Source organism: Cuculus canorus, chromosome 5, assembly GCF_017976375.1.
Source record: "Cuculus canorus isolate bCucCan1 chromosome 5, bCucCan1.pri, whole genome shotgun sequence".
In the NCBI taxonomy this organism is placed as follows: domain Eukaryota; kingdom Metazoa; phylum Chordata; class Aves; order Cuculiformes; family Cuculidae; genus Cuculus; species Cuculus canorus.
Genome location: NC_071405.1, coordinates 4,516,943 through 4,642,500, shown reverse-complemented (window position 1 = coordinate 4,642,500; position 125,558 = coordinate 4,516,943). Strand labels below are relative to the sequence as shown.

Genomic DNA, 125,558 nt, shown 5'->3' with positions numbered 1-125,558 from the left:
CACTTGGTTTGAAGGGGGGGAAAGGGAGCAAAGATGCAGCATCCAGATGCAAGAGCAAAAAGGGATGTAAGCAATGAAATCACCCAGGCTGGGATGCAGCAGGACCACAGAGCTCAGGTTTTCTTTCCTCGAGCCTGACATTTAGGCTAGACATATATATTCCTTGACAGAGGTTTGTGAGCAATTTGACCTGTGCTAATTCTTCAGCCCCAGCTGGGAGAGAGCCACACACTAGAAATCAATCTGCCTTGCCTCGATTTCTTGTCCAGCTGCATGCAGTTCCTTAGGAAGAGGCAAGCGTGTCCTTCTCTGATTTATCATACAACTTTAATAAGTGCATTTTATAGTTTAGGTCATATCCTTTCATGAGTCTCATTATTTTAAACTGGTTTTATAGCAACAAAAATGTGCTGTAAAAGTGTCTTTCTGCAGTGGAGTCAACTAGCCCTGCAGTTTAAACCCCCCTCATGGCCTGAAAAGAAGGAATTTTGTTTCTCGGCGTTGAATAAGACACCAAGATGACAACATAAGTGCCTAAAAATGTGTGCAAAGTAATTGTGGCTGCAGCTGGAGTCTATTGAATGTGGCTGTGACACTGCTCCCTTCCCAGGAGGGGTTTGGATGTCCTATCTATTTACAGCTTGCCAAATCCTGCCCCTGGGGAAGACTCTATGCCTACAGGTCTGTCCTTTCCCTGGCTCGATGAAGGAAGAGGTAAAGGAGAGCAGAACTGGGCTTGGAGGTGCTGGAACACTCTCTATCTACAGACCAGTTTGGTATCAGGCAAATTCAAAGCTCCATGAGACTTCAGTGGGCTTTGGGTCAAACCCTTATTTCTTCTCCAACTTACCCACACTAGAACTGGAAATAAGCCAAAATACTTGCCCAAATTTCAGAATAAGCTGAGTCTGCACCCAGTTCCTAAAACCTGGAGTTCAAACTAAAGCAGGGATTGATCTGAGTATAAACTCCTGATCTAAACCCACCTGGGTCTTAGGGACAGTTTGGCATAAAAGCCAACCCCATCATGTGTCCTCCTTGCAAGATAAAAACAACACTGAAAGTCAAACCATCCTTATTTGGCTTTTACCGAGGGCCAATTACCTCCTTTTCCTTCTCCAAACAGACCGAGTGCTTCAGACTGAAACCAAAACCAAACTGAAATCCACTTCCCTGCAGACGTAGGGGAGAAATCAGCGCATCCTTGGCCAGCGGTGACTGACAAAGTCCAGATATTTGGACTCAGCCTTCCATCTTTACTTATTTCTGCTAAAATCTCTGCATCCCTAGTGTTTCTCTACCTGTATCATCATGCTTGTTCAAGAATTTTGGGTGGAGGTTGACTCGAAACACTTGAACAAGTAGCTGAGGACATGGCCTCCCCTTTAATGAAAAGCAGCTGAGCTTGTAATAGAGTAAAAGAGCTAACTTTCACTTAGCCCTGCATGACTTTCCTCGCTGGGACTAGAGCCATGAGTCCTGGGCTGCCCCTACCTTAGAGAGGCTGTAGATATAGTCCTCTCTCCTATTTGAGCTTTCTCCATCTTCTGCAAGAGGAACTGTAGAGCAGAGGTTGGAGAGGACTTAAGCAGGGATTTATGGACCATATTTGCCTACTGAAGAAGCACCTGAAGGAATATCTGGCATTAACACACTTTTAAAAGCACTGGATGTTTTGATTTGAGATCCTGCTACGTTTGCCTGAGGCATCACCAAGAATGGCAGGGGTTGATCTATCTGGCATTGACCTCTTGAGAGGGGCCTTGTTTGGCCGTGCAGTGGACACCTTGGCATGACAGAGTGAATGTAGCAAACAGCAGTCATCTCTGGCCCCGTGGAATGAAAACATACAGCGAGGTCATGGCTACAGTGCCTGGAGCTGGTCCTGGAGGTGGTTTTGTGGATGTTGAGTGAAACATCATCATGATTTTACGCAGATAAAGGTATTGGAGATGGTCACTCACCTGTACTTAAAGAACTTTGTTTGTGACAATGGAGTCCTTGCTCCATAATGGGACTAAGACAGCCTTGCCCAGGCAGTGGGAAGTGCCCCACTAGTGTTTTTGTAGACAGAAAGGAGGCACTCTCTTTTATTTCTATAGTCACATAGTAGAGAAAACAGGCAATCAACACTTCCCATATGAACTAATAGAGTATACATTCGTTCATTCCAAAACACTCTCCCTTCAGCAAAAAACACGGCATGCCTTCGAACTGCACACTCAGCATCACACAGCAATTATTCCTTAGGAGCCTAAAGAGGAACCGAGCGAGTCACAGCTCCATCCTGGACTCGGTTTTGCTCTGTTTTGCAAATATTTGCTGTTAAGCAATACCATTAATTTTGTCGTGCCTGCGGACCAGCTCCTTTGTGTAAGGAATCCCATTGCAGGCAAGGATAGAGCTGCTAAACCGAGGCACACAAGACGTCAACAAGCGAGCACACGTGTACGAAGAGTGGTCAGGGCCACACTGCACCAGCTGCTCTGTGCTTGCAAATCACACGCTCCATCCCAGCATCAAACAACAAACAAAACTCCCGAGAGCCACCGCTCTCCATCCAGACGGCTTCTTCTTGCTTAAGCTTTTAATTAAGTAGGTTAAACGCCGCAGCCATAATTGCCATCAGCAGCTGTTTTGGCAGCAGAGAAGGAGAGTCTGAGTCCACCTGAGTTGGATCTAATTGTCAATTGATATTGCGAGCCCATAATATATCCTAGATACAGATCCCAAGGTGCCAGACACAGGTTTAGGCACTAAAATCCTTGGGAAAGTAACTGCTCCATGAAATCACAGGCTTCAGGTCTGCACATAATGGGTGTTTAGCACCATGTTCTTGACTCTGAGTTTTCAGGAGGATGAGATAAAGCTGTGAGTCACGGCTGGATCAGCTTTTGGCTCTGTGGTGTCTTGGATGCTGCACTTTCATCCCAGGTTTCCATATTCCCTCTTCACACATAGCCATACCCCTCCACGCGGGAAAAATAGCAGCTCCAATTTCCTTCCCAGTTACGTTCAGACCTACAAAATGCCCCAGTCTGAAATATGAACTACGTGGAGTTGAAGAAGGACCTGCACAGGACCCCACTGCTGCCATCACGGACCCCCTGGCAGGGTTGGTCCAAGTCCGCTGCGCTCTGGCATCTCCCTTATCCACGGCAAATTGCTTTAAGGAATAAAAAGATACCCCTCAGTTTGTGCTAAAACCAGAGAGAACCTGCTTCTAACGTCACATTCAAACGCTTAGCTTAGTGCTGTAACAGGTTTTTCAAACATTTCCTGGCTCCGGTGTCATGTTTTAATAACACTGATAATATTTATCATGCAGTTAAGGATGTTTGAGCAGAACAAGCAGTAGCTCCAGCTGGCAGAAGCCGAATAACTCCTCTCTCTCATTCGCAAGCTGATAGCCCTCGCTTGCTTGCTCCCAGGAACATCCCTGGCTTTGGGAAGCAGCATTAAGCCCTTCGGGACAAGGTTTTTTAATGGCCTACATGACTTAGGCACATAATGGCACAGAAAGCCAAGGAGGCTTGAAGCCAGGTATTTTAAAGCAATTCCAACATGTACTGAAGCAAACAGGTTCCTGTGTGGATTTGCATTGAGTCCCAGGAAATTACGTGTTAGGAAAAGGTGTGACAACTCCCAGGGCTTCGCCCAGAGCAGGCACTGAGTGGGATGGAGAGGAGGTGCCAGGTTTGGAGAAGCCATTGGTGCCACAGGATGCCACCACACCACTTGCCAAGAGTCGGTGTTTCTGCTCCAAAGGCTGCAGTGATTTCCTAGACTCCTGATCCTGCCAGCACCTTGCCAAAAAGCTTTATATTAATCAATTCTTTACTAAGACAACTATTTCTACTCCCTAGGAGACGTCACTTAAATGACAGCGGTGCTTGTTGGAACGTGCAGCTTGCTGGTGGGAAGCAGAGATTTAGATAAACAGGATATTCCCTGCAGGGAGCATTTGCATCTACATCCCCCAGCAAGCAGGAAAGAGGCAGATTCCTGGAGCAAAGTGTTTTCCACTTACTGATAGAAAGAGGTGGACAGAGCCCCAGGCTATTCTTTTCCTGTTATGTGAGCAAAGTTTTAGGTGGATTTCTTCTTTTTCCCCATTCCTCTCAGACATTCTGAATTTGTTTGGTTGATTTAGTCCAACATGTGAGCATCGCATACTTAGTAATTAGGATTTTCACCCTGGATTCAGGATGTGTGTTGTGTGCATGTCTGCTCCTCCACACGCATCAGAACAGGATGATTTTTACACCGCTAGAAAATTGCCCATTGCTTAGAAAGGACTCCCAGCAAAGACATAACCATAGGTCCATGTGGTGGAGAAATAATACCAAATAGAAAACTCTCAGCTAGAAACATAGAATCATAGAACAGTTTGGGTTGAAAGGCACCTTAAAGCCCATCCAGCTCCAACCCCCTGCCATGGGCAGGGACACCTCCTGCTGGATCAGGGTGCTCAAAACCCCATCCAACCTGGCCTTGAACACCTCCAGGGATGGGGCAGCCACGACAACCTGTGCCAGCACCTCCCAACCCTCACAGAAAGAATATTTCTTCCTAAGATCTCATCTAAATCTCCCCTCTTTCAGTTTAAAACCATCATCCCTCATCCAGGCCATACAAACAACTGTATTTACATCTCTGTTTTTCTACACCATTAGTTAGGGATTCACTCACAGAGCATAAGCCACATCAGGCAGCTGTGTGTAAATCCACTCACTTGCCTTCTTCTCCCATGTTTCCAATGGTTGCCGGGGCCCTGAGCCTAAAGCAGAAAGCTTGATCACACAGTATCACCCAGGCTCCTACTAGAACCATCCCACCCACCATATCACCTGCTCTCAGGGGCAATCAAGGCTGGTGATGCCACTCCTGATCCTCCTGGGGCTGCAGGAGATTAGCCAAGGGGAAAGGGCAGGTCTATGATCATAATATCATAGAATCATAGAATAGTTTGGGTTGGAAGGGACCTTAAAGACCATCCAGTTCCAACACCCTGCCATGGGCAGGGACACCTCCCACTGGCTCAGGCTGCCCAAGGCCCATCCAACCTGGCCTGGAACACCTCCAGGGATGGGGCAGCCACAATTTCCCTGGGCAACCTGGGCCAATGTCTCACCACTCGCATAGTGAAGAAATTCTTCCTAATGTCTAGCCTAAATCTGCCCCTCTCCAGTTTACACCCGTCCTCCCTCATCCTATCACCTCAAGCCTTTGTGAACAGTCCTTCTCCAGCTTTTCTGTAGCCCTTTCAGGTACAGGAAGGTCACTATAAGATCTCCTCGGAGCCTTCTCTTCTCCAGGCTGAACAACCCCAACTCTCTCAGCCTGTCCTAATATGGAAGGTGCTCCAGCCCTCCGATCATGTTTGTAGCCTCCTCTGGACCCGTTCCAACAGCTCCATCTCCTTCTTACGTTGAGGATTCCAGAACTGGACACAGTATTCCAGATGAGGTCTCACAAGAGCGGAATAGAGGGGCAGAATCCCCTCCCTCTCCCTGCTGGCCACGCTGCTTTTGCTGCAGCCCAGGACACAGTTGGCCTTCTGGGCTGCGAGCACACGTTGCCGGCTCATGTCAAGCTTCTCAGATCAGATCTCCTGGAAAGTGCTGCAGCCTCTGAACCGTATCACGCTACTCAGGAGAGCATGCACAGTATAATTAAGCTGTAAGGCAATCAGGAGAACTTGCTTATTAGAAGATGATCACACTCCCAGGATGTCAGTAGTTGTAGACCTGCCCGTGGGGACCCAAATCCCTCGGGAAGGAGCTTAGCAGCTGATAAAGAGCACAGTAGTGATTTAATTTCTCACACGGTAACTGAGCCAGGAGGGGCTGGAGAAAGGGCAGAAGGATGAGATGTTTGCTATCCCATGTGTGATGCACTTGAAACAATATCTCCTGGAGCAGGAGATTTCTCTCAGCTGAAAAACTGAGCTGAGGTGGGAAGAAGCAGCCAGCAGAGGGGCATAGAAAAACTTGTCTGCTAGAGGAGGGTGCAGCTTTGGAACATGGGCCCGAGGTGGCATCACCTTCTCCAGTGGTTTTCAGGGCTTGTCTGGACGACAGGGACAGTCAAAATGCCATTTGGGGGAGCAGGTTGGACTGCAGACCCCCAGACATCCCTTCTCACTGGCATCAGCGTGACCCATGAGTGTGTGTGCGTCTGGTTTGCTTTTGAAGGACACAACAGTGCGTGCTTTCTTCCTTGCTAGCCTGTTCCCAGCCATCCCACAGCACCAACCCAACAGGGTGGCACCAACCTAACATGGTGCAAAAATCCTGACTGAGAACAAACTGTTAACATATTCAGACCAGCAACCCATCCTGGGTCTCCCTTCTTTCAGGCCCAACCATGTCAGCTGTCCCCTTGTCAAGGCAGAGATCCCCATGGCCCTTCAGCAAAGCTCTGGTGTGACCACTGACCCTCGAATCTGCTGCCACGCTAACTATTGTCAATAACAAACCCGACAATAAGCTGATGGATGGTGCAAAGTGCACCGAGGGGCTTTCACCCTGCTTTCAGTGTTGCTGTGAGTGGGACCGGGGTCCTGTGCACTGGGCAATGGAAAGCCTGGAACAGCCCAGACTTGCAGGCACTGAATGTCTGCAGTTGGGGAACAGCGTCGGAAAAGCTCATGGCTCAGGAGACCTATTCCAGCTCCGCTCCCCACCCTCCAGGCTGAGTTTTTTGGAAGGCGCAGCTCCCCAGCCAGCACCTGAGGCTGCAATATCGAAAGGAATCTGAAGCAGCATTGAATTTCACCGGGATCTGAGCCCCGGCTCCCTCAGGTCCCTTTCCAAACTCCCAGACAGCAGAACCAGCATCACTTTATTAGCGCCACACGCACCTCTTATAGATTGGCGCTGGCTCTTCATCTCCGCATACCTCGGAATACACTGCTCCCAGGGCAGCCAGCTCCAGCAGGACACACTTCATCACCAGTCCATGTAGCAACTGACCTGCTGCTGCTAATTACCCTTGATATTAGTGCTGTCAAGAGCTCATAAGCCTGTAATTAGAGGCAGCGAGAGGAGATGGATAGGTGCAGGGGGAAGGCTGGAAAGCGTGAGATGCTGCAGGTCAGCGGGCAGGCTGGACGTGTGCAACAAGAGACCTCCATGGGCATCGTTAATCTGGATCCTTTAATTAGGAGTTTGAAAGAAGCCTTTTCCATCTGTCTTCAAAGAGGGAGGGTCAGAGCTGCCCCAAGGAAGCTGGAGCAGGACCACCCCTGGCCCCTGCAAGGCTGGCACCAGCTGTCTCGCAATGATTTCCATCTTCCCTTCCTTCGAGCCCCCTCCTGGATGAGAGACAGACGTCACAACGTGTCCCTGGCCCCTTCCCTCTCCTGTGCTTGCTCAGCCGAGCAGCCCCAAGGGAGGATGAATTTCCATTACTGCTTCCAAATCTTGCTGCTGGTTATTGCTTACCACTGTATCAGTCACCGAAGTTCCCATGAAAACAGTGAATAGAAAACAAATTGCAAATTAGGCTTTAATTAGAAGCTGGCACCTGCTTTCTGACCACAAAATACAATGAAGACATCTCTATGTTGCTATGGCAGTCCAGAAACATAGATTTCTGTTTCAGGACCCTTTGAAGACAAATTTACTCAGCACTATAAACTTGTATGCCAAAGTGATTAACACTTTAATGCTAATATCAAGCTGGACCAGTTACACACATTTTATTCATTAGAAGGCATCATTTTTCAACTGTGTCTTATCAGTATGTAAATGAGATTTTGACTCGGTCGTTGTCTGCTCCCAAAAGCCCAGCCAAAGTGAATTCAATTAATGCGATTTACATCCCAATGTGACACAGGAGGCTGTGCGGGGCTTGATAAGGCAGCCAGATGGGAGCTGGGCTCCAGGCAGAGCTGTGCCATCACCTTTCACGTCCTCCTGGCTCCCCATCTTCACTGGGTACCCCCTAAATAAAGACCCCAGACAACCCCAACCTCAATCAAATTCTCCCTCGCCTTGATGCTCCTACTAGCATACGCTAGAAAATCGCACATTGCTTAGAAAGGACTCCCAGCAAAGACATAACCATCGGTCCATGTGGTGGAGGAATTAATGCCAAATAGAAAATTGTCAGCTAGAATCACAGAATCATGGAATGGTTTGGGTTGGAAGAGATTTCAAAGCCCATCCAGTTCCACTCCCATGGGCAGGGACACCTCCCACTGGATCAGGTTCCTCAAAGCCCCATCCAACCTGGCCTTGAGCACCTCCAGGGATGGGGCAGCCACCGCTGCTCTGGGCAACCTGGGCCAGGGCCTCCCCACCCTCACGGGAAAATATTTCTTCCTAAGATCTCATCTCAGCCTCCCCTCTTTCAGCTTAAAACTATTCCCCCTTGTCCTGTCTCTGCACTCCCTGATCAAGAGCCCCTCCCCAGCTTTCCTGGAGCCCATTTCAGTACTGGAAGCTGCTCTGAGGTCTCCCTGCAACCCTCTCTTCTCCAGGCTGAACAACCCCAACTCTCTCAGCCTGTCCTTGTATGGGAGGTGCTCCAGCCCTTGGATCATCTCCACGGCCTTCTCTGGACTTTCTCCAACAGCTCCACGTCCTTCCTGTACTGAGGACTCCAGAACTGGACACAGGACTCCAGGTGAGGTGTCACTCAGAGCAGAGGGACAGAATCCCCTCCCTGGTCCTGCTGATCCCACTGCTTTTGATGCAGCCCAGGACACAGTTGGCTTTCTGGGATACAAACACACATTGTCAGTTCATGTTTAGCTTCTCATCCCCCAAGACTCCCAAGTCCTTCTCTTCAGGATTCCCTTCAATCCATTAGGCCAGAGCTGATTCAGAAGCAGGGAATACACAGGCAATCTCCTCAAGCAATGGTCTCATGGACATTTTGCTAGTGAGTGGTCAAAATGGGATGTGGTTGAGTCTAAGAGTCATCCCCAAAATGCTGAAAACAAGAGCCAGTTCCTTGTCTTAATGGAAAAAGCAGTAATTTGCCTCATATTCTACCCGTATGCTGCTATATAAAAGAAAATGTATCCAAGAGCCTGGGAAGAAAAAAAATAGCCTTTTTCTTAATTAATTAGGGTTAATTACAACTAAATTGGTGTTTCTGCCCCTGCTTGTGCCAGGACACTGCCCAGACATTGTGTGGAGGCATCTCGCTGGCTGGAGGTTTGGGTGTGAGGCCAAAAGCCATCATTGCATTAATTCCCAGGCCAATTTGTGCACAGTGTAATAAATTTTCTTCTGCAGGAATGAGCCCTTGCTAACATTTCTGAAGCAGGGAGTATTTATTGCTCTGTTTAGGCAGTGCTGCTTTTATTCAGGTAAATCACTGATGTCTCTCTCGACCCCATGTTTGCCCCAGCCTGGATGTGCACTTTGCACACCCAACACATGCTCACGTTTGAGCAGGGAGTGGGTCCACAAGGTAAATGCAATATGTGGCACTGAGCACAAACCTACCCCAAGATAGCAGCTCCGGCGTAGTTGAGCAAAGCCCACACATCCATGACAGCCAATTAATCCAGGGAATGTGCAGCCTTGCTGCCGTGGGAAATGCAATGCCTCGCTGCACGGGAAGAGCCAGGAGAGCAAAGTGGTGCTTAGTTGATGCTGTAACCAAGAGCCATCCACCCTCCGCTTGCAGTTCCGTAGGGAGCTGTGTTTGCTCCCAGCATCCCTGAGATCACCCTGCACTCTCCCTCCCTGTAGGGATCCTTGCCTGTCTCTCCGCTCTTTCTTCACTCTCGTTTGTTTGTGGATCATAGAATCATGGAATGGTTTGGGTTGGAAGGGACCTTAAAGATCATCAAGTTCCAAGCCCCGTGCCATGGGCACGGACACCTCCCACTGGATCAGGTTGCTCAACACGCCATCCACCCTGGCCTTGAACATCTCCAGGGATGGGACAGCCATAGATACACCCATGGATGCATAGCACTTTTCCATGAGCGCATAGTTCAAGGTGAGAAAACTTCTCCAGTTGCTTCCCCATCCTACTAGCTCCCCATCAGCTCCCAATCAAGAACGGATGCTCATCTTCTGCTTCCCACTACTCCCTGGCCCATTTCTACCTCCCACACCCCCATCACCATCCCCGCAGTGATCCCTACCACCACCAGGGATGCATCCCATGTCAATTTGATTTCCAGGCATGGATTTTGTTGAGCAGACCCATTGCGCTGAGCTCCCAGGCAGGCAGGGAGCTACTGTGAATTCACTGCATGCCACTTCACAGCCAGCCAGCAGTTTGTTATCTCACCTGTGAGCAAGGTTAAAGTTTGTCCACAAATAAAACTTTCCACAGGAATTATTCACCTTAACAGAGTGATGGCGGAATGAAGACTTTTTTCTGGAGGGGTGAATTCTGCCTGGGAGCTGAAGAGTTCCCCATGAACCCAAACGCAAAGTCAATTGTTGGTCAAAATCTTCCTTTGCAGGGTTCAAAGGACGGGCAATAAGTAAGTTCAAATTATCGACGGGCTTTAATGAAGTTGCATTCAGCCTGAGCAGAATTGCCTGTTTATTCACACAAATTCAGCGTAACCAGCTTAAGCACATTATCCAGCACAGGGACGGGTGGGAGATCCTGGTTGCCTGGGGGAGATTAGGAGAGAAAACTCAGGTCCTTGTAGCAGCACAAGCAGCCTAAGGTGCTTCCAAATAACCTGATTAATTCCCAGATTGACCCAGAATTAAAACAATATAATAGGCCCTTATTGTCTGAGTGCATATGACTGTTAATGATGGGGAAAGTCCCCAAAGCACTTGGGACAGCCTCCAGCCGAGCAGCCTTGCACGTCCAACCAGGGAAAAACAGCATCACATTGATCATCTGGTTCCCGGGCCTTAATCAATACTTGCTGTGACTACGTGAAAATGCTCATTTATCTGTCACATGCAGATAATAATGAGATTGTTGAGGTGGCTGGCTGAAAGAAAAGCCTTCTCCTGGGAGGATGCTAACAACGCCCGCAGTGCCAGCATCAGCCGGAATTCTCATTTCTCAATTTCTGCACGGCTGCAAATTGTAGATGCAAAACCTCATTGGCTTTTGATGTATCACGGAGGCATCCACAAGCCATCACAACCTTCCAGTACCTGAAGGGGCTACAGGAAAGCTGGGAAAGGACTGCTCACAAAGGCTTGTGGTGTTAGGACGAGGGGCAATGGGTATAAACTGGAGAGGGGCAGACTCAGACTGGACATAAGGAAGAATTTCTTCACCATGAGAGTGGTGAGGCACTGGAACAGGTTGCCCAGGGAAGTTGTGGCTGCCCCATCCCTGGAGGTGTTCAAGGCCAGGCTGGATGGCACCTTGGGCAGCCTGATCCTGTGGGACCTCCATGGGCAGAGGGCTTGGAACTGGATGATCTTTAAGGTCCCTTCCAATCCAAACTATTCTCTGATTCTATGACTCGCCAGACTATGTTTTGCACAAAGCAGACAAGCTCCTAGTGTGGGCACTCGGTGCTGACAACCCTTCCTAGCACAGCTTCAGCTCTGCCTTTGGGAGGAAACATGCATTAATCTCACCAACCATATATCACTGAGTCCAGAGACCTCTCTGCAGTCATCCAGGTGACACTGACCTGATTCATGGTGGACTGCTGCCCCAACGTTGGTCACCAAGGCCAGGCCTGCCCTGGAGGAATCAGGTGATGACAGGACACAGCTTGCTTCATCCTGAGATAGAGGTGCAAGATGGGTCAGTAAGCCCATCTAGGGTTCATCTTTCTTTGTTGGGATAAGCCAAACATGGAGATTCACATGCAGGTAACCAGGCAAGTTCCTCTTCTGGTGGCTGGCGGCCGTGGGTCCAGAGACATTTCCAAGGGCAAAGGAAGCTCCTCCAGGTGCAAGGGCCACAGTTTATCATCTGTTTTCTGCTACTGTGGGGTAAACAGTGGAGTGACCCGAGTGCACATCTTCACTCATGAGCATCTGCAGTCTTGTAAGCGATGGCAGAGTTTGGCCTCGCTGATGAAGCCCTGGGGAGCTGCCCAGGATTCAGAGGATGGAGGGAAGAGTAAGCATCAGGCTGGGAAATCACATGGAACTTTATATCTGGTACCAAAAATCCAACAAGAACAAGGAGACCTACATGCATTTATCTCAGGGTTGAGCATGGGGAGAAATGGGGTGAAAGCAATTGTGGGGCCCAGCATAAAGGGCAATGGCCAGTGCGGACAATTCATTCCCCAGTTAGACTCATCCTACCACCAGGTTTTTAGAGCAGACAGCACCGGTCTCTAAGCAGAATGGGGTGTTCCCAGGGCACGTGGGGCGCCCATTCACAGAGGAAAAGCCACATTCCTCTGAAACAGGTGAGCAGCGCTTGCTTTTGTGTGATGGGAGGAGACGCTATTACTTTGTAGGTTCAGAAAAGAGGGGTAACTTTGGAAACATGTTATTTTTCCGTTTGTTATTTTCCTATTTCACGAGGCTGTTGCAGAGGCACAAATATCAACTTCCTTTTCCTTATCAGCTGAGGGGAAAAAAAAATAACAGGCTGCTGACCTCGGTTAACTCCTTCCTGCAGCCGCCGGCGCAGAGTGCTTCATGCACATTAGCTGCATCCCCTTGAGGTCAGCAGGTTACAGCTCTTCCCATGGGTGTCTGTTTCAGACCCCCAAAAATCCCCCACTGCAAAAAAAACAGCAGCTGAAGGGGGAAAGAGGACTTGTTTTTAACGTAGCCTGTTAGAAGAACTGGGAGTGATGAAAGCAAGTGGGAACCTTGTATTAATGTTTCCAGGAGCAGCTTTGTGGCCCTGATAACTCAAAACCGGCTCAGACCGAAGAGGTTAATGTCTTCCTGCAGATGGGATCATATCCAGCGTGGAGAGCAGGATGGGCAAGGAAAAAGTCTTGTTGGTGCCTTGTAAGGGAAAGGTAGAGAAATCCTAGAGGAGAATCATAAAACGGTTTGGGCTGGAAGGGACCATAAAGCCCATCCAGTTCCACCCCCTGCCATGGGCAGGGACACCTCCCACTGGATCAGGTTGCTCCAAGCCCCATCCAACCTGGCCTTGAACACCTCCAGGGATGGGGCAGCGATCACGTCTCTGAGCAACCTGGGTCAGGGCTGTTATTAATCACTTTGATTCCTCCCACAACTTTTCTCCTGTTTCACAGCCATGCCACAGACCAACCCTTTCCCCTTAAAACACCCTTAAATCTTCAGGACTGAGACAACAAATATCTACAGACAAGAAGATCTAAGGGTGAAGGTGGTTTAGTAGATACTGAACAGCAGTACAGTGAGGGCTGAAATTGAGACATTCCTTTGGTACAGCACTTGTGCAGGTTGTCCAGGGGGTGGTGGAATCTCCAGTATTGGTGGTCTATGATTTTCAAGACCCTGAAATACTCTGTCCCTGTTGAATTCACATTCTCCCCATGGAAATACTTCAGTCACAGAGTTTGTAGCCATCCCACCAGCCCAGAAGCACCAGCCAAGGGAAAAGCTGCCACAACCCAAGCAAGTTCCACGAGGAGCTTCTTGCAGCCAGGGTCAAACTCCAGCTAATCTAACAGAAAGATCCAGCTGCAAAACGTACACGTGTGGGTATAACCCTAAAAAGCCAGAGTTAATTAAGCCTCTTGCTGGCAAAAGCTTTTAATTGCATAGCAGCAGCCTGGCCCGAGGATGGGCAATTTGTGCATAGCTGCAGGGAGACTTTCCATGGTCACGCTGCCACGGCACACGAGCCCATCCTCCACACCAGACAGCCCAAAGGAGCAGAGGAGGCAGTTGCTACACAGAAGCAGACCCAGAACCAGGGATGTGGTCCTGCTCCTCAGACAAACCCTCAGCTCCAGCCCCCTGTTCAGGTCAAACTCTGGAAGGATTTGCAAGCCTCACTTGTCCCACTGGTCTTCAGTAACCTCCCTCCAGCCCCACGCATTGCTCCAAGGATGGGTGAGAGACCTCCTCTGTCCCTTCTAACCCCAAAACAGTGCAGGGTTGGCATCAAATCCATGCTCTTCACTCCTTGGGTATTTAGGCTTGGACCCACAAAAGAGTTTGACTCCTCCCAGGATGAAAGTGCAGGTTGAAACCAAAGGTCCATGTGGGTGCAGACTCAACCTCTGCTGATGCCCCAAAGGAAAAGCATGATAGCAGCATTCCTGTTGGTGCTATAAATCACTGCCCCACGCTGCTGTGCCTAAATTCATGCCTGTTCCCACCTCAGGGCCAGGAGCTGCACTCTTCTCCCACTTCCCAGCCAGGACACCCCATCTGCACAAGGAAGATGCACTGAATCCTTACACTCTTACTCTAAAAGGAACCTTCCATGTGCCTTTGACCTCTCATTTTCAAACGCCAGCTTGAAAACTAAGCCACGTTAACTCCTAGCCATGTCCGCCTGCCCTGCTCATTCCCACTGCCCCTTCCTAACTCTGTCCCACTGCCTGGACTCGTTCAGCCCAGCTCCTGCAGCAGAGTCCCTGCATGGCTGGTTCCTACCCAGGGAGAGGAGAGGGGAGCAGCTGACAGAGCCACAGCCAGGAAACCCAGCCTTGGAGTGGCTTAATGAGCGTTATTAAGAAATGAGATGCTGGGAGCAGGGAAAGGAAGGTGCTCCAGTGGTGGAGTTGAAGGACAAGCAAGTTGCTGCTCTGTCAGCTGAAAACTCGAGGCTCTCAAAGCCACAGGTCACCAGCTACAGGCTCAGGTGCTGGCTTACCTTGTGCTGAAAGCCCTATCCCTGGGCTTCCAAGTTCAAAGCTGCATCTGTACCGCAGTCCCCAGACCCCACTGCTCCTGAAATACAGCAGATGGAGCAAGCTCTGCTTTGCAGAGACCACACAGAGGAAGGGGAAGAGTCAGCTTATCTGGGTGCCTTCCCCACCTCAAGGAGAGGTGGGAGATGGAGACATGGAAACACATCGCCAAGGGACTGGGAGCACCCAAGAACCCCTCTCTGGGTATCAGTAGGGTCACCACAGGACCTGCCCTCCCAGCCAGTCAATGCACACCAAGATCTCAACCTGCTCAGCTGAAATGAGCCACCAGCTCCCTATCCCCACATCTCCTTTTATAGAATCACTAGGTTGGAAGGGACCCACTGATTTATCAACATAATAAGGATATGGAGCTGTTGGAACGGGTCCAGAGGAGGCCATAAAGATGATCTGAAGGCTGGAGCACTTTCCATACGAGGACAGGCGGAGAGAGTTGGGGTTGTTCAGCCTGGAGAAGAGAAGGCTCCGAGTAGACTGTATAACAACCTTCCGGTACCTGAAGGGGCTACAAGAAAGCTGGGGAGGGACTGCTCAGAAAGGCTTGTGGTGAAAGGACGAGGGGGAATGGGTATAAACTGGAGAGGGGCAGATTTAGACTGGACATAAGGAAGAATTTCTTCACGATGAGAGTGATGAGCCCCTGGCCCGGGTTGCCCAGGGAAGTTGTGGCTGCCCCGTCCCTGGAGGTGTTCGAGGCCAGGTTTATAGGGCTGTGAGCAGCCTGATCCCGTGGGAGATGTCCCTGCCCATGGCAGGGGTTTGGAACTTTAAGGTCCCTTCCAATCCAAACTATTCAATGACTCTACGATTAATCAACCAACAGCTTTAACCAAAAAGACCACTGGCATGGCATAACGTTATCTGACTCCCCATAAACACAGGGAGGAGCAAGATATTTCTTTCTAAACGCAATAGAAATGAATCCTCCAAACACTTCTACCACTGTGACATAATTTCCATTACACCCTGTGACCGGTGGAGATGTAATCATGTCACTTGATGGATGGCGGTATACGAGGGCACCAATTGCATCATTCACCCACTGAGTCCAGGCAGCTCCTGAGCATCGCCTTCCTTGGCCAAGGACAGAGTGGAACATCTTATCCATGCAAGCACATTTCGAAGGTGCACGAGGCGCTTTCAAGTCTTTCTGGTAGAGGAAGGATTCTTTTCACGGCATCAATCCCGCCGGCGGGGACCCATTGATTTTAACGCCCTGTTAAAATGCACTGTTTATGAACAGACATGTGGCAGGCACAGAAATTGCAAATGAGGTTGTTGCCACCTGCTCCCACACAATGCAAATCATATTAATGCAGGACAAGGGGGCACCTCCCCTGCAGCCGGCTGCTGCCCACCTGCCAGCCACGCTGCTGGGAGCCTATCGGCTGAACCAGAGCAGCTCCGATGCTCCCACCAGGCCACGGTCCTGCTGGGATCACCCTGCAGGTGGTCCTTCCGTGGGATGTAGAATGACTTTCGCCTTGCCTGGGCAATAAAAGCTCGTTAGTAACAAAAAAAAAAAAACCCAAACCCAAGCAAGATATTTATATGTCAATGATGTTGCTGTTGTTGATGTCAGAGCAGCTGGTGTTGTCAACGCCGGCTCTTCCAGGCATCAAGTAGCACAGTCAGCACCCAACTGTCGTCCATCAAGCCCCGCAATTACACAAAGCATTAGGATGTACTTTAAATCCCTCGTTTATCACTGCGGCATAGTCAAGGAAACCTGCCAGAGGGTTGGCTGTTTCCAGGGAAGGAAAGAAAGTCCCACGTGTTATGTGGGCACCCCAGCAGACATCGGCTCCGAGGAAGGCTCAACCTCCCCTCCTGCAAACCAACCATCCCATAGAGCGTGGGGATGCTGCCCAGATGTTCAAAGCCAGGTTGGATAAAGCCTTGGGCAGCCTGATCCAGTGGGAGGTGTCCCCGCCCATGGCAGGGGGGTGGCAATTGGATAATCTTTAAGGTCCCTTCCAATCCTAACTATTCTATGATTTTTAAGGCCAAAAGTCCATCACCAACTTCACTCATCCACTTCCTCAAAGAGGAGAAAGAGCAAACGGTGACCTGTGTCCTGGGGAACACGCCGGTCACTCGTGGGGCAGAAGTATGCAAAGCACAGTAATTATCTGTTGTGAGCCCTGTTAATGATGAAGTTTGGGAGACGCTAACAATCAAGCCTATTGAAAAGACTACAAGGGTTTCAAAGTGTTTCCTCTGAACCATGTGACAGCAAATTGTTCGGGGTAGACGGCTCTTAATTCAAATGCTCGTTGTCATGGGGACGGGATAACACCCATCCTATTCAAGGATGCCACACAAGAAGCCTACTATTTGCCACAATAGGCTTCTTAGTTCAAGCTACACTTTATAAATAGACCAAAAAAAAAAAGAGATCTGGAGATTAATATCAGTGCTGACCTTCCCTGGCACAACAGAGCAGAAAGGCCAGCAGGTCCAGGGCCAGAGGAAGAGCTGTGAGGGCATGGATGGACAGATGGGAGCAGGAAGCAGGTCTCTGCCACCCGTGCTCTCGCAGCGTTGATGGGGCTCAGCCACGCGAGTATGGGTGGGAAGTTTCTTATTAATTCCAAAACGTCACCAGCAAGGTCACCTCTTCCTCGTGCCGAAGCCAAAAAGCAGAAGGCTGGACACTACCAGGGACCAGAAGACATCAGCTTCTGGAGACCTCCAGGAGGGCAGGAGCCAAGCCCCAGCGTTGCTCAGGAAGCCCAGTTGTCACCAAGGACCCTGGATTTGGAGTAAAATCCCATAGAGTGTTTGTACCAGCACAGTCTGTCTCCTGCATTAAAGCGGCGCAGGTCCTGCTGATAAAAACTTCTGCTCTCACCAGTGTTAGGGAAGGGAGCAGAGGCCTGAAGATGGGAAAAGGCAGCTCCACGGTGCAAAGGATGGAGGAGAAGGAGGAAAAGCAGGAGGAGAAGCCAGTGGCAGCGACTTGAATGACCCCATCATCACCCACCTAAATAAACACTCATTCCAGACTTCCAGCCTCTCCGTGAGCCCATCACTTGTCTCAGCCCTCTATGCAAATGACGTGGCAGCAGGATCAAGACCCCCCAGTGCCCACCGTCTGCTGATTCCCCACCTCACTCGCTCCCTGGCCCCACAAAATCACAGGAGACTCATCAGCTCCTGCTACCACCCACCATGTATGGAGCCCCAGGAGGCCCCCGGCAGCACCCACGGCAGGACGAGGCACAGAGTACTACTACGTTGGGGGAGTAAACATGGGAAGCACTAGCTCACATCTTGAGGAATTTTAGGCCTAAGCTCAACGAGAAAAGCCAGTGCTGAGGGTAGAAACATTGTCTTTACGCGGAACTGGGGTTGCACCAAAGAAGATCTTGAGAATATCAAAGAAAAAACAACAGCCAAGAGCATCTCTTACAGTATCCTGAGCAAGAAAGCACCTGAGATTGCTGGACCTGTGTGTGGCTCATTCCTATCAAGTTCTCTTGCAGCTTGAGCCCACTACACCTCTTTGCCCGGCCCTTCTCTATCACGCAGATGACATCTCCGCTATGGGTCACAGCCAGGCACCAACCACAAAGTGCTACCAAATTCTAAGATGGGGCCAAGGAAAAACACCACTGATGAAGGAAAGGCAGTGTTCTTTTTCATTGCTCCCATGCGTGAGAGGACAGAAACCCACACCTGACTTCTCTTCCCTGAGTCCAAACCAGACTATTGCACCACCTGAACCTGCCACCTTATTTCCAGCCCCTGTTCTCTTCCACACTCCCCCAGCCTGAGACACTTCTCTCCTCAGAAACCTTGCAAGAAAACCAGTTATCCTAAAGACGTGAAGGACCAGGCTCAGCTTCTCCCAGAGCCAAGCATTCCCAGACCAGCTGCAGGATCGCCGACACCATGGCATCTCTTCCCATACATGTAGCCCTTTGGAGGACTCTCCAACTTCTCTTATGAAAAGCTTCCAGGCTTTGCTGCTTCGCTCAACACCTATAATTACTGGGGCAACTGATTGAAGGAGCCCTGATGCTTAATTAGTCTTTGTTAATGATAATCTGCTTTAGACTCCCAGGACTCAAACCAGCATCCAAATCCAGCTCCCACCAGGGAAGACAGACGCATTCCCTCACCCAATCGAAACCTGGGACAGGAGAGATTGCAAAGCTGAAGCCTTTGGGCAGGCTCTGCTCCTGAATTCGGGTCTAAGATCAGCGGTGGCATCGGCAGCTGCCACGGGAACCATTCGCTCCCCGTCTGCTCACAGGGGCCGCGGAAACAACAGTGCGAAACATAAAATCGGTTCCAGGAGCTGCTAAAACACGCCAGGAATTTCTGAGACAAATCTTTCGGGATTTAAGAGCTTTGTTCGCATTTGGGGTTGCAAACACAGGACTGATGGCTGCACAGGATTTAATGATGGATCTGTACAAGGGCGCGTGTTTAATCAGTGGATCTCCTTGCCTTGGGACACCAAAGCTCGGGGGGCTCTGGAGGGGACTGGATACACTCATGGATGGTTACTAAACACAGGGAAATGACCAATGGCCAAGAAAATCCCATGGTGCAGCTCACTAGCAGCTGGGAGAGCATTACTCCCTCCCTCCCTGCCTAGCCCCTGGGCTCTATCCTGCACTGCTGGTAGTTGGAGTCAAGGCAAGGGCTTTGGAGGACTTTAGATCAGAGCCTCCAGCAAAGCTGTGGAGGGGCTCTTGACCAGAGAGTGCACAGAAAGGATGAGGGAGAAACGTTCTGAGTTGGAAGAGGGGAGATTGAGATGAGATCTTAGGAAGAAATGTTTTCCTGTGAGGGTGGTGAGGCCCTGGCCCAGGGTGTCCAGAGCAGTGGTGGCTGCCCCATCCCTGGAGGGATTCAAGGCCAGGTTGGATGGGGCTCGGAGCCCCTGATCCAGAGGGAGGTGTCCCTGCCCATGGCAGGGGTGGAACTGAGGGACCTTTAAGTCCCTTCCAAACCAAACCATCCTATGATCTCCCCCTGCCTGAAAAAAAACCTGGGTGGTTTTTTTTTCCCCATTAGGTGAAGCACAAACCTACAGATCCCCCCCGGGCTGGAAGGTGCGCAATGGAACTGGAGGTCTGTGGTGCCTCAACTGAAGGGATCTCTGAAAGCAGCCAAGGCTTCAGGCTGCAGGAGACAAGGGGCTACGACAGCTTTATTGTTTCCCCAGATGAGGAAGGAGGAAAACCACCACCTTTTTGCGTGGGAGCAGCACTGGAGGGGGAGAAGCAACCTGCCAGACAGATGACTCATTTCCATCGCCACCTCCTCCTCCAGTGCTAAGCATCTCAGAAAAGGAGAACAGGAGGCAATCCTTCTCCTTCAGGCTTGCTCCCTCTTTGCCAGTGAGAGGAGAAAAAAAAACAGAGATGGAGCCAAAACCCCATCCTGCAGCCATGAAGGATGCATGCTGCCCCCTGATTCAGCAGTGATGGGGCAAAAGCTCTCGGAGCATCACCTGCACCCATCAGGAATTGCAGTGATGGGACAAGGGGGAACGGTTTTAAGCTAAAAGAGGGAGATTGAGATGAGATATTGAGAAGAACTTTTTTTCCCATGAGGGTAGTGAGGTAGGGGCAGCTGCCCCATCCCTGGAGGTGTTTAAGGCCAGGTTGGATGGGGCTTGGAGCAACCTGATCCAGTGGAGGTGTCCCTGCCCATGGCAGGGGAGTGGAACTGGATGGGCTTTAAGGTCCCTTCCAATCCAAACCATTCTATGATTCTGTGATCAGCCTCACCCTTGGGTGCAGACTCAGACCACATCAGCAGCCACATTGCATCTCACATGAAGGTGATCTCCCAGCTCAGAGTTTACCCACCAGCGGCAGCAGTGTCCCAAGCAAAGAGGACAACCCTGCTCCTGAGCGGCAGCATGCCTAGCACCCCAAAAACAAACTCCATGGAGGCAGGTGCTGCTGCATCCCCAATGCAAGCTCCATACCCTGATGCATTTCCAGTTGCTGTAGGTTGGCTGTTGAGGAAAATCTCTATCCTCATTACCAAAAGGACTAAAAGTCAAGAGCATCATAAACCTCCCAGGGGCTCTACCACTCACTCCCACCGTGGGAGAGCAGCGAGTGACAGCTCACACCTCTCCCAAGTTCCCTTCTAGGCTGATGCTTGTCTCATCTTCCATCTCCAAGGCACTGACAGCAGATTTGGTCACGCATGCAGAAGGCTCCTGAAAGCCAAAGATGCTTTCACTGCCTGCTCCCGAGTCTGGTAACCAAACAACTTGAAGCCAGGTAGGAAGAGATTTGAATCGTCCAAATCAACTTAAAAACAGCAAGGCACACCACCAGCCCCACCACTGCTCTGTGCAACTTGTAAATATTTCAGATGCACAATATTAATTAAGATGCTCTTTGTTAAAGCTCTGCACTGCAGCTCTGGGAGGCAGAGGTAGGAAATAGCACAACCGAATGTGACATTTTTATCCATCATGAGCCATCATGCAAAGAAGAACCATACAGACACAGAGTCGGGAATGTTTTCTTCTGTCAAGTATCAACCTATTTTAAAAGACTTCCTACCTACCGGATGCTTCAGTCTCCTCATTTGACAGCAACAAGAAAAGACTCATGGATTTCACATAAGAGAAGGGGGTTTTGGAAGAGAAAAATTATGAAAGCGGAGGGAAAAAAAAATTAATGAGTGGAAAATACTGAATAAAATCAGGATGCAGCAGTTCAAAGCCTGTATGGTTGATGGTCTATGTAAGCTCGGCTGCTTTAAGCTGAGCCCTCGTCTCAGTTTCATAAGATGCCCATCTCTCTGCTCACAATGTACACAGTGCGTTTATTAGGCAGCTGGTGAGCAAATGGTAACAGAATATTTGCATCAGATTTTTAACAAAATTTAAAATCCACGCAACCCAAGTGGGAGAGCAAGGTAAACACCAGAAAGGAAAAGTTTAATGTGCCTTTCCTCCCAATAACTACAGGTTTGCTATGAGAACAAGCAGTGCTCAGTCTGCTCCAACTAAGGCAGCAAAAGGACATGGCCCCGTGTCCTCCCCGTATCTGTCCCAGCACAGCGTGGTGCCCATTGCCTCAAGGGTGTCTGCCAACGACAAGACTTCACCAGCAGCTCCCCAACTTGACCCCACTCCTGAAGCCGACCTGCTCCCATCATCGCAGCTTACCCCCAATATTTCTCTCACCGCTATTAATAGAATGGTTTGGGTCTTAAAGATTATCTATTCCAACCCTCTGCCATGGGTAGGGACAATTCCCACTGGATCAGGTTGCTCAAAGTCCCATCCAATCTGCTCTTGAACACTTCCAGTGTCTCACCACCCTCACAGGAAAACATTTCTCCCTAAGATCTCATCTAACTCTCCCCTACTTCAGCTTAAAACCATTCCCCCTCATCCTGTCCCTGCATTCCCTGATCCAGAGCTCCTCCCCAGCTTTCCTGGAGCCGCTTTCAGTGCTGGAAGCTGCTCTAAGGTCTCCCTGGAGAATTCTCTTCTCCAGACAGAACAACCTGATCTCTCCCAGCCTGTTGTCACGTGCGAGGTGCTCCAACCCTTGGATCACCTTTGTGGCCTCCTCTGGACTCGCTCCAACAGCTCCATGTCCTCCCTGTGCTGAGGACTTCAGAACAGAACACAAGAGCTCCAGGTGGGGTCTCACCAGAGCCGAGCAGAGGGGCAGGATCCTCTCCCTCGCCCTGCTGGCCGCACTTCTTTTGATGCAGCCCAGGATATGGTTGGCTTTCTGGATAAATACCCCTTTCTCTCACTGTTATTCCACTCTAACGACGGGGTTTGGCAATGGGGCACACAGGGAAGCGAAGGAGGAGCCTCCCATTTCCAGAGGGACTGATTAATGAAAGCTTTTTCTATTACTGGATTATCGCTCCCCATTTTTCTTAATTGAGGTGGTGCACCTCCATCCTCTAAACTTCAAGGATGACAATAATTAGCACAGCTAGTCTTTATTACTCTCATCATCTCTCCCCTTCAGGAAGCACAAGATCTAACGCACCAGCGATGAATATGAAAACCAGCTTTGCAAGGCACACACTTACGGATTTCGTGAGCCGCCCTGCGCTCTTGTAATGAGCGGATTAGCACAGAATACATATGTGGCTCTTTAAAAGAAAGTATTTATTAAAAATACATCAATATATCACTGCTGCGGTGCACACGCAGCTTATTAACAAGACACCCCCCTCCCGAGTTGGCTTTTGTCAGCAGCAAACAGAGCCGTGGAGATAAACAGCAGCTCCCATGATTAAGAGTAGCCCTCGCGTTAATGCTGGTTGCTGTTACAGCAGCGCATTGGTGGCCACGAGGCTGGGAGAGCCAAGACTGTGGCAAAGGCTGACCCTAAAAATGTGGATTTGGGCAGTACAAGATGAGCCTGCAACAGAAATTTTCGATAAAAAGTAAGAAAAGAGTCCTCATAGAATCATGGAATGGATTAAGTTGGAAGAGACTTAAAGATCACCCAGTTTCAACTCCCTGCCATGGGCAGGGACACATCCCACTGGATCAGGGGCTCCAAGCCCCATCCAACCTGGCCTTGAACACCTCCAGGGATGGGGCAGCCACCACTGCTCTGGGCAACCTGGGCCAGAGCCTCACCACCTTCAACGTGAAGAATTTTCTCCTAATGTCTAGTCTAAATCCTTCCCCTTCCAATTTAAAGCCATTCCCCCTTATCCTACCACCCCAAGCCCCCATAAAAAGTCCCTCCCCAGCTTTTCTGAAGCCCTTTCAGGTACTGGAAGGTCGCTATAAGGTCTCTGTGGAGCCTTCTCCAGGCTGAACAACCCCAACCCTCTCAGCCTGTCCTCACAGCAGAGGTGCTCCAGCCCTCAGATCATCTTTGTGGCCTCCTCTTGACCTGTTCCAACAGTTCCATCTCCTTCTTATGTTGGGGATTCCAGAACTGGACACGATACTCACTTTCCCCTGCTATAAGGGACGAAATTTCTTCAGCTTCCAAAAGGAGCCAAGACACTGGTTACAGATCCCTGCAAACAGAGACCTGCCAAAACCCATCAAATAATGCAAAACTTACAATAAACTCAGCAACGAGCACTCAGGGCAAGTTTGTCTTTCTGGCTGACTGTCCTCCCACCCCATCCCCTAGGAGCAACACAGATGTGCTGCAAAGCTCTGCACCAGACACCTCTCCTCAAGCAGAAAGCCAGACTGAGAAGACTCTGCTGCACATCCCACAGGGACACAGCCGTAAAGTCACACACTGATCCCCCTCGCCCCGAGATCGGCACAGAAACCAACTGTCCTCCCCAGCACATTAAGGGGAAAGAGCAGGAGGAGTGAGTGCATGCAGGTGTATATATATATAATACATAAAATAAATAATATATATATCATACACTCAGGGGTGCTCATTGATGAGAAGCTCAACATGAGCAGACAATCTAAACTTGCAGCCCAGAAGATGACCATATCCTGGGCTGCATCAGAAGTGTGACCAGCAGGACAAGGGAAGGGATTCTGCCCCTCTGCTCTGGTGAGACCTCACCTGGAGAATTGTGTCCTGTTCTGGAATCCTCAACATAAGAAAGCTATGGAACTGTTGGAACGGGTCCAGAGGAGGCTACAAAGATGATCCGAGGGCTGGAACACATCTCCTATGAGGACAGGCTGAGAGAGTTGGGGTTGTTCAGCCTGGAGAAGAGAAGGCTCCAAAGAGATCTCACAGTGACCTTCCAGTAACTGAAGGGGCTTCAGAAAGCTGGGAAGGGGCTTTTGACAAGGGCCTGGAGTGATAGGATGAGGAGGACAAGGGGGAATGGCTTTAAATTGGAAGGGGGAAGATTTAGATTAGACATTAGGAAGAAATTCTTCACAATGAGGATGGGGAGGCCCTGGCTCAGGATACCCAGAGAAGCCGTGGCTGCCCCATCCCTGGAGGTGTTCAAGACCAGGTTGAATAAGGCTTTGAGCAACCTGATCCAGTGGGAGGTGTCCCTGCCCATGGCAGGGGGCTGGAACTGGATGGGCTTTGAGGTCCCTTCCAACCCAAACCACTCCATGTTTCTATGTACACACACACAAATAGAAACTTGCCTTCCCCAAAAGTAACATCTTCAGGCTTTTTCTCTACAAACACTTATTAAAGGGAGGAGTTGGGTTCTCCCGGCACACCAACAACAGGTTGCTCTTGTTTTTCCTCATCAAGTTTCAGAAGCACTTTGAGAAAAGAGAGGTATCGGTTTCTCCTTGTTTCAGCTGTGGAAACATGAAGCTTACAGCAACAAAATGCTTTGCTGGGTTGCGAATTGGGACAGATCCTGCTGCTGTTGGTGCAGCCATCAGCTCGCACAGCCTCCTTAATCCAAGATTATCACTCCATCACAGGAGCCCAAGAGCTGGAGATTTAGGAAAAACATCCTATAGGAGACACCTTACTATTTGGGAGTCGAAGCTCTGCTGTACGCGGCTTTATAAAACCAGGGGCAAAGGACATAGACAAGGCAACTTGCAAAACAACTCCATTTTACCACATCTAATAGCTGGTTGAAGGCTGGTGGTCCCATCCAGCCTTGCTAAAGATTCAGCAGACCATCTCGGTGATGCTCCAGGGGAAGCAGCACTCATGGTTCCGGCTGTTGTGCTTCCTCAGTCAATTGACAACTGCATCCATTGAATTAATCATGACCAGCCAGGACTGATGTTGCTGATACGAACTCACTCCCTCTGCTCCTGAAATATTCATTGATTTTAAAGAATTCTATCCCAGCATCTGATGGAGCTCAGGTTGTTTCCAATAGGGTTGGATTAGGACAAGCCTATTTGCTTAAGCAAAAGATCAGGTCTTCAAGGATAGCCCCAGGCAGCATTAACCTTCCGCAGAAAGAGGGCGGGTTCTGAATCATAGAATAGTTTGGGTTGGAAGGGACCTTAAAGATCATCTAGTTCCGACTCCCCTGCTATGGGCAGGGACACATCCCACTGGATCAGGTTGCTCCAAGCCCCATCCAAACTGGCCTTGAACACCTCCAGGGATGGGGCAGCCACAACTTCCCTGGGCAACTTGGGCCAGTGTCTCATCACTCTCATGGTGAAGAAATTCTTCCTAATATCTAATCTCAATCTGCCCCTCTCCAGTTTGTACCCATTCCCCCGGTCCTATCACCACAAGCCTTTACTAATAGTCCCTCTCCAGCTTTCCTGTAGGCCCCCTTCAGGTACTGGAAGGTCACTATAAGATCTCCTCGGAGCCTTCTCTTCTCCAGGCTGAACAACCCCAACTCTCTCAGCCTTGTAGGGAAGGTGCTCCAGTCCTACGATCATCTTTGTAGCCCTCCTCTGAACCGGTTCCAACAGTTCCATATCCTTCTTATGTTGAGGATTCCAGAACTGGACACACTGCTCCAGATGAGGTCTCACAAGAGAGGAACAGACAGGCAGAATCACCTCCCTCGCCCTGCTGACCACTCTTCTTTGGATGCAGCCCAGGATGTGGTCATCTTCTGGGCTGGGAGCGCACATTGCCAGCTCATGTCGAGCTTCTCATCAACCAGCACCCCAAGTTCTCTGCCAGGCTGCTCTCAATCACATCATCCCCCATCGTGTACTGGAAACGGGGATTGCCCCAACCCAGGTGTAGGACTTTGCACTTTGCCTTGTTGAACCTCATGAGGTTCTCACAGCCCCACTTCTCCAGTCTGTCCAGGTCCCTCTGGATGACATCCTGTCCCTCCGGTATAGCAACTACACCACTCAGCTTGGTGTCACTTGAATACAAGCTTTGAAATAGTCTCAGGCTATTTTTAATGCGTGCTTGAAGCCTGATTGAGGTGGTGGTGGGTGTTTTACCTCAACAGGTTCTGCAAGAACATCATGAGGGCAAAGCTCATGAACCTCCCTGGGTCTCCACCCATCGCACAACTTTTGGTGCCACAGCAAATACCAATGGGACCTCTGCCTGTATTTGATGGGGACTATGAATACAAAGACTTGCTGATGGCCAACACGAAGGGCAAAAGCCCACCAGGCAGGGGGCTTGGAACTGAATGATCTTAAGGTCCCTTCCAACCGAAACCATTCCATGATACTATGATGAAGCTCAGCACAACTGAGCTGAATACTAACTCGAGATCCCTAGAAATTAATAGGATACAGGTTATTAACCTAAAGCATTAAGCCACTTGCCTGGGCCCCTATCACTCATCCAACCGAGCACGGAACAGGGCTGCAGTCAAAGCTGCTCATGAGGTCCCACAATGGTTGCAGTGGGGTTGAGGATGAAGTTTAGGGGCTTGGGGGGAGTCAGAGCTGCACAAAAACAAGCATTCATGCCCAAGAACCCAAGCTATAAATCCTGCCCCTTGGGCTCCTTATCAGGGACTGGGGCTCCTTATCAAGGATTGCAGTGATAGGACAAGGAGGAACAGTTTTAAGCTGAAAGAGAGGAGATTGAGATGAGATATTGGGAAGAAATTTTCTACTGTGAGGGTGGAAAGGCCCTGGCCCAGGTTGCCCAGAGAAGTGGCTGCTCCATCTCTGGAGTTGTTCAAGGCCAGGTTGGATGGGGCTTGGAGGCACCTGATCCAGTGGGAGGTGTCCCTGCCCATCGCAGGGGGTGGAACTGGATGTGCTTTAAGGTCCCTTCCAACACAAACCATTCCATGATTCTATGAAAGGGAAATGCCTGACCCTTCCCCATGTGGTGCAAGAAACGTGATCATTGCAAAAACAAGGGGAAAAAAAGTCTTCAGTAGCAGAGAAGAGGCCCAGCTCAAGGGCCTGCCTTTCCCCTCAGTTTAATTAACTCCTTAACAATGCAGAGGCAGCTTCCCCAGGGACCTGAAGTTGTATTTTTAGGTACAACTGCTCCAAAGATAGAAGCATCTCAGCAGCAGGCTGAAAAAAAGACATCAAGGAGCCACGTGCAGGTTACACTGTGGATGCACCAGCCAAAAGCACAACCTGCACCCATACCAAGCACAGGGGAGATCAAAACAGGCTCTCTTTGAGCAGGGACCTCAACACCTTCCCAAACATATGCTGTCAAAAAGAAAAAGAAAAAAGTTAAACCATAAAAAATTAAAAATAAAAATTAAATTTTTTAAAAAAAAAAGTCTTTTGTTCAGATCTGGGTTACATCCCACCTGATCCACCTGAGAAGGACCATGGTTTCTCCTGGACATAGTATCATTAAGATTGGAAAAGACCTCTAAGCTCATCCAGTCCAACCATCAGCACAACCCCACCGTGCCTGCTAAGCCATGTCCCCAAGTGCCACAGCTGCACGCTTTTTGAAGACCTCCAGGGATGGAGACTCCACCACTGCCCTGGGCAGCCTCTGCCAGGGCTTCACCAGTCTTTCAGTAAAGAAATTTTTCCTCATATCCAATCCAAAGCTCCCCTGGTGCAACCTGAGGCCATTTCCTCTCATCCTATCTCTTGTTACTTGGGAGAAGAGACCAACACACACCTCGCCACAACCTCCTTTCCTGCAGCTGCAGAGAGCAACAAGGTCTCCCCTCGGCCTCCTCTTCTCCAGACTAAACAGCCCCGGGGCCCTCAGCTGCCTCTCATAACCCCTGTTCTCCAGCCCCCTCACCAGCACCGTTCCCTTCTCTGGATGTGCTTCAGTTCCTCAACGTCCTTCTTGGAGTGAGGGGCCCAAAACTGAACACAGGATTCAAGATGCACCTCACCAGTGCAGATTCCATGGGGACAATCCTGGAATCCTGCTGGCCACGCTGTTTCTGATCCAAGCCAAGATGCCATTGGCCTTCTTGGCCACCTGGGCCACTGCTGGCTCATACTCATCTACTGTTGACCAGCACCTCCAGGTCTTTTTTCACCGAGGCATCTGCTGAAGCAGAGGTGAAGTGCCCGAATGTCACACACCAAGCAGGAGCCACTCAAAGACTGATGGCAACAGGACATCCCTCAATAAATGATGATGAGCTTGAAGAGGAAAACGCTCATTGCTGTCAAGCTTGGTTGTTTGGCAAAACTATTCCCCAGCTGTTATAAATCATCACTGCAGGCATTTCCGAAGGGAGGTATTTTGTTTTCTTTACTTGAAAGAACATCAGACAGGGAGGGGAAAAGAAATAAACACATTTTTCCCCCCACTTCCAACTGAAAAAGAGGAATTCAATTTTTTGGAGGGATGTGGCTGGATTAGAGGTTTTGGAAGAGTCATTTTTCATTTACAATGGTTTTCAATTGCCTTCTCTTTAAAAGAGCATCGCCATGAGTAAAAAGCACTTTGGTCTTGAGTCCAATTTTTGTTTCTTTCATAAACAAAAAAGAAAAATCGGTTTGGGGGAGACAGAGTTTCAAGGAAATAAAACACTCCACAATTTCTTTCCCAGCTGCTGAGACCGGGGATACCTGTAACCCTTGCCTTCCGCATGGGTTTTGTCACTGGTTTAGTGATGCACACTTGGTCTGGAGGAACAGCTGGAAGCTGAGAACGACAAAAGGTAGATTTTGGAGGGGGACACACCATGGGTGACCTCCCCCAGCAATCACCCAAGCAACACCTGGCATTCACACGGGTTATTATCCCTGTGCTCCTGGTCTCTCGCATAGACATAGGAAGCTCTTCAAGGCCTTTATTGACCCATATGGGGTTGTTTAGTCTGGAGAAAGCCAACAAAGCAGACAGAAATGGTGTTTCTCACCTTTTGGATCCTCCCCTAGAAACGTCCACCCCCGTGTCTGGCACTGGTGAGGCTGCACCTGGAATCCTGGGTTCAATTTTGGGCCCCTCACTACAAGGACATTGAGGGGCTGGAGCGCATCCAGAGAAGGGAACAGAGCTGGGGAAGGGTCACAAGTCTTATAAGGAGCAGCTGAGGGACCTGGGACTGTCTAGCCTGGAGAACAGGAGGCTGAGGTGAGACCTCATAGTTCCTGCAGCTCCCCGAAAGGAGGTGAAAGGAGGTTGTGGTGAGGTGGGTGTTGGTCTCTTCTCCCAAGTAACAAGAGACAGGATGTGAGGAAATGGCCTCAAATCACACCAGGGGAGCTTTGGATTGGATATTAGGAAAAATTTCTTTACCAAAAGAATGGTGAAGCCCTGGCAGAGGCTGCGCAGGGAAGCGTTGGAGTCTCCATCCCTGTGGGTGTTGAAAAGATGTAGACGTGGCACTTGGGGACATGGTTTAGCAGGCACGGTGGGGTTGGGCTGATGGTTGGATGGATGAGCTCTTTCCTAACCTTCATGAGTCTACGACCTGGCCTGCAGCAGCTCTCCCTGCTCACAGCTTCCACCGAGATCTGCAGAAGAGCCCCCCAAGTATAAACCCACTGTCCGACACGAAAGGCCAAAACCAGCAAACGATTCAAGGAAATTCACAACCGACTGCAAGTGGCACCATGAGTGCTGCAGAAAATGACCAAGGTCATGCACAGAGCAAGTGAGGACACAGGGACGATGGTGGTGTGGACCACCAGCCACCCCCCACAGCATCAGCAGCCCTGGGGAGAAAGTCCAGCTCTGTCATTGTTTTATAGCAAAAATCATTTGAATTATTCGAGGTTGAATTAAAGTTGCATGAGGTTTCTTTTTTAATCATGATAATAAATAGCCGAGTGAGTCATTGCTCAAGAAAACCCAACAGCAGCTACTGGGTGAACAACTTCCAGCTCGCCTCTACTGGAGACAGCCGGGAAAGGATGGGAGGGGAAAAGGTATCATAGAATTGCTTGCTTGGAAAAGACCTTTGAGATCATCGAGTCCCATTGTACCTGCCCACAACTAAATCACATCCCTAAGCACTCCATCTGCCTGTCTTTTAAACCCCTCCAGGGATGGGGACTCCAACACCTCCTGGGATGGGGACACCACCACCTCCCTGGGCAACCTCTGCCAGCACCTGAGAACCTTTCCATGAAGAAATTTTTCCTGATGTCCAAGCTGAACCTGCCCTGGCACAGCTTGAGGCCATTCCCTCTTGTCCTATCACCGGTCACTTGGGAGAAGAGATCAGCACAATTTCAGGGAGAGTAAACCGACAGCTCAGAACCTTCCCCTGCGTTTCTCATTTCCGTTTTGAATTAAATTTCTATTAAGAACAGAAAGCGAGGGAAGCCGGGTTTGTACACGCATGAGGCTCAGGAACGCTGGAGAGCCAGCACCACATAGGAAATGCTCAGCATTGCATCACACGCAGCTTCTCTTTTCCACTTTGAAGGGACCAGTTAAGAACAGAAAGCGAGCGAAGCTGGGCTTGTACACGCATCAGGCTCAGCAAGGTTGGGTAACCAGCACCGCATTGGGAACGCTCAGCACCGCAAATCACCCCAGCCTTGTGATTAAAAACTGAAATCCATTGCTTGCATCTGAACATCCCCATTTGGGCTTTTTTTCACACGAAAGCCTCTCTGTATCCACTAGCTATTGTCTCCCTCTAGCGCGGGCAGAGCCCGACCCGCCTCCTGCCACGGCTGCAGCTCCCAGCCTGGCTGGAAACCAAGGGCTGATGCTCTGCAGAGAACCGGGGGCTCGTGGCAGCCTGGGAAAACACGTCGGGTACCAGACTCTACCTTTGCATCGATGAATCAGCTTCCCACGCACACGCTTTTCTTGGTCGTTGCATTTTATCTCAGCAGATACTCAGAGGGATTCCTTATTGACCAAAGCAGCAAGCTAAAGCCTTCCGAATGAGAGAGAGCTGCCAGCAGCTGCGTTTTATGAAGGGCTGGAGAAGACACTGAGCTGAAAGAGCATCCATCCCCCTGCCCGCTGCTCCGGGAGAGCCATCCTAACCCCTCCTCATCCTTCAGAGAGAAGATTAGGGTTTGCTCAGCTGGGCTTTTCAGGGGATCTTTTCCAGCTGCTTCTAACACCTCTGCACATCTCCTAAAGCAAAATAAAAACCTGCACTTAAATTTCAGAACGCAAGGTCTCACATCCTCTGCTGGGAGGATTTCTGCCAAGAAAGAAAGCAAATGACACTGCAAATCTCTCCCCCTTTTAAAGTAAGCACTGCAGCAGCACCTTCACCCCCTGCTCCGCAGCTTAACCCAACACAAGATCAAGAGCCTGGAGACACAGCCAGGTTTCTGCCCCCAAGCTGACATCTTTGCTCCTCCAAAGGCTGCACCCAGAGGCTCTCCAGGCACTGCTGTCCCTTCCAGGAGTGTTTCCTCCTTGGATGAGGCATCTACAACACTATCTATTTGAGGAAAAACAGACATTTTATCTACCGACCCCAGCTTTCACAGGGACGTTACCTTTGCCAAGCTCCGGTGAGTTGTTGGAGAGGGAGGCAGGACGAACGCAGCAGCTCCTCAACCTGCTCTGCCTTCATAGAAACTGTGTTGAGGACAGATAAAGGTGAATCAACCCTGCTCCACTTGGTACCTGTGCAACCTGCATCTCTGTCACCACCAGCTTTTCCAGGCTGTCACAACGCAACTGCCCCACCCGAACGTAGCGAAGGATCACCATGATGACAGAGGGAATCCACTGGTGCCCACCTCCATCTGCTCTCTGACCAGCAATCCATGTGCACAAGGCCCTGAGCACCCCTAGACCAGTCACTCACAGATACTGGGAGAATCGTTACCTGGCGAGTCCAAAAAGGGTGGGAAATAGCTCCTTCTGATGATTCCCTGTGTCCATTGCCCTTACATATCAAGGGAATGGAGAGGAGCAAAAAACACAGCTGAGACCCAGATACACAAAGGACCCAACGGAGAGCATCTGATCCAGGGGAAGGTTGAGCTTCCACCCAAACTCACATTAGAAAGCAGATACAACAGCAAAAACTCGGGTCTGGTCTCCCACACAAACCGCACAGCCAGCACCTGCCTCCATGACTGTGTATTTTATGAAGTGGTGGAGCTTCCCTGAAGAGTTGCCCAGTTGGGGCGACCACAGGGATTCTCCAGATAGGCAGGACTACAGTCACAGCACCACCACAACAACCGCAGCCCAAACTAACGTCACTGAAGCTTGCGGGTTACGTTCATAGTTTCAAAACAGTCAACCATACATGGATCCACCAAGCTGCTACTTACCTCAAAAACAGAAGTCCGGGTATCTACCAAAGGCTCCGACTCTGACCATAACCTGGGCAAATGTGGAGATCCTCCAGGGCTCAGATTTCTCTTAGATCTCATTGCAGGGGATGTCCCCGACACTAGAAATGCTTTCCACTTCACAGCTCCTATGAAACAGGTAGACTGGAGGCATCTGAGTTTTAGTCAATGGAATAACTTCAAGGAACACAACAGTTTAACAGCTACAAGTGAAACCCAAAGGTGGCTGCTTTCGTGAAAAAACACAGGCTACTCTCTCTTCTGAGCTATTTCATAGGTCTCAGCAGGACTTGGGGCTGTTGGAGCAAGTACAGATGAGGCCATGGAGATAATGCGAGGGCTGGAGCACCTCCCATCTGAGGACAGGCTGAGAGAGTTGGGGTTGTTCAGCCTGGAGAAGAGAAGGCTCAAGGAGACCTTAGAGCAGCTTCCAGTACGGAAAGGGGCTCCAGGAAAGCTGGGGAGGGGCTCTGGATCAGGGAGGGCACGGGCTAGGATGAGGGGGAATGGTTTTAAGCTGAAAGAGCTGAGATTGAGATGAAATCTTAGAAAGAAACGTTTTCCTGTGAGAGTGGTGAGGCCCTGGCCCAGGTTGCCCAGAGAAGTGGTGGCTGCCCCATCCCTGGAGGGGTTCAAGGCCAGGTTGGATGGGGCTTGGAACAACCTGATTCAGTGGGAGGGGGTTGGAACTGGATGGGCTTTAACTTCCCTTACGACTCAAACCACCCCATGATTCTACACTATTCTTTAAGTGGAAGAATAGCTCTGAAGCTTGTAAGTACCTCTGTTTGCCTCTGCTCAAGCTTGTACCTCCTCTCTGCCTAAAATTAAGAACACTGAGTGCAGCTCAATGCTCATTTTGGGGAGGGGAGAGTTGGAAACCTCACCCAAGTCATCCGTATTCAGTTAAAAGACAAGAGCAAGAACACCTTGAATAATAGCATCTCTTTATTTGCTGACACCATAACAAAAACTGATTACATTAGCAACAAAAAAAAAAAAAAAAAAAAAAAAGGAGTGTTTACTTGAGGTTGAAGTCAGAGGCAGCTAATCCCAAAAATGTAATTAAGTAAAACAGTGTACAACATCGGTATTAAAATGTTATAGCCCATCAGTGACTTTACCACCTTGGAGTTTTCTGAACAAGTTTTACTGAACAAAATAAGACAAAAGGTTATGTGTTTACTGTCTCTCCAGGAATGTAAAGGTCTAATTATCCAAACAGGTTTGTTTTTATTATAAAACTAAACTCTGGAGGTGTCTACAGAGTCGGGTTTTTTTTCTTTAAATCAGTAGTCTAACAAGGATTAGAAAAGACAAAACTCTGTTCAGTGTTTCTGACAAAGTAGAAAGGGTGAAAACATAAATAAGGCTTTAATTTGGCAAAATATAATACAATGCCTTCTGCTATCCTCAAATTAACGATTCCCCCGTGACTTCATTCTGCAAGAGAAACACAAAACGCCACGTCAGTCGAGCAGTTCCTGAAGATCAGCGTTCAAGCAACCCCACGCCTCGCCAGCCACTTTGTTAGCATCAGCCTGCGACGAAGCCCAGAGAAATGGGCTGGGCTGGAAGAGGCTCAGCAAGAGCAGAGGCTGAGCAAGAGCAGAGGCTGAGCAAGAGCAGAGGCTGAGGCACAGCCAACACCCTTCTCCCATGAGCACCAAGCCCACCCTAGGAGAGTGGGTGCACCCCACCATCAACACCCTGCTACCAGCCCTTCACACCAGCTCTGCTGCCCGCACTGAGGCAAGAGCAGAAAAAATACCTACATTAGGAAAACATCAGCTCAAAGAGGGAAGATTGAGATGAGATCTTGGGAAGAAATGTTTTCCTGTGATGGTGGGGAGGCCCTGGCCCACATTACCCAGAGCAGTGGTGGCTGCCCCATCCCTGGAGGTGTTCAAGGCCAGGTTGGATGGGGCTTGGAGGCACCTGATCCAGTGGGAGGTGTCCCTGCCCATGGCAGGGGGTGGAACTGGATGGGCTTTAAGGTCCCTTCCAACCCAAACCATTCTGATTCAATGAAAAAAAATACACATCCTCATCCTCAGTAGAAGAGAGGGAATTGTGACACTTCTTGTAGCAGCTCATTCAATATCAAGGCTTTGCTGTGTCCCAAACCCCACTGTTCACAACTCTCCTTCAGACCCAGCTCACAGGACGTCTAGCAGAGGCTCACAAGCCGCATCAGCTTCCTCACTAAATTTAGTGTCTCTAGTTTTTCCAAGTCTTAGCTAACTTTGGGTCATTTAAGAAGTTTTCCAGCATGAAGCAATCAACCACAAAGGCCCAAGTTTCCAAGTTCACTGTACATTAAAATAAAAGCTTTGTTCATCTGTCCATAATTGGACAAAGAGTTCATGCCAGACTGACGCTTCGTATGCTTATATCCCTGTGACCACAGCAAGCCTGAAAGCCCAATGGGTTACTTGATATCCACCTTCCCAAAGCAATGAGAGCATGGAAGTGGACATGGAAAAAAGGCACAGGCACTGAGAGAACAAAGCTTTTGGAAACCTGTGGGAAGTAGCAGAAGGGAAGGACAAAGTGTTATGAGCCTAAAGAGAGATCTGAAGATGTGAGATTAGTCCCAGCTAACTGAGCTATGGATCCAAAGAGAGACAAATCGGATGCCTATTAGAAGCTTTTAGTGAATTCCACATAGACAGACTCAGCTTTTGACACCGGACTAAAACTGAACAGGGTTCCACCATCACAGACCAGCATCCTTCCCAAGAGCCACCCGTTCAACTAGATGGCCAACAGTCACACCTACCTACTAACTGGTAGTGTTCTTGTCCCTTTGACAGCATTTGGCTTACTGACACAAGCAGCTTCTTGAGATGACCTACATCCTGGTTAAGACTCACCGCCACATTTAGTCTTTTATCAGTCAATTCCTAGAAGAAGGGGAAAAAAAAAAATCATTAAAAGCTCATTTACAATCTAATTACCAAGAAAGCTCAGAATTAGATCCGCCGTATAAAATTACAATTCCTTGCACAGATGGGAACAATTCTTGTAAGTCAGAGGGTTACGGTCACATTTAAAGAGAACATGGTTCAAAGTCAAGAAGCCACTTCCAGGGAATTACCTGTACATACCAAACGCCGGCGAGAGCATCCCTGACCTCTGGATCCCACCAGTCCTCGCCTAGGAGCTCACGTCCTCACTGATTACTCATAGAATGTGCTCATAACCACAGCTGATTCGGCCACAGAAGTTATCAGCCCACAGCCCCACAAGCCTGGCTGAAAACCCACGCAGATGAGAGCGCACGGTTTATACCGCAGGCCGCTAAGGACACTGAGCCCAGCGGAAAGGATGACTCTTGACCCCACAGCTCTAACAACAAGGCTGCTGGACCACCAAGGACTCTGTACGTTGATTTTGTGGGATGGTGCCCTCAGCAGTATGTAATACCCAAACATGAGACAGCTCCAGCTGTGAAACCATCTGAAACAGCTGGCTGGAGATACAGACTGTTCCCCACCCACCAGTGCTCCTGTCCGTGGTTGGGACATGGGCTGCAGCCCACCAGCTGTCCCGTGGGTTCACCTTCTGCTCCAAGCCCTGGGAAATCCCTGCTTGCCAGTAACACCTGGACTTGGATGAGGACTTCACAAAGCACCAGTCACCATGGAGAAACAGAAATAAGAACAATACCAAGAGCTAAGAAAACTGGATTCCTGCACCAAAATGAAAATGCTGAGCGTGCTTTTTTAAACAAAAAACGTGCTTTTTTTCATGAGTTCAAGTTTATTAGTAGGGAAGTGTCACAACTCGAAATGTACTCTTCCCATCTTGCCTGCCCTTCTCCCCAAAGTCAGTCTTGCTGAGCTAGCAGTGATACAATCCCTGGTTTACTACCTTTATCGATTAGCTCCTCCAGAGACGTGCAACAAACTTCACATTCAAAACACACACTACTACTCCTTATTCAGTTTGTAAGGCTGACATGCAGATAACCTCTAGGGAAGCTTTCCCTTTGCAATTTTAACAGCTAAAAATAAGCAAATCTGCCTTGGTGCCAGCGATACAGAAGTATCCAATTCTCAACAGGAGCTCAGGGGTGTTCGCGAGTGCTCGGCATCAGCCAGCTCTGCGCCAACTGAATGTGGTTTCCCTAACAGAACGAGACCAACGCATAACGCTGTTGCAAATCTCTCCCTAGAGTTTCAGGGAAATTAGAGCGAGTTCAGACAGGGCCACTTTCCCAGCTCCCATTTGGCTGGAAACGCCGCTAGACTCGCTGTAACACAGAGCAGGCAGTAAATCAAACTCAACCACCTGCACCATTACAGAAACGACTGGGCTCAGGCAAGAGAACAAAGCAATATATTGCAAAGCTCTTAAGTGCAACTGGTAAACATTTTTCGACTGTAAAAAAAAATATATCATTGGAAATCTGTAGGGCAGCCCAAATTTTTTTTACTTTTATCGAAGTAGAAAATCAAGTCTGTCAAGATTGAGAATTCGCGTACCGATCTCACAGACTGAAGAAAGTGGAAAGGCAAATGCAATTAGCAACCCAGCAAATGAATGAACTACAGCGCTGACCAATAGTGTTAGGTATTAAAGTGCATTAGCACAGAAACCATCACAAGCAGAAGCAATGAAGGAGCCTTTCAATTCACTCTCGGCCCTCATGTCTGGGAAGAGCTCTGGCCTCCCCTTATTCCCTTCCTCCCCCTTCTGTTTCCCGCTTCACTAATCGCTGGCAGTATTTACTCATCAATTACAGACACATCCCTAACCCTCTTGGGGCTAATCCTAACCAGCCTTCGACGGATTTAGGCTCAACACAATCATAGACTCATAGAATCACCAGGTTGGAAAGGACCCACTGGATCATCGAGTCCAACCATTCCTAACACTCCCTAAACCATGTCCCTCAGCACTTCATCCACCCGCTCCCCAAGTGTAAAAGCAGACTTTGCTCATTTTGTCCTTCTTAAACATTTGTATTATTTGAGGGCCTCATCTGAGGTGTTGGGTTCGATGGGAACTGGCTGAGCTCATGGTTCTGAGCCAGCTGCTACAAGGGAGGAAACGCAGCAGTGGTAAGAACTTCCCACGTGCTGATGGGACACAAACTGAACTTATAAAACAACTCACAAGAGGCCACATGGCACATGCACCCATCACTTCAATAGGACCAGCCTGGATGCACCTGCTCCTGCAGCGACTGTGTATTCCCAAGGAACTGCGGATGCCCACTGATGTGGTGACTCTTTTTTCCTTCTCTCTCTCTTCCCCCCCATTCTCCCTCTCCTTTATTTACTATAAAGTGTTTTCTTGACTGGTATCAGTGTATGTCGGATCAGATCCAAGTGACCTGTGCTGCATTCAGGGATCAGACTACAATCTGAAAAGATCAAAATCTGTTTCCTTCAACTTTGAGAAGCTGCACCCCCATATCTCAGCTCTGCACCCAGGTATTTTGGTCTGTTTATTTTGGCTGAAGCCAGAATAAATTTTGCTTTTGATTTTCACCCTGAGAGTGACCTTGGTGGCCTCCAGATCATCACACAGATAAACAAACCACCTTCTTTCAGCTGTGTAGGTTGAAAGAAGGGCCAGACACGAGCGTGCAGCTCGTGGTTTCAGGACATGACAACAAGGAGAGCATATCCCTGGGATACCGAGATGAAGAGAGGAAGAGGATGGGAGCAAAGATCTCCTGAGACCACAGACTGAGTGGTTAAAACAAGCACTGAACCAACAGATTCTTCTCCACCACGCTTTACAGCATTTCCAGTTTTCAGTGATGGAGCATTTGACACTCAGATTTGGGGGGGGAAAGCACATTAGATTTCCTATAAGCCTCAAAATAACTTTACTGCCTAAGCAAGTTGCTGAATATAAATGCCTCCCTTAAAGCGCACTAAAAGGCACCCTTTAGTCATCATCCAGTCCCTTAAGTGACAGAGAAGCTGATTAGGAAAACCAAATGGTCTATTTTTAAACAGAAAGAAAAGGAGTCTAAAACAAACACACAGAATGTGTTTGAGGCTTTACGCAAGCATCATTTCTCAATTTTGTGGGTTGGTTCCAGTATCCAGAAGGAACAAATATGCTCATTTTCGAGCATGTGTTTTCAGGTCCTTAAGAAAGAGAGAGACTGTTGCTAGGTGGAAGTGGCTGGAAGACTTGCTTTTTTAATCTGAGAGCTATTTTAAGCTGGGATTTAGGGCTTCCGGGGAGACAGCTGCTTTTTTTCCTCAAAAAAAAAAAAAAAAAGGAGAAAAAGCAGCAAAGAGAGCTTGGGGAATAAGATAAAGAAAATGTTCTAATTCCAGCCTCTGCCAATGGCTACCTGTCAAAAGTACTGTTTAGACAATTAACATTTTCACTAATGAAGGCTTAATTACACATTTATTAGGATTGTTTTTCCACATGCCTCTTTAGACTAAAGCCATGGATATTCTGGAGGAAGCCTATCTAGGGTTCAACAATGTGCCCACGCAGCTACAACCGAGCAACGGAAGAGCCAGACAGGTTACAGAAATTCAGGCTAAAGGAATGAAATCAAACCAGCACTCTGAGACCAGCACAGGGCACATCCAGTGACCCTCAGCTCACGAAGGCTGGCCAGAGACACCAGCCACACGATGACCCTATCCTGGGCTGCATCCAAAGCAGCGTGGCCAGCAGGGCGAGGGAGGGGATTCTGCCCCTCGACTCTGCTCGTGGGAGACCCCACCTGGAGTCCTGTGTCCAGTTCTGGAATCCCCAACATACAAAGGAGATGGAACTGTTGGAACAGGTCCAGAGGAGGCCATGGAGATGATCCGAGGGCTGGAGCACCTCCCGTACAAGGACAGGCTTAGAGAGTTGAGGTTGTTCAGCCTGGAGAAGGCTCTGAGAAGACCTTAGATCAGCCCTCCAGTATCTGAAAGGGCTACAGGAAAGCTGGGGAGGGGCTTTTTACAGGGGCCTGGAGTGACAGGATGAGGGGGAATGGCTTTAAACAGGAAGGAGAAGATTTAGACTAGACATAAGGAAGAAATTCTTCACAATGAGGGTGAGGCAGTGGCCCAGGCTGCCCAGAGAAGTGTTGGCTTCTCCCTCCATTGAGGTGTTCAAGGCCAATGATGGCATCACTGTCCTGATATACCAACTGATAAGCCACAAAGGCACAGCAGATAGCAAGCAGTTCAGCACTGGTTTGAGGAGGGCTTTTCTTGTTGCAAACAGGGACACAGAGCATCTGGATTGTCACCATCACCACCTTATTTCCTGCTGGCAATACAGGAGAAGGCTTGGCAGACCTGCCATCCCTCCCAGGAAACCCAGCTCACAGAGTTGGGACATCTGTGGCCTTACAGGCCCCGCTGCATCCCTGACTTGGACACAGCGATGCCGCAATGCAAGGGTCGATCAGCATCCATGACTGATCACTTTGGAAAAGCCATTTAATTTCTGCTAATGACTACAGAGGCAAAGGGTTTTCCACAGTACTCCTTAGAGGACTCACAGCTTCCTCTCACAGCTGATGAAGCTACTTACTTTCAGCAGCTAAAAGGAGTCGATATAAATTATGTCCTATCAGCAAGTGCTCCTCTCCCCCTCAAACACCGTTTCCTTCCACTCTATCCAGCAGAAGGAAATAGGTAATGAGTTCCACTGACACCACTTAGCAGCGTAAAACATGCTGGGAGGGCATCTGCTTTAGCTTTCCCCTTCCCAACTGCCTTCTGGAAAGCTGTTTTGAAGCTATTTTGAAGCTGGTGTGAAAGTTCTCCTTTCCAAGAGATGGAGAAGCCCAGCTACAAAGCCACAACTCAACCACTCATACCAATGGTGTGTTTCCAGGGCCAGGACTCTACACACCAGCTACACAAGCAGTTCAGCAATCACCCATGCAAACAGTAACCCCCAGGCTCAGGCAAGTCACCCGCAAGCGTGAAAACACGCAGCTCAGACAGAGTCCACCCAATTCCAGATCCTGCATGTGCAATGCCATTACTGGTGGATATAAATATCCCATCTGGAGATTTGCCCACCTGCAGGACAAGGCAGCGGTGAAGTCTGCTGCTTACTAAAGCTCAGGCAAGTAAGGTTTTGCTGCCGAACCACTTGAAGGTCCCCACAAGAAGAGCTGAAGCTGAGTTTGGGCACCTACCAGTGGCTGAGAATAGGCTCTTGCCCACAGCTGCAAAGGACCAGAAGGGACAAGAGCCTGGCAAGAGCCACCGTCTGCCTCGGTGTTACAGAGCATGCACGACTGCCTTCTTTCTTCAGCATTACCAATGCCAGAGGTGCCAACCCAGCAGTTAATATTTTAAGCTCATTTAGGAATCAGCAGATTTATTTTTAGCCTCCTTCACAAGCAAAAGTCTGGGGAACTTCCCCAGACTCTTCCCAGTTTTGCCCAAGCCAACCCAACAACCGTCTGGAAGCCCTGATCTCATGTCCAGAACCTCTCCCCTTCCTCCTTACACATTTGAGCTTCCTCCTTACATATTTCCCACATTGATAGGGAAGTAGTCACAATCCAGATCAATGCTTAGAACAACATCAGTATCCTTGGGATACAGCTCTAGGACTTCACCCTGACAAGCTGTAGGACAGGAAGCTTCATCAAGCCTTAATTTTCCGTCCGCAGAACATGTCCTGTTCCTTTGCTGAACCTTACATCCCAAAGTTCACACTTGGCATGAGATTTGCATGGGCTCCAAAGCAATACTCACCGACTCTGTGCAAACATCGCTGTTTTCAATAACATTGGCATCCCCGACAACCTTTCCGATTTCCCTCTCAAGAGACACCAAAGATTCTTGGGCCTGTAGGGGATCAAAAAAAAAAAAAAAAACAAAACAGGGGAGACAATGATTAGCAAAGGCTGAGAAGCAAATCTGCAGCTCTTCAAGAGCGATAAAGACATGGGAAATCACTATTGAGGAGAAAAGCTGTTTTATGCCAGCTTCGCTCAGGGGACCGACACGTTTGCCAAGACTGACATGTCTCCTTACAATCAGCGTGTTGCATGTCAGCCTGCCTGCGTCTGAAAGCAATTCTACAGGGAAGCTTTAATAATCTCACGTCAAGTTATTAGGTAAAAATTGTGCAGGGAATTTTTTGTGCAAGAGTAACAGCGCAGGCAGGTCTTCAAAAGCCTAATCATACACCTGCATTTATATAAATTACACCACGAACCATGGCCATTAGCACAGCTCACTTCATATGTCAACATTCAACATCACTGTCCTCAGCAGTCTGTTATAAGTGCCTTATTCAGCAGGTCTCCTTTACCTTCTCACCTCCTGGCAATACTTTTGTGACCTTCTGTCCCCATGCTTTAAATTGGAAGGGGGAAGATTTAGATGAGACTTTAGGAAGAAATTCTTCACAATGAGGCTGGAGAGGTCCTGGCACCGGTTGCCCAGAGAAGTGGTGGCTGCCCCATCCCTGGAGGTGTTCAAGGATGGGTTGGATGGGGCTCTGAGCAAACTGATCCAGTGAGAGGTGTCCCTGCCCATGGGAGGGGGTTAGAACTGGATGATCTTTAACATCCCTTCCAAACCAGGCCATTCCATGACTCTGTGCCAGGACAGGACCTGCTCACCAACACCTCTCCTCACTCCAGTCCTGCAAGAACACAGTCCAGTTTCCTATTCATCTCCTGCAGAAGGAGCAAGGTGTTACGCAGTCTGCAGCCAGAGCTCAGCCACTCCGCAGGCTATTCTTGTCTCCATTTATCAATACTCCCACGAGAGGTTCATTTCTGGGGTGACAGATAGCACCGAGACCTTTCCTGCTTCAAGATTTCCCACTCCAATTCATCCGTCGAAAGCAGCCATTGAGGAAGAGCAGAGGTAAACCCACCTGCTTAGCTCTGTGCAAACTGATGAGACAACTTTAAAGATTTGCAGTCTCCTGGGTTACAGCAGATTTGTAACCACGTGTAAACGGGCAGATGGCTTGTAATCCAACCTGTAACCACTGCCGTTGGAGACTGGATTTAAAAGCTGCAGGCTATGGTGTGGGTGTACGGCTGTGGGATGGGCTTTTGGTTAGGCTGAAGTTCTTTAAACAAAGAATTACTTGTCAGACACAAATCACTCGTTCCCATTGGCACAAAATTATCATGAACAAGAGAATCTTTCAAGACTGATCATTAAACAGAGCTGTTCGTTGTGTTTTTATCACTTCAACAGACATGCAGGTGCCTTGCGTGAGCTCTTAAACCCACAATCCCAGTCACTTCTGGAACCAGTGAGTGGAGCAGAACACCCCACCAGGCAGACAGCTCACAAGCCGCTCCAATCACCGCATTTTCCAGCACTATAAATGTACAGATCTTGAAGGTTTCAGACGCTTAAATCTGCAGCTGTTAAGGGTCTCTGCTTACCTTAGGCAAGTCACCGGCTACCTTCTGCCTCTCATTCTGATCAACTTTGAGTTTTGATAGTGTTTCATTTAGCTGTGTTTTCAGCTGCAAAATAGTAACAGAGAAAATCAGTTTCCCTCTTGCACAGAGATATCACCTGCCTGTCCCACAGAGTAACCCAGTGCACACTGCAAAGGGAGCAAGATCACTAACGATTACTGCAGACACTGGATTAGTCAAACAGGTATGATGTGGTTTACAAGGACAGTCAAGGAAGAGAGATTCCATCTGTATAGATAAACGCAGAGAATGGAAACTACAGAAGAAAAGACATGGCTGGCATCAGCTTCAGTACAAGTGGATTCAACTTTTAAACTACATTGCCAGTAGGAATATTAGCAATCCTGACCTAAAAGCGGTTCTCCACTGCTTTTATCAAAAATCAGCCCAGATTTCACCTTAATTTGCAGCAAACATGCAAAAAATGTAGATTGTCATCTTAATTCGGGCTAAACAGTCACTTTACTGCTGAATAAACTAAAAAGCTCAACTTGTTATCTTAATAAAGCACCACTTACTACAACTACATTGACTTAACCAGTCTGTTAATGTCACATCAAGGCATGAGTCACTGTCAGGGGTGTATTAAGCTGTCGATTGTGTTTAGATTTAATCTAAAAAAACTGAAACTATTTCAGTCAAGAGGGATGAATACTTCATACCAGCTGCCCTTAAACTGCAGCGTTCCAGAGGGTATAAACATTTCTTAAAGAACATTTCAATTGCTCTCCAACACAGCACACAGAAGCAGCCACAGCACTCGAGGCTTGAGCTGCAAACATGAGAACTAACAAGAAGCTCGAGTGCCAATTTTGGTGGATTTGTGCCTCTGAAGAGCACTGTAGAAAATGTTCACTATTCCTGCTGTCAATCTCCTTGGGAGCCGGCAGGGGATTAAAGAAGCGAACAATAGGCTACTCAGAGCCCTGGATTCTCATTGATTCCAAACCCACGCGTTGTGTTTGTCTCACCCTTGGAAGGTTTCCCCCCTCTGGAGCACCTGGACTGGCAGACGCTGTTTTTCTACATTTTGGAGAAGCACTGTTGAGCTCCTCTACAGCTTCAACCTCTCCTCGCTCACCTTATAGATTAGTGGAAAACACATTTTGAAATCCCATCTATTTCTATTCTTCAGCCTCTTGCCTGCTGCAAAAACCACGCATATACACTGGATAGCATTCCTGAGCCATTTGCATGAAGGTGCTTATTTAACACCTCCTCACGCTCCTACCAGCACAGAGTTGAGCTGCCCTAGCAGACAGCACAGCTTTTAATAACAGATCGTTGCCCTTTTCGTTCAAGGAGACGGTGTTTACTGATTAACTGAAAGATATGTATTCAATTCCCATTTCCCTTGCTTTCAAAATGAGAAGCTTTGGTTTCTGAGGCAGGATGCTAACCGATGCCGTACTAGACTCGCCAAGCACATCATTAACTTGAGCAGACTGTTGTGGTGGTGGGGTTTTTAAATCAACTATTTTAACCCCGCACATTACTGGCAGTGCCCCTGTGAGACCAGCAGCCTGCAGTTACAAGTTGTTCCACCATCTACTCTAAAATCCAAAGACACGGTGACGGAGACAACCTTCCCCGATTCTAGCTCAAGAGCAAGAAAGCGCCATTCAAAGACAAGCAGAGGAAGGATCTGACTGCTCCTGCAGCCTTAAGAAACCACATCACTCAAACAAACGGGAAATGAAAGGACTCAAACTGGACAAACATGCATTTTGGGGTCTATAGTTCCGGTCTTGGTTAATCCAACTCCTTGAGAAAATCCGGTACAGGAAGATTATCGGCTGGATAGCATTGTAAGCCAAATGCACTGTGGCGCAGTGCACGCACCAAACCAGAACAGCTACTCAGCCACATCAGGGTGCCACAGCTGCTGAATGGCTGGATGCTCCAAATTAATTGGTTTGGGCCAATTTCTGTACATACAAGAGGAGGATGGAAAAGGCTCCGCAGAGTCAGAGACAGATACTACAGCTGCATCCTCAAAAACTTTGGGAGGAACCAACCAGAGAATAATCTTCAATGAGAGCATGACTTTCATTGCTCCAAGGACATTGTATTTGCTGGGGTGTCTATGCTGTAAAACATTGATTCTCAAGAAGTTTCGGGAATGAAAGTCTTACGGACTTTGGAAAAAGTCTTAAGAACCAGGCATGCTATTGTTAGGAGCAGAGAAAGAGACAAATTGTAAAAGTCAGACTACATAAATGATTGCAATGGACAAAAATATCAAGCTGGAGAGGTTAGCAGAACAGACAGGATTTGAAATAAGTCTCCGCTTCATAAGTATGCTGGGAGCCTCATTTGTGCCCAGCGGAGAACAAGCTTCTTACCAAATTTAACTCTTCATTCTGTCTTACTGCTTCAGAATATGAATCATCAAGTTTTTTCTGCAATTCAGTCAACAGATCTTTGAGCTGAAATGAAGTTTTAGAGTTTTAGGATTTGTCTCCTTAGGATGTGCACTTTTCTTCTGCTCAGTTATTAGTGTGTTGCTCTACCCTAAGGTCACAAGCACATCAACTCCTCAGCCACACAGGCTAAGCATTAGATTAGTTTGCCAGCCAACCAGTAACCAAACAAAAAGAGCAAGAACAGTTTGGTCAATAATGTTTACCTCTCTGACTTCTGAAACATAAGTAGATCGTTCTATTTCTGCCTTTTCTAGTTCACTTTCCAAATGTTCTCTCTCTTTTTTAAGCTAGAAACAGAAAAACAGAGTTAAAACAGATGTTTTTGATGTTTTCACGCAGTATCGCTCTCTTGATTAATTATAAGCTATGAATTTCTATCAGACATTCCACGACAGAATATTTCAAATCCAATGAATGCACAGCACAGATTTAAACTGGTCCTTTCCTAACAGATAAGACAAAAGAATCGAGCCCAAGACCATCACCAAGCAGTAAACTGCTCAGCCTCGTGAGGAAACAGACCCTGTGGGTGAGTAGAGACATAAAAAACAGGTCAATACCCAGCACCCAGCTTTTGTTTCTTAGAAACACCAGCCAAAAGATTCAGTTTAAGCTGCAGCACAGGATGCGCTGCTTGGAGGTGTCCTAGGAAGTTCAGACTTGCAGCATGAGCCTAAATCATGTTTCAGTTAACAGGAAGCTTTAAAGAGGAAACATACGTTTTCAACTTCTTTGATTTCTTCCTTTAGCCTCTCTACTTCTCGCTCCAAAGAAACGACTGAAGAACGCATCTGCAGTTTTCAAGAAAGATAAAGACATCATTTAATTGGGTTGGACAAACTTCACATACACGCGATGATTCTATGCAGTGGACAGGGATGGTTGGACTCGATCTCTACGTTCTTTTCCAACCAAACGATTCTATGATTTAAAAATTTGAAGTATTAAATCACAGCGCCTGAAGACAATCAGATGCTCACTCAAGTAATACAGTGTGTCTCTGTTAGAACACCTTCCCTTCCATATCCCAACACAAGTTCTCCGACATATTTAGAGCCTAGATGCCCAAAAGATTTGGAATATAAGGACTGAGCCAGATGTCCGTTAAGTCATGGTAAGGGAAATACCTTTGCTACCCTTCATCCATGTGCTACGCGTAGCCAAACCCAGTGTATTTAGCCCTTTTAGGGGCTGCGTAAGTGCAGTAGATGGTAGCACATCTATAGTTCAAGACACGACAGTCTTTTATAACCCCCTCAAACAAGAGGATTATAAATGATCTATCGATCCTTTTGCTCCAGGCCTCACTCTGGCACTCAAATTTATTAAGCAGAAGTACTTTAGAAATAATTTCTTTCAAAAAAAGAGTTTGACCTACTTTAACTCTAGATTAGGAAAGAAACATAAAAGGCTTTTTCTTACCACTTTTGCTACTAATAGAGCCTTCCTAAGAAGGAAAGCTTTGAAGGCAATTTCAAGTACAATTGGTTGACCATAATGGATTAAGCATGATAGTAAAAATCGTTACAATTTTACGATACTTAAATTTTAGCACAAAGACTCTGTATCTGTTCACGTGTAGTCTTTGAAAAAAAAAAAAACAGGTGCTTAACAGAAATAGGTGTCTGAGTTGTCAGGATCACAAAAACATGTATATTCCTGGGTACATTCAAGTGACACATGGACATTCCTCAATCTTTGGCTTCCTATCCCACCAGCATTAATATTACTACATGCTATTTGGCCGACCCTTGCATCACCTGCAAAGGACTGGCATGGGTTGCCCAGAGCAGTGGTGGCTGCCCCATCCCTGGAGGTGTTCAAGGCCAGGTTGCATGGGGCTTTGAGGCACCTGATCCAGCAGGAGGTGTCCCTGCCCATGGCAGGGGGTTGGAACTGGATGGCCTTTAAGGTCCTTTCTGACCGAAACCATTTTATGATTCTATGACTGTGACACAGACCTGCCACAACGGTCAAAGACCTCGGACTTGTCTCATTCATCAGTTCTTGCTACTCTAAAGATGGCAATGGCAACAGCCACACAAACCTAAAACGCTAACAATTCCTCCACCAAAACCCCTATTGTTATAAGGAAGGATCATTCCCGTTAGACTGATTGCAGACTTCACCTTTTTCATCCACTGGCCATACACGCATTGGAACAGAAAGCCAGGGCTGCCTACGCCTACACCCTCTGCAACTTCAAGCAGAAACTGCCTGGCTGTTGCAAAAAGCAGATGTTCAGAAATACCTGTTGAAGTTCCTTCTGTGATTCTTCAACTTTTATCTTCCATTTGCTTTCTTCCTCTTCCACACTCCTCTGTAACCTTTGTAAAATCCCCTCCTAAGAAGAGAGCGCAGTTTGAAAGCTCACAGCAGAAGAAAGGCAGCTCACAACATCACAAGGCAGCGGCAACCAGGCATCCTGCTTACCGTCTCCGCCAGAACCGATTTGTATTTCTCACACTCCAGTTGCAGCAATATGTGCATTTCCTCAGCCTCCTTCAACTTCTGCTCCATGGCCTGGCAAAGGAGAAAAGGCATCAGAAGAGTCACTTCTCGGCTGACGGATTTAAGTTCTATTATTTAATTGTATTTCAACAAGCACGTTGGTACCATTCACGTTAGCAGGTCTTTACAACTCATGCGAAGACATCAACAGCAAGAGCAATGTTCACCTACAGCTCTCAACACTTAATCTCAACCATTACGCAAGTTACTGCACCGAGTTACCTGAAAACAAGCAGATTACTTGCCAAATAGTTGGGACTTTGCATTTCACGAACAACTCCAAAAGGTACTTCTCAGAGACGCAAATACTCATTTCATTTAAAAGATGCAAATATCCACAAAACCACTTATCTGTCACCTGTTCACCAATCTGAACTTCACAATCTAGAGCATGATTTGCAAGATTTTTAGAGCCACACAGAATGAAGCTGGCCACGGATCGTGCCTACCTTAACGTCTTCGGATCCCGAAGCCTCTCGCAAGTATTCTTTTGCCATCTTTTCAAACCCACATATCCATTCGCTGTGGTTCTGTTGGGAAACGGTTAGAGTGGAGGATAACCTCAATAAGTCTATCTTCAGGACATTTATCTCCCATCTACAGGCTTACGGAGCAGCGTTTCAGTTCCCTAATTCCCCGGAGCTAACAGCCTGACAGCAGTTTTTCAGCAGTACCGCACGCAGCCAAGCTGAGCCGACAGTCAGCAGGGAGCAATCCACGAGCACAAGGCTGTGAGATGCACAGTTCACAGGAGGTTTGGAAGTTCTGAAATACAACTGGGTGACAGAGGTCTCCTACAAGTGTTGGGAGTCCACAAGAAGTATTTGAAGACTTAAGGGAATCTTCTCCAAAAATCCTCAAGCAGTGAAAGCAGATGTTTGCCACATAATTCTAGGAACCTCGCCAGGAAGTGTGCAACCTTACAGAAATAGCCTTTTTAAGGACCATTTCTGGTTCACCAGGAAACTAACTTTAATACATTTGAGAATACTTCCAAATATGAATACTCAAACTCCCCAGATGTAATAAATGAAACGCTGAGCCCAGTTTTCCAGCCTCACTTCACATCATCCACACACCGTAAACCACAAGAACCCAGTGCACTTCCCTTACAAACAACCAAAAGTCACCAAAGATATAACAGAGGAAACTGATGGTTTTCCAAGGAACTTTGGGAATAAAACAAACCCTCCTAAATTGTATTAATCAGCCTTGAGGCAGCACAGCCCCTCTGGAAAGTGCTGGCAGCTGCTATTAGAACAGCAGCCGGGGAGGATGGATCCCCATCGTGCCAGACAAAGAGCAAACACGCAACAGACCTTATCTACCCCTGAAAATTTACTATCTCGGTCAGACACAAGGTAACACAGGCAGATAAAATAGATATAAGGGTGATAAAACAAACAAAGAAGATAAAAAAACACTTGTTTTACCACTTTTCTTGAAGTAACCACCTGCAGCTTTGTGTCTTTGCTGCTAACAAGCATTGCCAGCAGAAGACGGTCAACATCCCACAGCAAAAACCTTGGGGCAGATGGGACTGTGGAGAAATGCTCCGGACTGCCCCGCACAGCAGGACCCAAGCTCCCAAGCCCCAAGCAGCGGAGTAGGAAGAGCCTCTTCTCTTACCATGTTAGAAGGAAGAGAGACTTTAGGGAACAACTTCTGGAGTAATTCACGTGTCTCCACCTCAGCAGCTTCCAAATGCTGTTGCTTCTCCTAAACCAAGAGAAAGGCTCAGGTGAAATTAGGCAACATGCTCCATGGACCTGGCAATAGCCTCTTCTACGCCTACAGTAACTTACTTAACCCAGAAAGCCATTTTTTAAGTGTGAAAGGCTCTATAGACTCTAAAAATGCTGGTAAATTGCTTCAGAATTTGGCCTTCACTTTTCATACGTGCTTTTAAGCTTCTATTTTCATTAAGTTCTCCTGCAATCTAGCCTGTTTGTACAGAAATTACACCATCGTTCACTTGATCACAACACAACACAAACTACACCGAGCTTTGTAACCGCACCTCTAGATCACACCAATCCTGCCACTCAAGCTGAGTGATCTCAAACCCAAGAAATCTGGTCAATCAACAATTTAACTCCATATTTATTTTAAACAATTTTAGGTGGGGGAAAAAAATCACCATTAATTAACGTCACCACATCAAAAACTAAAGTCAAAAGGAAATTTTGTGTTAATGCACATTTGAACCAGGCCAAGAAAGTAAGACTTATCTTCTAAATATTACTTTTAAGCACTCAAAAGGGAGACCCTTACAGCCTCTAGCTTGGATGCAGTAGGAAATAATTATTAGAGCTGTGTGACAATCTCCAGGTTTTCTTTGTCATTGCTCTGCAAACACAAATGCACAGAGTCAAGGGCCCCACAGATCCATCGTTCCGTTTAATTAACATTAAATGCAGACCAGCCACAGGACATTTGCTTGCTGTGCTTGTGGCAGATCGTTTTAATTTAGCCATACGATGCTCAGGCTCCTGGTATGATTTTAAATGCAGGAAACCTGAAACCCTACACAGAAGGCAGTTTTCAGCAAAAATCTATTTTTCAGGGTTTTTTTTCTTTTCCTTCAGTGTTACTACGCCTTGCTGCTCTGAGTTCCTCTGCTGCAAGAGATCGGTGGCATTAGTAGGTTGAGATTCAGAGACAAAAACAGACAGGAGACATTAGGTTGTGAAGCTGTGCTAAGTGGGTTAGTTCTCAGCAATTTAGGAACCACCGAGAAGGGGCAAATGGCTGTTTGATGAAGTCTTCCGACTGCAAGAGAAAGCAGGCAAGCGTTAGCACACAGCAAAAGCAGGTACACAACTTCTCCGAGCACAGGGCCAAGCAAAGAGAACGGAGACGTCTCCGACACACACAGATGCACAATCCCAAACTGGAGCTCTTCTGCTTCTAGCTACCCGACTTGGGTTTTTAAAGCTACTTTGATTTTGGTTTTGAAGCCTGCACAGTGGCAATTAATACCAACTCAGGCTCATAGCAAATTCAAACTCCTTTCAGAGCAATTCATGCTCCGAATCGTTTTGAACATTGGCTCCGACGGGACCTGTCGAGCTCCATATACTTCCAAGAAGGAAATTCAAAGCTGTGGTGACACCATTTTCCTGAGTTATTCTTCCCAGGTTTTTAAATAATAATTTAGTCCTTGTTCTTCAGGGGTCCAATAAAATTATTGGAGCACAGCAAAAGCCCAGTAGATGAAAGCAGGTTGCTCACCAACATGTTTTTTTTATTCTAGAGCTCCCCACAAAACAAAAAAAAACCAATTCACAACAGCTCTAACAATTATGCAAACAGAAATCAAAAAAAAAATCAGCATGCCCACAAATTAAGGATTAAAAAAATATATATATACAAAAGAAACCTAAAGACAACAGGAAGAAGCAGAGGTGAGAGTGTATGAATGATCACTCAGAACAGACTATATTTAAATTGCAGTAAAAGTTAAATGCCTCTGTTTCGTTTAAAAAAAAACAGCTGCAGATCTGCTTCTAGCTTAAACGCATCGTTTCTAGCAGTTAATATTACAACCTTGGCAGTCTTGTTCACTTTGTCCTGCAGCAATTTTTCAGTTGATGCCAATGCCTCCATTGCTTTCCAGTTTTTCTTCCGAAGGTCCTAATCATTTTTAGAAAGAATGATTTCAGTTCAGCCAATATTCAAACTGTTGCCGCTTTTACTTCAGAGAGATAGTTTTGCATTACATTCCACCATTCGCATTTAAATGCTGGTTACTGCGAGATGATTTTGCCAGGTAAGATGACATACACTAGTTAAAAACAAGTGTGATGTTCTAAGAGTTTGAATGAAACGGGGATCAAAAGGTCAATTTCTGCCCAACTTGCCCCCATCTCCAAAACAGATCCAAGTGTTACTGCAGAGCGTTATCGCTACAGCAACCCCACACTTTGACTGCACTTGTAAGAAGAAAGAAGGAAGTTTTCAGTGAGGAACACAGACACCAAAACCACAGATTGCACAACAGAGTGTTAGGCGTGTTGTATTGCAGAACTCAGCATAGACCCCACTACACATGGAGGTGCGCACATTTATGCCCCTTGATCTTGCAACCAGATCTAGCTGCGTAGATCCTTGGGTCTTCGCCCAAACCTACCACACCAGGGTTGATTTTGGAAACTCAAAGCTCGGGGCCTTGGTTTACAGCATTAACCAGGCAGCGCTTTGGACTGTGCCCAAAAGAAAATCGGTTTGCTGCTCACCAGAGCCTTCCTGGGAGGTTTGGGAATGTCACCAGTGGCCAGCACACCCCAGATCCACATGGAAACACCACCGTGCCGTGCTGCGCTCCTACATCTTTCTTGGCGAGGTCGTCAAACATGTACTCCACAAGACATCAACGAGCGAGCTCAATGAGGCTGAGAGCTCTAATAAAAAGAACCTCGTAGCTCTTATTTAGGAAGGATGGTGGGCCTTGTGGGGAGGTAATTTTGGTGCTCAGGACTTAGATTTTTTTTTCTGGACATCAACATCAGAGCAGCCTGTCTTAGGAAAGGGCTGGTTTTGAAATGCTGTGTTTTATTTTGCTTTAATTCACCATGCAAAGTGGCATCCAAAACCCAGTCTGTACCTACACTGGTTTTACTTTCACCATTTCCACTTGCCTGTTACCCTAACGGCTGCTTCACAGGACATCAAACCAAGACTGGACAAAATTACAATGTGGAAAGCTGGGACCTACAGGTATAATCTGCCTTTAGCATTAACCAGATTTCTGCCTGCACGAAGCACACTCAGACCTTTCAATTGCCTAGGAAAGAGGTACACGTATGTTGTATCTTTCGAGCTCATCTGTCTTCTGAGAACACCCAGACACTTTACTTCTACTTTATTTCAGCTCTTAAGCAACACTACTTGCTCAAAAGCATACATTCTTAACATTTCCCTTGTGTATCTTCCTTGTATCATCCCAGTTTTAAGCAGTAAGACTTACTGCATGGTATTCACTGGGTTTTACAGGCTATCAAAGAGAGAGAGGGTTTTTAACAACTCTCTTCCATATAAAACTTGAGAGATGCTATTCTCTTGCCCTGCGCAGGTAATGTATTACAGGGAACTACCCAGCTCTGTGATGGAAGATAGAATCTTTACTTCCACTCACAAACTACACCATGAACTGCTGCTGTGAAGGAAGGCCAACTGTCCTTCCCCTCCTTCATAAAATCAGGTTTAATCACTCTCAGGAACGGGAAGAGTCCGATCCAAGAGCCCTGAAGGTAACATCACCTCCCATGTCCATGCACAACCCCCATAACTCAGAGTACAGCACCTTTCATGCTCCCACCCTCCAGCTCCAAACACGCTCTTCTTCCCTTGGCAAAGGATGTGTTTCTGAGTAGGATAACAAGGCTGTAACCAAGCCTGAGAACTTCCTAAGGGATGTGTCCCACAGCAAGCTTCCTCCTCCTCTATTCAGCAATTCAAAGAGCTGATGAAACTTGGAGCAGTAAAGTAAGATAAGCTCGGTCACTCTTGAGTAGAGAGGAGCATCCAGGGGGACACAATACAGCAGACAACGGTCAAACGTTTTCTTAGCACGATGCCTTAGGCACTGAGGAGTGCAGTGCACACAGCTTTGGTTGTTTTGGGGGAATTTGGGTGGTTTTTTTTTGAGGGGCAGGGGAAGAATTTCCTTACATTGTTCTTTTTCCTCTGTTGCTCAACAGCATTTCTCTGAGAGGCGAGCTCGTTTTGGAGAGTGGTGATTTCCTCCTCTTTCCCTGCAACCCTGAATTAGCAAAGAGAACCATAAACAAGTCAGGAGACATTTAAGACCCTTCAAGTGAAATACTGACACCTTTTCACATACGCTAACTTGCCTTCTCTTCCAGCAACACACTCTTTGAAAAGCTGCTCCCACTGCCTTGGCAGCACCGCTTGCTTCCTACTGCTCTGTGAACTGCAAGCTGCCAGAGCAAAGCCCAACGCAGAGCTCTTTGCCTTCAACAGGCATCTCCACGCGTTTATCAAGGCCACAGAAGGGTAATGCATGACAGGATAAGGATAAGTCAGCCAGCCCACGCTAGTACAATGCCACAAAACAGGCACTGCCTGCTGGATAAGAGCATTCACTTTCAAGCACCTACTCCACAATAAGTGATTTAAAAGAAAAACAATTCAGCCAGCCAAAAAAGCATGACAGTGGCAATTTGTGTAGCTCAGTATAAGCCGGTATGGCTTTCAATACCACACAGTTCTTTAGTATCTTTCAACTCTACATTATAATGCACTTTTACCCCCCCAAGATTTTCCCTGGGAAGAGATTTCCACCAGACTATTTTATAATACGAACAACCTTCAACTAAGCTGAAGTTCCAAGAAAAAAGCCTGTCACTTTTGTTTGAAACACCAACATTTAACTCTTCAGACATACAGCTGAGCTGGCATGCATTTAAAATTAAATCAATCATGGCTTGCTGACTTTGTGGGCACAACATAGTGCAAGCACTGCCTGCAGAGGACTGCAGCCAAGCATTATTAGCGTGAGCAGAATATCTACGTTCAAGTTTCATTAATGATTACTTATTTACTGGCCACTTCTTACAAGCTGATATTGTACATTTGGCATTTATTTCATCGTTGAAATTTCCCGAGCAGTAAGTGAAATGAAGCGCTTATCTATTGCCTTCAACTTCAGCCAGTACTCACACTCGCAGAAGCTCCTCGTTTTGGACAGCCAGAGATGCCTACAAACAGATCAGAAACTCATTAGGAGCAGATCAGCAGCAGGAAGCGATGCAGAGAGCAGGCTCTGCTTTGTCAACCCGGTTTTGCACTAAGAAGCTGCACTCCTGCCCTTCCAGGGAGTCTTGTCCAGTCTCCTTCAACCAGAAGCAGCACAGCTGTGATACAGCGTGTGAAAACAGGGATGGAAAGCCAGACAAGAACACAGCAGGTGTAAGAAAGAGCACAAGGCTGCAAACTCGCACAATAAAAGGAAGAAAGAACAGATACGCAACAGCCAGAGAAGCTGGCTTAGCGCAACTCCACTCTGAAGCTGCCCTTGGATTTGCATGACCAATAACACTACTGGTTTTCCATGCATCCATACAAGCCATCACCAACCCCTCTGACTTCACTCAGTTAAAGCTGTACCTGTTTGCAGTTCTCCTGCTTTAATTCTTCAATTTGAACTTTAAGAGATTCATTTTCCTTTTCCACATCCTGATAAAAGGAAAGAGGTAATTTATACACATGTATGCATGCACACACACAGCCAATACGTACACTCCTCATTGTAGAGCATTTCTATCAAACCTGTACCTGCAAGTGCTTTACTTGGCTTGCAATTTCTCTTTCTTTTTCTTCCACTACAGCCTTCAACGTCTTCATTTGTTCTTCTTCCGCTTTCAGCCTGCAGAGATTGTTTAGAAAATAAGAAAAAAGGGTTAAAGTAAGAATTGATGATGAAAATGGAGACACACTAGCTGGCAGCGTTGTCAGCGGCAGAAAACAAGTAAACTTAGCTGGCCATATATAACCAGCCACATGGAGAGCATGCACATGAAGAAATAATTGCACTAGGGCTCTAAAGCAAGAAAACTAACAAAAATACACGCTGGCTGCACCAGCATGGACAACAAACACTTATCTGCTAAGAACCAGCTTGAAGCAAGCCAGGCATTTCATGCAGAATCATAGAATGGTGTGAGTTGGAAGGGACCTTAAAGATCATCTAACCTCAACCCCCACAGGATCAGGTTGCTCAAAGACCCATCCAACCTGGCCTTGAACACCTCCTGGGACAGGGCTGCCACCACTGCTCTGGGCAACCTGGGCCAGGGCCTCCCCACTCTCATCGTGAGGAATCTCCTCCTTATGGCTAAACTAAATCTTCCCCTCTCCAATTTAAAGCCATTCCTCCTTGTCATACCACTCCATGCCTTTGAAAAAGGACCCTCCCCAGCTTTCCTGGAGCCCCTTCAGGTACTGGAAGGTGGCTATAAGGCCTCCTCAGAGCATTCTCTTCTCCAGGCTGAATAACCCCAACTCTCTCAGTCTGTCCTCATAGCAGAGGTGCTCCAGCCCTCAGATCATCCTTACAGCCCTCCTCTGGACCCGTTCCAACAGTTCCATCTCCTTCCTATGTTGAGGATTCCGGAACTGGACACAAGATTCTAGATGAGGTCTCACAAGAGCAGAGCAGAGGAGCAGAATCCCTTCCCTCGCCCTGCTGGCCATGATGCTTTGCTTTGGATGCAGCCCAGGATACGGTTGGCCTTCTGGGCTGCGAGTACACGTTGACAGGTCATGATAAGTTGCTCATCAATCAGCACCTCCAAGTCCTTTTCCTCGGGGCTGCTCCCAATCACATCACCCCCAGCCTGTACTGAAACTGTGGATTGCCCTGACTCAGCTGTAGGACCCTGCACTTGGCCTTGTTGAATCTCACGAGGTTCTCACAGGCCCACTTCTCCAGGTCCCTCTGGATAACACCCCATCCCTCCGGTGGGGCAACTGCACCACTCAGCTTGGTGTCATCTGCAAAGTCACTGAAGGTGCACTCAATCTCTCTGTCTATCACTGATGAAGATACTAAACAACAATGGTCCCGGTACAGACTCTTGAGGGACACCACTTGTCACAGATGTCCATCTGGACAAACCACACATCAACAGCTGATCTCCACAGCATTCAGAACACAAGTGGGAGAGGAGCCATTGATCGCCTGAGCAAACCTGCAAGCCAACTGGCTGGGAAGGTGCCAGGGACAGTCTCCCAAAGGGGACAATGCCTTAGGGACCATGTACTGGCTACAGAGGTGCCCTGCCAGCAGGGCAGCCCATTACAAGAGCTACAATGAACACAGAACTCTTTTTGGCACAGTCTCACACAACTTTCCTCTGACTTAGCGCAGCCAGACAAAACAGAATCAAAACAGACAAAAGCCTGGCAGCGTTTCTCCCTAAAACAGGAGCTGGAGAATTGGCTATTGCGTCTCAGACTGAAAATGGCAAACCATATCTGTTTGTTGCTTTTACCAACTCAGCCACAGGCACTGAAATCCATACCCTTTTTAAAGATGCTAAACAGAAGGAGAAATTATCACTAAACACAAGAAGTAGCAACAATCGCATTAGTTTGTAGAGCCCTGGGCAACCACTGGCTTTCACAAAGTGTTGGAGTGCTGCGGCTCAGGGACGCAACATGGCAGCAGACGCGCTGGCTGGGGAACGTCCATAGGCACTAACAGCTTCTTTTAGCAAAGCCCATAAAACTGAAACCCATTCACACATTCCTATTCAAGATAAACACCAGCACTGTATGCCAATTATCAGCAAGTGATTGAGAAACAAAGCAGACTCACAGGTTCTCCAGGTCCTGGACTTGAGATGCAGCAGGTACCTGGAAAAAAAAAAACGCAATTCCCAATCATTTGGATGGCACAGTAAAGCTTTCAAATTAACAGCAAGTCTTTGTGTCAGCAGGGTCACCACACTGGTTGCAAGTTACCTGACAAATAGCAAAAATCTTGCATCACATATTGCTCCAAGAATAGCTAAACACAGAACGGATTTTAGAAGCACAGCTTGCATTGAGCACACCCCAAGCTTCACCCCAGCGAATTTTTCTCCATTCCACCTTTCTCCATTCCATCTTTCTCCTGGGATAAATGCCAGTCTAGACATCTACCCAAAATAAAGGGGAGAAACTGAGCTGCACTCTTATCATGGACAAAAGTCCAAACCGATCTAGAAAATTGCCTTATTGGATAAGTTCTTCTATTAAGTAACACCAGGATTCAAGGAAGTCCAGTCTCTCAAGTCCAGTGCAGGAAATGAAAAAAGACATAATATTCGTATCAATTGCAGATCCTGCAACAGGTAAAGGCAAGAAGGAATTGCAGCAAAGCCTGACCATTTAAAGAGGAGCTGCTGTGTTCAGTTCATAGAATCTTAAGGTTGGAAAAGACCTTAGAGATCAACTCCAACCGTACCTGTCCGCTACTAAATCATGTCCCCAAGCACCTCACCTACCAACTGCAGAAGAAGTTCCTTCACAGCCATGGCCCTACAGAGATGTTACTTAGGTCTGGAAAGGAGGTACTTAAGACATCGCTATGATTCTGCCTATGAGCTTCAGAGTTTTCAGACCAAAGCTACTCACTAGGTATAGTTATGATCCAGGTTAAAGCAAAGCTCTTGGAACTTATTATCCATTATTCACCTGTTTTGGATGAACACAGTTAACTAGCGGGCTCTCTGCACTGCAGACCATCCATTTAGTCAAATAGGATTTAAAATAGCTCTGCAGGTTGAAGCGAATGCAAGCCCTCTGTGACAGGTAGAGGACAACACCCAACATATTCCAGTTCAACTCAGCAGCACTCCCAAACCACATCCACCCTGCAGGCCATACCTGTTGGAGCTGTTGCAGGTTCTGTTGTTCTAACTCCTGAACTTTACTGGTTAATTGTGCAATTGTATCCTTCTGATCCTTGAGGATAAAAAGAGCAATCTTAGAAGAGTAAATGTAACTTTTCCACACCTAAAAATACTGCAACAGAAATTATGATTGGACTCTACCATCTCAAAGGTCTTTTCCAACCAAATGATTCCACGGTTCAATGATTCTATGATGATTTCCACTCAGAATACCAAGGAACCTTACCTGCAGGCACTCTCCTTTCTTAACAATCTCTTTCTCTTTCTCTTCCAATAAGGCCTCTGTGATTTTCATCTGCTCTTCCTTCCCTTTCAGCCTGTACAATTAAATACAAACACACAGCATAAACTCATACTCTTTTATCCATCTGAAAAAGAGACACCCTATGTTTTGCATGCAGCATGTAACAAACAAAAGCAGCCTATGCAATCAAAGACACAAAAGCAATTCACCTGCTAAAAATCAACATGTGAACACTTCAGCCTGGGTTAGCAGGAGGTGCCCTGAATCAATGGTACTGCTCATTAAGTGAAAGCACACAAATTCTGCACTGGCAGAGATTTCACACACGTGCTCTCCTGATCTGAAAATGCTTCCTGTCCCCTCCCCACCTGGGGACATGAGGGACTGATGATCATGGTGACTCAGTTCTCACTTACCCACCCAGTTACTGCACAGTTATTACTAAAGTCATAGAATCATGGAATGGTTTGGGTCAGAAGGGACGTTAAAGCCCATCCAGTTCCCACCCCTTACCATGGGCAGAGACAACTCCCACTGGATCAAGGTGCTCAAAGGCCCATCCAACCTGGCCTTGAACACCTCTAGGGATGGGGCAGCCACAAGTTTCCTGGGCAACCTGGGCCAGCATCTTGCCACACTTATGGTGAAGGATTTCCTCGTTATGCCTGGTCTAAATCCTCCCCATTCCAATTTAAAGCCGTTCCCCCTTGTTCTATCACTCCAGGCTCTTGTAATAAGCCCCTCCTCAGCTTTCCTGTAGCCCCCCTGTAGTCTCCCCGGAGCCATCTCTTCTCCAGCCTGAACAACTCCAACTCTCTCAGCCTGCCATAGTGCCCTACCTACATCCTTCCATCCTGACTTGAATTTCACAGAATCATCGAATCCCTAGGTTGGAAAGGACCCACTGGGTCATCAAGTCCAACCATTCCTAACACTCCCTAAACCATGTCCCTCAGCACCTCGTCCACCAGTCCCTTAAACAACTCCAGTGAAGGTGACTCCCCCCCCGCCCTCCCAGCAGCCTCTGCCAGTGCCCAATGACCCTTTCCATGAAAAATTTTTTCTTGATGTCCAGCCAGAACCTCCTCTGGTGGAGCTTCAGGCCATTCCTCCTTGTCCTGTCCCCCGTCACTGGGGAGAAGAGCCCAGCTCCCTCCTCTCCACAACCTCCTTTGCTCCCTCCTCTCCACAACCTCCTTTCAGGTAGTTGTACAGAGCAATAAGGTCTCCCCTCAGCCTCCTCTTCTCCAGGCTAAACAACCCCAGCTCTCTCAGCCGCTCCTCATATGACTCGTTCTCCAGCCCCTCACCAGCTTCGTTGCTCTTCTCTGGACACGCTCCAGAGCCTCAACATCCTTCTTGTGGTGAGGGGTCCAGAACTGAACACAGTATTCAAGGTGCGGTCTCACCAGTGCCGAGTACAGAGGGAGAATCACCTCCCTGGACCTGCTGGCCACACCATTTCTGATCCAAGCCAAGATGCCATTGGCCTTCTTGGCCACCTGGGCACATCACTGGCTCCTGTTCAGTCGCTGTCAACCAACACCCGCAGGTCCTTCCCCTCCAGGCAGCTCTCCAGCCACTCTTCCCCCAGTCTGTAGCACTGCATAGGGTTGTTGTGCCCCAAGTGCAGGACCCGGCATTTGGCATTGTTGAACCTCACGCCATTGGTCTCAGCCCAGCGGTCCAGCCTGTTCAGATCCCTTTGCAGAGCCTTCCTACCCTCCACGCTTCCACCCAGCTTAGTGTCATCCGCAAATTTGCTAAGGGTGCACTCAATGCCTTTAGTCCCCTTAGGAAACAAGGGTGTCCCATCCCTAGTAAGAAAGCCTGGGGGTGGGTGGGTCACCCCATGATCAAAGAACCCAAAGCCTCTCTCCTCACACCAGGCTCGGAGACAGGCATTAATCAACTGCTTCTCTTTCACCTCCTACTCCTCATTCCTTAGAGTTGGAATGGAACTAAACACTACTTGTGCCCCAGAGCCCACCATCATTCTCCCTAAAGTCCTGAAGTCTCTCTTAACGGCTTTCAGCTTTCTGCGCTGTATGTCATCATTGCCGAACTGAAATACTACCAGAGGGCAATAACCTGTCTCTCTGACCAAGGAAGGAAGTTTTCTAGTTACATCCTTCACTGACACCCCCGGTAAGCAGCAGACCTCCCTGTGGAGTGGGTCCGGTCTGCAGATGTGTCCCTCTGTTCCTTTTAGAAGGGAATCCCCTAAGACAATCACTCTCCTCTTCTTATTTACTGAGGATGTTTTTATGGTCATCGGAGGATGGAGCAGCCTAGGGAACGTTTCTAGGCTGTGGGAGCCATCCTCTTCATCCCTGGGGATGGGTTCCACCTGCAGCGCTTCGTATTTGTTCCTCAGGGGGATCTGGGGGTTTGTTGTCTGGGTGGGGGGAGCAGGCTTCCATTGGAACATTCCCCATCTCTCGTTCCCCCAATCCTGCAGTTTGCAGGTCGAGTTGCTCAGCCGTGCTGACTCCAGCAGCCTGCTGAGTTTGAGAGGGCGCTGCTCCAGTGATCCATCTCCCTCTCACATTCCCCGATGGCCCTTAGTTTATCCACCTCCTCCCTCAGCTCTGCCACCAGGCGATGGAGTTCCCCCACCGAGCACAGCTCCCACAAGTGGAGCAGCGCCAGAGGCGTGAGGGGGTGTGGGAGGGGGCACTGCCTCCAGAATGGGCTCTGCGGAGCTGCACGGACCCACTGAGCCTCTGCCTGGGGGGCAACATCTATCCCGCTCGCTGCAGCACCCGGAACGGTTTTAATCTTCTGCCAGGCAACCACCATGGTCCATGGTCCCTTCTGGTTGGCCTCCAACCCCTCTCTGCGCCCTCTCTGCTCGAACTGCCGCTCAAACTGCCCTGTTACACTAACGTGCCCCACACCTCTTTGCCACACTCCTCTTCGCCGTGCTCCGGGCCGCTGTCAATTTAATCCCTTCTACGTTAATTTGGGCTCACAAAGCCATGCAGCACTTCACCTTGTTTGCTGTCTCAGACAGGACCAGGTATTTATTAAGGACACACGTCTACCAAGATCAGTGTTAATGGCTTGGCTCACTTAATGCAAAACGCAAACACTATGTAAGAACATTTCGTCTTATACTAGACTGGAGCAGGGAGGCGAGGGGTGCACAGGGCAGATCGGCCGCTTAGCAACTCCACTTACAGAGCCTGAAGTTCTTTGACTTGTGATGCAATTGACACCTATAAAGAAAATAATAAAGGAATTCAGTTCAATGCACATGGTAGAGACACATAAAAGCCACAAACTGCTTTAGGAAGAAATACAGGAAAAAAAGCCATTAGGCATTACTAAAATGAGCACTATTTGTTACAGTTCTGTAAGCATAAACCAGTTTTTTTTTTTCCCATAGGAATATAAATTATGAGAAGCCAAGTGTCTCCTCTATTTACCTTCTCCACATAGTTGAAACGTGACTCCAAGAGCAGAACAGAAAACAGTGCAAATGGGAACACGAGCAGGGCTTGCCAGAGCACCCTTCCACCACAAGAGACAAAAGAAGCAGCAGACATTGATGACAACCATCTCACTAGCACCTGCAGCTCATATCAGAGATCATCCCTGGTCATTTAGACCTTCGCACAAGCAAGTGTTATTTAGATAACACTCTCAATGCCAGCACTCACTGAAATTCCCATTCCAAGGCTGAACATGGATCATAGAAACAAGATGTAGGGGGAATATATGCATTAAAGGCTGACAGTGGCTATCTGTGCAGGTACTGCTGTCCAAAAAGCTTCGTTAATCCTCTACCACAACACGGCAGGAGTTTCCACATTCCCAAAGATCTCTCTGTTCTGCTTGTAAGCTACCAAAAAGCTACAATATCAACCACCTGTGCAGCAAGCATCTCTCATAAGCAGTTTTCCAGAGATGGCAATTCTAAACTGCATTTTGTTCCGGGCTCTGCGCCAGCTCCAGGGAAGGAAAACCCACAAAAATAAGTCCTCCAGTTCCTGGGAATTTGCTTTGGAGGAAAAGCCCAAGACGTCTTCATGATTCTATGAAGCTATGCCCAGAAAGGACAGAATTTACACTAAGGAAAGAAGGGGGTGACATGTTGGAATGCAGCTAAAAAGACTGGGAAGTGCAGACCAAAAGAACACAACAGTCCACACAAACAAGTGGGAAAACTTCCTTACAGCATGATGGATTAAGCTGCCTGCAGAACAGGCCCCCGAAGAAAACAAAAGTTCCCGTTGTTCTGGATGTTAGACAGTAAGTGTGCCAAAAAAGCCAATGCTTCTCCTTTTCTGCATTTCTGATTGCTAGAGTAAAACTGACTCAGCCTAGACAGACTTTCTTTGGACGCTGGGAAGAAAACTCTTAGGTCTACCCAGAAATCAAATGCTATTTGGGCCAGTAGCATTGTTCTAGGCACACAGAAAAGCCCACAAAGGGAGAAGCACCTTCAGCACTTCAGCCAACCTCAAAGGATGTTCCAGTGATTCGTGTTTACTAAAGGGACAGCATGCAATGTGCCCAGCCAGAGCTAACGCTGCAATACTTTAAGTTATAATAATTCTTGCCAAATTTCACATTAAAAGACCAAAAAGCTCAGAAATCCAGGGAAATGTGGTTTCTGAAGGGCAGCAGTAGTTACACTACATATTTACGGCTTGATACCCAAAAACAGCGTAGCTCTACCATTAAAAGTGACATTCACCAGTGAAAGAAAACACGCTAGAACAGAAATGAGTGAGCAGCGCATCCAAGGCAAGGCTGTTTCACACTTCTGGCACTAAAATGTTTTACCTGTTTTTCCATCTCAAGCTGGGTATTTCCTATTTCTTCTTTCAGAGCCTCTATTTCCTGTGTCAAAGCCTTTTCAATGACAAAACAGACAGGATTGGACAATGGAAACACAAAAACGACACAAAAATATGGACGCTACAAGTTCACCTCTATAGAATGCCATGCAGTGACAAATAAATGGCAGTCAGTGGCACAGACACAGAAAGGAAGGGAGGCATTCCAGAAACAGGTACCTGAACAGTCTTCTCCTTGCTTGCTACCTTAAGGATTTCAGCTTGCAGGAGTTCTTCCACTGATTTTATTTTTCCATCCTTCTCGTGGATCCTTAAAAAGAGCAGAGGAACAACATTCACTGGCTGAACAAATGCACTACATCAGCAAACTCACAAGCTTTAAATCTGCTATCGCATCACATCGCCAGGCTCCGAGATCCTCAGTGGCACCCCTACCTACAGCAGCTGCCAGCGCTCACTGCAATCCCAAATCCAGATAGAACAAGGAGGAGAAACAAGACCAGGAAAAGTGCAGAACAAGTTGGCTTTATCTAACCAGCAGTTTATACACTAAATAGAATCATGGAATGGTTCAGGTTGGAAGTGACCTTAAAGCCCACCCAGTTCCAACCCCAATGCCTTGGGCAGGGACACCTCCCACTGGATCAGGTTGCTCCAAGCCCCATCCAACCTGATTCATCCAACCCTTTCACTTGAACTCCTCCAGGGATGAGGCGGCCACCACTTCTCTGGGCAACCTGAGCCAGGGCCTTCCCCCCTCATTGTGAAGAATTTCTTCCTAATACCTGAATTAAATTCTCCTCCCTTCCAATTTAAAGGCATTCCCCCCTATCCTATCCCTCCAGGCCCTTGCTAAAAGCCTCTCCTTAGCTGTCCTGAAGCCCCTTTCAGTACTGCAAGGTCACTATGGGGTCTCTACGCAGCCTTCTCTTCTCCAGGCTGAACAACCCCAACCCTCTCAGCCTGTCCTCATACAGGAGGTGCTCCAGCCCTCTGGCCACCTTCCTTGCCTCCTCTGGACCCACTCAAACAGTTTCTTCATCTTCTTATGTGGGGGATTTTAGAACTGGATATTATTACTGTCTAAAAATTCAAGGTATGGTATCAATAGTCCCTGGAATGACACACACTGAACTTCAGCCTTCATTGGACATTCCAAAGTATTCATCAACTTCAGATGTACACACATAGAGCAAACCAGTTCACCCCTTTCAGAGCTTCTACCGAAGGAAAACAATTAGCTGACAATTCAGCGCTATTCTTTGTCTAATCAAAGCCAGGCTTATGTAGTTAATTGCTCGTCAGAGAAGGAACTTCATTTTCAAAAGGTATTGATCTCACTTGACGTGTTTCCAAAGTGAAAATGCTTCTCAACACACACACACACAGAGTCACTCAGTTAAAAGGAAATAATTTCAGCGAAGCAGAGTATCTTTAAGTCATGGAATAAAGGCAGACAGACGTAACAATGAGAAATTAAATCTGTGCAGGAACTTACACTTTCTGCAGTTCTTCAACCAGTGACTGGAAGGAAACCTGTTCAAAACAGAGCTTAAACTTAGAAAAACAGAAGAGAAAAACAGTCTGCAAGTATCGAGGGGAAAGGAATAGAGAGCTTGAGCTCTTTGGCACTGGGTAAACTACGTAGCAGTCTGAAGATTTTATTTATCTGGCTGCTCTGGAGAAAATCAGCTTTTCGTCTCCAGTTACTGACAAACAAATGATACCAGGTCTGCTGTGAATTCCAGGAAAGCCTAAGCAAATGCACACCATCTGCACCAGGAGAGTTTGAGGTTTGGGACCAGCATCCAATCCGCTAACCTTTTAATACTGGCACCACTCTATACCTCTCCACAGTGACTGTCCTTCTCCTCTCCCATAAATGATTGTCTAGAAACTAAGTGTACTCCTGAGCTCTCTGGATGTTGAGGAAAGGCACTTGCAACCAGCACCGAATGTGCATTGAAAACAATACCACGACAGTGTCACTGAGCAGAGACAAACAGAAGGGACTATCACACCTGCTCAAGCGTGGATTAATATTAGTTAGCTCAAAATAGATGAGAAAAAAATATATATGAGCTCACATATATACAAAATATGTATAAATCAAGCTGGTGCGGTGTGAGCTGCCTACCAGCCGTATCTACTAGGCTAGAAGAAAACCACCTCAGCCATTTCAGTACGTGGCAAACTCAAACCAACCCAGAGCCACTGCTGATTGGAACCTTCACATCTGCCACACTTCTGACACTCACGCAAAGGAAATATTTGACAGAACTATCAGCTTCCAAACCAACACTGGAAGAAAACAGGATGCTTTGCCAACAGGCTTCAAAGACATTTTCACCTTTTTTCCCTTGACTTTTGCAGCCACAGCAAGATTCTTTTTCGATTTAGTTCAGGTGTAATAAAAGTTGGAGATGAAAAGTACTACCTGCTCCGATTGCTGAATTTGCAGACTTTGAAGTTCTTTTTTCAAGGATGAATTCTCCGTTCGCAGAGCCTTTGAAAGCAGACACACAGATAATGAAAGACTCATTTGTTGGGGAAAAAGTGTTAAGCTTGACGGAAAAATCATTTCTTTTAGAACAAGTGAAAGACTTTGAAAGTCTCAGACCCCCTCTGCAGCTGGATTCCAAGTATTCAATAGACTAATTATTCATGATGGACATCTCAGAGTGGACTGCAGCCTATGGGAGTTCAGGGCAACATCAAGGTGATGTGCTCTTATCTCACACAGTTGGTCAACGTGCAACTCCTCCCCAGTACAGAGGCCTCAGTCATGCACCTGGAATTTGGGGATATGGAGAAAGCAAGCATTGTTTTGGCTATGTCCAGGTAGACAGGACACAGCTTTCCAGCAAAACCCAACTGAAAACAGATAGGGATTTTTGGCTTTTCAGATTTCTCATCGTTAACTTCTCTATAAACAGATGAGGAAGAAAGCACCTTTACAATCCCCACCAGAAGTGTCACCAGCCTAAGATCCATTTAACCCTTCAGATCACAAACTAAGCAAGAGCTCCAATACTGCTGAGTTTCTACAAAACACCCTTCCCTAAAGGCAGATCTCTCGCAGATTAGGCAAAATTTACAGCTCTGGAGACATATTCGCTTTCTTCCAAAAGGCATCAGGCAAACAGCCGAGCAAAATCTGCCCTAGAACAAGCAGAGGGAAGCACTTGCTGTACGCCATCCATGCTCACAATTAGATTATATTACCAAAAGCGCTTTAGCCTTGTCTCCACTAGATGCTTTTCTTAGTCAAAAGGAATCATCCCAGCCTGCACTGTGGGCACTCAAAACACATACTTTGCATAAAAAAGCACTTAATCGCTCTTTTCCCACTGAAAGATAACATGAGAGATTTTACCTTCAGCTCCTCCTCTTTATTAGCCACCTGTATGAGTCCTGTCTCAAGCAGCTCTTCAACTGTCTTGATTTTATCATCCTTTTCTCTCATGCTGAGAAATCAAAGTGAATATTAGGAAAAAGAGTTAAGCTTTGAAGGCAGCTTAGCTACCAACACGAACCCTGCTGCCGACAAAACTGCATCTTTACTTTAGCCTCTGACTCAAAAGGAAACAAGAAAGTTTCTCACCTTCTTTCCATCTGCTCCAATGTGTCTTTGTTTGCCTATAAAAAACAATAGGGTGATTTTTTAGGGTGATTAGGTTTTTTGCCTCCATCTTTACTGACAACCACTCTTCTCACCTCTCCTGGGTCAAGGGACAACAGGATGGGAATCAGGAGGGGAACCAGGAGGAGTAAAGCCTCTCCCATTGTAGGGGAAAATCAGGTTCATGACCACCTGAGGAACCTGAACACATATAAGACTATAGGGCTGTACGAGATGCATCCCAGAGTCCTGAAGGAATTGGCTCATGTGGTCACCAAGCCACTTCCTGTGATATTTGAAAAGTGATGGAAGTGAGGAGAAGGCCCTGGTGACTTGGAAGAGCAACACTGTGCCCATTTTTAAAGAGGACAGAAAGGATGACACTGGGAACTACCGACCTGTCAGCCTCACCTCTGTGCCTGGGAAGATCATGGAACAGATCCTCCTAGGGGCTCAAGCACCTCTGCTACAAGGACAGGCTGAGAGAGTTGGGGTTGTTCAGCCTGGAGAAGAGAAGGCTCCAAGGAGACCTTTGAGCAGCTTCCAGCACTGAAAGGGGCTCCAGGAAAGCTGGAGAGGATTCTTTCCCAGGGAATGCAGGGATAGGATGAGAGAGAACTGTTTTAAGCTGAAAGTGGGGAGACCAAGAGGAGATCTTAGGAAGAAATGTTTTCCTGTGAGGGTGGGGAGGCCCTGGCCCAGGTTGCCCAGGGTCAAATGGTGGCTGCCCCATCTCTGGAGATGTTCATGTTTGATGGGGCTTGGAGCAACCTGATTCCGTGGGAGGTGTCCCTGACCATGGCAGGGGGTTGGAACTGGATGAGCTTTAAGGTCCCTTCCAACTGACACCATTCTATGATTCATTGTATCAACAGTGGTTTGGGATTTTAAAACCAGAACTAACTAGAAAGCAGCAACTTAACCAGAGCTTCAGTTATCACACTAACCCAGAGGAAAAATAAAACAGGGATAGAACAACTCTATGGCATGTGTCTTATAGTGACATCGGAAAGATGTCAGACTTCCACAGATCTGTCCTTGATGATTTTACACTGACGGACTATAGGAGTTCTGGGAACAAGACACTGTGGAACACAGGATCCCAGTCTCAGGGAGAGTCAAGCATGCCAAGCACTGTGCAGCATCTAACCCATAGCAGCCAGCTCAGTACCAGAAAAAACCTGCTTCTCGAGCATTTATCAAAACCAAACCCCCACTTGAGGCTCACTCAGCAGAAAATTTATGATTTCTCACCACCACCAGATTGTGTGAGACTGCATGAGAAACATAAGCCGGGTACCAAGAAAAAATCAGCCCTATTTCAGAGAGGACATCAAATCAGCCAGACCCAGGGGAATAAGGCTGCAAATCTGGTTCGCCATCAGAAGAACGGGAGCTGCTCCAGACTGGGAGCTGCCGTCTAGCAGACAGCAGTGCAGAAAAGAAAATAAGTTTCCTGTCCTGCAGGTCTTTTTTCAGTGTTTCAGGGAGTTTTCTCATTCCACAATGGTACAGAGTCAGAGATGTTCACAAGGGCTCTCTCAGGCAGCACTTGCAAAGGAGATGGGGTTGAGCAACACAGCACTTTGAACCTACTGCACCCTCTGTGAGTACCAGTTAAAGTGGCTGCAGCAGGCATGCCATGGGCAAAAATGTACAAGAGAAGGGACTAAAGTCATCATGATATAAACAGTTCTCCCATTCCATGGGTCTGCTCATTGGTTAGAATCAGTTTGAGAATTCAGTTCCAGGAAGAGAGAAAACAGGTAGGGTAAAGATCTTACTCTGGTCTCTCCACAGCCCAGTAGAAGCGGGAAGGGCTGGTTGTTCATGGGGTTTTTTTACTCCTGAAAGCTGCCAGTAACAAGTGGGAGAGGCTGCAGAAATAAGTTCTTATGTTAACTTAGCATTCTTCAGCGGAGAGAAAAATCTACAGTTTGATCAGACACCTTTGTCTAGGTTTGGAGGAGAGTTATGCCTGCCTTGCTTGAACCCTCCATGAGAGAGAAAATACCTAAAAACCAACAGGCTTTGACACCAAGCTGCTCACCTAGGGCCAGCCTGAGAAAAATACTTAAGAAGTTAAAAAGAACAGAAGATATTTGATACACCCTCAGCAAACACTGGCTATACCTGCTCAGACAGGAGAGTCTGCAGCTTCTGAACTTCAGTCTGCAGAGTTGCGTTTTGATCCTTGAGAACCTGTAAAGAAATTTAAACATTCTATCAGTTCAGAACCTTAACTACAGCATTTTCATTACAGCAACGAGGTACTTAAATAGCACAGAAGTCATTACAGGGAGTTCTGTTGAAGCTACATGACTACAAAGAGTCCGTTGCCGTTCTTTCTTGCTTTTCTGTATTAATACTTTTTATCCTTATGTTCCAGTGAGAAATTCAGCTGTTGCCATCTTTATTCCCTGGCAGAGAATCAGACAGCACCAAGCATCAGAGGCAAGAGAAACTGCATTTCCCTCCTAAAGCAGCTATCAAATCTTTACACGATGCTGATACTGCCTCTTACAAAACAATCATCTGATGAAGAAAATGGTCTAGAATCATGTCTCCAATTCTCTTCAGCTGCCTTAACACTGAGGATGCAAAGCAAGGGACTGGCAGTTGAGCAGCAGAGAGAACTGCAAAGCTCCCCCACTTCAGTTCGACTGCAGGCTGGAAAGAGGTGAATTGGGAAGCTCCCTACCACGGACCTTGCCTCCCCTCCAGCGCTCCTGCTCTGTGTAACAGACCCAGCAGCCCCTAGCAGATAGCCTGCCAGTCTAGACTCCTCATACCTGCTTTACAATCCTCCTCCACTATTGCATTTTGCCTCACAAAGTCTTTAAAGACTTGCTTGGTGCTTTACAAAAGTAAAAGGCAGAACACATGATCTGTGCTTCAGACCTGAAGCCTCACAGGGACAACACAGGCAGAAAGGGACAAAGATGAGGATTAAAAGAACTGCTCTATTTTGAACCTGGCTTTTCCCTCCCTTTCACATGCATGGAAGAAAGCAGCCCTTCCTCACGTGGAAGTATTTAAGACAGAGCTGGTCTGGCTTACGTCTGGGATAGAAGACAAGAGGAAGGAGAGACTAGAAAAGCATGTAAGATCCATGCTGAGAGCATGCTATGGATTTGCAAAGTACCACAATGATGACAACCTGTGTTCAGTTCCCTATTCACTTCCCAAAAACTTCTAGAATTCTTTCTACTTGATTGTTGCCATTACTTAGCACTGAGTCAACATCAGCACATAACTGCCCACAACACTAAGGCCTTCTCCCTGGGCAACTGTTACTGCAGAGACCATCGCTCTAAGGGAAGTTGAGATTATTCCTCCTGGTATTCACCTGCCATTTTCAAGTGTTCCACCATGCTGAAACCATACTCCTAAAACAGATCCCTAAGCGCCTCATCTGCCCATCTTTTAAATCCCTCCAGGGATGGGGACTCCACCACCTCCCTGGGCAGCTTCTGCCAGACCCAAGAACCCTTCCCATGAAGAAGTTTTTCCTGATGTCTAATCTGAACCTCCATTGCTGCAACTTGCAGTCATTCCTGTTCTATTAATTGGAAAAACTTATTCCCTCTTATTCTCCAAGAGCCTGGAGAAACTACAGAGCCTTGCAAGGGACTCTCATCAAAACCTCTTTGAAAGTCCCACTTTAATACGTGAATCAGGCTCACTCCCTTCTTGTTAACACCTTCAAAGAGCTCCAGGAGGCTCACAAGGCACAGCTTCTCCTACAAAATCACGCTGCCTCTGTCATTACCCACTCACTCTGCTCCTCGCCAGCAAACCTACCAACCTGACCGGAGACTCAGACCAAGCGACCTTTCACCAGAAACAGAGGAGCAGCAGTACCCAAAATTGGCTTTAGAGGAGACAAAAAGATGAAGCCACCACCATTCTCACGGAAAAGGTCTACTTCTAACAGCTGAAGTCCAGAAGAAAAAGCCCAAGGTGGCAAAGGGAGAGGAGTTAAGCTGCTCTCTGCCCATGCCATCAAGAAACAAGCATAATTTCTGCTGTGCAAACCCCACATGTCATAACTAAAAGCTTCAACAATTTAGCTGCAGCCTTACAAGAAACGATCTGGAAGATGGCAAGAGAAAAACAGGCTGTTTTACACCTACCTTGACAGAAAAAAAGGACTCGACAACACAATAACTGAAGCAGCAAAGGCTCACACCAAGGCCTTGGAAGTCATATTAGAAAGCGGAGTGCAGGAAAACCACAATAGCTTTTACTGAACAACCTCCTCCGTCAGATTTCAAAGACCTTGCTCTTCACAACGACACCGCACTCAACTTGTGCTACCCCACTCTTACTCTGATGCACAGCCTGCTGCCACCGCTGTGACATCCCACATGGCTCTTGCCTTGTGGCCTGAGTACTATAATTTACCTAAACACCCCAAAGTCTGATCTACCTTATGAATCAACACTCAATTGTATTAACTGCTCCACAGCCTTCGAAGCCTGGAAAATCTCCTGTACGTAAGCACAAGGATAACAGCTATTCTGTACCTTACCTTGAATTCTTCTTTTGTGTTTGAAATCTGAGCAAGTTCTTCTCGAAGCTGATCTTCAAGGGTTCTTATTTTCTCATCTTTGATGTGAAGGCTGAGATACAGCAGAACAGTTAAATACGTTTTCTCACCCAAGTCTTACAAAAAGCAGTGAATCAAAAGAACATAAAAGACTGGCAAACGTTGTTTACCAAGTCCCGGAGCTATTTACCTTTTATGCATCCTTTCCAGCTCATGTGCAGCAGCAGCCTAGATTATAAAGAGGATTAACACAGACTTAGGATACATCACATGATTCAATCAACCTTTCATTCCACAATATTAAAAAGCTAGAACAAGTCATTTGGCCTCTCGGCACATGACTCGCCAGCAAGAGGGAAAGCGGTAAGCTCCTCTCCGTATGCTTTTACACCACCACTACACACCAGGCAAGCGCACAATTACACAAAGGGAAGAAGATCTCAGATTCATTTGACAACCAGGATTATCTCTAATTAAACACTGCATTTGCACCTCTGTAACAAACAGGCCACCAAGCAGTAACAGAGGGAAAGCACTCTGTTTGGTTCTAAGGATCTGTCCAAGGAGAGGCAGGTGGGTTTGTGTGATTTTGGGTATTTTTAGAGGAATTCTTTACAATCCTTGTATGCGAACAGCAGGACTGCATATTTGAGCTTCACTTCCCTGAAGTGCCCTGCACTCTGCATGCCTACACATCTAAACCAAGCAAATAGCTTCAGTAACTTGGATTTCCAAATAAGAAACAGATTCTGCTGGTGAAGGAAGGGTAATAAGTAGCCTTCCCACCAGCTATAAGAACTCCAGGGAATCGCGTATTAGCCTGATTCTGTATTCTCTCACCTTTAATGTGCTTAAGCACAGCTCACTTAAAGTCAAATGGATCTGCATTTGCATTTCTGACAGAATAGGCAGTGGGAAGGGAGTAAAATTAAATATGTAATGAAATAATTATTTTACCTGTTCATTTGTCAGAGCCTGTAACTTCTGTACTTCTGTTTGCAGGGATAGGTTCATATTCTGCAAGACCTGAAAGAAGGAGAAAAACAAATATATCTGCACTTTGCATAGAGACAGTATTTCAGGTAAGTTCAGTCTCCAGTGCACAGTATTGTGGTCACTTTCTGAAGGACCCTAGATGCAATAGCAAGGAAAAAACTAAAGCTTTCATATCAACTGCATCCCAGCATCAAGCACTGGTGCTGCCTAGAACAGCAAATCAGCAGAGTTGTAATTGAAAGAGCTGGTTCAAGACTCAAAGGCAGCCTCACACACTTCATTTTGTACACGCAGCCAAGAAGGCTCTCCCTGTACCAGCTGGCAGGGCTTTTATTATACCTTGAGCTCCTCCTCCTTGCTGGTTAAGTTGGCATGTTCATTGCTTAATGAGTCCTCCATCTGCTTTATCTGTTTGTCCTTTTCTGCAATCCTGCGCAAACGAGAAATGATGAGTTGTCAGTACAAAAAGGTCTTGGATTAAGTGGTACACGAAGCATCAGACTAAACACAAGATACACGCTGGCCCCTAAGTCCAGCTCCTACTCTAACTCCTGCTGACAGTACGCTTTGAGTCTGAAAGCTTTTCTATCCATTTTAAATCTTGTTTGCTTGCCAAAAATTAATGGGACACACTCTCTAGCTCTGAAACGGAACAACTAACCCATCTCCCAAAGGGAGAAACCTCCTGGCACAGCCAAATAGTCACAATCCTCATGGTCATGCACATTCCTGCACGCCGCACTGACCCCTGCACATAGGCACTGGCAAACAAGAGGAGACAGTGCTTTCTACGTAGCAAATAGAGCCACGTACAACAGACTCCAAACCTGAGGCCAGACACGGAAGGGAAATCCGCAGGAAATCAATCTCATGGTGAAAAGTTAAAAGCCCAGACAGCAACATTTCCTTCACCAGTCCCTCCCATGTGCACTGCACGAGCGTGGAGGAACTGTGTCGTGCACTAAAAACCAGTAACAAACACCAGAGGAAATGAATGCTCACACTTTGTGTAGTTCTTCTGCCAGGACTGAAGCTGAAGTCTGTAAAAAGGAAAACAAAAGAGCTGAAAATAAAGCAAGTCAAAGCATCATCACCTATAGTGAGCCAAGAATCACATTTGTAAGATTTGTCTTGTTATTTTAAATTGGCACGGGACATTTCCAACAACTAATTCCTGGCAATGGAACAGTAAAGGAATACCAGCACAAACTAATATCCCTTCCCTTTTGGCCTAAGGCAACTCTAAGGGAAAACTGAACCATCTTTTTTGCCCTTTATCAGATTCAATCAAGCCATGGGGATCATCAGCACTTGCCTCCCGAGGATTACGTGCTTTACAGGACATTCTGCTGACAAACCAGTTGAAGAATTTCAAGAAAACCCTGCACGGTGCATTAGAAGCATCAGCATAAAACCAGCAAGTGGCACTGTTCCTCCCTGGAGAAAGCCTATTCCTATGAGGTGGAACTTCCATGTTCATTTGTGCTTCAGATATATGGTTCTCCGTATCCAGCATTACCCTCCCCCAGATGCTGGATCTCACAGAGCTTGTGTTCATGCAGCCCTACAGAAATTCCTACATAGCCTTACCTGGATAGAATCATAGAATACTTTGGGTTTGAAGGGACCTTAAAGATCACTCAGTTCCAACCCCTCTGCCATGAGCAGGAACACCTTCTGCTGGATGCGGTTGCTCAAAACCCCATCCAACGTGGCCCTGAACACCTCCAGGGATGGGGGCAGCCACAGCTTCTCTGGGCAGCCTGGGTCAGTGCCTCACTGTCTTCACAGGAAAACATTTCTTCCTAAGATCTCATTTAAACCTCCACTCTTTCAGCTTAAAACCATTCCTCCTCATTTTACCCCTACACTCTCTGATCAAGAGCCCCTCCCAGCTTTCCTGGAGCCCCTTTCAGTACTGGAAGCTGCTTTAAGGTCTGCCCAGAGGCTTAAAACCATTCCCCCTTGTCCTAACACTATGCTCCCTGTTTAAGAGCATCTCCCCAGCTTTCCTGTAGCCACTCTAAGTAATGGAAGGATCATACGCATAGAGAAAAAAGAAAGGACCTCATGGCCTTTCTGAGCTGATTTCTGAGCCCTAACTCTTCATGGAAATAACTCCAGTGAACTCCAAGGTTTTAAATAGTGTCTACCACAGAAATCATGGCTGGAAAAAAAACTACTGAAACTAAAATTTTAAACTATTTTAAACTAAAAAAAACTGTTAAAATTTCAGAAATTAGAAGAATTTAGAATTGTGCAGGTTTGGTGGTTTGGTTTTTATCTTCTGCACAGAAATCACCGCTGGAACGAAGAAGCAGCTTTATATGGGAGCTTCTGTAAGACACTGCTTCTCAACCTGATGCACAGGGGAAAAGCACAATCGGATAGTTCGCAGGACCAAAGAACCACAAGACAGAATTGTACACATGTAAAGCTACAGAAAACAAGCATTCAAAGAGGTCTTGTACCCTTTGGTTATAAATTAAAGCCAATACAGGAAGAAATAAGTGAATTTTTTTTCCCCAACAAGCACAGAGGCTTAGGTTTTACAACAGCTTGGGAAGCATCAGAAAACAGAATGCTAATGAGTCTTTGCTTTCAGCATTACATATCTCCTATCAGGTACAAAAACATCTTTCATTGGAAGTTCACAATTCAAGACAGCAAAAGGAAGACGCTGTACCTGGGCTGCCATTTGTGAATGGAACTTTTGAAGCTGGGCATTCAAAGCATCGTTCTGCTCAATCAGCTCCTTGTAAGAGAGCACAGAAAGAAAAGCAGGCTGAGACGTGCAGCTAGTCAGCTTCTCCTAGGTTTAGTTCTTTGCCATGATTACATTTAGTAAAAACATTTTTAGCATTTACATGTCAGACACTTTACAAAGTGCTACTTTTCTCCCCACTGAGATCAACCAGTTTGAAACGTAAGAACCTGTTCTGTATCAAAAGAAAAATATTCCCTGCCCCACCATACGCAATTTGGTTTCCCTGTAGCTCTCAAGATCTGTGTCCATGCTGCCTGTCACCACTTGATGCCAGGAGGAGAGCGATCACTCCAGAGAGCTCTCACAAACATCAAAGGCACACAGCTGCTCTTCCAGGGTGTTCCCCAGACGATAGCGTCATTTCACAGCTTAGGAAGTTGCCTGGGTCAGCATCTTTTCCCAAGCTGCCTGGAGTGTTTCTCAAGTGTGAGATTGGCCCAGACCTCCTCCCAGCAACACACATGAGGTCTCACTTCATATGTGGCCAGAAGACAGCCTGGCACAGCTTTTCTCATTCTTTATTCACTGGGAAAGCTTTACTAAAGCAGCATTTCAAGGCTATTACTGTGTTTCTATAGGGGGAAAAAAAAAAAGGAAGGAAAAACCAGACCCTTGAGATACTTCAGCAATACTTACCTGCACCTGCATTTGCATGGAGTCCTCCGCAGAAGCCCTCTTTTGCTCAGCTTCCATTAACTGCAACATCCTCTGCTCCAGCTGCTGTTTTGAAACCATTGTATCAGTAAGTTTACTGTGCAAGCTCTGGATTTCATTGTCTTTGGCCACAAGCTTATTCTGCACATCTGTGGGAGAAATATCAAGATTTTAATTCAGAAGTATATATTTAATTCTGCGAGAAACAGCTTTCACTGTAAACGGGGAGGTTGTTTAGCAGCCTCATTCCAGCAAGCCAAGGTTTGGTTCCCTCATCAGCATTCACGCTAACCGGTATCACAACACACTATTTCCCCAGGGTGCTGAAGCAGCACCGACTTCACCTAAGCTTTATTTAAGCCATTTACTTGATAATGCCCTTTTTTAACAAACAGCAACAGCCAAATCACTGCGGCAAGTGTTATTTGGGAACTGTGTTACATGGGAATGCTGTGCTACGTGCCTTGCTGTGCTGCTTCGTGTTCTGCTGTTCTTTTCCTGAGATAAGCCTGGATTTCTTCCCATCTTCTCTCTGCTTCCTGCTGCTGGACCTTCACATTGAAGAGAAATTCGATGAATAAAAAACAGTCACACCTTTAATTTATTTTTTAAGTGCACCTCTTTAGTGCTATTCCCAGAACATATGGCAATGAAACAAAATTGTTTCTTGCTTCCATTAGGGCACATCAGAGAGAAAATGTCCTGTAATCCTCCTCCTAGAGCAGTTTAGCCTATTAATTTGAAAGGCAAATTGCAAAGAGGATTTCATTGCAGGCTCCTAACAGGATGGTTTCTGTAATATCAAAGTGTAGCATCTTTGCCCTGCAAGTTCAGAACTAACACTAGAAGCTCAACTAGTCACATAAACCTGCATCTAGTAATTAAAACTTGTCTGCGCTCCAGATACCAACTCTCCACCTGCAATAGCTGGAGGCACAGAGAATTCTGGGTATCTATGAATTAATTGCAAATAGGAAAAAAGTAATGAGCTCTGGATTGGCATTGTCACCCAAGGAAAAAAATTAATAAAGACTTTTTTCCAAAGAAAAGGAAGCCAGTCTATTTAGACTAACTCTTAAAACATGTATTTATTTTAAAAAATAAGCGTGCATTTAAGCAAAAACACAGTGTTTCAAACGAAAACCACCCAAGGACATCACCATCTGGATGAACGACTCCAAAATATTGAACCTTGCTGGAATTGTATGCTTATAGAAAGCAAAGTTCAACACCACAGGTTAAGCTTTCTAAAGGTATTTATCTGGAAGGAGAAGTTTCACTTCATAGAGGGGTTTCTCATAACTCAAAACCCAGAGCATGGAATAAAAATACTAAAGAAACCCATAGGCTAGCTCAGCCTATCTGAAAATAGATACTTGCACATAAAAATATGACAGATTTAGTCGCCAGGGAAGTGGCTTAAGCAGTTCTCACACACATGTCCCACTCGATTCATACTTGGCTCAGATAAAGCCTTGAGCACAACTCGACAGGCAGAGAAAACTCAAGTCACCTTTAGTTGAGCAACTGCCTGCTCTGCGTTCTTCTTCTGGAGCTCCTCTTGTTGCAGTTTGCTGTTCTTCTCTCCCAGCTCATTCACCAGCCGAGCACAATCCTGGCGCAGTTTGTTCAGCTCAGCCGACTGCCTAAAAACAAACATTTCCACAGGGGTTTGGTTTTTGGTTTCCTTTGGGGTTTTTAAACACAAGAAGCACATAGGCCATAACAACAGCTACTCAAATATCAACACCAAGTCCTGTATTTGCAGTCAGAGGGCTGTACTGGGTGGGTTTATTCCCCCCCCTACACTGCTTCATCATAGGGAAGGGATGAGGGTCGGGTACTCCTGGTCATCAGCACAGCACTGTGTCAGAAACAAAAGGTCAGCAATAAGCCACAAGCATCAGTTTAAAAGGTTTGCAAGCTGATGGGCATAATTTTGCCAGGGTTACATAAACTGAAGAGGCTCAGCATAAGGAAAAGTCTCTCATTGAAATTCACATTCCTTTCCTCTTCCTAAAAGGATTATTGATCTCTGACTTACTCAAGACTATTCCTCCTGGACTACTGAACGCATCTCTTCAGACTATACTTTGTCTCCTGTCCTTGACTTATGTATTAACTTATAATGGTATCTGATGCGCTCTTTCACTCACGGAGAGAAGCAGCATTTGTATAGCCCAAGGGAAGACTTTAAAAGGCTCCCCTTTGTGTCTAAGCAAATAAAAAGGATTTTATTTTTATCCTAAGTTCACTTAAATTAAGCATTTTTTGAGATAACTGTCTAAGAGATAACGATGCTTCATTTCTACAAACGGGAGAGCTAAAATCAAGGTAACAGCACCCTTCTCTGAGCGCTGATCAAGCTGCTGCGGGAGGACACATGCAGGGAGCAGAACACAGCACTGCTGAGCTACAGAAACTGTTAACACAAAGGTCCATAAAGCAGCAACATCTCTGCAAGAACCGCATAGGCAGAAAAGGAAAACACAGAGCCCTTTCCAAGTCCTGACAGTGGTTTTGACATTATGGTCTCCAACAATAACAAATCAAATATCTGAGAGGATATAAAGTGTTAGGTTTGCTTTACGGAAGAAGCCCACTGGCAGCAATTCACTCATCTTACCAGGATACTCAGCTTTTGCTATGATACACACAATCCTCTCTGCCAGCTCAGGGCAGCCTAAGTCATAACTCACAAGAAATGAAACCTCGAGATGCCATTTTGTTTCTCCAAGCATTTGCAACACCAGCAGATAAGTCCAAGGTACCGTTAACCGTGGGGTGCCGAGATTGTTTTTTCCTTATTGAAAGACTGATTTATGACTACAGATCCCTCATCCTCCCAGGAAGCCAGCGTCAGCACCTCTCCTAAAGCCCCAGGGGAAAGGGCACCCTGTCAAAAACATCAACTGTGGCTGCACACCTCTTCACTTCTCTGTTGAAGTCTCAGCACTCACACTCTACAAGCTAAAACTGATAAGAGACAGTAACTGGTTTTGAAAGCCTTGGCTCAATGCAGATACAAACAGCTACCGCCCCAGCCCAAAATAACTCTGTTTCTAGTTTAACCATAAATTCAGAGACAGTCAAGGAGATGGAAACAAAAGGAGCCTCTTCAGGGAAGACTTAAACACAGAGCTTTTAGTAGCTGCTAACGTACTTGCTTTCCATTTGATTGGTAGAAGTACTGACAGCATCTCTCAGGATACCGTTTTCCTGCTTCAGGTGGCTTATTTCTGCCTCCACCTGCTCACGAAGTTGCTGGAACTGATAGGGGAAAAAAGATCAATTACAAAAAGGATTAAACTAAGAAGCAATTAAAAAAAAAAACCCACAACTTGTAACAGCAGATATCACATCACTTTAAATAAATAAAACTAAGTAGATATTTGGAGGAGGGGAGAAGAAGCTCTACCTCCTTCTCACACACCCACTCTTACACTGTGCAACTCAGACTCTCTTGTTTGAATAAAAGCAGCAGTTTCCTTTTATACCAACTTATCAACTTGTGTATCAAGGCAATCCTACTTTTTTATAGAATCATTAGGGTTGAAAAATACCTCCAGGATCATCAAGTCCAACTATCAGCCCAAGATCACCAAATTTTGAATAATGCACAAGCATTACTGAGGATACTGAGCACTCCACTCTATAACTTCAGATATCGATCAATAACTGGATATCAGTATATTCTTTTTTCCAAGCAGAAATAAAAATGAATGCACTGTGAATTAACATTAGAAATTTACAAAACCTCTAAATAACAGATAAAAAAATACAAAATAACTAACAATATACAGAGGATAACTGAAAGGAGGTTGTAACAAGGTGGCTGTTGGTCTCTTCTTCCAAGTAATAAATGATGAGACAACAGGAAATGGCCTCAAGTTGCACCAGGGGAGGTTTAGATTGGATATTAGGAAAAATTTCTTTACTGAAAAAGTGGTGAAACATTGAAAGAGGCTGCCCCGGGCAGCAGAGTCTCCATCCCTGGCGAGGATCATAAAGCATGTAGATGTGGCACCTTGGGACATGGTTTAGCAGGCACAGTGGTGTTGGGCTGATGGCTGGACTGGATGAGCTTAGAGGTCCTTTCCAACCTCAACTATTCTATGAGAGCATGCACACTGCAAAAAGCTAGTGTTGACCTAATATCCTGAAGTCAAGATTATGAAATAGAGCCTTTATTCAGGCAATAACATGGTTTGATTGCACTTTCAACAAGGTTCCAAATTGAGGTAGAAAAAAAAACCCCGATAATCCAAAGTTTCTTCAGAATAGTGCAAACAAAATCAAAGGAAAGGATTCAAATGGAAAGATGGACTCTGTATAAGCACACAACACCAAAACCGATCTTAGAGCCCAACAGGTTGCTTTGAACATCGTTGAGCACCTACAGCTGTAACACTTTCTGCCCTCTACCAGTGCCAGTTTGTAGATACGGCTGACACCATTTCCAACACCCAGTTTCAAATTGCTGACTCACCAGTGAGGAGTTTGTATATAAACCTCGAATCCTGGGTTCAATTTTGGGCCCCTCACTACAAGAAGAATATTGAGGGGCTGTAGCACATGCAGAGAAGGGAACGGAGCTGGAGAACAAGGGTTATGAGGAGCAGCTGAGGGACCTGGGGCTGCTTAGCCTGGAGAAAAGGAGGCTGAGGGGAGACCTCATCACGGTCTACAACTACCTGAAAGGAAACTATAGTGAGGTGAGTGTTGGTCTCTTCTCCCAAGTGACAGGTGACAGGATAAGAGGAAACGGCCTCAAGTTGTCCCAGGGCAAGTTCAGATTAGGCATCAGGAAAAATTTCTTCACAGAAAGGGCTCTCGGGCCCTGGCAGAGGCTGCCCAGGGAGGTGGTGGAGTCACGATCTCTAAAGTGGTTCAAAAGACTGGTAGATGAGGTGCTTAGGAGTATGGTTTAGTAGTGGACAGGTACAGTTGGACTTGATGATCTCAAAGCTCTTTTCCAAGCAATTCTATGATTCCAAATCCAAACAAAACAGCAGGAGACAGCAGCCTCTTTTAGAAGAGCCACCTGCAGCCCAGAATCAGCACAGGTAACAAGCTGTTCCTTGGAGTTCATAACCTTTGTTATGGAGTTCTTTCCTTCCGTTCTTTCTCCCTTCCGTTTTTGGTAAAGCCAACAGCCACGCAAGATTACGACAGAATCCCTTGTCACTGGAAGCCCTAACAATTAAGTTTCAGCTTCTCTGCCACGCCACAGCGTATCAGCAGGGGGAGCAGAACCAGAGCACTGGTTCTTTGGTGCATCCTTTCTCCAGCTGTAATTGCGACAGCAGTGTTCAAAAGCCACAGGGTCATGCCCGCATCTCCTTCCCCCTCTCCAGCCCACAGTTACACCCTCCTGGTGTGCAACAGTCTGTATAGGTTCAAAGGAAGTTGTCTCTGCTCAGAAGAACGTAGTCTGCTCCAACACTGCAGAGATGCTGCTCTCTGGAGTGCCAGAACAGAAGATACAGGGCTGAAGCACCTCTGCTACGAGCACAGGCTGAGAGAGTTGGGGTTGTTCAGCCTGGAGAAGACTCTGGGGAGATCTTAGAGCAGCATCAAGTACTGAAAGGGGCTACGAGAAAGCTGCGAAGGGACTTTTTACAAAGGCCTGGAGTGACAGGATGAGGGGGAATGGCCTTAAATTGGAAAGGGGAAGATTTAGATTCGACATTCAAAAAATTCTTCACGCTGAGGGTTGGGAGGCCCTGGCACAGGTTGCCTGGAAAAGTCACAATGACCTATCTTTGGAGGTGTTCAAGGCAAGGTTGGATGAGGCTTGGAGCAACCTGGTCTGGTGGGAGGTGTCCCTGCGCACACCAGGGGTTTGGAAGAAAAAGATCTTTAAGGTCCCTTCCAACCTAAACAACTCTATGATTCTATGATACGGCATTAAATCTGTGAGGTTCGCATGCTGGGCTTGACACCGTGACGGTTGTATAGCAAAAAATACCAGAATGTCAAAGCTAAACACCAAGCGGGCTGGTATAAGAGGGGCTGTTATTCTTATAAGTCTGAATTAAGAGTTGTCTCATCTGATGAGGCAAACACTTCTGATGTCACTCTATTACAACACAACTTCAAGATAGCAACAAGAGTCTTAATGCGAGTGTCTGCCCTTCAAATACTTTCAGCAAAGCCCTTTCCCAGGCAATGGTATTTCTTGTACGTTTTGCCATGTTGTCACTCTTTATTTTAATTTTAAAAGGGAGATTTATCAGCTGGCAAATGATCGTCAGCATTAGTGGCTCTCAAGTTGAGTATTCCAGTTCAATTTTACCCTTTAATTGAATAACACCTCAGCAGAATACCAAGAAGGAAAAGTAACCAGATCAGAGACCAGCTGCCTAGCTAGCACTGGTCTTTCATGCACTACAAAAGTCACCTACAAGGTCATTTTGTCTCTCTTTTTAAGCCAGGAAACTGCCACAAAGCATCCCATGCTCATGCAGACGTGTGATACCACCAGCTACCAGCACGCTGTACCTAAGGCTTGGGGTAACCAGTGCAGCCAGTTTCTGTACGAGCAAACAACAAATGCTAAAAAAACAATTTCTCAGTGATGCAAGAAGTAGTTACTACTACAATAAAGTGGTGTATTTTTATTTAAGCTAAAGTACAGTTAATTTTCACCTAACAAGTTGTGGCTTTTGAACCTTAGAATATCCCTTTTGTAGCATGTTTTCTTTGGTAGCATGTTGTCTTTAAAACTGTGTTTTCCAGACACTGTTCATTCTTTGAAAATAACTGCTTGTGTGAAATATGATCTGTGCTGAACAGATGTCTCTTCTTCTGTAATCACCTGTGTTTGGAGTTTTCTATCTCAAATCCAAGGCCAAGGAGAGAGCTGGAGCCAGGTCCAAATTAGCAAGAGTTTTGACTGTTGCAAAGTTTCATAACATTCAAATTAGACCTTGGAAAGTAGTAGAATATGCATAAGATTTCTGGGAAAATACATGCATATTCATGTAAGTGGGAAATACATTCTGTAACCAGCTCGTCTCATTACACGCAATTGATGGAGATCATTCCTGCATGCAGCCGAGGCCTGATAAAAGCCGTTTGCTTTCTAAAACTCCAAAACGAGTCTTGGAAAGTTTATTTGCCAGCATTTTCACTATCATCAGCACTGACCTGCTTGTGCATGAACATGAACTCCAAGAGTTTTGGTAAAGCATTTACCTTCATCTTCATCTGCTGAGATTCTTGGTAGCTAACGTGGATTTTGTTCTGAAAAGTGCCATGCTCCTTTTCCAGCGTGTTGATGCGTTCTCGCAGTTTTGCTGTAATCAAGCCATTCCTCTCCTTTTCTGCAACCAGCTCCTTGGGTGGGAAGTGGAACAAAAAAAGGAAAGAAGTCACTTACTGCTCCTTTCTAGAGTCTAACAGTGCTTTAAGACAACTAAAAATACAGTAAGTGGGCATCAAATCAAAGTTAGCATCAATCTTCACTCAGGCAAATTAGCATTAGACCTGATCAAACTTCCAGCACCTTTACAGATTCACAGAATGGTTTGGGTTGGAAAAAAACTCAAAGCCCATCCAGTTCCACGCCCCTGCCATGGGCAGGGACACCTCCCACTGGATGTGGTTGCTCAAAGTCCCAATCCAACCTGGTCTTCAACACCTCCAGGGATGGGGCAGCCACTACTTCCCTGGGCAACCTCTGCCAGGGCCTCACCACCCTCATTGTGAAGAATTTCTTCCTAATATCTAGTCTAAATCTCCCCCCTTCCAATTTAAAGCCATCCTCCCTCATCCTATCACTACAAGCCCTTGTATAAAGTCTCTCCAAAGCTTTCTCATAGGCCCCCTCGAGTACTAGAATGTTGCTATAAAGTCTCCATGGAGCTTTCTCTTCTCTTTACGAAGATTTACGATCAGCATAACTTCACATTTATTAAAAAGAGATTTGCTAATTTGAACACTGATCTTCTATTGTCTCGGAAGTACTGGATTCTTATTTCTACCAAGTATCGCATAGGGCATAGATTTTCATCCCAAGTTTAGTAAAATGGAAGCACACAGGTAAAGAACTGGGGCAAACCATGGAGCTGCTTTGTAGCAGGTTGCAAAGCCAACACTGAATACAGGAGATGGGCTATAGAATCCAGCAACAGTTCTGGATCTCACCAGCACGACTCAATATTACAGCTTTCAGATGAAAATACACATTGCTATTTAGATTAATCATTTATTAGCCAGTAAATCAACCCAGACACCTGAGAAATCCATAAAGCTGCTCCTCTGCACTACAAATGCAGCAAGCATAAACATTAAGTGCAGCTTCCAGCAAACTTCCATCCCAGAACCAGGTTCAAGTGTCACCAGCTATGCCACAAAGCTCCTTACAGTGTCAAGGAGCCTTGACACCTAATTTAAGTGCTCTAAATTATTAGCCTGAATACCCTCCATCTCTTCAGACTAATTATGGCTTTTTCTCATTTCAATTTAAATAAAAGCTACCATCTCCTTTCAGACCCAACTTTCTGCCTTCAGGAGGCTGCTCCCCGTGAACAAAATAGGTGACACGAGTTCCCAAGCCCAAGTTTTCTGAGGTTCTTAAGAACTTTAGTCACAACAGAAGTTTTAAGCCACTTCTGGAGGTGTTTAAGGGACGGGTGGACGAGGTGCTTAGGGGCATGGTTTAGGGAGTGTTAGCAATAGTTGGACTCGATGACCCAGTGGGTCCCTTCCAACCTAGTGATTCTATGATTCTATGATTCTGAAAACACAGTCTAAACAGCTTGACACAAAGCCTCCTCCAAGTTATATTTGCACTTGCAAAGATGCAACAAAGGTACAAGGATATATCGCAGCTTCCTTCTACCCCTCCACCAGTTCCACCATCCATCTGCAGTTCTCACTCACCCAGCCACCCCGCAAGAGATCTTGGGGAGATTAACTTTCACCTAGCTCGTGTTTTGCCAAATACTTCTGATGTCAGGCACCTCTTGCTCTCATTTATCCTCTCAGTTATCATCTTTATCAACACTCCTGCAGGCACATCTCTGTACCTTGAAGTCCCTCCATAGCTCTGGGCTGTGTTTTCAGAGAAACACGTTACTTGGCAGATAAGAGCTTTTTGTCAGTCAAGCTGAGTTTTCTCTCTTGTTTATCTTGCTAGTTTGACACTGCAGCAACTTTGCTTTTACCCACTTTCTCCTAGCTTCCAGGAACACCCATTTATTCCTCCTCCTTTCCCTCCCCCAATCCAGATGGCAAAAATTCCAGCAGGTCCTACCTTGCCTCCTGAAACACTGCCTTGCAGATGTTTTTTCCCCCCAACAACACTGGCTTCCTCCACACCCAGGCTCCTTCACGCATTCCCTCTGCTCCTTCACCAGCAGATACCTCCCCACTTTCATTCTGCAGTCCTGAGCCAGAGATCTTTTTTCATGCCTCCGAACACATCACAAGTCCCTTCTCCCTGCCATTACATATGGACTATCCCAAACCTCTCGTTCCCACCTGCAAATGCACACCTACCCATGTCCTGCCAGCAACTCATTCACTCACTCCTTTCTTCTTTTCTGCCAAGATTCCCAAATTCCATGTCCTCTGACCAGTGCTCCTCTTTAGTCACCTAACTTTCTGTGCCCAACTCTTGTCCCAAAACACAAACTGATGCCTGTGTCTTTCAAAGCGACCCAAAATACAAGAATCCTTCCCACAAGAGTCCTTCATTCACTCCATATCTGCCTAATTATTTGTTCTACCGTAACTGGTTCCTCTGAAATCTCCATAAAAATGAGAAGTCAGGTTTCATTTACGAGTCTGGACAGCAATACATCAGCAGCCCTGTAAGCCGAACGCAATCAGAGCTGCGAATCCAGAGGCTAAGCCAGCAGCCTGAGCCTTCTGTACCTTCCTCCTTGAAGCAAACTGATGACTGCTGTGCCCAGAAGCACACAAGTGTGTGAATGCTATAAAAGAACATGTAGCAAATTAAAAGTGTGATGCAGAAAAGGTGTTCAGTATTTGCATCTACAGATCCATATTATACTCATGAAGGAAAGTGTTTTTAAAGTAATCTTTTGAAAAGATAAATAGTCTCAGCCTAAAAGTCTCAGTAAACAAACTCTACTCTGCATAAACACATTAATAGCATCATAAAACCAAACATGGTGTCTTAGCAAGCTTTCCCAGCTTTTTCCATACAAAAAAAAGTTATATCTTTCAATTTATTCTAAGCTCGGTAAGCCACCATTTGCTGGCTGCTAGTCCTAAAAGCCTCTGCTTGTCTCTCACGGCTCTCACTACACATGAACGTCTTTAGCTTTACCTGGGTTAGCTGCTTGCACTGCTCCTTCGCAACGGCTGCCTCCTCCTTCATCGCAGCAAGCATTTTCTCTTTTTCTTGTAGCTGGTGTAGAGCTGCAGCCGACTCAGCCTTGCTAGCCTGCAGCAAAGGTACGTAAAAACAATCATACATGCCAGAAGAGCAGCACAAGAGCAGTCAGCAGAGCAAACTTGAGAGGAAGAACCCCACCTCCCGCCCCTGAATCGCCTGTGTGTGCAGCGTACGTGGCACCACCGGTACCCAATTCTGCTGCTAATGGATCCCGCAGCACCAATTTCATTACACAAGGAAATGCATTTTCAAATGCACCAAAACCAATAAAGAGAATAAATGGGCTCTTAAGGTGCTTCCATGTTGGAAGAAAGCTGCTACGGTGGCACTGGGGAAAATAAAGAACAGCCATTAAGAGAAATAAAGGAAAGAGATAGATAGATGCTGAATCATTCAATAACTGAGGTTGGAAAAGACTTCTAAGATAGCCTGGTCCAACCCACACTCAAAGCAAGTATAATCTAAACTTAATCTCTTGAAATATCTCACTACAAAGGGAAAAAAAGGGAACACTGATCTGGTCCCTCCTTCCACTTCACAGGAGAGCCCCAGCCGACACAATTACGTGGCTACTGGCACACTGACACACAAGGTTTCAGAGATCCTGCAGGGAAAAGAAGAAGAGCAATCCCCACAGTCCTGTCATTTGTATACTGCTCCTAAAATGAAATAACTCCATGAAGGGGCAAACCTGCTAAAATCTGTGCTCCATGAAGTCTGATAACTGAAGCAGCAAAGCAGCTTTAGTTCCCTAAACACACTCGGAATATGTTTGGAAGTTCTCCTTCAGTGCTCTTGCACACGTATTCAGCACAAAACACGCTGCCAGTATCTTACACAAGCTACAGATCAGAAATCGTTCATAATTCCATCTACGGAAACCTATAATTTTTGGTTGTATACCAACCCAGGAACCCAATTTGATCCTAAAGCTTTAGCTCTAAAATCAAACCTTCCTTTAAAATAAAAAAATACAGATAGCAAGTTGGCTGCTGTTCCAAATAAAATAGGCAATACCATTCCAAGTGGTATTCCACTACTAATGGGTGGTCAAGCACTGAAACAGGGACCCAGAAACAACGCGAAGTCTTTGTCCTTGGAGGCTTTAAAGTCCCAAATGGACAAGTTCTTGTGCAACAGTGCCAAATTCAACATTGACCCTGTTCTGAGGAGGCGGCTGTACTGTATGACCTCCTGAAGTCCCTTCCAACCCAAATGATGTGATACACTACTATATTGCAATAACTGCATTGACACACATCCAGTTCTGCATTTCTGTTCTGGTATCATATCTGCAGAAGAATACAGAACTGCAAGACTTGGAGTGTGACAAACAGGATGTTATAAGCACGAAGCGACAACCGTAATCAGTCATGGGATGGAGAGTAGATATTTGTAAGATATTGGTGGTCACCACTCTCTTCTGTCTTAATAAAGACATTTAAAAAAGAAAAATAAAAAAGTGCCAAGCACTGGCACAGGTTGCCCCGAGGGGCTGAGCAGTCTCAGTCGCCGAAGGCTTCAAGCAAGACAGGATAAAACCTCAGCAGTGTGGCCTGACCTCAGAGCTGGTCGAGTAGGAACACTGGGCTACAGACTGCCTGAGATCCTTTTCAAATCTGAATTATCCTATGATACTATAAAAAAATAACCAAAGAATGCAGCAGACCGGAACATATGGACCTATAACGGAGATTCTTCAAAACACAGAATTAGCCGGCCCAGTGCACAACCACAGCAGCTTTTTCTTTACTCCTACTATGGCTTATCCTGTTTACACACTCAAAGATCACTCCTGGAAGCCACCAGACAGCCTTCGACCATGCCAATGCAGCTGTATCAGCAGCTCTACATTAAACACCTTATTCTCTATGGTTATGTCTGCTCTTTAGGAGCAGTCAAAACCCATCAGCCTGTCTCGGCAGCCCATGAGATGGCAGATGGCAGCACAGAGACATCTGACAACTGCTTTCTGCATGCAAAGTAAGCACACACCAGCTGGAAACAGTCTTCTAAAGACAGAACACAGAAATGACAACAGAACACTGATAGAGCTAATTTGACAGCATATCTTCCAATTTCTGCTTAAGGGTCTTCTCCCTCCCAACCTGCGGTCATTCACCTTTTGCAGGACGTCATGAATGGCACTCGATTTTTCCTTTAACACCTCCACTATGTAACGGGCCTCGTCTTCGGTGAAGATCATGTTCTTCAAAGCCATTACAAAGTCTTTAAGTTTCACTTCAGCATTCTCTGCAACACAGAAGGGAGGATATATTTGCTTTGGACTCCATTATTTATTTATTTGAGGCAGAATTATTTATTTTGCCTCAAAACAGCATGTAGTGAGATATCATTGTGCATTATATTGAATTTCAGGCTGAAATGCCAAAAAAAAAAAAGTCAGGAACGTTCAGCAAAAATATCTCCACCACTTAAATCCAATAACAATCGCCCAGCTGACAGTTTTGGGAAAAAATCCTACCACTTTGTTTGTACAGTTGGTAACATTTATAGCGCTGCTAGCAAGAAGACAAAGCATAACACAGATTGTGAAGGAAAAAATAGCATGGATGTGAAAACTTGAAGAGCCCTTTCTAGTATATCAGAAGCCTGTATCAGCCACGGCGTGGCCAGCAGGAGTAGGGAAGTGATTGTGCCCCTGTACTCAGCACTGGTGAAGCCACACCTTGAATCCTGGATTCGGTTCTGGGCCCCTCAGTACAAGGAGGACATTGAGGAGCTGGAGCACATCCAGAGAAGGGAATCGAGCTGGGGAAAGGGCCGGAGAGCAACTGTTAGGAGGAACGGCTGAGGGACCTGGGGTTGTTTAGCCTGGAGAAAAGAAGGCTGAGGAGAGACCTCATTGCCGCCTACTGAAAGGAGGTTGTAGCAAGGTGGATGTTGGTCTCTCCTCCCAAGCCATAGGATGAGAGGAAATGGCCTCAAGCTGTGCCAGGGTAGGTTCAGATTGGACATCAGGAGAAATTTCTTTACCAGAAGGGTTCTCAGGTACTGGCAGAGGCTGCCCAGGGAGGTGGTGGAGTCCCCATCCCTGAAGGAATTTAAAAGATGGGCAGATTAGGTGTTCAGGGAAATGATTTAGTAGTGAACAGGTATGGTTTGGCTTGATGATCTCAAAGGTCTTTTCCAACCTAGCAATTCTACGATTCTAGTGTATTACGACAGTAATTCCAATTATGCTCCCAATTTAAAGGACAGCCTGGCTCCACAAGCAATAAGCAAATGACAAGATAATTGATTTAATAACCGGCACATTTCTGATTGCAACATATGGAAACCAGGAAAATATCCCATCTCTCTGAATTTGGGAATGAAACTGCTGCAGGAGTTCAGCAGAAGGAAGATCAATCAGCAAGTGTTTAAAGAGACACAAACAAGGAGTAACAGTTCAACTCAACTAATGCTATTACAGAAAGAAAAAGCATTTGTTCATAAAAAACAGGCTGCACATACATAGGTCATTAGGTGGCTCCCTAACTTAAGTAAATGGAAGCACAAATGCGAGGCATCCCATAGCTCTGTCAAATATCCACCAGTGCATGACAGTACATAAAGGGACTGGAAAGCAGGAGGGAGGAAAAAAAGGAAAAGTTTCGAAGTGATGTTTGAGATCAGAAAAGTGATCTTAAAGTCACTTAAAAGTGATGCAGAGATCATAGAACAGAATCACAGAATCATTTGGTTAGAAAAGACCTTTGAGATCATTGAGTCCAACCGCACCTGTCCACTACTAAATCCCATCCATGAGCACCTACATCTAGTCATATTTTAAACACCTCCAGGGACAGTGACTCCATCATGAGACCATGGAGAAGGATCCAGGTTTCCCACCAGAGGTACTAAACCAAACCACACACATCAAATCTCTCCAGAATGTGAAAAATCAATGAAGAACAAAGAAGTGCCAGTGAAACTTAGTCCCTAAGAGAAATCACCAAGCATAAAACCAAACAACTGAATAACAGAGTCCAGGAAGGCAGGCAGGGAGTGATGAGAAATTCTAGCACACCATCTCCTAGTCCTAAATCCAACTTCCTTTTGGCCACAGACTTCAGATGCCATCAGCGCTGCACTGACATCATCAATGCTGTTACCAGGAATATGTCAAAATCCTGAGACCATGGTCCAGTTCAGGAGTCTGCAGCAGCTTGGCCTGGGCCAGCCCGAGCCCTGCACTCCCTGAAGATGAGAAGGCCTTGCCCTTGCACCCAAGAAGCTTACAATTAGAAGAGGGGAAGATTTCTATATTGGGAGGGCAAATCCCAGCTGACACAGGAGAATTAGAAGCTCATGCAGAAGGTTACAGCTCACAAAGGAAATGAGAGGGGACGGACACACACGAGAGGCTTTGAAGCTTCAGGGCAGTAACATGCAACCACTGAGCTAGAAGCACAAGAGGAGCCTCAGCAAGTGGGAATCCAATCTAGGGACCATAAAAAGTTGCCAGCAAGTTTTCACGAGAGCGTTTTAGAAGACAAGTCTAAAAGGAGAGGTTCCAAAGAGTGCAGAGAGTAACCAGGCCACGCTGGGAAGGCAGCCCTCTGCACAAACCTGAGCAGGGAGTCACTGCTCAGCCACAGCACTAGGCTTTTCCTCTCCAGCTGCTCACAAATCCAAGGGTCTTGCCTCATGGCTCAGGCAGCCTGGCTTGTTCTGAGCAGGTCAGTGGCCCGTTTAAAGTTGCAGGGCATGACATGAATCACTGCAGGTCTCCATGGGAGAGTATGAAGGAAGCTCCTGTGTCCCACCCAATTCCAACTGCATCGAAAGGAAAATTCAAAGTCTTGCTGAAAGCTGCCAGACTCCATCTCCGAAGGCAATTTGGTTCAGGTAACTCTGAACAGCTCTCAGTGATACACACTGGCTGATCAGCCACAGCTACCTACACAAACAACCCCAGAGCCGCACTCCCACTGAAAAGCAGACTCCAACAGCCCGTGCTGAAAGCTCTAGAGTCTGTCACTGTTAGCAATGCCTGAACTATCGACTGTAAAACTAGCTTGCATGTCTCTGGGTGGTCTGTGATCACCCGTTCACTCACCGCGAGGACACAAAAGCCTACAGTCAGCGTCAAAAGGATTCAGATGGCGCAAAGCCCTTTCAATAGTGCCAAAGCCAGGGGAGAAATGAGCACAGACAAGACCAGTGTCCTGAAGCCACAAATGTTTTCCTCAAAGCGCTCCTTCATAGCAAATAAGAGGATTCCCCCTCGCCACATACACAACATGTTCTCCCTGTTCACCTTTGCAAGCGGGCTATGCCAGAGAGAATGTATTATCGGTTTCCTACCTTTATCCGTTTCATTCTTCTGTTTCTTGCCACCGCTGTTATGGATCCCTTCATTCACATTTTGTTTCACTACTTCAACCGCTTCTCGCTTTTCCAAAGTGCCTGCGTCAGAATTATCCATCAAAGGAATGTAAGTAGTTGGTTGAATGAGAGGTTCATCCACCAAAACTGTAATCAAAAGTCCACAGGATGAGTTAAAGCTTTGTAATAATTAATATCATCTCTAGAAGAGGGGCATAACATAATAGAGAGTTAGATTAAAGCATCTCCAACCACAGTAGTTAGTTGGTGATGCTCTCTCTATTTTTATTACCCTTCATAGCTTAACTCATTAAAGCATTTCAGGTAAGTTCATTGAATAAAAGTCTCTAAACACAGAGTAATTTAAATAGTTTCAATTAAATTTCTATTTCCAAAGTTGCCTTTTAGCATTTTAAAAAGCAGTAGAGAAGAACCTTCACATTTTGACTTTCATGAGAAAGCTGCACACAGCACAAAGGAGACTGGTTTACTTGTGGCTGCGTATGAAATCATTTGGCATCCCTGAAGCACGAGTACAGTCAAGTCTTTTTGTCCCCATTCTGCTAAAAGCTGGTATCGTCCTGCCAGCATTTTCACCCAGATTACATCACCTGCGAACTAATCTATTCATGCAGAACATGCAGTAGGGACAGCAATCAAGCTTTTCACTTAATGAAGATATCTCATCTGTCAAAGCAGGCTTTAGGCATCATTAATATTCAGAGAGGAACCCAGAGGTGCTGCCTGACCTCGAGTTTCCATTCAGGACCGTATAAACATAGCAAGGATCAGCCTTTGCCCAAAGAGCTTTTCTGCCAAGACAAAAGCAGAGAAGGGAAGATGAAGAGTCCCCGAACAACAGATACAACCAGCAGAGCTGGATTTGCTGCTGGCCCAGCTCCTGAGGTGCTGGTCCACACCACCTGAAGTATGCAAGACGATATGCACAGAGCCAGGCCACAGCAGGAAAGCTCACTGACCCGGCCATCCCAGACTGAAGGGCTGATGGATAACAGATGCCACGCAGCAGACTAGAGAGAAGAAATTAGGTGGGATGCAAAGTTTCAGGCATCAGTGCAAGAACAACACGCACTCCTGACTGCCAGAAAGCCAGTTATAAAACACTTTTGTATTCTGGCTGCTGTTACAGAACAGAATAGGCCAGATGGACCTTTCATGTCACCTGCTAGAGCCTTTCCACTTCAGCAGCTAGCAAACAGCTGCAAGCACACTTCAAACTCAGAAGCGAGGAGTCCTCTCCTCTAGCAAAAATATCCACCACCTAATCCAGTTACTATTCTCACCTTTTCCCTTCCTCTCCTTTCAAAATCTATTTAATATCAGACAATCAGTGTCAGTAACATCTGAAATACCCATAGCACTGTCCTAGCTAACCCAGATGCCCACGGCAGCTCAATTCTGCTCTGTCATTTCCGAGAGGTGGCTTTAAAAGCAAACAGCTTGCATCCAAATAATGCAGGAGGTCTTCCCGTGTAGCACTGACAGATCAGCTTTAACACTGGCTGAGCTGGTACTGACGCTTATTTGCCACATACAAATAAGCGAGTGGTCCATAAAATCAGCCCTCAGAAAAAAGGGCAATCAGGAAAAGCAAAGAGTCTGTAAAAGACAACCACATCCTAGATTCCCCATCACAAAGTTTCTTCTAGGAATGATTCAGAAGTTTTTCAGTTGTTACAACATTCTTGGAACCTCACCCTCTGGCTCTGACCAGAACCCACAGCTGATCTGGACCCCAATGACCTGATCAAACCATAAAGCAAACAGTGGCTGATATTTCTGCTTCAGAAGAGTTCCCCAGCCACCAGCTTCTTCATAGCTGTCCCAGTAAAGAAGAGCTCTGAGAAGCTAACAAGGTGGCCTTGGAGAACTTCATGGTCATGCTCTTCCCAAAAGCCACAGACACAACAGCACTCATTATAAAAAAAAAAAAAACAAAACAAAACAAAAAAAAACACAGAGGCAGAGTGAGCCAAGAAAAAGCATCTTGGCAGAGAACGAGGGATGACGAACAGTAAAGGCCTTGACAGCAAAGATGAGCAGTTTATGTTGGAGCAACAGCTAGCTAACAAAAGGACAATAAGAGAGGAAGGCAGTCAAAGCAGCCAGTTAGAAAACTGCAGTCTTGTTTGGGGCAGATGACTGCAGTGTCCCACACATGCCTTGCTCAGAGCAACTTTGAGGCTGCTCAGCTTATGCCTTAAGTCAATATATTACTCCTCAAATTGAGTGTGGATGTTCGGATCCAAAAGCACTCAGAGGAACTCACAGCATCATCCCGTGTTCACTGGTACCAGATGTTCACAAAATAAAACAGTGTCTCAGGCCAAACAATCTTTCCCACATGGAATTCCTGCTTTTTCAAATTAAAAGAGTTTCTCTTCCATGAGTTTTTTTTCGAAAGGAAGACAAACTAAAGCATGGATGGCAAAAAAGGCTTAACAGTCAGGTTTATCTGAATTAAGACACAGCCTGTATTCTCACCATTGTCAACTTTCTGCTTCTTTGCAGAGACTTTCTTCTTTCCCGACACGTTTTCTTCCTTTATCTCCTGGTGGAGCAGCACCGCCTCTTGCTTTTTGGCAGGAGATACAACAGAATCAGTCTTAGTCTCTTGATCATCTGTAACAGAGAAGTAAAACAATATGCTCTTCTGTATATTCTTATCACTTTTAAATCAGTAAATCTGTAATAACCACCAAAGGCCACTCCCAGAAAAACTCATGTATTTTAGATCAGAATACAAAGTTATCCGTATATATGTACACGCACACACTGACAAACACACACACCTCCCTTATCAGACAAGACCCTAGAGGAACAGAAAGGTTTAGCAGAGTCAAGAGCCACAGCACGTAGTGTTTTGACAGACAGGAATCTTATCTGCAGGCAGAACACACGGCAATGCAAGTGACAGCTGAACAAATCCAACCGAGGTCTTGCTGCAGCCGAGCAAACAGCGCATTACCCGTATTAGTTTTTCATTTGCAATAAGGACTTCATACCCTCCCAGGAATCCACTCTGGTATTTTACACACAAACCCCCAATAGCTACTGGGACTGTGAGAAGCAGAAAATAAGTGTTTCCCATTAGGAAACTGTTCTTTTCAACAGTTGTTTCTAGAGAGAAGGTTTTTATCATGTTGGACAGCCTGTGCTATGCAATCTTCTTGTCAGAGCTGCCACAGACAATACAGGGTTATGGTGTTCGCTCCTGTAATCCAGGATAAGAGTCAGTTGTGGCTGCCCTCAAACAGTGCTTGCAGACCACATTTTAACCATGCCACAGAGATTTTCAGAGAACACCCAGGAGCAAGGTTTGATATTTTTTTTTGTTTGGGTCTTTTTTCTCCCTTTTTTCAGTAAAAGGAAAAAACTACCAGACGAAGCAGCAATCTCGTTCTTTTTCCTCACTCCTTACAGCAAACCTGCTATGCCTGCATCCCAAAAGGACAATCTGCAAATACCTCAAGCTTCCCTTATTTCTGAAACTGGGTATTTTTATCCTTTTTTTACTTCTATTCCTAGTCGGACAACAACACAGAGATATTAACTTCTGGATACAGTCAAGGCAGTCACAGGCAATTCTGACCGCAGTTCTCTGTTCTAGGCTGGATGTTTCAGTTACAACAGCTGGATCAGTCTCCTTTTAGCATCAATTCCATTCAATTATAGGGTTGCAGCAGGTGGGAAGTGGCTGAAAGCGCTTCTTCCTACAAATCAACCACCAAACACACCTCTGTACATTAAGCCTGCACTTAAAGAGTGATCCATTTTGCACACTCTGCTCTGAAGTTTCCCTAGACGCCTTTCCTTATCAGAGCAATTACTCTTAGGACTCCACTTTGTCATGGCTTGACATCAAAATGTACACATCAAACATCTAATAATTCCTTTCAGGTAATCAAAACTTGGACAGCTTGAGAGCAAAGTAGTCAAACCATAGAGCAAAGCAGAGATACAAGCTGCTGTTTCACCTCAACAACCTTTAGTAGAAGAAAGCAAGGATGGGAGGAGGAAAACCAGAGCGTTGCTGCCAGATGAAAACAGGGAGAAAAAAGCAATAGCTTGTAAAAAGGAAAAGGTTAGAAATGAGCTTTGCCCCGCAGAGATCAGGCAGAACAGTTGTGAGAGAGACTCTGTGGCCTTGCAAAAAAGCAGAACACTGTTTTGGCGTTCTGTGCAAGAAGCATATGCAACATCAGATACCCATTCCATTTTTCTGCTTCTTCTGCCCAGACTTCTTCTTAGGTGCTCCCGATTCAGATGGTGGAGTGGGCTGTTTTGTAACAGGGACTGGATCTACTTTCTTGCCTGAAGACTTGGATCCTTCCGAATCCCTAGTTACATGATCATCTTGAACGGCCTTACACTGCTTCTTCTTCTTCTTCCGTACTCTAACACCAATAGATGCTTCAGTCACGTTCAAAGGAACTGGAGTGACATGCTCTTCATCCGTACTCAGGACATCAGAGAGCTTAAAGTCCCAAGGTGTACTTTCAGAGTCAGACTCGTAGTTGATCCAGTTCTGAGCTTCTTTCTTCTTGTTCTTCTTCTCCGTTTTCTTTTTATCAGTCTTGGTACGTGGAAACTTTAGGTCCCTTTTCTGTTTTGCAAGGACTTCATCATATGAAGGTGCTTTCATGAAAAGCCGGAAGAAAAGGAAGATGGCTACAATAACCACAAAAGGGATGAGGACGATGAAATAGGTAGACTCGTAGAACTCCATTGTGCTTTTTCTTAGCTATATCTAAAAAAACCTGTGGGGGGAAAAAAAGAAAAAAAAACCTAAGTTTTGAACAGAATCATAGAGTAATTTGGTTGGAAAAGACCTCTGAGATGCAGTCCATCCACTACTAAACCACACCCCCAAGCACCTCCTTTACCTGTCTTTTAAATTCCTCCAGGGACGGTGACTTCACCACTTCCCTGGGCAGCCTCTGCCAGTGCCTGAGAATTCTTTCAGTCTAGAAATTTTCCCTAATACCCAATCTGAACCTCCCCTCGCAAAATTTGAGGCCATTCCTTCTCACCCTATCACTTATTACTAAGGAGAAGAGACCAACACTTGCTTCACTACAACCTCTTTTTCGGGAGCTGCACAAAGCGATGAGGTCTCCCATCAGCCTCCTTTTCTCCGGGTTAAACAACCCCACGCCCCTCAGCCACTTCTCATAAGACTTCCCCTCCAGCCCCTTCACCTCCACTGCCCTTTTCTGAGCAGGTTCCAGTGCTTCTTGTAGCAAAGGGCCCAAAACTAAACAGATTTTCCTTAATATTATTTCCCTCTCCAACTATAAAACCAAAAAGAAGCTTTGCCATTGTTTTAGAGAAGCCTTAAAATAGCTTTTAACAAAATTACTGAACTATATCAATCGTAGAACAACTTCTGGAACCATTTACCATTTGCTCCAAAGCTGTTAGCCTGGACAGGGAGGAATTGCGCTTTGCAAGACTGCTGATCTTGGAGGAAAGCAGTTCTCTTGCCTTACCTTTCTTAATCCTCCTCATTCATAGAATCATGGAATGGTTTAGGTTGGAAGAGATCTTAAAACCCACCCAGTTCCAACTCCCTGCCACGGGCAGGGACACCTCCCACTGGATCCAGTGCCTCAAAGACCCATCCAACCCAGCCTTGAACACCTCCAGGGATGGGGCAGGCACAACTTCCCTGGGGAACCTGTGCCAGTGCCTCAGCATCCTCATCATGAGGAATTTCTTCCCAATGCCTAATCTAACCTTTGCCCTTCTAATTTAAAACCATTCCCTACCACTCCATCCTCTTGTAAAAAAGGCCCTTCTCAGCTTTCCTGGAGTCTCTTTCAGTACTGGAAGCTGCTCCAAGGTCTCCTTGGAGCCTTCTCTTCTCCAGGCTGAACAACCCCAACTCTCTCAGTCTGTCATTCCCCTTTCCCAAGTGAATTCCATAAAGCCAAAGCTTTTGAATTCAGAAATACAGGCTCTCCTTGCTTCTGAGTTGACAGAGAATTACTCTTTAAATACCTGATAATATTACATTTAAGGTTATCTCAACTCCTGGCTGTGCAGGAAGCTGCTATCACGAACTAGCTCACCATCCAACCACACGGACGTGCAATGGTTTGGAGCTTGGCTCTAGCTCAAGGAAAAGTTGTTACATGTAATAGTTTCTAGACAGAGAGGAGTTACTGTGATAATATATTTGTACAGTGCAGTGAGCAACACAGAAAGCAAAGAGTGGGAATGCTTATTTGAATAACTTAATAGCCAAATGAAAGACTAACATTTCAATACATTAATTATTCATCAGTTGTCTTAACATTAAGTCTCCTCCCAGTTTATACTCCTTTCTGTGTGCACACAGATCAGTGAAAAGGCTTGGGTCTGGAATTACATCCAGCACAGTTTCAGAAGGACTGAGAGGGATGGAAGAAAAAGCTTGTCTTTTGGGGAGAAAAAGCACAGATGCATAAAACCAGTTTGGAGCTTTCAAAATAATCAGTTACAGCTACCTGATAAAACCAGCCTCCTGCATTAAGCAATCCAATATTAATCATGTCTTGAAGGAAGCAGATCTTGAAAGTTTGTGTCAGCCAAAGTCAATATTGGATGCTTACGGGAGAAGCTAATCCCCAAAGCAAATATGTAATTAAGCAGATTTTCCACAGGTGTAATTAAGTCAGTCATTACAACATATTACTGTAACAATTACAATACCTAACCATGAGGAGCCCAGAACAGCCCACCTCTGCCTTGCTGATACATAAGCACACAGCTGGCCACAAATCCATCCAATTACTTCAGCCGAGGCAGGAGGAACCCACCCTGCACCCTACACATTTCCCAGTACCCAACACTAGATGCTCAAGTTAAATCACACGCTCAAAGAAATACACATTCATAGAATCACAGAATGGTTTGCGTTGGAAGGGACCTCAAAGCCCACCCAGTTCCAACCCCCTGTCATGGGCAGAGACACCTCCCACTGGATCAGGTCGCTCTGAGCTCCATCCAACCTGGCCTTCAACACCTCCAGGGATGGGGCAGCCACCTCTTCTCTGGGCAAACTGGGCCAGAGCCTCACCACCCTCACTGCAAAATATTGCTTCCCAAGATCTCACCTCAATCTCCCTTCTTTCAGCTGAAAACCATTCCCCCTCATCCTGCCCCTGCACTCCCTGATCAAGAGCCCCTCCCCAGCTTTCCTGCTGGCTCCCTTTAAGTAGTGGAAGGGGTTGTAAAGTATTTTGAAAAACCTCAAGACATGAGTGCCAGGAGGTGTGATGGTCATCACAACAGGACCAAGAACAAGCAGAAAGCGATGGTTTCTTTAAGACCAGAGAGGCCAGACAGTTAAAAGCTTCAGCTGCTTTCAAGAGGAGTCATAAAATGCATAATTATAACAGCTCAACTGAGTGGGGAATACAAACTGGACAAGATGAGCTCTGATCTCTGAGCTGGCTGAGCACCACTAGCTCTGCTGAGCCTCCGTCCGCCACCCGGCATCTCCCCTCCCTGCACTTAACTCCACTTGTGCAATGGGATCGTCTGCACCCTCCTCTGGATCCCGAGCATTGCAACACTGCATTTCAGAGCCTTCACAGACTCAGCTGCTGCTCCCACCTTCTTGCTCTCCAGGGCAAAGCAGAGCGTGAGCCAAATGAATGCTCCCTCCACAAACACTGATCAGAGGGACACAGATTTGATCTTCAAACTCCAGTAGGGAATTTCACATACACAAATCCAGCTTTTCACATGGAAGCAGGGTTCAGAAAAAACAAAAATGAATAAAAGCCTCAGGATGTTACTGGAATTGATTAAACACATCCAGGAATAGCAAATGAGCTCTGCTCTGATGGCAAGACACTGATTTCCTATCTCAGCCCAACATAAGCAATGGTATTTAAAATCCACCTCTAGAAGGAGGATCCCACTTCTGCTGCCTTGTGTGCAGAATGATAGGATGCCATCCTTCCCCATCCACCCCTTGTCAAGGTATCGTTATGAGGTGGCATCCTTGCCATGGGAAACACGGCTCATGCAGCTTCCAGTTGTCCTCTGACAACCTACAATTGCTAAGAGAGTTTCTCCACTCCCATTTATACTCCTGTGTCACACTGACAAGCCATCCAGGAAAAAAATGAAGCAATCTACAGGGATAAAAACACACTGTGCCACACAGAAAGAAAATGGACAAAGCATCTCCTCTTACTAAGCAAGAAACAAGTGAATGCTGTGTTAAAACACCTTTACATACCAGCTTAACTGTTCCTCAGGATTCAGTTTTACCATTCCTCCCATTCCTGTCAGCTATGGAAATGTGAGATAACCTCATAAAAATATTAGTGCTGCACGGGGACACCACAGCCCTTTCCGGGATGGCAGCACCAACTCTTTGCCCACTCGAAGCCACGGTCCCCAGGCAAGGCACGCCCAGCAGCAATCACACATGCACACCTCCACACTCTGCCAACAAGGCACAGGCACTTCAGCTGCTTTGAAATCACAGAATGGACTGGGTTGGAAAGGATAGCGCCCATCCAGTTCCAACATCCTGCCACGGGCAGGGACACCTCCCACTGGATCAGGTTGCTCCGAGCTCCATCCAACCTGGCCTTGAACACCTCCAGGGATGGGGCAGCCACCACTGCTCTGGGCAACCTGGGCCAGGGCCTCCCCATCCTCACTGCAAAACATTTCTTCCCAAGATCTCACCTCAATCTCCCCTCTTTCAGCTGAAAACCATTCCCTCTCATCCTGTCCCTGCACTCCATGATCAAGAGCCCCTCCCCAGCTTTCCCGGAGCCCCTTTCAATACTGGAAGCTGCTCTAAGGTCTCCCTAGAGCCTTTCATCCATATCTGACATTTAACCTGATACTTATCAGGTACATTTCTTTGAGCCCAGCTGCCCAGCACCCGTGCCAGGCTCCCCACTTGCAGCCACACTCCCGTCTCACCCATAAATTCAACAACTCACATCATCCCTTGAGTCATTCTGAAATAGGGAAACAAACCACACTTGTCCCAGCCCGCACACAGACTCAGTTACTGTTCCCATGCTGTGTTTAACGAAAGAATTGCACTTTTGTTCCCCTGAACAGAGGCCGTGCCACAGAAAAATGACCATTTCTGAACACCGGTGCAGTGCTATTGCCCACACCTGGCGTCCTCCACCAGTTAATGCTGCCCTGTATTCTCTAAAACGCCCTCCACTTTTTGCATTTCAATCTCGAGTTTCACCCTACACAGATACCACATTTTGCAGGATATTCATCCTGTTTAGGACCAGGGGATTAGCTTACTTGAGAAGATAGAAATAAATTACAGCTCCATCTGGCTAATGAGTCACTCCTAGCTTAGCCCCAGCACGTTAGAAGCACGGCTTCTGCAAATGCTTGGGTCCTAAGATGCACATTAATCTTTAGAGATTTCTGCCTCTTTGAAAAACCAACATGAAAGGGGGGAAAATACAGGTACCAAGGTATTTTTTTGTTTGTTTAAATACTAAGCAGTTTAAGAGATACCACATGTATGATTTAGCTAAGGCAACAGCTTCTTTAATTGGGGTATTTTCCCTGGGATTTTCTCAGGCTGGCAAGCTGCCTAAAAGGAAGCCCTAGCATTCAACAGTCACTGGGAACATCTCTAGTCAATAAATTCCTCAAATGGGTAACAGTACTCCTTTCCTTGATCCGCACCCAATTAGCAACACGCTCCAAACAACCCAGCTGCAAAGAGGAGGCTCTCAAGAACAGCTTCACTACCAAACCCACCTTCCCCAAGAGCTCTTCAGGAAAGGATGCCTAGCAACTTAGGCAGGACAAGGAAACTAAACTAAACTAAACTCTTTCAGCTTAAAACCATTCCCCCTCATCCTATTGCTGCACTCCCTGACAAAAAGCCCTTCCCCAGGGTTTCTGTAGCCCCAGATAAAACCATAGAAACATTTGGTTGGAAAAGACCTTGGAAATCAAGTCCAACTGTTCAGTACTAAATCAGATCCCTGAGCATCTCATCTACCCGTCTCTTAAACACCTCCAGGGATGGGGACTCCACCACCACACTAGGCATCCCTTGTCAGTGCCTGAGAACCCTTTCCGTAAAGAAATTTTTCCAGCTCCTCAATGTCTTTCTTATAGCGAGAGGCCCAAAACTGGACAGAGTATATAAACCAGATCTGTCACAGGTAAAATATAACAATAAACGAGATGTTTAGCCACTCCACGCCAACTCCTCACCCACACAGCAGGAGCAACCAACTCTCTGACTTCGTTCATTAACCAACTAAAGCACTGCTAGGCTCAAGATCTCAAACCCAGAGGTTCTAGAACTTAGGCTGGTTCAGGTTTTGTTTTTCAAACAGCCCTAATGCCACTGAAAACCCACGATGTGCTCTCCACACCTCAAGATGAGACAACAGCCAGCAGAGCTTCTGAAAAGTGACACCAAGATGCAGAGAGCAAAAGCTGAGCTGTCAGAGCAAGAAGCAATTCCAGCCCATCAAATCTTCTCTGAGCTCATTAACACCTGGCTAACTTCACCGGGTAAGCAACGTCAGGAACAACTTGTCAACAACTCAACATCCTTCTCAGCCTTCCCATTCGAGGGAAACCCATTCCCAAAAACCACACTGCCCAGTGAACACCAGTGAGGAGCTGACTACACACGAAAACTGGTTTTAAGACAGGAAAATAAGGTGTCACCTATCAATCTTACCAGCCACGTATGGAAGGGAAAAGGCACAATTCCTGATATGATCACACATGATCTCATAGGTCACTTCTAGAATTGTACAACTTAGAGGCACACGCAAAGCACCCACAAAAGCCAAAGGTCTAAAAGATTGGGCCAGTTTTAATCCGGGGGGGGGAACAAACAGCACTTCAGGCTTCGAATTTCTTGTATTTAAATACTTGCCCTGACAGCATGATTTATGCAGCAGCAGAAGAAATCTGTAGACACTCGAAATCACACACAGAGCGATTCACATTGAAGTCCCTCTTTGCTGGAAAGGGGACCTGTTCGAGTGAGGCTCAGCAGTGCTGCAAACAGCAAGAGGAGGATGAGACTTGTCAATAAATCTTGCTCTTCTTCACTTGATTACACTGATACAATTAAGCCATTTGCAGAGCGCAACCTCAGTGCTTCAAATGCCCTCTAGGTAAATATTTTTCATTCCAAACGTGCTGCTGTTTGTACCATCTGTCGGGCTCTGGCTGCTCTCAATTGCTTGATGTTAGTTAACACAGACACGTTATTTATTAAATTCCAGAAAGAAGAAGGGTTGCTTCAACAAAAGCCTTTACTTTTAGGAGTTTTTTGATACAACTTTAGAGCCAACGCCTGACAAAACACAGCAGCAACACCATGAGCGCAACACTGCTACAAGACACGGCCACCACTACCTGGCAGATGACCTTGCTCTCATCCAAGGGTTTGCCAGGAGCAAGAGGGAGTTTTCCATCGCAGCCCGGCTGTCCAGGCAAGTTCACACAAGCTAAGGCAGGGCAGGGATATACCGTGCAGCAGCTGACGCCCTGAAACCACCTGGGCTGCAGGATAAAGCTCAGAGTTGGAATTAGCATCAGTGAAAGTGGAACCAGCAACCTCGTATTTATCCAGGGATAAAAGCATGTACAGCAGCTGTCGGCACAGAGTGAGGAATGGGCTGGAAAACCACACTTTGTCCTCCTGCTCAGCAGCTTGCCCGAATACACCAAAGCTGTGCAGACTGTCACACCATGGGGTTCACCAAAGCATGAGGAACAGACACATCTTAAAAAGTCTAAGGAAACCAAAGCATTCCTTGAAGCTTTGTGAGAGGGATGTTATTTTGGATAAAACTGGCAGCCATCAGGGTCAGAGGAAAGAGTTCTTGACCCCACCAGGCTCCAGAAACTGCAAGTTTTCCCTTAAAACCACTGACTTTTTAACATACACCTTATCTCCAAAGTCAGAAGAATTATCTTTACACTACCTTCTTCCACAGTGCCTGTGAAGATTCAGAGGTCTCTTAATTCCAAGCAGAAGAGGGATGGGGAGGACTGTAACACTCTCAGCATTACACAGCATGCCTGCTTCTTCCCATTGCTACTAACTGGCAGTACCTGAAGCTTCCCTGGCTCCTTCCTTCATACGCTCACATACAGACATGCTCTGCCAACACCACCATGAACTATTCGGGAGGCATTTGAACACCTGAGCAGCCAGCTCGCACTCTTTCAGGTAAGCGTTTCCCCTTCCTTGCTCTCCTTGCAAGCTGCGACCTGATCCAGCATTTGTTCTTCAATCACCACTTGCTTCTGCGCACAGGGAAGTGGGAAAATACTTCCCAAAACCCAAAGGAAAACACGATCGCTGCACTTTGTCAGACTCTCACAAAGGACCTAAACTAAAGGTTTAATGCAGATTTCCTCAGCTTGTGGTTTTGCTCACATCCCAAGCGGGCAGCAATAGCAGCCAAGGTCACTCCCTCACACAGCATCTCTGAACAGCCAGAAAATCCCCCATTCCATCTGTTGCGTTATACCAGACGACATGGTTCAACAGCAAAAAAAAGGCTGTACAAGCAGCCATACAAATCCAGCAGCCTGCACAGTCCTGCTGATGTTCAGGCAAGGAAAGATACCAGCACAGCTGCTCAGGGAGGCGCTGCCTCTGCAAGCTGGGCAGCAGACAAGTCTCCCTTCTCCATAGCTGCCAGACAGAGCCAAGAATCCCAGCCAGCAAGGCAGCCGCACCTTTCAGCCACATTTTAGAGAAGAATTAAGTTTACATTTCTAATCGTCTCTAACATACTGACTTGATTAAAACCAGCCTTCCCTGTTCGCACCGCAGCGCTGCCCAGCTGCACCGCAATGCACAGCTTTGTAACAACAGAAACATGGAATGGTTTGGAACAGAAGGGACCTTAAAGCCCATCGAAGTTCCACTCTCCTGACACGGGCAGGGACGCCTCCCACTGGAACAGGTTGCTCCAAGCCCCATCCAACCTGGCCTTGAACACCTCCAGGGATGGGGCAGTCACCACTGCCCTGGGCAACCTGGGCCAGTGTCTCACCATTCTCATAGGGTTCCTAAAATCTCCCCTCCTCCAGCTTAAAACCATTCCCCTCATCCTATCCCTGCACTCTCTGATAACGAGCCCCTCCCCAGCTTTCCCGGAGCCCCTTTCCACACTGGAAGCTGCTCTAAGGTCTCCCTGCAGCCTTCTCTTCTCCAGGCTGTACAACCCCAACTCTCTCAGCCTATCCCCATATGAGACGTGCTCCAGCCCTCACATCATCTCCATGGCCTCCTCTGAAGCCTTACATCTTATTTTCTTCTCTTAAAAACAATACATCTCAATAAACCCAACACTGATTAACTCATTCATTCTGCCTGTGCAGGTAATGCCGGAACTTGGGGTTTGGCCAAGGCCACAGTAACACAGGATTACATACTAAAAATAAGAGACAAAGCTAGCAGATTACAGGCCAAAGCTGAGTTCAGATTCCCAGCCTGAGCAGCAGCTCAGCATGTCATTTAGTTTTCAAGCATCCAGGGGTCTCTTGTAACATAAACCCATAGAGCAGGAGAAGCCAGGTGCAGATTTAAGCCAGGAATCTTGGATCAGCCAGGCAGCAGCATTAAACACACACAACCGCACCTGAAGTGTGTCTGTGCCCAGCACCTGGACAGGAGGGAGGAATCTGGCCCATTTTGTTATTCTGATCAGCTGTCTGGAAAGCTAACAGCCATTTGTACAAGCCCAGTTGATGCGACAGTCCACAGCAGCTTGGATTTACAACACACAAAAGCCATTTACACAAGTTTGAAAACACTACGCACCTCAACAAAGTCCTTTTGACATCTGTCACAGCCTGTTGTATAAATACAGACTCACAGTATAATCTTCACCTGGGATTCACAGAAAGCATCAGAGTACAGCTACCATCTCCTGAAACCAGGGGCGCATGCAATATGGCAGCTCCGATGCCGTACCAGGGCTCTTTCACCTCGCACAGCACCCTTTGCTAGGGCACAGGACTTCTGCGTTAGCAGCACAACTGTTCGCACATCCTTTGGCTGGGGTCACATAGCTGCTCCTCACCCACCTTATCCCCTGCTGTCTGCTGACACAAAAAAATCAGAGAATGGTTTGGGTCAGAAGGGACCTTAAAGCCCATCCAGTTCCACCCCCTGCCATGGGCAGGGACACCTCCCACTGGATCAGGTTGCTCCAAGCCCCATCCAACCTGGCCTTGGACACCTCCAGGGATGGGGCAGCCACCACTGCTCTGGGCAGCCTAGGCCACAGCCTCACCACCCTCACAGGAAAACATTTCCTCCCAAGATCCCATCTCAATCTCCCCTCTTTCAGCTTAAAACCGTCCCCCCTCGCCTTATCCCTGCACTCCCTGATTAAGAGCCCCTTCCCAGCTTTCCTGGAGCCCTTTTCAGTACTGGAAGCTGCTCTAAAGTCCCCCTGGAGTCTTCTCCAGGCTGAACAATCCCAACTCTCTCAGCCTGTCCTCACAGCAGAGGTCCTCCAGCCCCCAGATCATCTTTGTGGCCTCCTCTGGACTCGGTCCAACAAATCCATGTCCTTCCTGTGCTGAGGACTCCAGAACTGGACACAGGACTCCAGGTAGGTCTCACGAGAGCAGAGTGGAGAGGCAAAATCACCTCCTTCAACCTGCTGGACACATTGCTTTGGATGCAGCCCAGAACATAACCACATACATCGTCATTTCCAAAGCTGGCTCTGCCAAAAGAAGGCAGGCGAAGGGTCTCCACCATCAGGGTATCCGTCTGTCTTACTCCAACACTGCTTAATCCTTTTCTGACAAAGGAATAAGTTACTCTAGCGTAAGTATATTTATTCTGAGACTTCTGCCCCTACCCTCGCCATGCTCTATTACTTTACTTTGATCAAAACAAGCTCTACGGACCCGCAGCAATCACACAGTTGACTCCTCTCTGCTCACAAATGAGGCAGAGCCTCAAATTCCAAGCAAAAAAAAAAAAAAACGTTTGAAGATCATCTATTGAGAAATTTGTGGCCACTACAGCCCTTTCAGTTACTCACAAACACTTCAGTCTCTGCAAGCATGGAAGGACAGAGCAAAGCAGGTACAAGAAGTAGCTGCTCAGTACTCAAATTCCTCTCATACTTGCACAGCAATTGGCAAAGAAGAAACATCTGGAATGAACCTTTTTCCTTTTCCCAGTGCATACAGTAAATATAACTAAGTATACATTCCTGAATTGTGCATTCTTGTTCAGATTTTAAAAAAATAAATGTTAAATAAGAGGAGACAGAAACAAAGGAAGAAAACGCCTCCAGTCCAGCTTTTCTTTTTAGCAGAGTGCTGTGAAAGTATGAGCGGCATCCGAGAACCGGGAGGCTAATGTTCATTAAATAAAACCAGCCCAAGGTTTTATAGACAAGAGCTGCAAACAGCCAAGGGAAAGAGCAAGTGCACCATCTGCCTATGCATCCCAGAAGAGGCGATTACCTCTCCGTGAGCCTCACACGGCCCCACCAACACCGTTGCTTCTCAGGCTGCCTGGCAGGAACAGCACCACTGCCTGTACCTCACCTCACCTCCCCAGGCAGGTACAAGCTGTTCCCCCTACTTTGAATCCGGGGAAAAGCAGATGTCCTCAGCACCAGCACTACAGGAAAACCACAACAAATTGCAAACAAGGATGGCATTTTGCGTAGGGCATGTATTTCTGCAGTTTGCACACACCCACAAAGAGGTTGTTCTTTATTGTTCAACTCTTCTAACTTCTCTTCAATTTTGCCCTTAACCATATTGGTTGGATGACATTTTATTCCACTTGCTTGAATTACCCCAGACACACCAGAGAGTTCCCAACCTACCACTCGTTCTGTGGGTCTCCGTGCTAAAGCTTGTCTCCAAAACTCTCACCAAAGCAGCAGCAGCAGCAACACAGAAGCAAAAAAAATCCAACCCTGAAGGATTAGCAAGTCGCTCAGAGCAATTTTTAAGCAGGTCTGTATAGCTGAGTTTATTAACCTTTGTACCTCCACACCCTGACGGCACAGAGACTGCCAAAGCTATCCCACAACCAAGCCACGTACAGCCCGAGTGTCGCACTGCTTGCACTGAGTTTCCACCCACGCTGAATGAGGTCTCGCAGGCACTCGAGGAGGGAAGGGCATGCGTGCGCAGAAGAGACGGCACAGGAGGAAGAGAAGAAGCCTCAAAATAAGTGAGGCAAATTGGACATTTTCCTATAGCAACGCAACACCGAAGTTTTCCTGCAAGAACGTATTTAATTCATGGTAGGAGTATTAACTTTGTTCATATCAGAATTTCTTTCCCCTACAAAAATAAACCAAAGTTATTCTCAGTATGGATACCATAAAAGTGACTTTCTCCAGACTTGGTTTGAAATGTGGATTTAATAGATTGAGAACAGAAGAATTCTTTTGCCAACAAAGACAGGTATTAACCCAGGAGAATCTACTTAGCATCAGATTCCTTAACCATACCAGATTTTACTGCAGCGTGTGGCCACAGTCCTTCACCCTGTTGCGAAAGGAACAAAGGAAGAGGAAATGACTAATCATGGCAGCAGAACATTAATATATTTTGGTATGTGGAAAGGGAAAAAATCTAGCGTGTATTTTTAACGTTCCCAACAGCAGAAGGCACTGCCATACGTACACCAGCTGCCATAGAGGCTCGGCAGCTCCCGGGAGAGGAAAAAGTGAAGTTGTGTCCCAGAGAAGAGTTCTGTATTTTACATTTCCCAGCATAAGCTCTGGTGGAAGCACAGCGCACTGTGGCGGGAGCGTGGTTTGTGAGTCGGCTGATGATGCCTTTGCCCAGACACGCCTGGAAAGGAGGCACGGCTGGGGCAAACAGCACTGCCTCAGTGATAGTGGGTGCACTTTGACTCTACCTGGAGCTGAAGCCCAGCCTAGAGAGGGGTTCCAAAGGGAAAAGGTGAGAGTTTCTTGGAGCGCTGCCACCAGCAGGAACTCCTGTGAGTCCCACTGCCACCCAACTCTGCCAAGCAGGGGATGCCCTCACCCACAAGCTGATTAAGAGAATGATGGAATGGTTTGGAACAGAAGGGACCTTAAAGCCCATCCAGTTCCAACCCTCTGCCATGGCCAGGGACACCTCCCACTGCATCAGGCTGCCCAAGGCCCATCCAACCTGGCCTTGAACACCTCCAGGGATGGGGCAGCCACCACTTCTCTGGGCAATGTGGGCCCAACCACCCTCACAGGAAAACATTTCCTCTTAAAATGTCATCTCAATCTCCCCTCTCTCAGATTAAAACCATCCCCCCCATCCTCTCCCTGCACTCCCTGATAAAAAGCCCCTCCCCAGCTTTCCTGGAGCCCCTTTCAGTACTGGAAGCTGCTCCAAGGTCTCTCCTCTCCAGGCTGAGCAACCCCAACTCTCTCAGCCAGGGGAAGAGAAGTCTCTCACTGTCCCACTGGAATCTGTCAAATCACAGCTCACCCACATGTTGCAGAGCACAACCCCATCCCACACCCCCCCAAGCTCAACTCCCCCAAACTCCTCAAGACTCTCCCATCACACACACACACATGCCAAGGGGCCAGGCTGCCAGCAGAACACTGTGCCTTCCCTGCTTTCCTCACCAGCAGTTTGCCACAGCAAACCAAGCCACCGGTGTCCCAGTACAATTGGATTTAATAGCTGGGTTTTAATCCCATGCTCCCCCCATAGGGAGCTCTTTGGGGCAGCCATGGTAACCGATTTGCTCAGAGAAACGGGGCAGAAGCCTGAAGGACTACAGCGATAAAAAAAAAATCATCATGGTTCCAAAATTAGAGCTTTCAAACTCCTTCCTAAAAGAGATCAAACCCAATCAGTCCAGCAACAGCCTGCTACAGTCGGTCGTTTGTGCGGTGGGATGGCAAACACAAAAGCATTGCTCGCTCAGTAAGAGAGGAGCTGGACCGCTGCCTGTCTATCCTGCTGCAATTGTTCCCGCACTTCATAATTAAGGGCTACAATTCACCCTTTTTCTAGTGCCAAACCCCAAACAACTCATAACCAAACCATTTGCAATACCAAAGTGAGAAGCTGCTGCTGAACCAACTGTAATCACCAGCTCCAACACTGCTAAGGGCAAGAGATGCAGAGAAACTAATATTTCATGTTCCTGCAGAGGGATTTGTAATCAACCACCCTGTACACAGCCAGAAGCTTGAAGCTTAAGCAGGTCTTTACCCTGGTATTGCAAAATGACAACCCCAGTCATTCCATCAACACGATTTTCCCATTATTTCTGTTCAGTCTGCTGTTACAGGCAGCTATACAAAGCGATTGGACCACTGACAAAAATAAAAGGGCTTCGTTAACCTCTCAGTGACTCAACAATCCCATTGTTAAACAGCAATGGACACAAGGAGAAGCTGACAGCAGAGTGATGCTCTCCTCTATCTGAATTCATGGAGGAAAATGAGATGGATCTGAACTGGAAACGGGCTGCAAGTTAAAGGAGAGTTGTTAACTCATCAAGGGAAAATCAGAACTCTCAAGTGACTGTGAATCACATCAGATCTAGATGCATTTGTGGTTTCTTCTAACTACCCAAAGTTTTAAGACACTTGATCCAGGCTGTCAGGTGCCCACCAAGCCACTCCTTCCCCCCTGTTCTCAGCTGGACAGAGGAAAGAAAGTACAACAAACAGCTCGTGGGCTGAGATACGGACAGGGAGAGATCACTCTCCAACTACCATCAAAAACTAACTCAACTTTCATTTATTGAATCAGAAGGGTAATGAGAAGTAAAACCTGAGTCTTCAAACACCTTCCCTCCATCCTTCCCTTCTTTCCAGGCTAAGCCTTACTCCCTTATTCTCTGCCTCTGCCCCCTTTCCAATGGCACTGGGATAGAGGGAATGGGGGTCGTGGTCAGTTCATCAAATATTGTCTCGCCTGCTCCTTCCTCCTCAGGAGAGGGCTCTCACTCTTCCCCTCTCACAAGAGACAGTCGTCACAGGCTTCTCCAATCCTTCCCACAAACAGCAGTTCTTCAGGAACTGCTCCAGCATGGGTCCCTTCCACGGGGTGCAGTTCTTCAGGAACAGACTGCTCCAGCGTAGGTCCCCCACAGGGTCATAAGCCCTGCCAGCAAACCTGCTCCAGGGTGAGCTCCTCTCTCCATGGGTCCACAGGTCCTGCTAGGAGCCTGCTCCAGCATGGGCTTCCCACAGGGACACAGCCTCCTTCAGGCATCCACTTGGTCCAGCATGGGGTCCCCCACAAGCTGCAGGTGGACATATGCTCCATTCTGGACCTCCATAGGCTGCAGGGCAGAGCCTGCCTCACCATGGTCTTCAGCGTGGGCTGAAGGGGAATCTCCGCTGCAGCACCGGGAGCACATCCTCTCCTTCCCTTCTTCACTGACCTTGGCAGCCAGAGTTGTCTCTCTCACATATCCCCATTCATCTCTCCTACTGCAATTGCTATTGCATGAAGTTTTCTCCTTCCTTCTTAACTACGTTAATCCCAGAGCTGCTACCACCATTGCCAATTCACTCAGCCTTGGCCAGCAGTGGGTTCATCTTGGAGCCGGCTGGCACAGGCTCTATCGGATATGAGGGAAGCTTCCGGCAGTTTCTCACAGAAGCCACCCTTGCGGTCCCCTCACTACCAAAACATGGTGATGCAACCCCCCCAATACTATTTACAGCATGCGTTATGTCTAAGTAGTTGAGTGATTCCAGTTTTCTCTAAAGAGAGAGTGTGATTGCTCCATGAAAATTACTGTAAACGTGGCACACACCCAGATAACGAGAGCATCAGAAACCAGCACTTGAAACAAGATTTCTGCACCCCATTATTAGGCTAAGTCTTGATAATTCTTCACCTAGAAAGGGAGAAGAAATCAACAGGCAGGGCTTTTCTCCTTTTCTCCATGTACAACACAGTGAAAAGTGCAAAAGGTATCCATCAGTGAAACAACCAAAGTGCACAGAGCAGTAAAACTCAATAGTACGCAGTTACTTCTTAATCCTGAGAATGTAAAAAGGCAACTTCAGTGTAGGGCAGGCAACAGGAGGAACACAGGCTCAATACAGAAGTTGCTATAAGTTGACACAGGCACCATAAATAGAGTTGCCATCAACACACACAGCCCAGCTACCAAACCAGGACTTCGGAAGTACGAGTACTACAAAGGCTGGAATTGCCGCCTCCTCAGCCTGCACAGCTGGGTAAGCACTGCATCAGCCAGCCTATTTTGGCTGTTATTACTGTAAATCCAGAGCTGCGATTCAGAAAGACACAAAAACATGAGAAAACCCAAACAGCCAGGCTTGAGCAGGCACTACTTGCTCCCCTCACCTCCCTCTGTGCGTGTACAGCTACACTGCTCTAACTACATCCAAGAGAATGGGCCATACCCATCGGATCAGCTTCCTCCAGCTCCTACCTTGCAGGGTGGGGTTCAAGCCAGAGGACAATGCTGGCCGAGGAACAAGTGGGTAATAATGAGTTGGGAACACATTCTGATGGCAAGTTGGACAAAAGGTTCTCAATCTTTAATACAAGGGGGTACTCAATGCGGTAATGCTATATCTGCAGCCTCCACAGAGCATGGGTGCTGCATTTTATTTCTCCTGGCCACGTAGCAGCAATGTAGGATCACAGAATCATTTGGTTGGAAAAGATCATAGAGTCCAACTGTACCTGTCCACTCCTAAATGAGATCCCCGAGCACTTCATCTGCCCATCTTTTAAACACCTCCAGGGATGGGGACTCCACCACCTCCCTGGGCAAGGGCCCAAGAACCCTTTCTGTGAAGAAATTTTTCCTGATGTTCAATCTGAACCTGTTTTGATGCAGCTTGAGGCCATTTCCTCTCGTTCCATCACCTGTCACTTCAGGGAAAAGACCAACACCCACCTCGCTACAACCTCCTTTCAGGCAGTTGTAGCAAACTCCTACTCACCACTCCCTTCACTGACCTACTGAGGTAAGCCAGAGCCCCAGGACTGCAGAGAACACATTTTAACTGATACAAAAGGCATCTACCACTTTTGGTAGCAGCAATCCATAAGTTTTAATCCACTAGGAATGACACCTGCAAAAAGAGGGGTGGATTCTATTGCAACTGTGCATTGAATTTAAAATAATTTGCTCAATTAAAGCATCATGCTGTATTCATCAAACCCTCAAGCACAGGGAGCGTGTAGAAGTGCACTCACTGGAACCGGCTGCCCGGGGAGGTGGTTGAGTCACCATCCCTGAAGGTATTTAAAAGACAGGCAGATGAAGTTCTTCGGGATATGATTTAGTAGTGGACAGGTATAGTTGGGCTTGATGATCTCAGAGGTCTTTTCCAACCTAGGAATTTTATGATTCGGGACTTAATTTCGACCACAGAAACTTCTGCTGCTAATGGGCTCCCTGCAACATTGATACGTTGACCTTCTGCTCCAACACCAGCTGAAAGCTGAGCAGACTCTCATCACCCAGACTTCCACAGCAGATATGGGTTAGTTTGGCCGCTCCGTAGCAAAGCTGTCCTTCAGCATTTACCCTTAAGTATGTTATCACACAGGGACGAAACACTTCCACATCCAAGCTGTAGAACGTGGTGCTGTTGATACTCTTCGAAATATTAATTATGAGTTTCAAAACAGTTAAGGATCAAGAAAGGCTTTAGAAGCAATCCCTGCAGCACTGCACTCTGCCAGTTAACCCACTGTATTTCAAAGTATAAATTACATTACGAGCTCAAATCTTTAACTCAGTTTAAAAGCACAACATGATGTTTCAAGGATTGCTGCTGAAATGTGGTCGTCTCCCTACTGAAACAGGTGAAGCCTTGAAGTTCTGCTCTGCTCTCCTTCCCGACACTGCTGGTAGCCCATTTATCAAGGGCAGCACTAATAGCTCACCTCATCGTCCACCTCAAACATCTCCTGCACTGCAACAGAGACCTCGCTGGTTATAGCTCCACCGAGACACCATCCTTTCAGCTTCCACACCGAGGAGGCATGCTCCTAAGCAGCAGCATCATACATTCCTCTCCACAAGGTTTCTTTTCACCTTGTTAACCTCTCCGTGCTTCACTGAACAGTCTGTTGAAGAGGCTCACATACTGTGCAATGATACACAGCATCGTCTCATCGTGTGGATCCTTTGGGATCTGGCCAGGCAGTTTGAGAAGGTCACACACACTCAGAAACCAATGCAGGAGTCCAGCAGACTCCAAGGCAATATCTGCATCTTGTCTCAAACACCCTGAGCAGGAAACCAAGCTTCCCTCCAGCACCAGGGAAAAAAGGCTCCAGGTCCTCCACAAACCTGCTTAACACACTCGAACTACACCAGGGCCTCATGGTTAAGCACTACCTTCCTCATGTGGATTCCCCAGGTGTGTGATGCTGAGGCTCGCTGATGTTTCTCCAAGTAGCAGCAGCTCAGCAGAGCCTGCAACACCCCTTTGCCATACTGGTTCCCATTCCACAATCCAGCATAATGTTGAGAGTTGGGACGAGGACACACATCAATCACCCCAAAAGATGTGTTCAAAGTGCACCTCTAAGAGTTTCCTGGTTTTCTCCACTTGTCACCTAACGACCAACCTTGTGACAGTTTCCTAAAGGGACTTCAAATATGCATTTCACGCATGACAGGGGTTGGAACTGGATGATCTTTAAGGTCCCTTCCAACCCAAGCCATTCTATGATTTTCAGAATTTTGAGTTCAAGTCAATAACCCAACATCTCAGAGTTGCCCCCCAAAAGTAGCCTCATAACACACACCCCGCCCCTACGCCCTCAGCCTGACTGATCAGCACAGCACCCATCAGAGCTTGATAACATGCCAGGTTGTTAAGAAGGTCTAAAAATGCTCAGCAACAGAAATGCAGAGTAATTGAGGTCATTCCTCTCATGCTTCTCTGAGTTCTCACTCTCCTCGCTTTGCTGTCCCACAATCTGCTCCTCCTTTGACATATGATGATTGAACAAACACTGCCCTGCAACCAGAGAGATCTGAACTTGCGTGCCTCCAGCTTTGGTTACACCTCAAACCATTACTCGAGTAGCCCGTAATGGGGAGCAGGGATTAAGACATCAACTTTGAAATAGGTACGCCGGACTCAAAGCCAAGAATTTCTTCTTTTGACATACAAATACCATTGAAGAAAGGTAAATTGGGAGATGAAAGGAGGGTGGAAAAGGCAAGCACACAATGGAAATGTCTGACCCAGACTTTTCACAAGCCTTTAAAACTTCTGAAACCCAACCCCTTAGTTAGCATTTTTTACAGGCCTACTTAAACTGCAGACCACATTACACAAGTCCTAATTGTGCCTCAGCAACAACATGCTCCACACCTCCTCAAATCCACATGGTGTACACATCCAAGAATGCGCTGTTTTGGAAGGAACCTTAAAGCCCATCCAGTTCCAACCCCCCTGCCATGGGACACCTCCCACTGGATCAGGTTGCTCAAAGCCCCATCCAAACTGGCCTTGAACACCTCCTGGGACGGGGCAGCCACAACTTCCCTGGGCAATCTGCACCAGGACCTCCCCACCCTCATTACCAAGATTTTTTTCCTGATGTCTAAGCTCAATCCCCCCCTCTCTAATTTAAAGCCACTCCCCCTTACCCCACCACTACACGTCCTTGTAAAAAGCAATCCTCCAGCTTTCCTGAAGCCCCTTTCAGTATTGGAAGCTGCTCTAAGGTCTCCTTGGAGCCTTCTCTTCTCCAGGCTGAACAACCCCAACTCTTTCAGCCACGCCTCAAGTAGGCAGCGTACTGTACCTGTTCCTGCCACTGTTGGCCTGCTGTCCTGCCACCTGTGCAGAGAGCACCTGGCTTCGTTGTGCATCTTCAACTAAGCTCTAACCCAGTAAAAGCTACTTCAAAAAAGAGCCGGTTTTATGCACACAGACACACACTAAGCTGTAAAGAGGTTTACTAAATTTAGCAGGCAACCCAATCCTAGCAGTAGGGGAGCACAGGCTGTTGAGATGGAAGTGACCTTAGGTCAAGGTAACAAGGGAAAGCTGTTGGTTCTCCCCATGGAGCCGCCGTGGGAAAGCCCAGGGCACCCAGTAAAATCCTAGCACAACCTCCACCAACCCTTGTCCTGGTTTGAACCAATTCTCCTCTAACTTTCAGGTTAAACCTTCTCCAAGTGACTGCATTTTCCCAAGAATGTGTTTTTCAGAAGGCATCTGCCTCGCAAAGTGATAACATTTAATATTTATAGTGATTGCCAAGTAACAGGATCATGGCATGCAGAAAGGCTGCTGCTTCTGCTTATTTCTACAGAGATCAAGGCCATTCTTGAGCTGGTGGAATGCCATAAGGCAAAGGGGTGAAAAAGGGTCGCACCACAGGGAGGCGCAGACAGGACAGGTGACCCAAACCTGACCAGGAAGGATTCTATGCCATATACATCACACTCAGCATAAAGCTGAGGGACCACAACGGTGAAGCCTTCTTCTATGGCCAGGACTCTGTCCTCCTACATTCGATCTGTGCATTCCCGAATCCAGTTCCTGTCTGCTCCCGAGTCCAGTCTTGGACTTTCCCTGTGCCTACCCTGAAGCATCTGTGGTGACATGACCATCACCAGAGGACTCAATACTGGGTTTGTAGACACTTCAATATAAATAAAATTAACAAGAAAATAGTAAACTATCTTTTCCTTTTATTGCTATCATTTTGCTACAGCTGTTCTAATTTCCAACCCACAAGTCTCTCTCCCTACCACTATTCCCGTTCCCAGGTGGAAGGAACTGGGATACATCTGCTCCGCGTTTAGCTGTCCACGGGGCCAGGGTAGTAGGGTCTAAACCAAGACAATCCACCCTATAGTTTGGCAGTCTGACAGGCATTGATGCTACCTCTGCTTCTCTTCTGGACACTTGTCATTGTCCATGCTAGGAAAGGCTTGATACCTTCTGAGCAAACATACAATCACAGAATCATGGAAAGGTTTGGGTTGGAAGAGACTTCAAAGCCCCTGCCATGGGCAGAGACACCTCCCACCAGACCAGGCTTCTCAAGGCCCCATCCAACCTGGCCTTGAACACCTCCAGGGATGGGGCAGCCATGACTTTCCTGGGCCACCTGTGCCAGTGCCTCAGGAAAAGCAGCTCCTCAGAGTTTGAACATGAAGAAGCAAAGCTTCGATGGACTTCCACCACCACTGCTGTAAATGCAAAACAGCAGCACAGAGTGAAAAAGCAACACAAGCTTTTATCAGTCCATCACAGCTGAAGCCACAGGAGCTGCCAAAAGGTATTTAAACAAGCAGAGGTGAGGAGGTACGACACGGGATACGGTGTTCACCCGTATACTCCATTCTCTGCCAGCTTCCCAGCACCGCACTCCACCGAGACCTGCAGATGCTGCCTGGTCCAACAGAAGGACGTGCCGAGTCTCGTCAGAGAACAGCAAGATAAAGGAGGCAGAAAATCCCTGCCTAGCCCCAGAGAAAAGGGGCCTTCCTGGCACTCCACCACTAAACTCCCTTCATTTCTCACGCTGAAGACGCCCTGCAAAAGGCCAGCTGGGTGCGATCCGTACCCATGGTGCTGCTCTTGGGTGTACCCAAGGCTGAAACAGAGAAGGGCAGAAGAGATGATGCAACTGGCTTCCCATACCGGGTTTTAGGTCCATGCCCAGCATTAAGGATAAAGGCAATGCCTACATGAAAGCCAAACTGGGATGCTTCCATGCAGCACAAGCAATACCTTAGTGGACAAGGCAGGACTAATCACAGCAACCTTTCAAGCATCACTTTCTGGGACCAGGCTTGGCCTCCCACCCATGCTGCAACAGAGACCCTGAAAGGAAGACGCACACAGGACAGCCTCGGTCATCACAGAACTAGAGGTTCCCACTCACCAGCCAACTGCCAGCCTGGCAAATCCAGACACAAAGAGGACCAAGAGAACAGCAGCTGGTCTGCTGGTATGACCTCTTGGCACCTTCAGCCACAGGTGCTTGGCCTCAGCTTTCCCCTCTGTTCAACAGGAGAGTAAGCGCTTCCATCCTGCCTGTACACCAGGTGAGAGCCTGGCAGAGACATATCCATCCGAGTCAAACGCAAGTCACAGGCTTTAAACACTCCTGCCACCCAATATTTCCACCAGAGGCTCAGGAACCATCCACTTCCTCCAATAAACCAAGCTTTTTTGTTTGTACTCACAAAGTATGGACTTTTCAACTTAAAACCCTGTAGAAAATAGGCTGAGGAAAAAAAAATAGTCGCAGCCAATGGTCAGATTCAACTGGCAATAATAAAATTATCAGCCAAGTGATGTTATAGGCTCTCTTATCAGTCAGTCACAATCCAGTCCAATCCTGGCACACTCCCCTAAAAGCTGCACCTTGTGCAATAGCTTAGTCATCATCTTCCTTGACAGCTACGCACTTGCAAATAGATTACGAGCACATTCACATTTTCCCATGAACATTTCCCACTCCACCCTGCTACAAGCATGACAGGAGCAGGGTGATGCGGAGCAGAGGAGCAGGCAGCTTGCCCCCTCGCAGGGGAGGGGATAACGCTTTTATCTCCTGGACTCAACAACCTCCTTCCTGTGTGGTTGCAGGCAGACAAAAGACACCTTCCCACATCACAGACACAAGGGAGATGTATGAAATCTGTCACATCCCTGAAATACAATACCCTGCTTACCATTTTCGGTCCATACAGGAGGGCATGAAGCATTTCTTCCACAAGAAACCTTCACAGAGTGGGATTTGGAAGCAGAAGAATAAGGAGCCCAAAATAACTCTGGTTCAGTTTATACTGCTCTGGCAGGTGACACGGCTCAAGAAAAGACGGTAACACTGGACCGAGGTACTTCCCCCTCCAAAGGATGAGAACTGGATTGTTTTTGGAAGCGCCATGAATCACTGGCATAAATTTACCAGGCTTTAAGAGTCTTCGACACCCATGTAATTCTGAACTCATGCTTTATTTCCCCTGGGTCATTCAACACACGCTCGAGGAGCTGGACACCAGAGAGGGAGGCTGAGAAGGTTTGCTATTCAATTAATACATGCAATCGGAAAACGAGAACGTGTGTTTTGCTGGACAACATCAACACACCTCTTACGAGACGGAAAAAGCCCTCCCTGATGCTCAATTAAGCCATTCAGCTACAGCTTGAAGGAAACCAGAAGTTTTGCTCTATTTCCTCCACTTTACAGCATACAAGGGCTTAAAGATATTTCCTGCAGCAAGGGAGCGGTTAGCAACGTACCGGCTGTTGGAGAGGAGCACCGATTTGCAGGATTGCCTGGCTGTGAGCAGATCCAGACAGGGCAGCGCAGGCAGCAGGATCAGCCAGGAGGGAGGGTGCCAGATGGGAATGAGCAGAAACCTGCGGAAGTGCCGCTTTCCACGCTTTACTACCAGTAAAAATCCTGCACGCCCAACAGCGGCCAGGAGCTGGTAATGCCAGCGGAGGGCAGTGCTATTTATAATAGGGATTATTAGTGCAAGAAAATGAGTAGCTTGCTCACATTCACATACATTGTCACATACAGACACTTTCTGCCAGTTATAACGCAGCCTCAGTGATCTGCAAGCAAACATGATGCTTCATTTGAAAAAAAAAAAAATGCTGTTCTTCTAAATAAGTCTTCTTGGGAAGAAAAGGGGAAGGAACATGGTCTACTTCTCTTCAGCAACAGGAATTTAGAGCTGTGAATTTTGATAAGCAGCGTAGCCACAAAGCCCTAGGAAAGAACACTGCCAAAAGCAAGGACAGCTGCATGAAACTATTTTCTTTCTGATTAAACCACCAACCTTACAGCTCCTGACTCTCTCCTCTCCCTCCCATCCCCCACACATTGCACAGCAAAATTCAAGGCTCGAAGCTCCTCAACTCCTCCTTTGCATCATAGAGCTGCAAGGAGAGGAGATAATATTCCTTATTTGCGTTAGCAAGAACCAAAGAAGCAGCTTTCCAGAGTTTTCATGTACTTATGTGCAACAGAAACCATTTCTCTTCTTCCCCATTTTCCACAGAATCCAAGACTCAATGGGAAAACAAAATACCTTTAGCTAAATGGGAAGCATTAAAAAGGATCATGCGATTTGCATTCTTTAGCACCTCAGATTACTGCAGTTTCCACAGCCATGACCTCACCTCCCAACTCCCCACCAAGCTTCCATTAAAAGATGCCCACATCCAAGTGGGTTTTGGCATTTCTCATACCAAGACGCTGGAGCATCCGGGCCGATAAGATGGCAAGGCAGTAAAATTGATGTGTTCCCAGGAGATCTCTGTTTAATTTTGCTGCATAGATAGATACTGCACTCAGCTTGCCCTCTGCCCAGTACCTAAATTTAGGGACTGAGCTGACCTGACAGTGGCCCTATAAGCTCATTTATTAAGATTCACTTATTCATTCTAATATAATCTAATTAGACTGCAGCGCTCCTGCACACAGGCAGGGCAACGACCGAGAGAGGACGAGTTCAACCGCGGGGAACCTGGCCCAGATGCTACTTTAGTTCTCACATGGAAGGGGAAAAAAAAAAAAAGCCTTGCAGAGGAATGGCAGGAATTGCGGATGCCTGCATACTGTTTCCCTTCTTGCAGCAACACCTGGATCCACTTTGCTTCTCCTCCACACCAGCTAAAGACCAATTCAGCTGGAAGAAAGAGTCCAGATGAGTGCATGGTGCTTATCAATGCGGGGGCTGCTGCTCTTGCTCCGAACTCACTGGAAATAGCCACCACTATAAAGTGGCACGGAGAAAAATGAGAGAATAAAGAGTATCCCTGGCTCTTAGGCAATGCCCAAACCAGCAGGCCCAGATGTGTTCCCAAACCAGAGAACACAGGCATCAGCCTGAAGAGAGTGCCAACAAGTCTGCATTGTATGAAATCACCTTCAAGGCTCCAATCTGGCAAAAACCAGCAAGTTTTGAAGCTCAGAAGTATCCCTGGCTCCTGCCACCAGTTGTAGCTTGGGAATGCTAACAGGAATAAGCTTTCACATTTCTAAAAACATAAATAAATACCTTTTTTTTTTAAAAAAAAAAAAAAAGGCATTATGTGTTTTATTTGCTTGAACACCTTGTATAACGATGAGAGGCAAAACAGATTCCTGAGAGCCGCGAGCTGGGAGCTCTCCAATCTATCATCTCTGTAGTTTATGCACAGTCATTAACAAGAAGTGATTCGGCTGGGACAGATTTAGCCCAGCAACTCCCTGTCTCGTCAGCCTAAAACAATGACCCGAGGAACGTCAAAGAGTTTGAGTGCTTTGTGCAGTGAGTAGGCCCCCAAAACATTCATTCTTTTAAAAATTAGCACAATCCTGCTGCTTTGCCAACACAGGGCAGGAAATTTAAGAGCTAAAAACATGCATAAGATTCCCTTTATATTAAAAAGGTTGCGAAGGGCAAAGGCAGAAGGTTTTCCCTGACAAGGAAATCCTGAGAATATCAATAAGGGAACAACAGGAGGACAGCCTTTGACTTGTTTAACCTATCAAAGCAAGTGGTCAAGTGGGGATCCAATTGCTCCTTCTAATTACATCAGAGAGGGAAAACAACCTTTCACACCAAATGGCAACGCTCGAACAAAAACAGATTATATGAACCAGCCACAAACAACGCGAGGATGGAAATTCAGCGATTGCTCTGAGACTTGGCTCTCCAATAGCTCTTTTGCAGAGATGGGGAAAAGAACACATCGGTCATGTTTCACCTTCAGTGCAGTTATGAGAGGCATTCACAGGATGGATGGGTGCTATAAACAGGGAAACTAACCTCCATCGGGGCTCTCTTCCGCTCTCAGGTTCTTAGCAGTCTGCTTGCTTCCCTGGCTTTTGGAACAGACAGTTGGAACGAGGAATTCCCCTCCCGTCTTCTGCTTCTTCCCCACACAGGATGGCACGGGGGGCATTCACACTATTTACTCTGGCACATAACCAGAGTATGATCAGGGAACTAAACTTGGGAGCTGAGGCTCTCACAGAGTCAATGGCGAGAGGTGGGTGTCTCGGCAGCAGCCAGGGAAGGGATTAGGAGCAACCAAGTTCGATGCTTAAAATAAAATAAGTGTCCTCTCCCCCCCGCCCATGTCCTTACACAAAGGGTCTTGGCCAAAAACATATTTAATCTATACCCATCACCTCTGAAAATTCAGTTTTTGAAGGGTTTTGTTAACCCTGTGTTTACAGGACCAAGGGCCAAGTAATGATTGGACACTTTTGAGCTGTAACCATCTAATCTCCCAACAGCGAGAGCAGATGACGCAAAGGAAAGCTGTTACACAGCTAACTGAGCAACACCACCGTTTTACACAGGGCTTGAGCAAGATTTTCCCTTTTCTATGAAAAATGAGCAAGTTACCAGGCTAATTTATCTGTAATAAGGGTTTTGAGACAGTGGGGACAAAGGATCATATTAAAAACTGTGTTCTTCATATCCTGCACATACTTCCAAGAGTAGAAAGCATCTTTGTGAGACTGGCTGTATAAGGGGAGAGTGGTGGAGGGGGGAGGAAAATCTAACAAAAAAGGTATTTGCTAATAACTCTAACAGAGAATGAGTGTTTCTGTCCAAACCCCAACCTTTCCCTGCTGCAGTTACACACAAAAGTTATTTTAATCACACTACGCGGAAAGCAGCATCAGCATATGAGGCAAGGGAAAAAATATGTGGTAAAGCAAGTTGCATAGCCTGTTCGCAGGCAGAAATTACAGTGCAGTTACAGGGAAGAGGTCCACCAGGCAGAGAAATGCTTCCAGCCCAAACCAAACGGGAGGACGCGAGCGATCCACCAAGAGAACAGACAGGAGAACTACATGAAAGAAAATAGAACGTGGGAACTGAGTCCCCTTTTAACTTTTGCAGCAATCTATGCAGAATTCCTAGTGAGGGATTTCTGCCTTGTCATACGCAAAGAGATATTAAATGGAACTTGTCGGTTATGTCTGCTAAATACCACGTGTGTGGCGTTGGACAGAGGCGGCAATGGAAACACTAAAGGGAAAAAGAGAATTTTAAACAGGGCTACAGCAGAGCATCAGCTCAGCTCCTCTTCCACCAAGCAAGAAGTTATCTTCTTCACATTTTTCTAACAGCTATCTTAAAGCAGACAGTAAAGAGGGTTATAAATGGACAAGCCTAGCATGCACAGGTGCATCCACATCCCTACGAAGCAGCGTTTGGCACTGCCTAATGCAGAAAAGATGCTATGCTACATTACTAAAAACTACCTACTTAATTAAAATACTTCATCAATTAAAGACAGCCGGGTACAAATGATGCAGCTTTACCACCCTAACTTTTCTTCCCCACATACTATGCTTCCCCCTCCAGAACCCGGATGCCTGAGGAAGGATTCCAGCAGGGAAAAGCCAGGGGTATCCACACATCTAGGAGGCACAAGATGCTTCCAAAACTAAAATACCCTTGACAAACACAACCTACCAACATGGAAAAAGCATCCCTTAACACCACTGTGGGAATACAAAGCTAGGCCAAGGCCACATGAGGCATTGAGCAGCCTTATCCAATGGGAGGTGTCCCTGCCCATGGCAAGAGGTTGGAACTGGATGGGCTTTAAGGTCCCTTCCACCCCAAACCATTCCAGGACTCTGACTCCATGAAAGCGGGCTGTTCCAGTCAGCAAAGCACAGAAGTCTGGGCAGCCTCTAGGTGCTGCAGCACAGGACTCAGGCCCAGCAGCCCCAGGAATTGTAGAACGGTTCAGGTTGGAAGGGACCTTAAAGCCCACCCAGTTCCAAGCCCCTGCCAAGGGCATGGACACCTTCCACTGGATCAGGGTGCTCCAAGCCCCATCCAACCTGGCCTTGAGCACCTGGAGGGATGGGGCAACCAAGACCTTTCTGACCAACCTGTGCCAGGGTCTTCCCACTCCCAGCGTGAAGAATTTCCTTCTAATGTCTAGTCTAAACCCTTCCCCTTCCAATTTAAAGCCATTCCCCCTCATCTTGCTCAAGAGCCCCTCCCCAGCTTTCCTGGAGCCCCTTTCAGTCCGGGAAGCTGCTCTAAGGTCTCCCTGCAGCCTTCTCTTCTCCAAGCTGAAGAACTCCAACTCTCTCAGCCTGTCCTTGAACAGGAGGTGCTCCAGCCCTTGGATCCCCTCCTGGACCTGCTCCAACAGGCATACATACATCCTTCTTACATTGAGGACTCCAGAACTGGACACAGGGCCCCAGCTGAGGTCCCACCAGAGCAGAGGGGCAGAATCCCCTCCCTTGCCCTCCTACTCCCACTGCTTTGAATGCAGCCCAGGATACAGTTCCTTCAATAATCCATGTTCGGGGGCGGGGGGGGGGGGGGGGGGGGGGTAATTGCTACCCGCCTGCCCTTCACGGGCTGTGGCCGGGCCAGCGGGCAGAACGGGACCCACAAGCGTTTCCCTTCCCCGTTCTTAGTTCCTAACGTGCCTTCAGGGGAGATCACAGAATCACAGAATCACCAGGTTGGAAAGGACCCACTGGATCATCGAGTCCAACCATGGATGACGGGCGATGCAACGGGGGGCACTGCTGCCTGACCCCCCGCACGCCATGCAGCCGCCATCCCTGTCCATCCCCCTCAATTCCCACAGCCCTGTGTCCCATGTCACTCCCAATCCCTGCGTTCCATCCCCCTTCATCCTCGCGGCCCCTCATCCTCGCAGCCCTGCGTCTCATCCCCCCCAACACCGCGCACGCCCCCCACCCCTCTGCCCCCGTGTGCCCCATTCCCACGTCCTGCCTCCCATCCTCACACCCTCGTGTCCCCCTCCCCTTGTCCCTCCCATCCTCCTGCGTCCCCACGGTGTCCCATCCCCCCATCCCTTTGCGTCCCCACGGCCCCATCCTCCCCCTATCCCCACACCCCACGTCTCATCTCCTCTCCCCCACCCCTATATCGCAGCGTTCCCCCCCCGTCCCCGCGCCCATCCCTACACCCCCCATTCTCCCCATCCCTCTATCCTAGCGCTCCCCCACAATCCAGCCCCCCCATCCCCCCGTTTTTCCCCCTCACTCCCCCCATCCCCGTGCCCCCCCCACCCCCGGACTCACGGCAGTCCCGGCGGCGCGGAGGGGCCGTTGCGGAGGGGCCGCTGCGGCTGCGCGGGCGACAGGAAGGAGGGGGGGGGGGGAACTGCGCGGCGCCACGTGCGCCCGCCCCCAGCGCTTAAAGGCACCGCGCGGGCACCGGAGGCCCCACAGAGCGCCCCCCACACACCTCCACGCGGGAAGCGGTGGGGATCTTCCCACCCACACCTGCCCCGTACAGAGATCCACAGGGATCTGCCCACCCAGACCTCCTCCATCCATACCGGGATCTCCCCGCCCAGACCTCCACGTGCAAGGGATCCACAGGGATCTCCCCGCCCAGACCTCACCCATGGACACAGAGCGCTCACCCAGACGTCCACATGCACAGGGATCCCAAGGAGATCTTCCCACCCATGGGCAAGGATCACTCACCCAGACCTCCCCCATGCAGGGATCCACAGGGATCTCCCCCCACCCCCCCCCAGACCTCACCCATGGACACAGAACACCTAACCAGACCTCCACATGCACACGGATCCCAAGAGATCTTCTAACCGTGAACAAGGATCACTCACCCAGACCTCCCCCATGCAGGGATCCACAGGGACCTTCCCATTCAGACCTCCACATGCACAGGGGTCCAAAGGGATC

At 47.0% G+C, this 125,558-nt stretch overlaps 1 protein-coding gene across 13 annotated transcripts; it reads right to left on the bottom strand.

Moving 5' to 3' along the window:
• Window positions 1-33,782: 33,782 nt before the first annotated feature.
• On the bottom strand, window positions 33,783-125,054 carry KTN1 (kinectin 1). Of its 13 annotated transcripts, none has more exons than XM_054067739.1 (44): window positions 124,929-125,054; window positions 96,102-96,652; window positions 94,377-94,514; window positions 91,851-92,018; window positions 88,660-88,790; window positions 86,469-86,585; window positions 83,366-83,506; window positions 79,329-79,435; window positions 77,679-77,811; window positions 76,629-76,716; window positions 76,148-76,314; window positions 75,431-75,499; window positions 73,747-73,784; window positions 73,084-73,174; window positions 72,706-72,774; window positions 71,939-71,976; window positions 71,731-71,821; window positions 69,330-69,398; window positions 67,179-67,213; window positions 66,951-67,041; window positions 66,012-66,080; window positions 65,073-65,110; window positions 63,794-63,884; window positions 63,561-63,629; window positions 61,950-61,987; window positions 58,749-58,839; window positions 58,497-58,574; window positions 57,445-57,482; window positions 55,401-55,491; window positions 55,233-55,301; window positions 54,786-54,823; window positions 53,775-53,865; window positions 51,651-51,737; window positions 49,731-49,820; window positions 48,551-48,631; window positions 48,024-48,113; window positions 47,842-47,934; window positions 46,310-46,381; window positions 45,794-45,877; window positions 45,510-45,593; window positions 43,126-43,209; window positions 41,465-41,557; window positions 35,545-35,668; window positions 33,783-34,205 (listed from the first exon to the last, which is right to left on the bottom strand). In XM_054067739.1, the coding sequence occupies exons 2-44, from the start codon at window positions 96,619-96,621 to the stop codon at window positions 34,201-34,203; spliced, it is 4,089 nt and encodes a 1,362-aa protein (XP_053923714.1). In that variant the 5' UTR covers window positions 96,622-96,652; window positions 124,929-125,054; the 3' UTR covers window positions 33,783-34,200. The 13 variants fall into 13 exon arrangements, with proteins under 13 accessions (XP_053923714.1, XP_053923718.1, XP_053923723.1 ...); XM_054067743.1 differs by having other exon boundaries at window positions 91,851-91,952; XM_054067748.1 differs by having other exon boundaries at window positions 96,207-96,652.
• Window positions 125,055-125,558: the final 504 nt, after the last annotated feature.

What these genes read in the sequence shown, in the direction of transcription:
- KTN1 (XM_054067739.1), bottom strand. Translation starts at nt 96,621, where the DNA reads ATGGAGTTCTACGAGTCTACCTATTTCATCGTCCTCATCCCTTTTGTG. An exon ending in GAAGCAGAAAAATGGAATGG is followed by an intron (nt 94,515 to 96,101) that starts GTATCTGATGTT and finishes TCTCTGTTACAG; the next exon opens with ATGATCAAGAGACTAAGACT. An exon ending in TTCATGACGTCCTGCAAAAG is followed by an intron (nt 86,586 to 88,659) that starts GTGAATGACCGC and finishes CCTTTGCTGCAG; the next exon opens with GCTAGCAAGGCTGAGTCGGC.